The sequence below is a fragment of the Anomaloglossus baeobatrachus genome, chromosome 2 (genome assembly GCF_048569485.1).
Source record: "Anomaloglossus baeobatrachus isolate aAnoBae1 chromosome 2, aAnoBae1.hap1, whole genome shotgun sequence".
In the NCBI taxonomy this organism is placed as follows: Eukaryota; Metazoa; Chordata; class Amphibia; order Anura; family Aromobatidae; genus Anomaloglossus; species Anomaloglossus baeobatrachus.
In genome coordinates, this window is record NC_134354.1 from 216,676,688 (window position 1) to 216,820,866 (window position 144,179).

Consider the following 144,179-nt stretch of genomic DNA (forward strand, 5'->3'; position numbering starts at 1 on the left):
ATTATTGAGCTACATAGAGATAAATCATAAATATGTTTCTATGTCCCTAGAGCTGTCGAAAAGTAAGATGTTTTGTTCTATTAAACTACTATAAAATAATGAGAAATAATAAAAAAAGTAAACATTTTCTTTTATCCTTCCCATGGGACTCAAACAAACAACTTAGAAACATTTCAGCAGGAGCCCTAGCTTTTGAGTCACAGACTCTGGTGTAGTCACAAGGAGAATTTAGTGAACATGAAGCTGCAGGGTAGATTACACTGGACATATAAATCCATTGTATAGAGAAGTGAATCTCTATGTCCTGTATTCTAGAGGAAGAATAAAAGTTTTTTTTTCTTCTAATAAAGTTACTAAAAATAGTAAAAAAATTTGAATAATATCATTTTAATGCTCTTTTTGTAAAAAAAGAAAAAAAAAGAAAATGAACATCACAAATCAGCAAATAAAATGGACATATTTGGTGTCCCTGTAATCGTAACAACCTGTGCAATACAGCAATCAGATTATTTATGGGGATCAGTAAATGATGTAAAAGATGGCATGAATATTTTTCTGTATTGCACCCATACAATATGTAAAAAAATGTAATTCTGAAGCCATGTTTACAGGTAATGTAAATGCTACCTTTTTTCTCCAGGTGTCGGCAATACGCAGTACAATAACAATCTTCCTGATTATTGCAGAAAAATTGCAATAACTATAGAAGATTGTTATTGTGTTGTTTGGTGCAAACATCTGAAGAAAACAAAAAAACTCAGTATTTATGCAATGTGTGAATATGGCCTTAAAAACACAAAAAAAAACTTGTCGTGTAGTGAAGCTACACAAAGATGAGAAAGTTCTCATTGCTACAACTATGAATGAATGAACAGTCTGGGGCATCTGCTGAATAATGATTTTTATTTTTTTATTTTGTCATTTAAACTTACCGTATTTTTTGCTTTATAAGATGCACTTTTGTTCCCCCAAATTTTGGGGGAAAGTAGGGGGTGTGTCTTATAAGCCAAATATACGGGGGGGGGGGTATATATATATATATATATACACTGCAGGGTCCAGGGGAGGTGGGGGCGCTTCTGGGGGCAAGTGAACGCTGCGGGCTGCAGCCTTTGATCTCCTACCCCCGCTCATATAATATGCATAGCCGCTGTCCATCTCCAGTGGTGCTGAAATCGCACCGCAGTGACGGGCTTGGGGAGCGGTGCATATTATTTGTCCCTGCGCCCCCCTGTTATGGCACATGCCCCCCCCTTTGTTAGATATGGCCCCCGTGCTGCTACTCATTCTAAAATAAAAAAGCTTTACTTACCCCCTCCAGCGTTTCTCCCCGGTGTCCCTGCTTCCACTGTGATCAGGCAGGCAGAGATCTCAGTCTGCTGTGCCGATCACATGACCGGCACGAAGAACCAGGAAGTGGAAGAACAGAAGCACGGAGGGAGACAGGAGGGAGATCAGTGCTGCAGGAGGTAAGGAAAGAGTGTTTTATTTTACTATGGGCAGCAGCCTGGGGGCGATATCTAACACAGAGGGACTTGTGCGATCTATATAGGGGCCATGGGCAGCACTATGGGGGCGATATCTAACACAGGGGGCCTTGTGCAATCTATATCGGGGCCATGGTCAGCACTATGGGGGCGATATTTAACACAGGGGAGCTTGTGCGATCTATAGGGGCCATGGGCAGCACTATGGGGGCGATATCTAACACAGGGGGACTTGTGCGATCTATAGGGGCCATGGGCAGTACAGGGGAACATGTGCCATCACAAGGGGGCTATATTCCATATAAGGGGGCCATATCCAGATTAAGGGGGGCTAATTTTAGGATGGGGGGCTATGAGGGACATATACCCTATATGATTCGTTAGAGGGACACTGGTATTATAAGATGGACCCCATTTTACATTAAAAAAAAAAATTCTCTTTTCCTTCACCAAATTTGGGGGTGCGTCTTATAATCAGGTGCGTCTTTTAAAGCGAAAAATACGGTAATGCATAATACGTAAAAACACATAAAAATACATAAAACACAATGAATAACAATTTATAGGCTATTATAATTTACAAATAATTTGTATAACCATTGACTATTACACAGGTTTAATGAATACAGCTGATGATGAAGATGCAATTTACATATTGTAATGATAAAAACTGATATGTACGTTGATCTCAATCCCCAGCTATGTCCAATTAATCAGATCACAATTAACCTAATTCTGTTAATTTATAATAATTAGCATTAAGTCAGTGCATCAGTCTTCCTATAGTCTAAAATTCATTAGCTGTTATATCAACAGATTATATTGTAATTAGAGCAGAAATTAGTTTACAATACTTGAGACTGTTCATTACTGCTATTATTAAAAAGCTGTAATATTTGATTACTGAAGTGATTTTTTCTTCTGAATGTGGATGTCGATTTTCTAGTGGTTCCATTTATCACTGAAGTGTAGATTTCACCAAATGTTAACTAAAAATAAAATGTTAAAATTAAAGGGGTTTTCCCACAAAGTTCATTTTAAAGTTGATTTCAATCAATAGATCTTGGAATAATAATAATTTCCACAATTAGATCGGTTTAAAAACAATGTTCCTGTGCTGAGATAATCTTTTATATGTGTCCCTGCTATGTACTGTGTAATGTCCGTGTCTGACTGTGCAGGGACATGGTCTGATCATACCACATCTCCTGTGCAGGGGAGGATGCAAAAGAGTAAAAAGACATTACAGCATGATTGCGAAGCTGATTCTTTTTTTGAGGTAAAGCATTTTTTAAAAACAAGTCCAGATATTGTTTACCTCACAAAATGATTCAGCTGGGATCCCATGCTGTGCTATCTGTAAACTCTTTAACTTCCTCTCTGGCCCAAGAGCTGTGGTATGATCAGACTATATGTTCCTGCATGGTCAGACACAGCCATTACACAGTACACAGCAGGGGCACATTTACAGGATTATCTCCACACAGGAACATTTTTTTTAATCACATCCAATTGTGGAACTTATTAGATCAATTTATTAAAATCAACTTTAAATTCTCAGTTCCAAATAAACAGGGATTTAGATACCGTAATTTAGTTCCATAAATAAAACAATCTTTTCTTACAAGACTTTATATCACGCTACTCAAATCCTCCTTTCAATTAGAGGACATTTTGTGTTCGTCTGTAGAGATGAGCCACCACCCTAGTGTTCGAGTTCGGTTCGGTTCAACGAACTTGGGCTGTGTTCATCGAACGTTCGCCGAACGTTCGTCGAACACTTTCAAACTCCTTCAAACACCATTGAAAACAATGGCAGGCCAATACAAACACATACAAACATGCACAAACACGAACACACCCACACACATATTATGCTCACCTTACCTTCCGTTCCATCGCCGGCCTCCTGAGACTTGCAGTTTGCCGGTACAAGATGTGTATCGAGTAACCATCGCGACCGATGCCGGAACTTCCGCTGCCAGAGCGCTGACATCAAAGGCATGAGCCGCTTGCCTCTGATTGGCCAGCGCGCTGCCTTTGAGTAGCGTCTGACAGAGGAAGTTCCTCCCTTGTCGCGATGGTTACCCGATACACATCCTGTAGCGGCGAACTATGTGTATCAGGTAACCATCGCGACAAGGGAGGAACTTCCTCTATCAGACGCTACTCAAAGGCAGCGCACTGGCCAATCAGAAGCAAGCGGCTCCTGCCTTTGACGTCAGCGCTCTGGCAGCGGAAGTTTCGGCATCGGTCGCGAGGGTTACCCGATACACGTCTTGTACCAGCAAACTACAAGTCCCAGGAGGCCGGTGATGGAACGGAAGGTATGGTAAAGCTTAATATGTGTGTGTGCATGTATGTTTGTGTATGTTTGTGTGTGTTTGTACGTGTTTGTGTGTGTTTATGCATGTGCGGAATGTCACAATAGGGGACCAGGATAGGACATTTAACAAGTTGTAGAAGGAATTGTCTGCATTGCAATGATTTCCTATGGGAAATCTTGCTTTGCTGAATGAGTAACTTGGTTAACAAGCACACTCCCAGAACGGATTGTTCTCGTTAACCAAGGTTCCACTGTATTAACATTGAATGACAGTATTACTGTAAAAAGCCAGTTACGCTTTTGGTGATTGAAACGTTATTGAACATAACCTCGAACTGTCGAACTTGAAGCTTATTGTTCGCGTTGGTCGAACGACTCGAACATCACCTAAAACAGTTCGAATTTGAGATTGGCGAACAGATCGATTAGAACATCGCTCATCTCTATTCGTCTGTTTCTCCATAAGGTTGGAGTTACTTACGGATCTCTGCAGTAACCATCTTTTAAAAATAACATTACAATTTTGTCACTATATTATATCAGGTATTACTGCAGCAGGGATGTCCACAACAACCGTATGGTCTCATTCCAAAAATCAGAATGAACACCACTCCCTTCTGAGAGTATGAAGTTCAGCATTCTGCTTCTAGTCCACGATTGTGCACTGAATTATTTGTAGAATTTAGTGTATTTTTATGGGAAAACTCCTGACTTTATTATTTGGTTTATTTTAACGGCATTTTGCCACCATTTGGAAACACAAACTGAACATGGATAATGCAACTATTATTCAACTCAATTGAAGCATCACTGTATATGCAGTGAGCTTACTTAATTCCAGCTTTTGATGGCATCTATAACAATTTAAAAGCGCTGCCATGTTGTGTATTCCACCTATAGGAAAGGTTTCCAAGCTTTTAATAGTTTGTATCAAGCCTTTACCTAATTGTTCAAGTTCTAGAGATGATAATTTTTGTGTCATTTTACAGTTTTTTAATATACCTACTTTTACTACTAAATATACTGTACATTTCACAGCTAGTAATAACGCAAAATAGGAATTGTTTGCAGAACTGATATATATGACACGTAAACTCTTAATGCACCTGAGTGAACCTGGTAATTTTCATGTTTATTTCTACATATCGAGAGGCCTATAACTCTGCTTCTATAAAGTCTCGCCCATGAATTATGAACGTGTGACCTTTCGCTGCCTAATTAACATGGCTCTAGGAAATGACAGAGTATTTCAAAGCTGAGGTTTTTTGTTCCTACTTCAAATGCTCCCACCGTCAACATAATCCTGTTTTGTAATGCCCCATAGAGAATTACTCTACATAGACAGATTTAAAGTGTTTTCAGGGGGCCTCAAGAATGAACCTAAAAATAATTTTCGGTAAAATTCAGAACAAATACCTTTACTTTGTTGATTTTCTTAGATTGTTATAACCTTGGTAGTTGTTGTGATCAATATTCTTGTAGAGGTTACATATTAGGGTAATGCTGGGTGGATTGGTTTCTTATAGGAGGCTTTTATTTTACAGTTCTGACATTTTAATGGTGTGTACATGAAATATTTCCATTACGAGCATAACTATAACTGTAATATACATATCCATAGGGCAGCATGGTGGCTCAGTGGTTAGCATTGTTTCTTTACAGCACTGGGGTCTTGGGTTCAACTCTGCTGTCATGTATTCTCTGCTCCAGAGTTTCCCAGACTCGGCCTGGTTATGTCAGGGGTTAACTCCCATCAGCCTCGTTCTGGTTTCAGGAAACACTATATCTGGTCACTGCACCTGCATTCCTGTGCTGGTTATAGTTTTGCTCTGCAGCCTGTGACTGGCTCTGATGAGATTTCCTGTTTGATCTGACTCCATGTTACCGTGCCCTGACCTGTACCATCTACCCTCCATCCATCTATCCCAGCCCCTGACTTCCTGCTCCTATCAGTTGTTTACCCATCCTGGTTCATCTTCTTTCCCGAGTTTGTGTCTCCTCACCCTCCGGTCTTGTCTTCTGTTTCCTGTGCCCTTTGTGTTTGCCTTTGCATACCTGATCTGCAAGCATCCAACTTCAGTTCTGTTTTCTGACCTTATTTTGATCCTCCTTTTGCACTGACTTGACTTTCCTGGCTAGAGTCTGACTGCATGACTTCTCTATTGCCCCTTGGTGGTTCGTCTGTGAACTGCCTGCTGAAGTTACTCTGCTGTATGTAAGCCTCCTTTCTGTTACAGTGTTACTTTGACTCTTCTTAACTACTCTGCTGCCACCTAGTGGAGAATACGCTGTACTACGTCTTACCAGCCCTTTGTACAGCATGACATCTGCTAAATCAGTTATTGCTTTTCCAGCATCAGCAACCACTGCTACAACTCTACTATTCCATTCATCATTGTCCTATCACTTCTACATCAAGCAACGGTACCAAAAGTCTGCTATTTTGGTCATCGCAGACCCTACTCTCCTACATTAGTCTCTGCTGTGACTGGTATTTTGCTCATTTGAAATCCAGCTCTGCTACATCCACCCCTATTCCAGTATCCTACATAAGGTTTTTTCCTTCATCAGTCATTGCTGGTGTAGATCTGCAACACTATTTCGGCATCTCCTCTACAGCTCATTACATCTTCGATAAAACTTCACCCCCACCGTTCTGTTGCACCACTTCTTTGGATCAGGCACCTCAAAAATCTGCAAAGTAGGTGAGACATAACACATAAGACAGGTTTAGGAGATCCACTATACTTCAAGAACTCTATTTATTTTTGTATAAGATAACACATTGCTGGCTTTCTGATGTCACTAATATGGGTGTTCTCTGATACTGTATATGCTTTTAATTATCACTACCTCTGCAGACATTTTAGTTTCCCGTAATTTCACATTCCCTTTATTGTAGTTGTGCTCTTTTGCCATTCTACCCTACTGATTAATGTTAGAACTTGAAGTATACTAACCCAATGGTTTCAACACTGTTTTCTTTTACAGAGAATGATGCAGTTACACTTTTTCATAACTAGATTTTAATAGCAGTGTAAATATGACCAAATAACATTAAAATTAAAATAGCTGTTAATCACTGTACCTGGATTCTTTCAACTTTTAAAATGCCTAACATGGGCCATCTTTGCACTAGCCACTCTGCTTTGCCGGTCCCATGGAATGCTTTGATGTTCATCCATTCACCAATTTAATAACATGTGTCCTGCACTGCAAAGACCTCTGGATTACATCCATAGAATGAGTACTGGCCAGTGAAGCTTGTTGCATGTGTGATATTGAATAAGCCAGGTGAAAACCAAAGGAGTGGAACGAAGAACAAAAACATCATACAGGGATGACATCAGGAGAATAGCTAAGGTTAAAAGTAGCAGAATAGCAGTTATGTGCTGGACCATTGATCATAACACAAAGAGGAAGTGGAGTCTCCAGTGATGAAATGAAAGAATGGTATTCAATAAAACTTTACATTTATTGCTTAATTTTAAAATAGAGCAGCAACAGCATCTACCACAGAATCACAGGATCAAAACCTATCCAAATAAAATTTAGTTTTCTTTTTTCAACTACTGGATTAGTAATAGGGGTGTCTGCTAGACACCCACGCATTACTAATACCAGTGCTTCAGTCCTGCTGAAAAAAAATTCACAGCTGGCATCAACCCCATTTATTACCCTATTTGCCACCGCAACTGGGCAACTGGATGAGCCAAGGTGAAGCACCAGGATTGGCGCATCTAATGGATGCACCACTTCTGGGAAGGCTGTGACCTTCTATTTTTAGGATGGGGAGGGTGAAATAACCATGAGCCTCCCCAGATTGAGAATATCAGACCCCAGGTTTCCGCTTTCCCTTGGCTATTGATCTATTTGGGGGGAACCCACATTATTTGTTTTACGTTAGTTATTTATTTAATTTAAAGTAAAATAATTTAAAATAACAGCATGGGTGACCTCTGTTTTGGATTACAAGCCAAGCAAAGCTATCAGCTGCGGTCTATAGGCTGCAGCTGTCTGCTTCACCTTAGTGGACTACCAAAAATAAGGGGGACCCCACGTTGTTTTGTTTTTTTAAGTATTGCTCACGAAAAAAGTGCTGTCTCCATGTGGATTTTGCAGAGTCAGGGAACGCTCTGAACAGTGCAGGGAGCCCCAACTACATGTTGGTATATAGTTTTAAATTTATTTGGACCAGGACATGCCAATTGCAACCTGAGGGGACTCTAGTCCATTCATCTACACGGACACAGAAAAGGAAAAAGCTTGCTGAAGGGGAATTATGAATGGGCATGTTTTTAATAGGTGACACCATCATTCACCTAGAATATACAGCCTTGTCCCGAATGAGATGACAAAAATCTGAAAAATATTTCTATAACAGGAATTCTTTGTTCGGTAATATCCACGCTAATATTTTGTGGAACTCTGTGTTACCTGGCAATTTTTGGAGTCTAAAGATACGACAGCACCAGAGGAGACTATAAATATCATATGTACAATCTGAAGATCATTTGTTTGATGTACTCTGTTTGGGGAGATTACAAAAACTATGTCTGTATTCACTGTATGATTGGAGAATAATGTATAAATTAATTGTATTTTTCTATACTACTTTTTGATGACCCCTGAAGAACCTTCTATTAGAAGGGGAAACGCGTCGGGTCGATTAGGGGTAGAAGGTTGACAGCCTCCTCACTAATATAGGAAGTGGCAGTATATATGGAATTATATCTCACTGCAGAACCAACTAATTTAGGGTAAAAAGTGCTGCCTTTAGGGATCTTGACTGTAGGACCCTTGACTATTGGACTGTTTAGGGATATATTTTTATATTGCGCCTTACTGACATTTGTTCTTGCTCCTAAATTGGGGTAACACATAGGACTATAAAAATAAGGGGGATATATGTTTGAAATTTTTGTATGGCACCAATGAATATTTTCTATATAATGTGGAAGTGTTTTTAATTGCTTCTGTTAATAAAATTGATAATTTTTAAATTAAGGAGTTTTTAGTCTGTGAACCCTTTTTTTTAAGTATTGACTTTGGGGCTAAAAGCAAGCTTAAACTCCTGAAAGGCACTAAAGAGTGCGAGTTTACAATATGCAGAGGGTTGAGACATTATATATGTGTTGCACATCTATCTATCGTCTATCTATCTTTTTGTCTATCTATCTTATCCTATCCTATCCTATCCTATTATAATTTATCCAACATTTATGGGCAACAGATCTGTTGAAACATAATGGGAGGCAATATCCTGCTTTACACGTTGCAATTTCGCATACAATATCGTATGCGATTTGCAACACCCCCATTGTATGTGTGGCATGTTCAATTTGTTGAATGTGCCACACAAACGATTAACCCCCGTCACACGTACTTACCCGTCCATACGACCTCGATGTGGGCGGCGAACGTCCACTTCCTGGAGTGGGAGGGACGTTCGGCGTCACATCGACATCACATGGCAGCCGGCCAATAGAAGTGGAGGGGCGGAGATGAGCGGGACGTAAACATCACGCCCACCTCTTTCCTTCCGCATTGCCGGCTGGAGACGTGGGACGCAGGTAAGATCTGTTCAATGTTCCCTGGGTGTCACTCACTGCGATGTGTGCTGCCTCGGGAACATTGAACAACCGGATGTGCAATTCTTCAGGATTCAACGACGTGTATGCGATGAACGTTTTAATGTTCAATCGCAATCGCACGTACCTGTCACACACTACAATGTACCTTACGATGCCGGATGTGCATCACTTACAACGTGACCCCGCTGACACATCGTAAGTTATATTGTAGCGTGTAAAGCGGGCTTAAGGGTTACGAATCTGCTAACTGATAGGTGAACGAATGCTTTACAAACGGATCCGTTTCCCATAGACTCCCATCATGCTTTAATGGATCCGTTAGCAATCTCTATTTGGATGCATACAAGAAAAGTTCTGCTCTCATGACTTTTCACTCGTCAACAACGGATGGCTGATGGATTGAACCAATCCATTAATGGATCCGTCATCTCTACAGTCAATGGATCCGTTACTGGATGCAAAAATGGAAATTATTACAGGACATGAAAATATAACATTACATTGCCCTAATAAAGCAGATAGCATCTACATCTTATCACAATACAACCACTCTAATTAGTCCACATATTGAATTTTCCTATATTTCATAATAAATGATACTATGCCCTTTATATGTTGTCAACCACATACATTTACTGTCCATAGGGGTAACCAAAATATATCACAACCATCAAGCTGACTTCATTTTACAACATGGTTTAATACCTGACCACAGATGCTTTAGAATATTTATTGTTTTTTGTAAATTTCCCGATGTTACCAGCAAAAAGGATGTACTCATAAAATTGTAATAAAATGAAAGAATTAACTTTTCGTCTTCTGCAATGGCTGTGAATAATTTAGGGAACCATAGCAGGAGATTGTGCTAAATTACACAAACAGGCTGAAAAATGTTACATGGATGGTATTGTACTTTACTACCTATTTCCTTTCATTTTGTATTAATATTAACTGTAAATTGGGACACCTGCCTAATGTAGTCTATATTCCAGTAATATAATACATTTAAATTGCTTTGTCATGCAGCTAATCAAGTCACTTTTCACCTGCCTTTTCCTTGTTTTAGTCCTTTTACACAAGGATTGTCGCTTGTTTTTAAAGTTCAGACAGAAATACTGTATCTAACAAGCTTACAAATTTTGCATGCGCTACAAGGACTTTTCTTTTAGTTCCTTTCACCAATCCATTTAGGATGAATGAGATACATCTCTGATTTACATATATAGTTCTTATAACCTTTTCTGCTTTCTCTACTCATCTATTTCAAAAGGAGACAACTGGCATCCCCTTTTATCTATTGTATGATGGTTGACAATTTATCTCACTTTCATTTGCAACCTACATCGAGAAGTAAGGGTGGCACAAATACACTGAATGGTAAGGACTGATTCATACACTGCATTCTTTTTATGGAATTGTGGGTGGAGAATCCACACTGAATTTATATAACAAATCAGATTATAAACATGTTGCAGACTCAAAAATCCATAGCAGTCCTAACCGCTGTGAAAAAAATATTTTGCAATGCAGTTGTCGAAATGAGCACCAAAATTCAGAAATCTGAAATGAAATCTTGATTAGAGATGAGCGAACCGGCCGTGGTTCGGCTCGAGTTCGGTTCGTCGAACGGAGGTCCCGTTCGAGTTCAGTTCGTCGAACGTTCGATGAACCGAACTCGAACCGCATAGGAAACAATGGCAGGCAATCACAAACACATAAAAACACCTAGAAAACACCCTCAAAGGTGTCCAAAAGGTGACAAACAACTCAGAAGACACCACAAACACATGGAAAAGTGAAAAGTATATATACTCATGCGAAAACAAAAGAGCTGGACAAGGAAAAAGAGGACGAAACACAGATATATAAGTATATGCAAGGAAACATCGATGCCATTACTGTGCAACTTGAGCCCTGCTCATTTTAGGCTTCCAATCTGGATAAATTGCCTGAGCTTGCCACGTACGCCTTGGGGATCTTGTCATGTCCTGCAGCCAGCGTTCTCTCGGAACCTGTCTTCAGTGCTGCTGGGGGTCTGCTGGCAGATAAGCACACGTGTCTGTCCACTGACAATGTGGACATGGCTCTCAGAGGACTTTTCTTCCCCTGGGTCAGCCAGGGAAGGCGAAAGGCACGCGTATTTTTGAGAGTGCTTCATGCAAAGCATCTCTTTCATTTTGAAAAGGGGGATCAACTGATGCCAGTCAAGTGAGGTGTGTGTGGCCCAATTAGTGGCAACGAGGGAGACTGTGGTTGGAGTCCCCTCGCTGTGTTTCTAAAAGAACCAAGATGAACAAGTCATAGCTCTCAGAGGACTTTTCTTCCCCTGGCTCAGCCAGGGGAGGCGAAAGGCACACGTATTTTTGAGAGTGCTTCATGCAAAGCATCTGTTTCATTTTGAAAAGGGGGATCAACTGATGCCAGTCAAGTGGGGTGTGTGTGGCCCAATTAGTGGCAACGAGGGAGACTGTGGTTGGAGTCCCCTCGCTGTGTTTCTAAAAGAACCAAGATGAACAAGTCATGGCTCTCAGAGGACTTTTCTTCCCCTGGCTCAGCCAGGGGAGGCGAAAGGCACGCGTATTTTTGAGAGTGCTTCATGCAAAGCATCTCTTTCATTTTGAAAAGGGGGATCAACTGATGCCAGTCAAGTGGGGTGTGTGTGGCCCAATTAGTGGCAACGAGGGAGACTGTGGTTGGAGTCCCCTCGCTGTGTTTCTAAAAGAACCAAGATGAACAAGTCATGGCTCTCAGAGGACTTTTCTTCCCCTGGCTCAGCCAGGGGAGGCGAAAGGCACGCGTATTTTTGAGAGTGCTTCATGCAAAGCATCTCTTTCATTTTGAAAAGGGGGATCAACTGATGCCAGTCAAGTGGGGTGTGTGTGGCCCAATTAGTGGCAACGAGGGAGACTGTGGTTGGAGTCCCCTCGCTGTGTTTCTTAAAGAACCAAGATGAACAAGTCATGGCTTTCAGAGGACTTTTCTTCCCCTGGCTCAGCCAGGGGAGGCGAAAGGCACGCGTATTTTTGAGAGTGCTTCATGTAAAGCATCTCTTTCATTTTGAAAAGGGGGATCAACTGATGCCAGTCAAGTGGGGTGTGTGTGGCCCAATTAGTGGCAACGAGGAAGACTGTGGTTGGAGTCCCCTCGCTGTGCTTCTAAAAGAACCAAGATGAACAAGTCATGGCTCTCAGAGGACTTTTCTTCCCCTGGCTCAGCCAGGGGAGGCGAAAGGCATGCGTATTTTTGAGAGTGCTTCATGCAAAGCATCTCTTTCATTTTGAAAAGGGGGATCAAATGATGCCAGTCAAGTGGGGGGGTGTGGCCTAATTAGTGGCAACGAGGGAGACTGTGGTTGGAGTCCCCTCGCTGTTTTTTACATGATTTTTGAAGGGCATGACATGCCTAAGAGGTTGAGTTTCGGCATCTCAAACTTGTTAGCTACAGAAAGGCTGCCTTTACACCCTTTTGTCACCGAGGATTTTCGAGACCTTATGCCCATTGCAGTGCCCGAAGAGCCGATGGCCATTTGCCACTCCTTCTCCAAGAAAGGGGTGCCCGCGCTACTACAGCAGGTCGCACACAACATCACTGCTTCCTTGAGAAACTCTGTGTGTGACAGGGTGCATTTCACCACAGACACTTGGAACAGTAAGCATGGACAGGGGCGTTACATGTCGCTGACTGGGCACTGGGTAACTATGGTGATAGATGGGGAAGTGTCTGCTGTACAAGTCTTTCCGTCCCCACGAGTTGTGTGTTTAAATCCTTCCTCTGTATGTACAAGTTCCTCCACTGCTTCTGCCTCATCAACCTTGTGTTGTTCCTGCACCTCAGCCCAAACCCTGTGTGGTCAGGCCACCCTTCCCTGTAACTGCGCCCAAAGAATCCCACACACCTCCTTACTATGCTGGCAGCAGAGCTCAAGGCCATCAGGCGGTCAAATGTTTACTTTGAAATGTAGGGGAAATGTGAGACACCGCTGAGGAATTGTGAACGGTTAGCTCTGTAGAGTGAGACCGAGTTTCATCAATGGTTGTCTCCACTCAACCAGCAGCCAGGGAATGCCGGGTGCGACAATGATGCTAAACAGTCTGCGGCCCTTCTTCAGGGCAATGTGACACACGTGCCTTGTATGGCTCACGTGTTGAATCCGAATCTCCAGCAATTTTTAAAACACTATCCTGGCCTACATGTCCTTCTGTCGAGGGCACGGTGTAATGCCTGCCTGGATGGACACACTCAGACGGGCTGTAAAGGATTGGCTAGAGGGAACACACTCACCAAGCTGGATCCCGAGAACCCTGAAACCCTTTAATCCCTATACAGTGATGTTGAATGACACAGGGCCCAAGTTGATCAATACCTGTGGAAGGCTGCAGTTCCAGACAATAGTAGTCATGCAGGGTCAAAACATTAATTGAGGAAGAGGAACAGAATGGGAGGGACAGGACTTAATCAGAAAACAAGCAGAGGTGAAATGCAAATCGGCCAACGAGATACCTAAACAGCAAGCAGGAAAAGTAGTCAGGTAACAAGCACACAAACTCATAAAACTAAACTGGGGGTAACAGTAACCAGAGGTTCATAGCTATGTCTGGCAGTGGTCTTCAGACAGGATGGGCCTAAAAAAGAGTGTTGTGTCTTCCCATTGGTTGTAGCTGAATGATGGTACTTCATCTGTGAGATACCCACCACTTGCATTCAGCCTGTGGTTCTGCATCTGTCAAGGTAACGCATCCCAGTGGGTGAGCATAACCTGTGTCCACCTGCGCCGCTGGCGTCGACTCCTCTCCCATCATCAGCACTATGCACGAAAGGAACACGTTGTCACCTTGCGACAGGAGTACAAATTGACGTAGCGGACTACGGTGGTGACTTAACAGCTGTGTGCGGCAATGATGCAAACATGGCAGCGTGCCTTCGTCAGGCCCATGTGACACACGTGACTTGTATGGCTCACGTGTTTAATCTGATTCTCCAGCAATTTTTAAAACAACATCCCGGCCTACATGGCCTTGTACAGCGGGCACGCTCACAATGTGCTCACTTCCATCGTTCGCACCCAGTAGCTCAACAACTTTCGTCGCTCCAGAAGTGTTTAGGTCTGGTGGTTAAACGCCTGAAATGCGATGTGCCGACACGCAGGAATTTGAATCTGCACTTGTTGCAGCGTTTGTGGCAGCACCGCCGAACCCTGCTGCAATACGTTATGACATATAGCCTGGCCTAACTTGATCCAGAGGTGGTGCAGATCACGCTGCTGGAGTGGTGTCAGATCAAGGACCTATGCACCCTTCTACACAGTTTACAAATGTCGACGAAGATGTTTAGCACTGGCAATGCCATTCTCAGCGTGACAATTCTGGTCATCTACATGATGGAGCACACTGTAAGCATTATTCGGAGTCAGGTGTTGGGACAAGAGGAAGGGGAGGAAGTACAAGAGGAGTCATATGCGGAAGGGATAACAAGATCTACGAGGTCCAGATGGTTAGCGGCACCTAGGCGGCAGTCATGGTGGGGGATAGGGATTAACAAGGGCGCATAGTATCAGCAAAAAGTGTTGAGGAAGGTGCAGGAGCCCATGAAGAAATGGAGGACGAACTGGCGATGGGCATGGAAGACTCAGCAGATGAGTGAGAGCTTGCTCACATTTCGGTTGTGCGAGGTTGGGGGGAGAGGGCAGAGGAAGGAGGCACGATTCTCATATCTCTGCCACCAACACACCAAGGACTTGGTCCTCCTGGATGCACAAGACACATGAGCGCCTTCTTGCTGCACTACCTACAACATGACCCTCGGATTGTACGAATTCGAAGTAATGCTAACTACTGGGTTGCCACACTGTTAGATCCCCGGTACAAGACAAAATTTGGTGAAATAATTCCTGCCATAGAAAGGGACGCACGTATACAGGAGTATCTGCAGAAGATGGTACGCAATCTTAGATCTGCTTTTCCACTAAACACCAGCGCTGCACAGAGTGAATCTCAACGCTTTGTCATGGATAGGAGGAAATGGTCTTTTACTTGTCCACATCTGAGGGACCGAGGGCTGTCTGCTGTGCTGAGATGGCATTGAGTACGGTGTCCCTGCAGAGTTGCACTTTTGGTCATATACAAAATGAGTTGAAAAAGGACAGATGCTGGTAGAAAGGGGAACAGGTGTGTTGGAAAGGGGAAAAAAGGTTTTGTCCGTGGGTTTGGTGGTTAAGCAAAAGTAACATTTGCTGAAGAAACACCATCTGTTACGGTGGGACTGGCAGATTTGGATAAGGTGGTATATACTATGTTACCGCTATATAACGAAAATTAATAAGAAAAGAAAGAGAAAGGTATATATCCCCATCAGCAGTCAGTGTCCACCGTGCTCCCAGATGGAAAAGGAGAGGTTGGCAACTGTAAGGTTAGGTGGAGGATACAGAACTGTGTGGCTATGAAACTAATAGTATCCTGAACCGAGTTAGACGTCACTCGGATCTGGAGACTGGGAGCCCTGTTAGCGTCACAGGGCCCACACGCCCACCCAGCCCAGGAACTCCCTGTTAACATCACAGGGGCCATTGAGTACGCTGACCGTGTACATTGGGGCCACACCTGTGGACAGCAGGCGCGTCAGCAGCAGCAGGCCTGTTAATGCCACTGGGCTGCACAAGCAGGACTGGTAGGACAGGAGCTAGTCTTAACCGTTCTGCATTACCAACTGTGGTGGCGGCCTGCATCGACGCCCTATCCCTGCCTACCTCTGGCCTAAAGTCGCAATGGGTTCAACACATGGAGGTGTGGTCTTTCGGAGCATAATAGAAGACTGTGCACCTCCTTGTTGGCTCCAGCCCGTTTTATAACCTGGGTCCGCCCCAAACCAGGGTGGACCACAATGCACCTCCTGGAGACAAAAGCAGAGTGACACGTCATGAGTGGCATAACTAGCGTCCTATTTGGAACCGCAACTTCAATAATGAGCTCATGGCTGCCACGACACAAACACCTCACCAGTCATCGTCTGACCATCAATAATGAGGTGACAAGTCATAGGGGCGGGCCTCTTCAAGCCATTTGGGAGTGGCCTGGCCACATCGTCAGGACACCTGATGCCCTGTGGTGTATATGGGCCCCCCACATCAGGGGCAGGGCCATAGAGTTCATTACCGGACCTAGTCTCTGATGCAGTAAGTGCCTGAGCATGCTCAGTAGCATGAAATACAGTCTCTGAAAAAAGACTATCAGCTTTAGCATGATGTCTAGGCACAAAATAGGACTTAGACCCGGCACGGAATGCAAGTACCTGTGCAAAGAGGCTTTTCGCAATAAGTGTGGGAGCATGCGCTGTATCCCGAAATGAAGACTTAGCCTCAGGAATGGCACAGTCAGGCTGAGCATACTCACTAGGCGACACACTGTAGTTAGGCTGCTGCTGGGGTAAATCGGCACACGCATGCCCACTAGCTGCCTTTCCACACTTAGACGTGGAGGAGAAATTGCTCTTCGGGTGTGGACTTGGAGATGCTGTCTATGAACAGAAGGAAAAGCTAAAGGTGTGTGTTACAGCAAGGAGCCACCGCGGAAACACTTCGTTCAATTGTGAGTGGAGTCATTTTGGAGTTTGGTGAGGAGTACCGTAACGCCAGTGAGCAGCATCCTGTGCCACAGACCAACATTCTTATGGTGCTGTCTATACTGCTTACCGTGAGAGGAGCGTAAAGTCTGTATTTCTGGCAACTGGACATCACAGTACCCGGGTAGGGTAGGCTGTGCCCAGACAATAATGCGGGCACGCAACACTTTGTTTTATTAACAAAACACATATCTGTTCTGGGTAGGCCGACTATTTATAGACAATAAGACTTGCTGCCTCTGCACTGTCAAATTGTCACGTACAGTTTAAATCATAGAGGGACAGCGACACATGTTTGCATTGACTGTTGATTTTCAAGATTTCCATGACTGTGTTGCAGAGCTGTGTGGTTTGCATTCACACTGTTATCATCTGCCTTATCTGTGAGGCTTCAGTTAACAAGGGTATTCAGGGGGGGTAATGTGTTTTGTCTATGTTTACGTAGATAACTGGGAAGCTCTTGTGATGCGCCACTGGTAAGTCGTGTTCGCACACACACACACACAAACACACACAAACACACAATTACTGCTACGCAGAGGGATTAGCAGCTAGTAGGCAACGGAATAGATTGTTCAATTATTTAAATTGTATGCATGGTTCTTATTGTTTGTTTTGGTAAAGTTAAACAATCATTTATCAACCCAACTGCCTAGAGTCCTTTTCCTGTTGCCTGGTTTTGCTGCATACTTGGGAGCCCACCCTGTACACGACTTAAAATGAAGCATAAGTCGCAATGTGAATTTCACTGTGCTACAATGCGGCCTAAGCGTGCCTGTGCAACCACCGCCTGCCCCATCAAGTGCTCTTCATCCTCTGTGACTGTGGGGACAGCAGTCTCACATGGTTTTTCACACTGAACTTCCACCCCTTTACACGCAACAGGGAGTGTGATTGGCAGGTCATCACTTGTTTTGGAAGTGGAGCAGATGGTATTGTTGAGCTGTCAGACATCGAGAAAAACAACATTGGATGCTGGCTACATTATATCCACACCTTCACCTTCGTCACAGATTGGCTGGACTACCTGCAGTTAATAATTGCATTCCAGAAATGGAAAGGAGTGTAGAATGCACATGTGTTGTACCTTGCTTGGTAGCAAAGGAACACTAACTTAGTATTCCAGACAATTTTAGGAAGGCAGAAAAAGAGTCAGCTCTTTGGGCAAATTAAATAGCGTGGAAAAAGTTGACAGGTGTTTACAGTGGCCGTGTTCTGTGGGTACCAGGACAGTAAAGGAAGCCTCACTTTCTATCCCTCCGAATGATCAAATGCAGCAAGGAATTCCCTGAGTTTGCTATAAAATTAGCGTAGCAAAATGTGCATGAGGGTGTCATGCAGAGGTGCTGCAAATAGCTTGGCACCATTGGGGCACAAATGGAGTACAACAGCCACTTTTTGTATGCCACTAAATGGCAGCATTTTTTGCTATTATTATAGCTTGTTAAAAACAGAGCAGGAGGGTGTTATGCAGAGGTGCTAGAAATAGCTTGGCACCAGTGGAACAATAATGGAATACAACAGCCAGTTCTTGTATGCCACTAAATGGCAGCATTTTTTGCTATCATTATAGCTTATTAAAAACAGAGAAGGAGGGTGTCATGCAGAGGTGCTGCACATAGATTTGCACCAGTGGGGCACTAATGGAGTACAACAGCCAGTTCTTGTATGCCACTAAATGGCAGCATTTTTTGCTATTATTATAGCTTATTAAAAACAGAGCAGGAGGGTGTCATGCAGAGGTGCTAGAAATAGCTTAGCACCAGTGGGACAATAATGGAATACAACAGCCAGTTCTTGTATGCCACTAAATGGCAGCATTTTTTGCTATCATTTTAGCTTATTAAAAACAGAGAAGGAGGGTGTCATGCAGAGGTGCTGCACATAGATTTGCACCAGTGGGGAACTAATGGAGTACAACAGCCAGTTCTTGTATGCCACTAAATGGCAGCATTTTTTGCTATTATTATAGCTTATTAAAAACAGAGCAGGAGGGTGTCATGCAGAGGTGCTAGAAATAGCGTGGCACCAGTGGGACAATAATGAAATACAACAGCCAGTTCTATGATGCCACTAAATGGCAGCATTTTTTGCTATTATTATAGCTTATTAAAAACAGAGCAGGAGGGTGTCATGCAGAGGTGCTAGAAATAGCTTGGCACCAGTGGGACAATAATGGAATACAACAGGCAGTTCTTGTATGCCACTAAATGGCAGCATTTTTTGCTATCATTATAGCTTATTAAAAACAGAGAAGGAGGGTGTCATGCAGAGGTGCTGCACATAGATTTGCACCAGTGGGGCACTAATGGAGTACAACAGCCAGTTCTTGTATGCCACTAAATGGCAGCATTTTTTGCTATCATTATAGCTTATTAAAAACAGAGCAAGAGGGTGTCATGCAGAGGTGCTGCACATAGATTTGCACCAGTGGGGCACTAATGGAGTACAACAGCCAGTTCTTGTATGCCACAAAATGGCAGCATTTTTTGCTATCATTATAGCTTATTAAAAACAGAGCAGGAGGGTGTCATGCCGAGGTGCTAGAAATAGCTTGGCACCAGTGGGACACTAATGAAGTCCAACAGCCACTTTTAGGATTCCACTAAGTTTCCTCAGTGTTTGCTAGTATAATGGCTTAGTAACAATGAGTTTGAGTGTGCAATGCAGGCAGACGTGCTGCAAATATTGCACTAGTGGGACAATACAGAAGTCCAACAGCCACGTTTAGGATGCCACTAAGTTTCCTCAGTGTTTGCTAGTATAATGGCTTAGTAACAATGAGTTTGAGTGTGCAATGCAGGCAGACGTGCTGCAAATATCTTTGCACTAGTGGGACAATACAGACGTCCAACAGCCACATTTAGGATGCCACTAAGTTTCCTCAGTGTTTGCTAGTATAATGGCTTAGTAACAATGAGTATGAGTGTGCAAAGGGCAGAAGGGTACAGTGGCAGGGTTGTGGGTCTGGGTAGGGGAAAGGAAGTCTCCCTTTCTATCCCTCCTAATGGGGAAATGCAGCGAGGAAATCCCTAACCTTAGCTACACAGACGCTGTCATCTTGTGTAGCTGTTAAAATCTGTTTTCACGGCCCTGACTGTCACCTATGGCTCTGACCCTGCCGGTATTAGCCCTTAAAAGGACTAATAGAAACTTCTATCCCTATTCTGTATAGCGCTGTGTATAGAGCGTACACAGCAGTATCGGAGACAGGAGCTACGCCAGCGGTGACTGACACCAAGACGCAGAAGGCAGATAATGGCGTGCTGGAGGAAAATGTCCGTTTTTATAATGCATGGACATGTGACATGGACATCCTATCACACATGCCGTTGCTTCTCTGGCTAAAAGTCCACTTAGCTGTGTGTGTGTCTGGGATTGGCTGACATGCTGGCCCGCCCCACTACACGCACGCGCTTAGGGAAGGAAGACAAGGAAAAAAAAAAAAATGGCGATCGCCATTATCCAAACAGCAGTGATCTGAATGCGCTGTTCCCGCATACTATATGCTGAAATTTCATAATAGTGTGAGTCACAGAGTGACTTACACTATTACAGCGGAAAGCCAGCTAGTAATTAGCTTGTCTTTTTGCTGCTAGAACCGTTCTCGAACGGATCTAGAACTATCGAGCTTTAGCAAAAAGCTCGAGTTCTAGTTCGATCTAGAACAGCCCCCAAAATCACTCGAGCCGCGAACTGGAGAACCTCGAACCGCGAACCGCGCTCAACTCTAATCTTGATGCCAGTTTCTAGGTGAGATTAACTGTAGAGATGATTGAATCTGATGAGATTCAAATTCAATAAATCTTGTGATTTTACCAGGAAATTCTATTCATAGTGAATTGTCTCTGAATTGAAAGTCACTTATTATTTTGTGAGATCTGTAATGTGCCCAAACATAATAAACTTAAGGTGTAAAACAGACAAAAAAAAACAAAATATACTAATGCTCATCTTACCAGTCACCCATAGAGATGAGAGAACCTGTCAAGGTTCGGTTCGGTTTGTGTCCGCCGATATTCCCGGTGTTCGACAAACAACTCGACAAACAACTTTTCCGAACACCATTGAATTCAATGGGAGGAAAAACTTTTGTGTTAGCAAGGGCAAGGGAGGCTGGTGTTAGTAAGAGCTAGTAAGAGCTAAGAGGGCTAGTGTTGGTAAGGGCTAGGAGTGCTGCAAAAGAACAAAAAAGGAATAAAGCAGGACAGTTATACTTACCAAGTCTCCTGTGTGACTGTCACTTTGCTTTCAGGTCAGCTCATTAATAGGGATGGGCGAACTCCCCGTTGTTCGGTGTTTGGGAGCCTCGCCCAAACGTTTTGTAAAGTTCACATTTGGTTTCTCATATATCGCGAACTTGCGTCCGAACACCGAACTTGGACTTTAAAGCTATGTGATGACGCGGAGGGGGGGCTGTAAAATAAAGAATACAGTTGAAAATAAACATTGTCATTATACATTATATATATATATATATATATTATATATTATTGTTCCGGGTGATAGCACCTTCCGTGATGCTATACCCATGTGATGAATCACATTGTTTTACCTCATTGGTTACAGACCGGTCACATGTCTATGATGTCATGCTAGGTCCTGTCATTGCATCTCGCCGGTACGTGGTGCTTGCCCAAGCATCTCAGTACTCGGTATACTCAGCGAGCTCCATGTACCGGCGAAATGCTCTGGCACATAGTCGGCTCCCTGTCTCTGCATGTCGGTGCTCTTTACAAAGTCAGCCCACATGCAGGGATTGGCTGCCACAGCCAATGAATAGCGGCAATGGGAATCATGTGTTCAGAGATAATCGTTGCTATAGTAACCCGCCTGTCAAGTTACTATTGCAACAGTGGCAGCGGTGACGTCACCACTTACCAACCCCCAGCTTCTGCTCACTCATTGAGTGATTAGACTGCACGGGGGAGGAGCAGCGTTCTTCTTCCTTTGTGCTGTCTGATATAGCAGACCTGCATGGATTGAATGAGAAAGAAGACAGAAGACCAGGATCGTGGAGGGGTGAAAGGCAGTAATAAACATGGAGTCTCAAAGTGTGTGTGTGTATTTATTTCTAATAAAGTATTTTTTCTTTGTGTGGTATCTTTTTTCAACCCTTCATTGGAGATTCTTAATGGCTGGGTCAAACTTGCCTGACATTAAGAATCTCTGGCTTAATTATAGCTAGTAAAACAAAGCTAGTATTAACCCCTTATTACCCAGCGTGCCACCCGTCACCAGGGCCTCTGAAGAGTTGAATACAGCACCAGAAGATGGCGCTTCTATGAAAGCGCCATTTTCTGGGTGGCTATGGACTGCAATTCACAGCAGGGGGCAGAGTAAACCTGGGCCAACCTGCGCTGCGGATTCCAATCCCCAGCTGCCTAGTTGTACCTGGCTGGACACAAAAATTGGGTGAAGCCCATGTCGGTTTTTTTTAATTATTTCATGAAATTCATGAAATAATTAAAAAAAGGGCTTCCCTATATTTTTGGTTCCCAGCTAGGTATAATTAGGCAGCTGGGGTTTGGGGGCAGCCCGTAGCTGCCTGCTGTACCTGGCTAGCATACAAAAATATGGCGAAGCCCACGTAATTTGTTTTTAGCTTTTTGGCAAAAAACTTCCCTGGATTATCGATTGCCAGTGAAGGTAACACCAAGCAGCGGGGATTAGCAGCCAGTAGCTGCTTGAATTACCCTTCGCTAGCGATAGAAAATGCAGCTAGAGCCCATGCATATTTTTTTAAAATATTTATTTAAATAACTAAAAAAAATGGGCTCCCTTGTATTTTGATTGCCTGACATAACAGTACTGTAAAAAGAAATAAATCATTAAAAAAAATGACGTAGCGCTCCGCGGCATTTTTGATTCTCAGCACAGATAAAGCAGATGGCTACAGGCTGCCACCCCCATCTGCCTGGCATTATTTTGGCTGGCAATGTAAATTTTGTAATTTATGTAAATTATGTAATTTTAAAAAAAATTCATGGGCTCCCGCCATATTTTGATCGCCAGTAAGGTAAAACCAGGCAGCTGGGGGCTGGGATTCTCAGCATCCTGCAGCCACCCCTGGAAATGGCGCATTGTTTCTTAGCGCATTTTCAGGCGCTATACCCGGCTCGTTCAGCGGCCGTGATGGCAGTGGCTTGCTGGGTAATAAAGGGGTTAATACCAGCTTTGTATTCTCAGATGGTACTAAGCCCGAAATTCATTGTGTCACGCCAAAATAGACATGGCCACCATGAATTTCTAGGAAACAGTAAAAAAAAACACAACACAGAGAATATTTTTTTATTAGAAATAAAACAAAAAAAATATTTAGAGACTCCATCTTTATTATAAAAAAATCCTTAGTCCGACGTAATCCACTGGGACAGCAAAGTCAACACTGCTTCATCACTGTGCACAGACAGTGTCTATACACAGTGAGAAGCAAAGCGCAGTGTCAACTCTGCTTCATCAATGTGCAGAATCTATACACAGTGAGAAGCAAAGCGCAAAGTTAACTGTGCCAACAAACAAGAATGCGGTTCTGCATTACCTTACTGAGCTCCTTGTGGTGCCAGGGAGGAGTGAGCTGGTCGATTCCTTCCATAATGTGGGTCTCCGGTGCACGTGTAAAAAAGGCAGATGAAGTCTATAAGCATCCACAGGAGTAGAAAGTGCATGGCACATCCAGTAAGTTTCCCAAAAGTGCTTTATTTTAATTCCATGTGTGCATTAACCCTCTGGAACGATATCTTTAATAACGAGTTTGGAAATAATGTGCCTGTCAGGCGCAGGCTAGAAAAATACCTATGATATCTAATTTTTGAAATTTCAGTGATCTAAAAGTGATCAGAGACCTTCATAGGGATGCAATAAAAGAGACTACACATTATCAGGTGCAAAACAAACCCATTTACTCAACATAAAAGTAATAACTCTGAAATACACACATATCAAAACTCCCACCAAATAGCCCCCAGTTATAACACATAACGGTTATTAAAAAGAGAAAAATTTGGCAAAAAAACATAATTTCAAGGCACCTAAAATAATATTACACACATAATTATTCAGAATTAGATCCTGAAGTTTCCCCAGAAAAAACACATTTGCAGAGCAAAGAGCAAGAATTGCACATCATTTTTGCATGGGTCAGACAGATTGCCTCATGAAATTTGAGACATTCAGAATTGGAAAGCCTTCTGTGTCCACTTTCCATGGTGCAGGTGGTGCATCTCTTTCTTTTGGGAGGTGGTAGAGGTGTTGGATTTTCACTATCAATATCTGGTCGGAATCTTTTGAGCATAACTTGAAGGCGAGAGGGGATATCGATGGTTTTCATACTTCTCCTGCGTAGCTCTCCAAGCACTAGTTCATGGGCCAATTTTTTCAGGTAGACTCATCTACGGAGTGGTTCAAGATGGTTTTCAAGGTAAATGATTTGTGAATTTATACCACCCAAATTTAACATAGCAAAAAATATGACCATTGGCCAGCGTTTGGTGTTTCTGCTGATGCTGAAAGTTGAGCACATCTGATCAGCTGTATCAACACCCCCTTTGGTTGCATTATAAAATATAATCATCTCTGGGGGGCTTTTGTCCTTCATATTTAGGATCGATGGCATCATCATTCTGAAGCGTTGAGACAAGAAGTACATTTTTTTTTTCACGTGGTACATAGGAAACCAAAACCTTTCCATTATGGAATGCAAACTTACTGCTGTACTGTTTTCTCCCTTTCACACTAACAAGCTGTGGCAGCAATTCTTTTTTATTTTTTGTTACAGTTCCGACATATGAAAGTGTGACGCCCTGGACTAGCCAGGTAGTCACAGACAGGCCCTTGCACAAACACCCGTCCCCCTAAAAAGGTAACAGCAGCTAACCTAAAAACTTTGCTCACCCCTCTCAGGTCTTGGCGTTCAGACCAAGGGGCGGAGCAAGGCAGTTGGCAATGCCCACCGAGGAGTTCAGATAGCCTGAGGCGGGAAAGACAGGAGGAGATGAGTTTTGGAGGTGAAAGAGAGAGGAGTAGTGAGGAGCAAACGTCTGACAGGGGTCTTGGTCGTAGCCTGGACACCCTTTGGCCAAGAGGCAGACGGTGGTCACCGCCTGCAGGAGCCGGGAAGACGGCCTGGTGGAACCATAAGGGACCGGGACAGGGTAGTGGCCCGCCAGTACCGAACCGGGGAACTGACTGGAAACCGGAGCACAGAGGGGGGTACTCAGACCCTAAAACGAGGTCCCAAATCTACCGGACTAAGTTAATTCACTGATTGAGGTCTGGACTTTAGGTCCTTTCCCAACCAAGTCCCGACTGAAGACAACAGCCCAACGAGGGGAATAGAAAGCCACTGCTCAGGCAGAGAGATCCCATAGGCCAGTGTCTGCTGGCAAACGGGCTCTTCTGACACACACACAGCTGGGGAGCGGACTCCCATCGCGGAAGCGCAGGCAGTCCACAGCTACAAAACAAGGTGTAGGAGAAAGGCGGGGACACCAAATCGGGTGGGGGACAAGACACAGCCGGCTGCGGGCACCGATCACCATCTTTTTGGTTTACCAGAGACTCCGGTGTATCTGTCAGAGTGAGGAAAACTGTGCCCTTGGGCCGCGCACCACCCCGCACCACACCAATCTGTCCACACACTCACAACCGGTCCCCAGGACCATCAACCCCCTACCCAGGGGTCAACACCTGGCTGTGCAACACCATCCCCGGGGGCCTAGTAAACAGCAGCGTTAGTGTCTACATTCACCACAACCTGTGGGTGGCATCACTAACTTAACCCAAACCACGGCCCCGGCCGTAAACCTACCTACCAACTCCCTACGTAGCGCCAGCATCCTTTCAGAGCGACGTGACCCCGGGTCCGGAGGCGCTCGAGCCACCCACCGATGAGTCCGGATCCGAGCGGCTCGGCTGCAGCCGAGCGCGGGGCGGTACAAAAGCTTCTGCATTTTTAGGTAATCAATAAGATCACAATTTGAAAACCAATTGTCAGCTGTTATATTACGACCTGATCCAAATAAGGGCTAAGACATTCTTTTCACAACATCAGTGGGTTTGTTGCTGACACAGTAAGGACCATCTGGCTGTTTTCCAGCATAAATTTCAAGGGTCTATGTGTAGGTCTTACTGGCATCAACAAGGGCATACATTTTTATTTCGTATTTGCTAGGCGCTGATGGAATGTATTGACGAAATGCGCATCTGCCACGAAACCAGGGAGCATTTTGTCAATAGTGACATTCGCCCCAGGGCGATAGTTTTTCTTACAGAAATTTTTGGAATAAATCGCGAATTGGAGCAAGCCGGTCATATGTTTTACGTTCGGTTCGGGTAGTTCTGTCATCAAACCAAAGGCAACGAATTAGACCCTTGAATCTTTTTAGAGACATAACAAGGCCAAATTTTTCAATTCCATCACAATCTTTACTCCAAAGTTCCTCCAAACTTTGGCGATTTGCCCTATAAGCTTCTGCAAGGTATAATAATCCAAAAAAGCACGCAGTTCGATTTCATCCATGGGCTTGATGATTCTATTACAGATGAACTTGTCCTTTATATTTTCTATATATTGGTTTGTGTATATGACAATAGAGTCTAGAATGTCATCTGTGAAAAAAGTATTCCAGCATTCAGCTGCAGTTTTCGCATTACTTGCTGTTCCCATAACTGCAGGAAGGTGAGTGATAATGTTTTGAGGCTCCCTAAATTTTTTTATGGGTGGATTCTTGTTCCATTTATTTTTTTTATCTTTTCCCATATAATATGATTCTACATCTTCATCCTCATCACTGTCACCATCTTGCTCTGTTTCAGAATTTAATTCACATACTTCCAGCTCATCATGAGAATCAATCTCACTTTCTTCTCCTAAATCCTCAGTCATTGTGGGGTCTGCATCATCATCATGATCTAACAGCATGTTTCTCATTTCCTCCACATGATGGGGTTTTGATAAATCATATATTTTCCTCTCAATTTCAGAAGATAATCTGAAGCAGGAGAGAGAATATGCATTAGGGAATAATGTGGCTGAGAAGCCCTTTCATTTGTAAGAAAATCGGCCTTATTTATATGAAATATCCACAAACCTTCCACTATCCATTCATAAAACAAGCTAAATAAACAATTGTGATGACTAAAAACATAAAATACCAAACTTATAAAGTGTGATGTGTTCGGGAACAATGAGCCTGAAAAGACATCACAGGTATATCTGCCCTCTTGAAGCTCTGCAGACCAACTGTGGTATCAGGTTTCACACAGCAGCTAGAGCCAGGAGACTACCTGCAGAGAGGGGATTTCCTGAAAATCTGGTGAGGAGGGAGAAATGAAAGTAAAAGAGAAGCGCCTGTCAGGCACATTAATCCCATCTGAGGGTTAAAAGAGCAGGCAGAGAACTGGATGCAGGTCTTTATAAGACAACAGCCGTTTCGTACCTCTTGGTACTTCGACGGGTCCACAAATGTTGACAGAGACACCTCCCCTTAAACAGGGGAACACCCGTTCTCCATCACAGTTAAAGTAAAAACAACCTGAGAGCAAATACACTGCCAACGAATGATTCAGAGAATCGCATTTAAAAAAATACAAACGTACATACACATAAATATGGCAACAGTAAACATAAGGAAAAAGCATCCTGAAAGAGAAAAAGGACATCCTCATAAAAAGACAGACAAATACTTTCTGTCATTTAATCCCAAATAGCACAAAACGGCCGTCATCCTATAGAGACTTGCACCCAGTTCTCTGCCTGCCCTTTTAATACACACATGCAATTAAAATAAAACACTTTTGGGAAACTTCTTGGATGTGCCGTGGACTTTCTACTCCTATGGATGCTTGCAAAGTCAACTCTGCTTCATCAATGTGCACAGACAGTGTCTATACACAGTGAGAAGCAAAGCACAATGTCAACTCTGTTTCATCAATGTGCACAGATACAGTCTATACACAGTGAGAAGCAAAGCACAAAGTCAACTCTGCTTCATCACTGTGCACAGACAGTGTCGATACACAGTGAGAGGATAAAAAATTAAACAAGGGAGCGTATGTGAAGGGTCTGGGAGATAGTGGTGAGGTAGAAAATTAGCTTTTTAATTACCCTTTTATAATTGTATAAAATTAGTAGTGCTATTGATGTGTGGACTGGCCATGTGTCTTATCAACAAAATCAACAACCCTATGTGTGCCTATGAGGCTATTGAATTCAGGTCACCCAAGGCTGGTCTGTGCATCATGGTGTATATTTTCAAAACTGGCTTTTATAATTTTCAATTTTAGGAAGATTTGCGTTGTTTTTTTTTACTAAATCACCTCTGTGAATTTCTATATTTTGAAATTGGATCACTAATATTAGTATTTTAAATACAATTTGTTCTCTTCTTGCATATGAAGCAGTTTGTCTTGGCCTAGCCTATTATAGATATTTTGGTTTTCCTCCTGAATTTTCAAGTAAATACATATGTTATATACTTCATGAATATGAAAACAGTAGCCTCCTAGAATAAGATTTAGACTTCAGTGGAGATAATTCTTGCTCATTGTATTTCTGTTACAGAATTGCTTGAACAAGGACAGCGCTAAACTTTACAAAAGACAGTAATTGGTATTCTTATAAGAAACATTACAGTGCTAAAGCATTGCTAGAAGATGAATACGATAAAATCTGCATAATTATTACCTCAGTCTTTTAAATGAATACAACTGAAAGGTGTGGAGAATTTTATTAACACTTAAAGCTATAAAAATTGTTAGCATATGAATATTTTGCACAAACACGTTAAGTTTACTGATGAGAGACCACTCTATGCTCGGGCACGAGTTGAGCAATGTGAAATGCTCGAGTGCTCTTCTCAAGTAACAAGTGAAATGGAAGCCAATGGGTATCTTAAGAATTTTTCCGGCAGACCCGGTTGGTCAGGGGGGCAGTAAAATCGCTGAAATAGATAGAACCAGACATACTGGCACTAAAATGTTGAATCCAGTCATACCTGTTGTACAAAGATCGGATGCTTGGTTAATGAAATATCTTTAACCAAAGTTGCAGAAATGCACTGCACTTTGATTGATGGTGCAACAGGGTGGGCCTTTGTGGGTAAGGCCCTCAGCGTTTCTTCTTCCTCCGGCGTAATCTTGGCTTGCCCCTTTTCCTTTATTTTAAAATTGCACTTTCCGACCTCCGGCGCTATTGTACCGCCCCGGGGTTCGGCCGGCTACCGAGCCTGCCTCGGATCCGTGCTCGTCGATGGGTGGCTCGAGCTCCTCCCGGACCCGGGGGTCACGTCGCTCTGAAGGGAATGCTGGTGCTACGTGAGGGGTGGTGTTAGGTTTGGGGGAGGCCCACGGCTGAGGCCGCGGTTGTTTGGGGATTAAGTTCGTGACGCCACCCATGGGTTGTGGTGAATGGATGGACACCACCGCTGCCGTTGACTAGGCTCCCGGGGACGGTGTTGCGCAGCTTGGTGTTGACCCCTCCGTGGGTAGGGGGGATGATGGTCCCAGGGGCCCGAGGGTGCTGAGGAGGGGGGATGGATGCGTGCTGGCGTGTCGGTGCGGTGCGCGGCCCGAGAGCACTGTTGTACTCACTATTACAGACACACTGGAGTCTCTGGTAAACCAAACAAGATGGTGGATGGTGCCCGCAGCCGGCTGTGCTTCTCCCCTTTTTAGGTTGGTGGTTTCCGCCTTTCTCCTGCACCTCACTTTTGGTAGAAATGATGACGCGTATGCCTGAGCAACGGTAGCCAGCTCCCCAGCTTTGTGTGCGCCGGTGAAGCCCCTTTGCCTGCAGACGCTGGCCCGTGGGATCTTGATGCCTGGGCAGTGGCTTTCTATCCCTCTGGTTGGGCTGTTGTCTTCAGTCGGGTCTTGGGTGGGAAAATACCTAAAGTCCAGACCCCAATCAGTGAATTCGACTCAGTCCAGTGGTTTCTGGGCCTCGTACTGGGTCTGAGTACCCCTCCTGGTGCTCCGGATTCCAATCGTTTCCCCGGTTCGGTACCGGCGAGCCACTACCCGGTCCCGGTCCCTTACGGTTCCACCGGCTGTAATCCCAGCTTCTGTAGGCGGCCACCACTGTCTTCCTCCTGGCCACAGGGTATCCGGGCTCCGACCCAGATCCCTGACAGACGTCTTCTTCTCCTAACTCTCTCCCTACTCCTCTCCTTTCTCTCCCTTTCGCCTCCAAAACAGATCTCCGTGTTTTTCCTGCCTCAGGCCGTCCGAGCTCCTCGGTGGGCGTGGTCATCCACCTGGCTCCACCCCCTGGGTGTGAACGTCAGAACCTGAGAAGAGTGACTAAGGGTTTTAAGGTTGGCTGCTGGTACCTTTTTAGGGGCAGGTGTTTGTGCAAGGGACTACCTGTGACTACCTGGCTAGCCCAGGGCGTCACACTATGTTATTGAAAACACTGTGGTGAAGAAGGGGCCCGTGCGTATATGTAAAAAAAAATCTGTGCATGCACCTAGGCCTCTCATAGTATTCACCACAGTGTCTTCATTTCAAATGGCACTGGAGATGGTCTGAGGAGCACATTTCTTAATTGATGGTCAAGAGTGGTCATGTCTACAAATGGTTTAAGGAGCACATTCGTTAATTCATGTCCAGAGTTGTGATGCCCCCAATTAGTCTGAAGAGCACATTTAATTAAGATTATCAATGTGCTCCACAGGCCATTTGGGTGCATCACATCTATGGAATAGACCTCAATCAGAGGACAATAAAACTTTCACACTCCTTATCTATGAACAGCTCCAATAATTACTGCCGCAACTGTTTGTCCCCTTTACATACTGATAGTTCTGCTTCACTTCACTTGCCTTATTTACTTCACTGTTCTATGTCCTGTTGTGTAGAAATATGTGACTCTTCAGATTTTGTGTTATACTGCGCCTGATGAAGAGACCTGAGTAGTCTCGAAAGCTTGCTATTGATTACTATCTTTTCAGTTAGCCAGTAAAAGGTATCAAACACTGAGGACTATCAGTTCTTTTAAACAATTTTTTTTAAATTAATGTATTTATTTATTAGGTTAACCAAGGCTAAAAACACCCTTTATTGTCACATGAAAGGCACAATTTCCCTGGTGCGGAGGCAATCTGGGAAATATTTTTTGGGGGGTTAATGTCAGCTGTGTAATGTCAGCTAACATCAAGCACAAGGGCTAATAATGGAGAGTCAACTATCAGACACCCCCATTACTAAACCATTAAGTATAAAGAAAAAAAGACTCAGGAAAAAATAGTTTATTTGAATAAAGACTCCCCCACACTATCCCTCGTTCACCCATTTATTTAAAAAAAAAAACACGAAGATCCAAAGTAGTTCACAGAATCCATCGTAGTGCACAAATGGGAATCTGAAAGACATGAAAAGAGTAAAAGAAATAAAAACAAGAAATAGTCCTTCGTTTACCAAATTCTTATTTAAAAAGAATGCCCACAGCTATCATGTAGTTCATGGCATTTACATGACTTCCACCGTTTTTTTAGCACAACCAATGGAGCCTCGTTCAGAAAACGACACTTCATAGGTTACTCCCTGTCAGGCTACGCTCTGCACAGTTGCTGAGAATCGCCGTGCCAAGTCTGACAGGATAGCTCCAAAGGTTGTGCTACAGAATCAGTAGTTGTCGCAGGGATGCCATTTTCTACTTCGGAGCTGCGTGGATTTTTTTTAATAATAATAATTGGTGAGCGAGGGACTGTCTCTTATTTTGGTTTCATTAACTTCCTCTTTTTATGTCTTTCAGATTCCCATTTGTGGACTACTTTGGAATTCAGAGAACTACTTCAGATCTTTATGGGTTTTTTTAATAAATTGATGAACAAGAGATTGTGAGTCTTTATTCAAATAAACTCTTTTTTCCTTTACCATGTTTTTCTTTTCACTTACTGAGCTAGTAATGGAGGTATCTGATAGACGCCTCTCCATTATTAACCCCTGGTCTTGATGACAGCTGACATGGACACCTAAAAGTATTTCTCCGATTCCAACTGCACTAGAGCAGATCAGTAAATACCAGTGCGAAGCACCAGAATTGGCGTGTCAAATGGATTCACCATTTCTGAGGTGGCTGCGGGCTGATAATTTTAGGCTGGGAAGGGACAAATACCCATGGACTTTCCCATCTTTATAATATCAGCCCACAATTTTTCTGTTTATCTTGGCTGGTTATCAAAAGTAGGAGGTGCATCACACTGTTTTTTTTAATTTATTTATTAGGTTAACAAGACTAAAAACACCTTTTAGTGCCACATAAAAGTCACTAAAGGGTGCATATATACAAATGCTGTTCAAATCTAAGCTCTCCTTCCTACATCATCGCTCCCTGAACTGTTAAAGAGGACAGTGTGCTGAGCATCCACCTCTGCATCTCATATAAGATCCAATGATGCGATGCGGCTGGCCAATCATGTAATGCTGGTGTTACGGGCCAAGGGTCTCCAGAGCCGCGAACCGACCCAGTCCTGTCCACATCCCCTGACTTGAGGTCGGTCGACCCAGCAGCGCCACCTGTCCGTTCCTCATAATGTCTGGCCGAGAGACAACAAGTGGTCAGGGTTCTTTGCCCTCGGGAGACTAAGTCCTCTTCCAGCGCTACTGAGCATGTGCGTGACATCATCGCTGATACGACAGCTACGGATTGGCCGGCGATGATGTCAGCTGTGATGTGGTGGTTATCGATTAGTCAGCTTGATGTCAGCGGTGAGTTGACGGCTGCAACCGACGCCATTGCTCTCGACCATGTGGCCGAGCGGGCATAAAAGGGCCGTAGCTCCGCCCATTGGTGTGGGTGTGTCTTATTGTATCTGAGACAGTCCAGTGTGCGGTTGGAGCCGGGGAGCCACTGGACTGCTATCTCTTGTGCTTGTCGCCTAGCGGCCATTTTGTGCTGTGTCTGTACGCCAGTCAGGCGCTTCCTTGTCATGCAGCTTTGTACGTGTCCTGCTGGTTCTTCTCGTGGTGCCCCAGTGAAGTCAACTGGGCCACCTGTCCTCCTCGTATCGGCTTCCCAGTCAACGCTACTTGTGTGACCACCTGGCCTGACGTGTCCTGTACACATGTGGCCAATTGAGAGCCCCGGTGTCCAGAAACATTAATCGGGGAATCGCTCGGTCTGACGTGTCTTACACACGTGGCAACAGGGTGCTTTCGCCGTGGTCTTCCGGTCGACACTACCTGTTCACCACCTGGGAGAGAGAGGTTTTTGGCGGCGGGGGGGCTGGGGCCGTGGACCATGTGCAGTGCTGGCTGAGGTACATAGACGATCTGCTCATCATCTGGCACGGGTCCGAACATGACTTACAACAGTTTATTGTGCAACTAAATGCAAACAATTATAATATTAAATTAACCTATATTTGTAGTAACACCTCAATAGATTTTTTGGATATTAAGATTCGGACCAATGCCGGTATGGTGTTGCAGACGGATATGTACCGTAAGCCCACCTCTGCAAACACCCTTTTACATGCAACATCTGCTCACCCTTTTTCTACAATAAATGCCATCCCAGTTGGCCAATTCCTCAGGGCGAGACGGATCTGCTCATCTGAGGAAGCCTTTTTCCATCAATCCACGGACCTGAAACAACGTTTCATGGACCGTGGATACAGTAACAGGTGTATAGGGAGGGGATATGGCCAAGCCAGATGCATACCACGTGAAAAACTTTTACAAACAGGGGGGAGGAGACGGGAGACAGGGAATCAGTTGAGATATATCTCGACGTATAACAGTGAGTGGATGACTATGAGATCAATCCTACAAAAACACTGGAATATATTAAAAACCGAGCCAACTCTGTCTAGACACCTGCCTGACGCCCCTCTTATGACATCGCGAAGAAGTAAGAACCTGAGAGACATACTCGTTAAAAGTCATTATGAACCTCCAAAGAGCAATCCATTTAACACAACAGGTCCGCCCCATGGATGTTATCCATGTGGCGACTGTATATCTTGTAAAAATAAAAATATATGTAGGGCAAAAGAATTTTCCTCTGCAAATGGTAAAGATACTTATAGAATTAACCACCATATCTCATGTAGCACAACCCAAGTAATATACTATGCCACGTGTGGTTGCCCAAAAATTTATGTAGGATTGACGTCACGACAACTAAGAATCAGGGTGCGTGAACATGTCCGTGACATAATAAGTGGAAAAACTGCAATAGACGTTACACAATTAAAAACAATCCCCCGTCATTTCAGACAAAAACACAATTCGGATCCTACAACCTTTTCAGTACGAGGTATCGATCATATAACTTTGGGTAACCGCGGTGGCAATATTATGAAAATATTAGCACAAAGAGAATGTAGATGGATTTCAACCCTGGGGACCATGAAGCCCCAGGGTTTGAATGAGTCTTTGGGTTTTGCTTCATATTTGTGATTTACCATGTGTGATACCATTCTTCTCTTGGATCTCCCTCCATTGGCAGTGTTTTTAATTTGTTTTTAATTATTGTGGTTTTAATATAGTATACTTTTCCCTTATTGTTATAGTGACGATTCCTTGATCTAATCACTTATTCTGAGTGTTTTGTGACAACTGAAAACAGGAAAGGAATTGGATTCATCCCCCAGGACTCTGATTATTGAAGAGGAACATCAGAAAATATAATGAAGTGACGTTATGAACAGTGGAAGGAGGGAATAAGGAGGAAGACCTTTGATGATGAAAAATCATGGACTTTGATCATACCCCAAAATCCCCCTCCCCCTCCTCCCCCCTCCCTACCCCCTTAACCACCCCCCCCTCATTCTCTAGCGGACGTAAATGCCGTATTTATCCATGTGGGGGCTGGCATGGTGCCTGCCACCCTGATATGGGGATAAGTGCTACACCCTGTGACTGACTAGATGTAGGGAGACCATTTTGGTAAACCTTGTATATCTGTATATATTTGACTTGTAATGATATATTGATTGTGAACGGGTTAATTATACTCTCTCTTTCCCTGCCCCTCCCCCCCCCCATTTCCCGGGGGTCCCCCCTTCCCTCCCCCCCCCCCTTTCCCCTTCTCATTATTAATATTATTTTTATTTTTATTTTTATTTTATTTACTATGGATAATACATCCGATTATTGAAGAGGTGGTATTATATAAGAATTAATCTGGCATAAGAACTTTTAGCTACTTACTCTTCATATATGGAACTTAATCATCATTGGGTCTGATGATTATTGGTCCGTTATCCTTAGTTTCATAGTTTCATAGTTTTTAAGGTTGAAGGGAGACTCTAAGTCCATCTAGTTCAACCCGTAGCCTAACATGTTGATCCAGAGGAAGGCAAAAAAACCCCAATGTGTCAAATAAGCTCCAATGGGGAAAAAAATTCCTTCCTGACTCCACATACGGCAATCAGACTAGTTCCCTGGATCAACACCCTGTCATAAAATCCAATATACATAACTGGTAATATTATATTTTTCAATTAATGCGATCAGGCTCTGCTTAAATTTTACTTGTGAATCCCTCAATACAACATCATACGGCAGAGAGCTCCATAGTCTCACTGCTCGTACAGTAAAGAGTCCTCATCTGTGATTATGATTAAACCTTCTTTCCTCAAGACGTAGCGGATGCCCCCGTGTTCCAGTCGCAGGCCTAGGTGTAAAGAGATCTTTGGAAAGGTCTCTGTACTGTCCCCTCATATATTTATACATTGTGATTAGATCCCCCTAAGCCTTTGTTTTTCCTAACTAACTAACCCCAAGTTTAATAACCTGTCTTGGTATTGCAGCCCACCCATTCCTCTAATAATCTAGGTCGCTCTTCTATCTACCTGTAAGATTATGCTATTTATAACCTTCTATACTTTTGCTAACAAGAAATGCATCCATTCCTCTCTTAAATTCATTCAGTGAGTTGGCCATCACCACTTCCTCAGGAAGAGAGTTCCAGAGCCTCACTGCTCTTACCGTGAAGAACCCTCTTCTATGCTGATGTAGGAATTTTCTTTCCTCCAATCGAAAAGAATGCCCCCTTGTTCTTGTCATAGTCCTTGGTACAAACAGATCATGGGAGAGATCTCTATATGGCCCTCTGATATATTTGTACATATTTATTAGGTCTCCCCTAAGTCTTCTTTTTTCTAGAGTAAATAGACCTAATTTTGATAACCTTTCCGTGTATTGTAATGCACCCATTCCATTTATTATTTTAGTAGCCCGCCTCTGAACCCTTTCAAGTTCAGTAATGTCTTTCTTCAGCACCGGCGCCCAAAATTGCACACAATACTCCAAGTGTGGTCTGACTAGTGATTTGTACAGAGGGAGAATGATGTTTTCATCTCGTGCCCCCAGACCTCTTCTAATGCATCCCATCACCCTATTTGCTTTGGTGGCTGCTGCCTGACACTGGGCACTCCAATTTAGATTCTTATTCACTAAGATGCCTAAGTCTTTTTCCATGTCTGATTTCCCCAGCAGTTTCCCATTTAGTAAGTAATCGTAGCATCTGTTTCTCCTTCCCATGTGCATAACCTTACACTTATCTGTGTTAAACCTCATTTGCCATTTTTCAGCCCAATTCTCCAATTTACTCAAGTCCATCTGTAGTTGCAAACTGTCCTCCTTTGTGTTAACTACCTTACATAGTTTTGTATCATCTGCAAATACTGATATTTTACTCTGTAAACCATCCACCAGATCATTAATAAATATATTAAATAGTAGGGGGCCCAATACAGACCCCTGTGGCACCCCACTAGTAACCCTGGCCCAATCTGAGTATGCACCATTAATAACCACTCTTTGTTTTCTACCACTAAGCCAGCTACCTACCCATCTACACACATTTTCCCCGAGCCCAAGCTTTCTCATTTTACTTAGCAGTCTTTTATGTGGGACAGTGTCAAATGCTTTACCGAAGTCGAGATAAATGACATCCAATGATTCTCCTCGGTCCATGTGAGAGCTTACATCCTCATAGAAGCTGATCAGGTTAGTTTGACAGGAGCGATCCTTCATAAATCCATGTTGATATGGAGTTAAACAGTTATTAACATTGAGACATTCCATAATAGTATCCCTTAAAAACCCTTCAAACATTTTACCCACAACAGATGTTAAGCTTACCGGCCTATAGTTTCCAGGTTCCCTTTTGCACCCTTTTTTGAATATTGGTACCACATTTGCTAGCCGCCAATCCAGTGGAACAGACCCAGTTTCTATAGAGTCTTTAAATAAAAGGAATAGAGGCCTGTCTATCACATTACTTAACTCCCTTAATACCCGAGGGTGAATGCCATCAGGGCCTGGTGATTTGTCAATTTTAATGTTACTAAGTCGGTTCTGCACTTCTTCCTGGGTTAGGCAGGTCATACTTAATGGGGCATTTACATGATCACTCTGCATTTCCCCTGGCATATGCTTTTCCTGTGTGAACACAGTTGAGAAAAAAGTATTTAAAACATTTGCTTTTCCCACATCGCTTTCTATGATTTTACCCTCATTATTCTTTAAAGGGCCAACACCATCAATTTTAATCTTTTTTCTGTTTATATAATTAAAGAATAGTTTGGGATTTGTTTTGCTTTCCTTAGCAATGAGTCTCTCAGTTTCTACTTTTGCTAAATATATTTGTTTTTTACACATTTTATTTTTTTCTCTATATATTTTTAATGCTTCCTCGCTGCCTTCTTGTTTTAGCTTTTTAAATGCCTTTTTCTTATTATTCATTGCCCCTTTTACATCCTTATTAAGCCACATTGGTTTTCTCCTGTTCCTAGCCCTTTTATTTCTGTATGGTATGGCTAGCTCGCAGTGGGTGTTTAATACCGATTTAAAAATTTCCCACTTATTTTCTGTGCTCCCATTTTTGAGGACATTGTCCCAATCAATTTGGCGAAGGTCTTCTCTAAGTTGATCAAACTTTGCTTTCCTGAAATTCAGCGTTTTTGTAACCCCCCTCCAAGGCACCTTACTAAAGGACAAGTGGAATTGTATTATATTGTGGTCACTATTCCCTAGGTGCCCATCCACTCGTACGTCTGTTATTCTATCTGGCCTGTTGCTTAAAATTAAGTCCAGAAGGGCTGCCCCTCTAGTTGGGCCCGGCACAAGTTGGGACAGATAATTATCCTTAGTTACTGACAGAAACCGGTTTCCTTTCTGAGATACACAGGTTTCAGTTTCCCAGTCTATATCGGGGTAATTGAAGTCCCCCATAATAATCACCTCATTGTGATTTGCTGCTTTGTCTATTTGTTTCAATAATACATTTTCAGTGGTTTCTGTTATATTTGGTGGCTTATAACAAACCCCTATGAGGATTTTATTAGTTTTCCCTCCTTGTATCTCCACCCATAGAGACTCCACCTCTTCATTTCCCTCTTGAATATCTTCTCTTAGTCTGGGCTTTAAACTGGACTTTATATATAGACAGACTCCACCCCCTTTCCTTTTTTTACGATCCCTCCTAAACAATTCATATCCTTGCAGGTGTTAAAGCCGGGGTCTTGTTTCCTCTCAGGTAGCTGGGACGTCGGCCGATTGTGAGAGTAATGGTTTAACACACCAAGACAGACACGTCTATAGTGAGTCAATCAGCTCTGCTCCTTTATTGGATCTGAAGGTTTCTTTATACTTTTCAAGCTGATTACGCAATATGAGACATGTGATATAGTTACATAACTTTAGATTATACCAAATATAGTCATTTTGGGAGGATATAAGCATGATATCATCACATAAGGAAAGGATTAATATTTCAAGCCAAAGAGATATGTAATAAAAAGTGTTTCAAGAGATGTGATCAATCAAACCTTGTCAAACAAGCTCCAGGTCAAGATGACCGTATAAACAATAAAAGAATAGCAGATGTGGAATAGAACATCAATTACTCATTCCAAGCTTGCATAACGGATTGCGTAACTGATTGCATAACTATATTAGAATATAATGAACTTTTGTCTAACTATCGAGGAGTAACTATCAAGGAGACAAAATGGCTTCTCTAACAATTCCCCTCTTTTGATTAATTATGTTCTATCTCATCTGTCCCTTCCTATAGGGTAGACCGCAAAGACTTGTCCTACTTTCACAATACACTAGGCTTTCCCTACGCGCATCATGGGACCCTGCCATTCAAACGTGCTCTGTGGGATCGGCCTACATGTCCCTATACCCATCCTATCTACTGTTCCTAGAGGGGAACATATACTTAAGGCTATATAAGACTATATATGTAGTATAATATCATATATGTATGTTCTACCAGTTTATTCATTATATAAATGTGATATATGTTTGTATAGTCCTTGTAGTGTGTTTATATATCACACACTTTATGGTGTTTTACACAATATGTATAGTCCTTGTAGTGTGTTTATATATCACACACTTTATGGTGTTTTACACAATATTAAAGTTCTTTTCATGCTGATGCTCTTGCATCTTGTGGTCAAACGATTCCATAGGACTTCCACAGTAGGCACAGTTGGTTAAGTCCATCAGGGTATCTTTATCACATATCATACATCTGCATCTCTTTGTGGTTGTTATGGTCATCATTACTTGAGTTTAGAGGGATTCAGTATCAATAGCTTCTCTCTTTTGGGGTTTGCATGTTCCTGAAAAACAGCTACAATTAGCTCCTAGAATTTTCTTTACAAGCTTTACAAATAATTTTACCAATACTGTAATTACTAATATTATAAACGCTCCTTGAATGACATAATGTATTATCCCTGTGATCCATCCACCCACACCCTTTGGAATCCATCTATAAGCTTTTTCCCCACAAACAATGTAAATACCTTTTGAAAGTTCAAACTGATATTCACTTAGTAACGCCATTACTACTGATACAAACTGCAAGGTCTCATCATACAAACACCAAGAATCTTCTAAGTCAGTGGTAACTACTCTATAAAATTGAAAGGGCACACAGTATGGTTCTTTATCATTAGCTATTGACATATCTGCTGCTTCATCACCCAACTGCCCTTCTTCAACTTCTTCACTCATGTGTATTGCACTGCGATTTGCACAGGTATCAGCGTCACCATGTTCGAATCTATAGGCTCTGGTCCAGTTTGTTTCATGCATGTATCTTTGCAGGGATATACAAGGAGGTCTGGTACAATACGGATTTTGGTTTGGGGCATAACTCCTTATTCCAAAACTAACTTTTAACATTTGATTTGGTATGGGGGTTACAAAACAAGACATGATATTAATATATATTCATGATACATTACAAATTTATTGTCCCACTGTTTGTTCCTAAGAGGAGAACAACATATAGAAAGAGAAGCAGTACACAATACTTCCCTAATGCCATTTCTTTAATCTTTGTGAACCCTCCTGCAATGGGATGTATGGACTTTTACTGAAGTTGGTGTACTGAGTTGGACTTGGTGTAGATCCAAGTTTCCCCCACACGCCTCCAGACCGTCACCCAGTCCCCCAAACTTCAGAGAATGTGTGCCAGATTGGAAGGATCTGGAATGAAACTGAAACCAACTGTTTATTACATGGTATTACATATTTAATTAATCATTTATATATTAAAAATTACACGTCTAATTACTGGATCTGTGAACAAAAATTGCATTTTGTACCTTCTTATCTTTTATCTTTTATCTTTTATATATACAATTTCTATCATGTGCTTTTCTAGTAATAACATATCATTTTCTGCACTGGATTGCCTCTGACCAAATCTGGGAAGAAATCCACAGAACACGCACAAACTTGCATAACACCTGCTTATGGTATATCACTATAATTTATCTGCGGTCTCTGAGATGGGAAGAGCCAATGCAGGGTATATTTCTATAAACTATACAGTTTTCCTTCTTTCATTATTTTGGGCATTTTGGGCATATGTCTCACAAGTCTGGGTAAATCTGGACTAAATTCTGGTGTCACCCATACCTTGTTTTTTAAGACACACTCTTATATCCGTTTTTCACAGAGAATTCCTTATTAATCTATTGGTTACCTGGACCATGAATAAGAAGAGAGCTTATGGCAGAGAAATATTACCGCCCTGTATCCACAGACCTCAGTCAGCTGGGCTTCCTGCGTCTCTATCTCCACTCCTCGTTGAATTTCTTGTACCTGTAGGGATTTAAGAACACAAGGAGTGGCAGACGTCACAGACGTGACAGGAGCCACCAAGGTGGTCTGTACAGGGAAAGATGGAAAACTCTCAACTCTAGGCCCGGTTATTGTTTAACTACACCTGTGTAAGCATCTTTTTGTGCTCCATCACTGTCAGCTCAGGTCTAGACTTTATCTTCATTGTACCTGGCTTATTTAATAACAGGAGAGCAACTACAGGAGAACCTTCATTCAGGCTCATACGTATTCTACAGTTTTTCATTTCAGTTGACACTCAGTAAGGATCTTTAACTATCTTACCCAGTTCTGCTTTTCCCATTCAGAGAGGGCCTCATCATTACTGCCTTCTGTACTAATATAGGCAAGAAGGGAGTGGTTTAAATTTTAATTATTTCGTGCTGTGTAAGCCGTAGCATTTCCAGTGCAGAAGCAACCAATCATCTGTAAAAACAAAGCTAAAAATATGTCATCATATCATTCTTACAACATTACCTCCAACCAGTTAATAGTCTTCAGCATTTATACTTTATATGGATATGGTCAAAAATACTGAACAAAACAATTATATTTTCATTTTTCTGCTTAATAGACATGTTTCATAGTGGCTATTACAAGGGAAGTGCTACTATACTACTAGAGTATATAATAGATAACCTCCTTTCCCCCCTTTTGTATATTTATTCACTCAAAATTTTTGCTGGACAAATATACAATATACAAACAATTCAAAGGTTGTGGGTTTTCGATACAAACAATTTGTCTCTAAACTTCATTTATCATCTGTGTCGAATAACAAAGTAGCTGGATTAAATATTATGAGTAGAGCTACCTTACACTTTGCTAGTCAGTTCATCTAATAAATATTTTGTCAATACTTGAAATAGTAATTACTATACTGAGTATAGTGCCTTGTATTTATAATGTGTATTACCAAATTAACATTAACATACTTCCTTTGCACGGGTAACCACCACTAGAACATATATATATATATATATATATATATATATATATATATATATATATATCTATACATACACATCCCACTAGATGGTGTTTTTCCCTAAATTATAACAAAACAAATAAAATGAGATATTTTCCAGTCATGGTGTAGAGGGAATTATGAATCCACAGAGAATGTCACCTCTTCAGCATCTCAAAACCCTCTTTTGCTTTTAGAGTTTTGCTGTTAACATTACATGCTGCCAACACATAAAATAGTTGGCTGCATTTTCTCTGACACTGAAGGAATGACATTCCCCAACTCACAACTCACCAATTGTTCCAATCCTGTTCTTTTAAATAATTTTCTACCTGTTTTGTGATGGCTTCCATTCTGCTTTCTACTCAGGGGATATTATTTTATACACAAATATACAGGTACCTTAATTTTGATGATGGTTCTCATTCAGCTTGCTTTCATCTATTTAAATCAAAGACATCATTACAACAAGCATAGATTCCGGCATTGGTCCTGTAACAGTGATTCTATTTTTTATAATGAACTATTCTAGCATTTTTGTTTATTAATTAGTATAAGGCTTATTCTCATATCTATTATACAATTTATGTCTTGGCCAGTGGGAAGGGTTAACTGTGCAGTGGCTGAAGGGCCGTCTACAGATTTAACCATAATTATTTGCTTTCCTTGGGGGCTGCCTATTTCCCAGTCCCAGTATGTTGTTTTTATGATTGCAACCTATATCTGTTCTAACAAATGCTCCCTTTCTCTATACCTCCCGTTGTTGCCCTTTTCTTCTTATCCTGTAACAGTCTCGTTTATAGTGTCCCCTTTTTCCACATCCAAAACACAATCCCTTTTCTTTATACTCATCAAAATCTGGCATCTTATCCATTCTACGCTCAGTCTGTAATCCTTCCACTGATCTTTTTACCGCATTATCAAATGCTCTTGAGTGTATGTTTACCATTACAGGGGTTTGTTCCTGAGCTTTCTTTTTCATCATCTGATCTTCTATAGCTCTTATCATGTGCAATGATTGTTCAAGTGGTACGCATTTATAGTCTATACATGTTCTTACTACTTCTTTTCTAAGATCTCTCCTTAACCCTTCCTTAAACATACCCTTAAAGAGCGCTCTTTCTTTAAAGTCCTTTAAGTCATAACCATGATCTATAAAAAGGGAAACACATCGAGCATGATATTTGTCTACTCTTTCATCTTGCCCTTGAAACATTTCTGAACACAATATATCAATAAACTTCTCCTCTGATACCTTAAGTCTATCCTCATTGTCATGGTCATTTATAAGAGGATGATGGCGTTCAGAAGTCCGGAGCCACGCTGCAACTTGAGCATGGTATCCGTGCTTCTGAATCTATTGGTAATTCTCTCGGCCGAACTGCTGCCACCGGCAAAAATCTAAACAACCTGTCTTAGGCATCCCCGCCTTCTTCAGTATTTTAGCACTGTTCTTAACTGCTTTCTCTCCATTCTCCATTCTGACCAAGTCAATCATTTTGAATCTTTGATCCATACTGCTTGACTTAGTAGAATGTCTGGTAAGACTGGTTCCCATAGTGTGGTAGTTAAAAGGTAGCGGCCCTCCACCTCACACTATCTGCTGATCTGCCCAAAGGGTAGCGATCCCTTGGCTAGCAGTTCAAGCGGTTGACTTATGTCCGCTAGCTACTAATTCCTTTCCGCTAGCTACTAATTCCCCTCCTGAATCTAGTATTTACTGGCTAGCAGTCAACGGTGAACCCCTATCTTTCAAGGTAATCAAACCAGTTTTTCTTTCTTTTCCTAATATACCATTGTCTAAGCTAGTAAAGACACACAAACAAATACAACACAACTCCAATTGCAATAGCTATATATTCCTCATTCCTCAGAATCATCTGATGCTGACACTTCCATTCCTGAATCCACCCATGGTACAGGGTGTGCGTCTATTCTGATCTTATTCCCTGATCTTATGCTGGGGACACAAGATCCTGCTCGTTTTCGTGGTCTTGGTCTGCCACAGGCAGCACAATATTCACGCCAATCAGGATTTTGTTCTCCGCACACACAAGTCCATCCTCCTGGTCCCGTTACTAGGGCTGACTCCCAGAGAGTGTAATCCAGTGGATCCCCTCTCATTCCCAGTCCAACAACTCTCTATATATCTTCTATTGCAACTTTACCTTCATATCACGCAATGTTACTAAGCAAAGACAATGTTCACCAATCCTAACAAATCATATGCAGCTCAAACCATACCTCTAAACATCAGAGATGTAAAACAACTGTTAACAATATACACTAGACTAGATCTTCTGTTTTTGCCCATCTAGAAACAAATGACATACTTCTAACTCAGTTAATACACGGCATTCCAATTCTATGAGCTCTGTTCAGCGAGTGCGGGTTATAAGGTCACAACGCTGCAGTCTGTTCTCCCCCCTCACTTTTCACTGTAAGTCTCTGACTATACAGGGGAAAGTGACAGAATATAATCACCTAAAGACAAAAAAAACAACTTCAATATAATATATCAGATTGAAAAGGTAAGAAGCAGTAGCCAAGTATTATATTATTAGTTAGTGGGTTAGTATTGTGAAACAGATAAAGAAAGAAGACAGAAGAAAGGAAAAACTTGTAGCAGCATAATTTACAAAAAGTACAACCTTGTTTTCAGCATATAGGACAAGACAAACAAACAATAAACATAAAGGCTACCTGAGGATTCGCGAGTTTCCTGTTTATATCCCCCAGAGACTGACTCGTGCCCTCTACCCCCTCTTGAAGAGAAAATACTTTGAGATCGAAAAGATCAACTTACCTAGGTTTGATATTAGTATTTTCTGTTCAAGCGAGGAAGAACGCTGTGTTCAGTCTTAGACGGATGGAAAGGGGAAAGTCTGGGGTCCCAGTCATGGGGCTCACTGAGGGCCTCCAAATTGTTAAAGCCGGGGTCTTGTTTCCTCTCAGGTAGCTGGGACGTCGGCCGATTGTGAGAGTAATGGTTTAACACACCAAGACAGACACGTCTATAGTGAGTCAATCAGCTCTGCTCCTTTATTGGATCTGAAGGTTTCTTTATACTTTTCAAGCTGATTACGCAATATGAGACATGTGATATAGTTACATAACTTTAGATTATACCAAATATAGTCATTTTGGGAGGATATAAGCATGATATCATCACATAAGGAAAGGATTAATATTTCAAGCCAAAGAGATATGTAATAAAAAGTGTTTCAAGAGATGTGATCAATCAAACCTTGTCAAACAAGCTCCAGGTCAAGATGACCGTATAAACAATAAAAGAATAGCAGATGTGGAATAGAACATCAATTACTCATTCCAAGCTTGCATAACGGATTGCGTAACTGATTGCATAACTATATTAGAATATAATGAACTTTTGTCTAACTATCGAGGAGTAACTATCAAGGAGACAAAATGGCTTCTCTAACACAGGTTAGCCGCCCAGTCATAACTATCATCTAACCATGTCTCAGTTATTCCTACTATGTCGTATTTCTCCTCATACATTACCAGCTCCAGTTCCTCCATCTTATTGGTCAGGCTTCTTGCATTGGTCAGCATGCAGGAAAGAAGTTTTGCTCCCCTTTTCTCAGCTTCCTTCTTAATACCCTGTCTTGGGTCCTCTTTACGGCATCTAGTATCCTTGATTAGTTTGTCCTTCTGCTGCATGTTCTTGTCTGCTGTTTTTTCTCCCATCCCCTCTTCTTCTAGTTTAAAGCCCTCCTGATGAGTGTGGCAAGCCTTCTGGCAAACGTGTGTTTCCCAGGTTTTGTGAGGTGTATCCCGTCTCTTGCGAGAAGTCCATCGTAGAGGTAATTCACTCCATGGTCTAAGAATCCAAATCCTTGCTGCCTGCACCACCGTCGTAGCCAGTTGTTCAAATCTAGTATCCTATTCCATCTTCTGACACCATGGCCATCGACTGGGAGGATTGATGAGAAAACAACCTGTACGTTCCGTTCCTTTATTTTCTTCCCCAGAATTTCAAAGTCTTCACAAATAGTTGGCAGATCATTTCTTGCCGTGTCGTTTGTTCCTACATGTATCAATAGGAACGGGTATTCGTCCTTGGATCCGAGGATAGTTGGTATCCTGTTGGCCACATCCTTGATTTTTGCTCCAGGGAGGCAGCATACTTCTCGTGCGGTTATGTCCGGCCTGCAGATAGTTGCCTCCGTGCCTCTTAGTAGTGAGTCGCCCATAACTACCACTCTTCTTTTCTTTCTGGACGCACTGCTTGTTGCTCCTGAGTGCTTTTGAGTGTCTTTTGTTTCTACTTTTGTTGACAAAGTAACTTCTTTTGATGATACTGTGTCTTCTCCTGTAGAGACGGTATCATCCTGAGCTGTGCCATTTTCGTTCTCCAGCATGAGGGCTTCATATTGGTTGCTAAGCTGTGTGGGTGGTGCCGACCACTTGATCCGCTGGCTTCTTTTGGTCACATGTGTCCACTTTTCAGCCTCTGTATGTGTTCTGAAGCTTTTCTCACTTTCCATATCCTGAATTGTTGCTTCTGCCTCGTCCAAGAAGTCCTCATGTTCTTTAATTAGCTTCAAAGTTGTTATTCTTTCTTCCAGTCCCCGCACCTTTTCCTCTAAGAGGGCAACAAGTTTGCACTTTTGACAGGTGAAGTTGAATTTCTTGTGCGGCAGATCCGTAAACATGTAGCATGTGTTGCAGGTGACCATGTGGATTTTCTTCTCTTCCATAATGCTGATGTAGCGTATGACAGGCGAAAGTCTTCAGTCGCCTCCCTTTACTTCAGTACCTCGCACTCTCAGCACCTCGCTAGCTCTCTTATAAGGTCTTTTTCCTACTCCATTTCCTTCCTTTCCCTTCCTCTTGTTTCTTCTTTTTCTTCTTTCTTTTTTCTTGTTTCTTTTTCCTTTTTCCTTTAGTAATTTAGCACAAATACTGTAGAAATCAGCATATTTAATAAAAAATAAAAATATATAAAAATTTATAAAAATTTAGAATTTATAAGTGATTTGATAAGTCTTGGACGCGGCTATGCCTGGTGCAAATGTGCATTTCTTCCTCTGCATATGCTGCGTTAGTTGATCCACCTGGGTGTCTTGCGGCCGTTTGTTTGGGGCATGTGGTGGGACAGCAAGGTGCCTGCTGCCGTACCCCATGAGCCCAATACTCGGTTGTTGTGGCATCTGGACTGGGTCTCTGCGGCATGTACAGAGTTTTACTATGCGCACTTCTTGCAATTGATTATCACCTTGGAAACCGCACCTCCGGACCATGGAATGGGTGGGAGGTTTTTACTCTCTCCTGCGCATGCGCCGGTTGGCGTGGTTGGCGGAAGTGGCGTACATTCTTCCATTTAACATGCACGAGTGGTGATATTACCATCATCACCACCATGTGACTCCCTCCATCCAATAGAATACATGCACACGGCATGACTCATGTTAACCATCGTACGCTCGCGATATAACACAATGGATTGGCTGGAGGACATCACATGGCACTATGCAGCACCGTATTTAAGACAGGGAGGAAACGCCCAGAAACCACGCCCCCTTGAGAAAGCGGACTGCGAAACACGTGTCGGGGAGCTGTCCGGGTGGTCCATCCCCACTATGGGTAATTAACAAGTCTATTGAATCTAAATTATTTAACTGTTTAATCTGTTTTTGCATATGAGCGCTATTGTGTACTGACCCAATTAGTGACCTGACTCTGGCTGTGTGTGTTGTACACTTAACACTTTGGAAACAGAGGATTTTCCTTGATTCCATTCCCATTTACATCTGGGAACTGAGGTGAGGTGTGCATGGCACACAAGCCATTGTTCAGGATATAATATGAACAGCAGGGGATTAGAGCTAAAATCTGAAAATTCCTGTTTATCCACTGGCGCTGTGAATGCTTTAATACCGGTGATGTGAGTAATCAGATGATTTTATACAAAAAATAACAATTGGAGATTTAATTTACGGTATTTCTTTCATTGCTACCACTGTTTGATCCGGGAAGCGCTGGGAGCTCCATGTGTGGTATCCCTTGTGTTCACTTATATGCATTGATGGCTTGAACAGTTCTCAAAATGGACCCCATGGACTAGCCTTGTTCTGTGTTTACTGTTTTTTGACTGGGATTGATTTACTATAATATTGAGCACAATATTTTATAATATTTTTTCTTTGGAAAAGGAATATATAAAAATATTTTGTATATTATTGATGAATAAAATAATAAAAATATGCATAATTTGATACCGACTCGAGTCCGTTATATTTTGAAGCTGTTCACCACCTAGCCTGACGTGTTCCCTGCACACGTGGTCGGTGTAGCGCCACAGGTACACCGAAATGCTAGCTGGGTTGTCATCCGGTCTGACATGTCCCCACACACGTGACCGGTTCCCAGGTCTCCTGTGCAGTTAACTGGGGTGCTTCATGGTTAGGGGTGTAGCCTACTCCCCTGTACCTTGGTACCTTGTGGTTCTGTAGTTGCTGCGCCTGTCTGCTGGTCCCATTGTGGCATTACTATCTGCCCGGAGGGCTTTGGGTGACGGCTGGTCCCATAACCCTAATAAACCATCCGTCCCTAACGTAACAGTACGCACCCGCCAACGGTCCTCCAGACATGGCAGACGTCCAGCAGTTACAGCGCTACATCCAGCAACTGGAGGCTCACCTGACGGCTGTTGAGCAGTCTCCTACAGTGCTGGATATTGCAGCCCTAGTCAAGCAGACGGCTTCGCCATTGAGTTCCGTACTCTGGACACAGAGTTGGACTGGCCAGAGAAGGTCCTCTTGCTTATCTTCTGGAGGGGGCTGGCAGGGCATGTGAAGGATGCTTTGGCCACCAGGGAAATCTCATCCAACCTGGAGGCATTGATATTACTCACCATGAGGATCGACACCAGGCACTTTGAGTACAAACTGCAACATGCCCATAGTCAATTTCGTGTGCAGTTAGCCCCTTCCTTTTCCACTCCTGTAGCGCTGCCCTCAACCCCTGAGTTAAGACCGGTTCCCGTGGAGCTAGGTCAGACAGGGACTAGGTCCAAGACACTCGTGAGCAGAATGGCCTGCTTTTCGTGTGGGCAAACAGGGCATTTTGCCAAGTGGTGCCCTAGGAGGTTGGGAAATGACCGAGACTAGTAACCGATCGAGAGAGGTTACTAGTCCAACCTGCACTACCCTCCAAACTAATGCAGCTGGGCACCTTGGCATTTAATAACACGGTGGTACCCGTCATGGACTGTATCGACTCCAGTGCAGGCGGGAACTTCGTGTCCTCCCACTTTACCCGTCTGCACGGAGTTCCCCTAGTCATGCTGCCAAAGCTTGGTGGTCAATGGATCTTTCCTTCCAGAGGGTATCACCCACCGTACCACTCCAGTGGCATTCACGATGCCATCCGGCACCAGGAGACGATATCTTTCCTGGGGATGACCAATGGGTTGGACGAGATTGTGCTGGGGCTCCCGTGGCTGAGGCAGCACTCACCACATCTGGACTGGGGGACGGGGGAGATATTAAGCTGGGGTACCAAATGCCAGGATGCCTGTTTGTCTAAAACAGTTGGAGGAGTATCATCTGCTGACTCTGTGGATCTCTCGAAGCTACTGCACCACTACCATCAGTTTGCGGATGTCTTCTCCAAGAGGTCAGCAGAGACACTGCCTCCACACCGCCCCTACGACTGCCCAATAGACCTAAGGTAGGGTCTATCCGATGTCCATACCTAAATCTCAAGCGATGTCGGAGTACATCAAGGACAATCTGCAGCGGGGGTTTGTACGAAAGTCCACGTCTCTGGCCGGAGCAGGCTTCTTCTTTGTCAAAAAGAAGGAAGGAGATCTCCGGCCGTGTATAGATTATAGGGGATTGAATGCTATCCCCATCAAGAATAAGTATCCTCTCCCCTTAATCTCGGAGCTTTTTGATCAGTTGCAGGGGGCTAGGATGTTCACGAAGTTGGATCTAAGGGGGGCGTACAACCTCATCAGGATCCGAAGGGGTGACGAGTGGAAGACCACATTTAACACCAGGGATGGGCATTATGAGTACCTTGTCATGCCCTTCAGATTGTGTAACGCCCCTGCGGTGTTCCAGGACTTCGTGAACGAAGTCTTCCGCGACCTGCTCCAGACCTCGGTAGTGGTTTATCGGGATGATATCCTCATTTTCTCTCCAGATCAAGCCACTTACCGGGAGGATATGGCTCGGGTACTAGGTCGGCTGCGTGAAAATGCACTGTATGCCAAGTTGGAGAAGTGCATTTTCGAGCAGGAATCTGTGCCTTTCCTGGGCTATATCATTTCAAGCTCAGGATTGGCAAGGGATCCTGCGAAGGTGGAGGCTGTGTTGAACTGGCCCGAACCTCGATTGCTGAAGGCTATGCAGCGATTTCTGGAGTTCGTTAACTACTACGCCAGTTTATACCCAGTTTCTCCACCTTAGTCGTGCCTCTAGTAGCCCCGACCAAGAAGGGTGGTAATCTTAATGCCTGGACGAAGGAGACCTCTCACTCATTCACTTCACTCAAGACCCACTTCTCAGGGGCTCCCCTCTTCCATCATCCGGATGAGGATAAGCCCTATATCTTAGAAGTGGATGCCTTCAAAGTAGGTGCGAGGGCTGTCCTTCACCAAAAGGACCCCCAGGGGCGAAAACTTCCATGTATTTTCTTTTCCAAGATGCTTTCCCCCGTGGAAAGAACTACTCCATCAGAGATCGGGAGCTCCTAGACATGAAGCTGGCATTCTTCGAATGGAGGCACCTACTCGAGGGAGCTAAGCACCCGTTCTTGGTGTATACGGACCATAAGAACTTGACGTATATGCAGTCCGCCCCAAGCCTGAACCCCAGGCAGGCGAGGTGGTCGCTCTTCTTCTCGAGATTTGATTTTGTGCTCCATTTCATTGCGGGAGAGAAGAATGCGAGGGCAGATGCTCTGTCACGGTTTGTGTACGTGGAGGACGAGGAGGAGGAAGATGGTGTCTCCTGTGTCCCTAATAGAGATGAGCGATGTTCGAATCAAACAGTTCGCCAATTTAAAATTTGAGTTGTTTTGGGCGGTGTTTGAGTCGTTCGACGAACTCGAACGATTTGCTTCATGTTCGACCGTTCGAGTTACCGTTCTATAACGGTTCGATCATCAAAAGCGTAGCTAATTACTAGCTGGCTTTTCACTGTAATACTGTCAGTCACTGTTACTAATATCATCAAAAGTAAGCGTATAGTGTGCGGGGGGGACCGAGTTTAGATCAGTGCTGCTGAGTGCTGAAAGAATGGTGATCGCCATTTTTTTTTTCCTAACAGCAAATACAGTGGGGTGGGCCAGACTGTCAGCCAATCACAGACACATACAGCAAAGGGACATGTGTCATTGGCTGTGCATGTCACATGTCCTTGCCCTTTAAGACCCGGCCATTTTCCCCATCGCCGCCATTATCTCACTGCTGCGGGTGTGTGACAGTCACCGCTCCCGCTGCTACTGCTGCTGTGGGCACTATAGACTTATACAGTGCAATCTACACATCAGTTTAGGTATTAGGCACCACTTGTAATTTCAGCCCTTTTCAGGGCTACATTAGAGTAGTTCATAGCCATTTTTGCTAGGCAGGTCTGTGCCAGTGCTGTGCAAGGGTTTATCACAGCGTCTGTCTAAATCAGCTCAGGCAGTTCCTTGGGGCATAGTTTCATTGTCTGGGATAGTAAGTGAACAGTTCCTCTGCTGACAAGAAATATATACCACCTCTGCATTCTACACCACCTCTCCATTTTTGCTACGCAATTTTAAGTGCAAAAAGTGCAGGCAGTTCCTTGGGGCATAGTTTCATTGTCTTGGATAGGAAGTAAAGGGTTCCTCTGCTGACAAGAAAGCTACACCACCTCTGCATTGTACACCACCTCTCTATTTTTGCTACGCAATTTTAAGTGCAACAAACAGTGTTCAATTTGTTCACAAACAAAATGAGTGGCAAAAGGACAGATGCTGGTGGAAAGGGAAACAGGTGTGTTGGAATGCGAAAAAACGTTTGTGTCCGTGGGGTAGGTGGTAAAGCAACAGTAACATCTGCTGAAGAAAGGCTATCTTGTCTGGGATATTCAGTGAGGGTTCCTCTGCTGACAAGAAAGCTATACCACCTCTGCATTCTACAACACCTCTCCTTTTTGCTACGCAATTTTAAGTGCAAAAACTGCAGGCAGTTCCTTGGGGCATAGTTTCATTGTCTGGGAAAGTAAGTGAGGGTTCCTCTGCTGACAAGAAATCTATACCATCTCTGCATTCTACACCACCTCTCCATTTTTGCTACGCAATTTTAAGTGCAAAAAGTGCAGGCAGTTCCTTGAGCATAGTTTCATTGTCTGTGATAGGAAGGGAGGGTTCCTCTGCTGACAAGAAAGCTACACCACCTCTGCATTGTACACCACATCTCCATTTTTGCTACGCCATTTTAAGTGCAACAAAAAGTGTCAAATTTGTTCACAAACAAAATGAGTGGCAAAAGGACAGATGCTGGTGGAAAGGGGAACAGGCATGTTGGAAAGGGAAAAAAAGTTTGTGTCCATGGGGTAGGTGGTAAAGCAACAGTAACATCTGCTGAAGAAAGGCTATCTTCCAGCAAAAGTAAGATGTCTACTACTTTCCGTGGACAATCTGATATGATCCCTTTATAGGGTAGACCATTTCTACTAAAGGTAGATGAGGCACAAAAACAGTGGATGCTTTAATGGATCTCAAGTGCTCCATCAAGTGCTCCATCACATCATCGCATCAAACAGCGGATGCTTTAATGGATCTCAAGTGCTCCATCAAGTGCTCCATCATCCTCTCCTCCACCTCAACTTCAACATCACAAAGACTCCAGTCCTCTGAGTTGTCACCCCAATTGCACTTGCTTTCTACCAGCTCTCAAGTCTCCACCCTCCCTGCAGAGTATGGGGTAACAGAGATGGTTGAGTCTGCAGAGCTGTTCAGTCACACTATAGCCTGGGAATCAGAGGTCTGCTCCAAAGCTACAGTGAGTCCAGACAAGGAAATAATCTGAATTGATGCCCAGAATCTTTGTGAGTCAGATTCAGGCCCAGATGAAGAAGGTTCTGAGCATAATGTAGACCCTCATTCCCTAACTGTAACTCCTCTTGGTGGAGACAATGAGGACCATGCTGATGACGATGAGACTCTGATACCTGATTTGAATGACAACTTAACTATTCGGTCAGGGCAGGAAGAGTTTGGCTCTGAGAATGAGGGGAGTGCAAACACACAGGGTGATGAGGAGGTTGTAGATCCCACTTACTGTCAACTTACAGTCAGGAACTCGATGAGGTCAGCAGAGGCGGTGGAGGAGGATGCAACTGACGACAAGGTTAGCTTGCACCTTCCTGGACACAGATGGAGTACTGGAAGCACGTCAACACCTGCATCCTCAGATACTACTCTGCCTCTGAGCAGAAGTCGGGGTGGCTCTGCAGGTCGCATGGGCTCTAAGCCTTGTCTAGCCTGGTCCTTTTTTGACATCGCAAAGGATCTCCCAACTCATGTCATCTGTAAGATTTGTCGCCAATATCTAAGTAGAGGCCAAAACCTCACTAGTTTGACTACTTCGTCCATGAACCGTCACCTGGATATGAAGCATAAGTCGCAGTGGGAAGCTCACTGTGCTACAATGTGGCCTAGCGGAGCGGGCCAACCACCGTCTGCCCCTTCAAGTACCTCCGCGCGCTCTTCATCCTCTATAACTGTGGGGACAGCAGTCTCACAAGCTTTTCGATGCAGACCTTCCACCTCTTTAACCGCAACAGGCAGTGTGATTGGCAGGTCGTCAGTTGTTTTGGAAGTGGGAACAGCTGATGGTGTTGAGCTCTCTCAGACATCGAGAGCACCACCTTTGGATGAAGGCAACATTATGTCTCCGCCTGCACTTTCCTCACAGACTAACAGTTTTCCAAAGACACCCTACTCAACGCCGTCTCAGCACAGCAGCCAGCCCTCGGTCCCTCAGATGTGGACAAGTAAAATACCATTTCCTCCTAGCCATGACAAAGCTAGGAGGTTGACTTTCACCCTCTGCAAGCTGTTGCCTACAGCAATGCTGCCTTTCCACCTGGTGGACACACAGGATTTTCAAGACCTTATATCCATCACAGTGCCCCAGAACCAGATGCCCAGTCGCCACTACTTCTCTAAGAAAGGTGGGCCTGCGCTACACCAGCATGTCGCACATAACATCACCGCTTCCTTGAGAAACTCTGTGTGTGACAGGGTGCATTTTACCACAGTTACTTGGACCAGTAAGCATGGACACGGGTGTTACATGTCGCTGACTAGGCACTGGATAACTATGGTGAGAGATGGAGAAGGGTCTGCTGTACAAGTCTTGCCGTCCCCACGAGTTGTGCGTCAATCCTCTGTATGTAGAAGTTCCTCAACTGCTTCTGCCTCTTCCACCTCGTCTGGGTCCTCCACCTCCACCCAAAGCCTGCCTGGTCAAGCCACCCGCGTTGTAAATGCGCACAAGGAATCCTGCACACCTCCTTACTATGCTGGCAGCAGAGCTCAATGGCATCAGGTGGTCTTTACTTTGAAATGTCTGGGAAATGGGAGTCACACAGCTGCCCAGTTGTGGTCAGCTCTGGAGACCGAGTTTCAGCAATGGTTGTCTCCACTCAACCTGCAGCCAGGGAAGGCCGTGTGCGACAATATTGCAAACCTGAGTGGGGCCCTTTGCTGGGGCAAGGTGACATACGTGCCTTGTATGGCTCACGTGTTGAACCTTGTTTTCCAGCAATTTTTAACCCCCTATCCCGGCTTAGATGGGCTTCTGCACAGGGCACGATCACTATGTGCTCACTTACGCCATTCACATACCGCAGCTGAACATCTTGCATTGTTCCAGAAGTCTTTCGGCCTGCTGGTTCACTGGCTGAAATCTGATGTGCTGACACGCTGGATTTCTACTCTCCACATGTTGCAGCTACTGTGGCAGCACCGCCGAACCCTGGTGCAATACGATATGACGTATAGCCTGGGCCAACGAGATCCAGAGGTGAGGCAGATCGCCCTGCTGGAGTGTTCTCAGATCAAGGACCTATGCACCCTTCTGCACAGTTTTGACATGGTGACGAAGATGTTTAGCGCTGACAATGCAATTATCAGCATGACAATTCCAGTCATTTACATGCTGGAGCACACTCTAAACAGTATTCGGAGTCAGGTAATGGGACAAGAGGAAGGGGAGGAAGTACAGGAGGATTCATATGCGGAAGTGATACCAAGATCTACAAGGTCCAGATATTCAGCATCACCAAGGCGGCAGGCATAGGACGGTGGAGGAGAGGGATTAACTAGGGCGTATGGTAGCAGCCAAACTGTTGAGGAAGGTGCAGGAGCCCAGGAAGAAATGGAGGACGAATTGGCAATGGGCATGGAAGACTCAGCAGATGACGGAGACCTTGATCACATTTCTGTTGTTTGAGTTTGGGGGGAGAGGGCAGAGGAAGAACGCATGATTCTCACCTCGCCGCCACCAACACAGCAAGGACTTGGTCCTCCTGAATGCGCAAGAGACATGAGTACCTTCTTGCTTCACTACCTACAACATGACCCTCGGATTGTCAGAATTAGAAGTAATGCTGACTACTGGGTTGCCACACTCTTAGATCACCGGTACAAGTCAAAATTTGCCGAAATAATTCGTGCCATAGAAAGGGACACACGTATGCAGGAGTATCAGCAGAAGCTGTTACGCAATCTTAGCTCAGCTTTTTCACTAAACACCAGTAGTGTACAGAGTGAATCTCACAGTTCTACCTTGCCAACCATGGGACTGTCGAGTCATCATCAGTCAAACCGTACCTGCAACAACATATCTGGTGGTAACAGCAATTTTATGGAATTGTTTCTTGAATTTTTTAGACCATCCTTTGCAAGGCCACAAGACACAAGAAGTCTGACACATAGTCAACACCTAGAGAGGATGATAAAGGAGTATCTGCAAGTGAATATTGATGCCATGACTCTGCAACTGGAGCCTTGCTCATTTTGCACTTCCAATGTGGAAAAATGGCCTGAGCTCACCACTTACGCCTTGGAGATCTTGTCGTGTCCCGCAGCCAGCGTTCTCTCGGAACGTGTCTTCAGTGCTGCTGGGAGTGTGCTGACAGATAAGCGCACGCATCTGTCCACTGACAATGTGGACAGACTATCGTTCATCAAGATGAAGAAGTCATGGATCCGCAAGGAATTTTCTACCACTGTGTCATCCTGGGGAGAGTAAAGGCTTGTGGATTTGGATTGTGCTTCATGCAAATCAACATGTTAAGTTTTCAACTGGGGGACAACTGATGCCACTTAAGTGGTGTCTGTGGCCCAATTTTTGGAAAAAAGGGAGACTCTAGTTGGAGTCCTTTTTTTGTTTTTTTAAAAATGTTCCAAGATGAACAAGTCATGGATCAGCAAGGACTTTTCTACCCCTGTGTCATCCTGGGGAGAGTAAAGGCTTGCGGATTTGGATTGTGCTTCATGCAAATCAACATGTCAACTCTGGTTGGAGTCCACTTGCTGTGTTTTGCTTGATTTTAGAAGGGCATGACATGCATATATCTGTGTCTCCTCCTCCTTTCACACATCCAGCTCTTTTGTTTCAGCATGAGTATATGTAGTTGTCACTTTTCCATGTGTTTGTGGTGTCTTTTGAGTTGTTTGTCACCTTTTGGACACCTTAGAAGGTGTTTTCTATGTGTTTGTATGTGTTTGTGTTTGCCTGCCATTGTTTTCAATGGGGTTCGAAGGTGTTCGTCAAACCTGGTGTACCCCCTGGAAAGACCTTCATGCCTCCCAACTAGAGATGAGCGAACCGGTCCCGGTTCGGCTCGAGGCCGGTTCGCCGAACGGAGGTCCCGTTCGAGTTCGGCTCGTCGAACGTTCGACGAACCGAACTCGAACTGCATAGGAAACAATGGCAGGCAATCACAAACACAGAAAAACACCTAGAAAACACCCTCAAAGGTGTCCAAAAGGTGACAAACAATTCACAACACATGGGAAAGTGACAAGGACATATACTTATGCAAAAACAAAAGAGCTGGACAAAGAAAAAGAGGAGGAGACACAGATATAGGCATGGCACGCCTTTCTAAAGTCATGTAAAACACCGCAAGGTGACTCCAAGCGGAGCCTCCCTTTTTTCCAAAAATTCGGCCCCACACACACCCACCCCTTCAGTGGCAGCAGTTGTGCCCCAGTTGTACACTTCACAGCTAGATTTGCATCAAGCACATTCAAAAATACGACATAATTAACCGTCCCCAGGATGACACCGGGGTAGGTAGCAAAGTCTTTCCTGATCCCAGCTCTGTTCATCTTGGCTTCTTTTAAAAACACAGCAAGCAAGGGTTACTCCAAGCGGAGTCTCCCTTTTCTTCCAAAAATTGTGCCCCACACACACCCACCCCTTCAGTGGCAGCAGTTGTGCCCCAGTTGTACACTTCACAGCTAGATTTGCATCAAGCACATTCAAAAATACGACATAATTAACCGTCCCCAGGATGACACCGGGGTAGGTAGCAAAGTCTTTCCTGATCCCAGCTCTGTTCATCTTGGCTTCTTTTAAAAACACAGCAAGCAAGGGTTACTCCAAGCGGAGTCTCCCTTTTCTTCCAAAAATTGTGCCCCACACACACCCACCCATTCAGTGGCAGCACTTGTGCCCTAGTTGTACACTTCACAGCTAGATTTGCATCAAGCACATTCAAAAATACGCCATAATTAACCGTCCCCAGGATGACACCGGGGTAGGTAGCAAAGTCTTTCCTGATCCCAGCTCTGTTCATCTTGGCTTCTTTTAAAAACATAGCAAGCAAGGTGACTCCACCCTTTTTTCCAAAAATTGGGCCCCACACACACCCACCCCTTCAGTGGCAGCAGTTGTGCCCCAGTTGTACACTTCACAGCTAGATTTGCATCAAGCACATTCAAAAATACGCCATAATTAACCGTCCCCAGGATGACACCGGGGTAGGTAGCAAAGTCTTTCCTGATCCCAGCTCTGTTCATCTTGGCTTCTTTTAAAAACACAGCAAGCAAGGTGACTCAAAGCGGAGCCTCCCTTTTTTCCAAAAATTGGGCCCCACACACACCCACCCCTTCAGTGGCAGCAGTTGTGCCCCAGTTGTACACTTCACAGCTAGATTTGCATCAAGCACATTCAAAAATACGACATAATTAACCGTCCCCAGGATGACACCGGGGTAGGTAGCAAAGTCTTTCCTGATCCCAGCTCTGTTCATCTTGGCTTCTTTTAAAAACACAGCAAGCAAGGGTTACTCCAAGCGGAGCCTCCCTTTTTTTCCAAAAATTGTGCCCCACACACACCCACCCATTCAGTGGCAGCACTTGTGCCCTAGTTGTACACTTCACAGCTAGATTTGCATCAAGCACATTCAAAAATACGCCATAATTAACCGTCCCCAGGATGACACCGGGGTAGGTAGCAAAGTCTTTCCTGATCCCAGCTCTGTTCATCTTGGCTTCTTTTAAAAACACAGCAAGCAAGGGTTACTCCAAGCGGAGTCTCCCTTTTTTTCCAAAAATTGTGCCCCACACACACCCACCCCTTCAGTGGCAGCAGTTGTGCCCCAGTTGTACAATTCACAGCTAGATTTGCATCAAGCACATTCAAAAATACGCCATAATTAACCGTCCCCAGGATGACACCGGGGTAGGTAGCAAAGTCTTTCCTTTCCTTTTTTTTTTGCATCAAGCACATTCCAAATTCACAAGCATTTACTCTCCCCAGGATGACACAGGGGTTGTAAATTCCTTCTGGATCCATGACTTGTTCATTTTGATGAACGTCAGTCTGTCCACATTGTCACTGGACAGACGCGTGCGCTTATCTGTCAGCACACACCCAGCAGCACTGAAGACACGTTCAGAGACAACGCTGGCAGCTGGACACGACAAAATCTCCAAGGCGTAAGTTGCGAGCTCTGGCCATTTTTCTAGGTTTGAAGCCCAAAAGGAGCAAGGCTCCAGTTGCACAGTCATGGCATCGATGTTCATTTGGAGATACTCCTGTATCATCCTCTCCAGCCGTTGACTATGTGTCAGACTTGTTGTCTCTGGTGGCCTTGCAAAGGAGGGTCTAAAAAAATTATGAAAAGATTCCATAAAATTGCTGTTGCCAGCACCAGATACGGTCCTACTGGTACGTGTAGACTGTTGAAGATGACGAGACCGTCCCATGTTTGTCAAGTTACAACTGGGAGATTCACTCACTGCACCTGCACGGTTGTTTGGTGGAAAAGCGGATCTAAGATCGAGTAACAGCTTCTGCTGATACTCCTGCATACGTGCGTCCCTTTCTATGGCTGGAATTATGTCACAAAATTTGGACTTGTACCGGGGATCTAATAGTGTGGCAAGCCAGTAGTCATCATCACTTCTAATTTTGACAATACGAGGGTCATGTTGGAGGTAGTGCAACAAGAAGGCACTCATGTGTCTTGCGCAGCCATGCGGACCAAGTCCACGCTGTGTTTGTGGCATAGAGGTGCTAACCGTTCTTTCTTCCTCTGACATCTCCCCCCAACCTCTTTCAACTGAAATTTGACCAAGGTCTCCCTCATCTGCTGAGTCTTCCATGTCCATGGACAGTTCGTCCTCCATTTCTTCATGTCCTCCTGCACCTTCCTCAACATCTCGCCTGCTACCATGCGCCCTTGTTGATCCCTGTCCCCCATGCTCTCATGCCTGGCGCCTTGGTGATGATGAACGTCTGGACCTTGGTGATGTTGTTGTGTCTTGCGCATATGAATCCTCCTGTAGTTCATCCACTTCCTGTTGTCCCACCCCCTGACTCCGAATAGTGTTTAGCATGTGTTCCAGCATGTAAATGACTGGAATCGTCATGCTGATAATGGCATTGTCAGCGCTAAACATATTCGTCGCCATGTCGAAACTGTGCAGAAGGGTGCATAGGTCCTTGATCTGAGACCACTCCATCAGGGTGATCTGCCCCACCTCTGCATCTCGTTGGCCCAGGCTATACGTCATGACGTATTGCACCAGGGCACGGCGGTGCTGCCACAGTCGCTGTAACATGTGGAGAGTTGAATTCCAGCGTGTCGCCACATCGCATTTCAGGCGATGAACCGGCAGGCCGAAAGACTTCTGGAGCGATGCAAGTCGCTCAGCTGCGGCGCTTGAACGGCGGAAGTGAGCAGACAGTTTTCGTGCCCTGTTCAGAAGGCCATCTAGGCCGGGATACTGTGTTAAAAATTGCTGCACGACAAGGTTCAACACGTGAGCCATACAAGGTACGTGTGTCACCTTGCCCAGGCGAAGGGCCACACCCAGGTTTGCAGCATTGTCGCACACGGCCTTACCAGGCTGCAGGTTGAGTGGAGACAGCCATTTATTAAACTCGGACCGCAGAGCTGACCACAACTCCTCAGCTGTGTGACTCTTATTCCCAAGACATGTCAAGCTAAAGACCGCCTGATGCCGTTGCGCTCTGCTGCCAGCATAGTAATGAGGGGTGCGTGATTCCTTCTGCGCAGTGAGAACGCTGGTGGCCTGACCAGGCAGGCTTGGGGCGGAGGTGGAGGACCCAGATGAGGTGGATGATGCAGAAGCAGTGGCGGAACTTGGACAGACAGAGGATTGACACACAAGTCGTGGGGACGGCAAGACTTGTGCAGCAGACCCTTCACCATCTATCACCATAGTTACCCAGTGCCCAGTCAGCGACATGTAACGTCCCTGTCCATGCTTACTGGTCCAAGTATCGGTGGTGAAATGCACCCGTTCACACACAGAGTTTCTCAAGGAAGCGGTGATGTTGTGTGCGACATGCTGGTGTAGCGCGGGCACACCTTTCTTAGAGAAGTAGTGGCGACTAGGCATCTGGTACTGGGGCACAGCGACAGACATAAGGTCTCTAAAATCCTGTGTGTCCACTAGGCGGAAAGGCAGCATTTCGGTAGCCAACAGCTTACAGAGGGATAGAGTCAACCTCTTAGCTTTGTCATGGGTCGCAGGAAATGGCCTTTTATTTGTCCACATCTGAGGGACAGAGATCTGGCTGCTGTGTGTAGACGGTGTTGAGTAGGGTGTCCCTGGAAAAATGCAGGTTTGTGAGGAAAGTGCAGGCGGAGACATGATGTTGCCTTCATCCAACGTTGGTGCTATCGATGTCTGAGAGAGCTGTACACACTCACTTGTTTCCCCTTCCAAAACAACTGACGACCTACCAAGCAAACTGCCTGTTGCGGTTACAGTAGTGGAAGTTGTGGGTGGAAAAACAGGTGTGACAGCTGTCCCCACAGTCCTAGAAGATGACGAGCGCGCGGATGCACTGGAATGGGCAGGCGGTGGATGGTTCGCTCCGCTAGGCCGCATTGCAGCACGGTGAGCTATCCACCGGGCCATATGATATTTATTCATGTGACGATTCATGGAAGAAGTTGTCAAACTGCTGAGGTTTTGACCTCTACTAAGAGAACCATGACAAATTTTACAGATCACATAATTTGGGCGATTTTTTGTATGTCAAAAAAGGACCAGGCTAGGCAAGGCTTAGAGGCCATGCGACCTGATGATCCACCCCGAATAATGCTCAGAGGCAGAGTGGTGGCTGAGGATGCAGTTGTAGACGTGCTACCAGTACTCCGACTCTGTCCAGGAAGGCGCAAGGTAACTTCGTCATCAGTTGCATCCTCCTCCACCACCTCTGTTCACCTCCTCGAGTGCCTGACTGTGGGTTGACAGTAGGTGGGATCTAGAACTTCATCATCAATTGTTGTGTTTGCACTCCCCTCCCCCTCTGACCGAGCCTCTTCTTGCCCTGACCGAATATTTAAGTTGTCATCCCAATCGGGTATCTGAGTCTCATCTTCATCAGTATGTTCCTCATTGTCTATAACCACAGGTGTTACAGTTTGTGACAAAGGGTCAACATTATGCTCAGAAACTTGGTCCTCACGGCCTGAATCAGAGTCACAAAGGTTCTGGGCATCACTGCAGACCATTTCCTGTTCTGTACTCACTGTAGCTTGGGAGCAGACCTCTGATTCCCAGGCTATAGTGTGACTGAACAGCTCTGCAGACTCAGCCATCTCAGTTCCACCATACTGTGCAGGGCTGATGGAGACTTCAGAGCTGGGAGAAATCAAGTTTGATTGGGATGACAACTCAGAGGACTGGTGTTTTTTGGATGCGGTACTTGAAGTGGCTGAGAGGGCACTTGTTGGACCACTTGAGATCCATTCAAGCATTTTCCTTTTTTGCCCATCATCTACCTTCCTTCCTGTTGTTCGTGTCCATAAAAAAGGGAGCACATCGGATTGTCCACGGTAAGTAGTAGACATCTTACTTTTGCTGGTAGATGGTCTATCTTCAGCAGATGATAATGGAGCTTTGCCACCTTCCCCACGGACAAACCCTTTTTTTCCTTTTCCACCACGCCTCTTCCCCTTTCCACCAGCATCTGTCATTTTGCCACTCATGTTGATTGCGACAAGATTGTGGACTGAAAATGTGGTAGTAAAAATTGAGAGGTGGTGTAGATTGCAGTGGTGGTCTAGCTTTATTAACAGCAGAATAATAAAGAATAAATATCCCTGACAATGCAACTACGGCCCTTAAACTGGCAGCAAAAATTGCTAGTATAATGGCTTAGTTATAATGAGTTGGAGTGTGCAATGCAGGCAGACGCGCTCTGCAAATGTCTTTGCACTAGTGGGACTATAGCAAAGTCCAATAGCCACGTATAGGATGCCACTAGGTACACTGGGTGTTTGCTAGTATAATGGCTTAGTTATAATGAGTTGGCGTGTGCAATGCAGGCAGACGCGCTCTGCAAATGTCTTTGCACTAGTGGGACTATAGCAAAGTCCAATAGCCACGTATAGGATGCCACTAGGTACACTGGGTGTTTGCTAGTATAATGGCTTAGTTATAATGAGTTGGCGTGTGCAATGCAGGCAGACGCGCTCTGCAAATGTCTTTGCACTAGTGGGACTATAGCAAAGTCCAATAGCCACGTATAGGATGCCACTAGGTACACTGAGTGTTTGCTAGTATAATGGCTTAGTTATAATGAGTTGGAGTGTGCAATGCAGGCAGACGCGCTCTGCAAATGTCTTTGCACTAGTGTGACTATAGCAAAGTCCAATAGCCACGTATAGGATGCCACTAGGTACACTGGGTGTTTGCTAGTATAATGGCTTAGTTATAATGAGTTGGAGTGTGCAATGCAGGCAGACGCGCTCTGCAAATGTCTTTGCACTAGTGGGACTATAGCAAAGTCCAATAGCCACGTATAGGATGCCACTAGGTACACTGGGTGTTTGCTAGTATAATGGCTTAGTTATAATGAGTTGGAGTGTGCAATGCAGGCAGACGCGCTCTGCAAATGTCTTTGCACTAGTGGGACTATAGCAAAGTCCAATAGCCACGTATAGGATGCCACTAGGTACACTGGGTGTTTGCTAGTATAATGGCTTAGTTATAATGAGTTGGCGTGTGCAATGCAGGCAGAATCGCTCTGCAAATGTCTTTGCACTAGTGGGACTATAGCAAAGTCCAATAGCCACGTATAGGATGCCACTAGGTACACTGAGTGTTTGCTAGTATAATGGCTTAGTTATAATGAGTTGGAGTGTGAAATGCAGGCAGACGCGCTCTGCAAATGTCTTTGCACTAGTGTGACTATAGCAAAGTCCAATAGCCACGTATAGGATGACACTAGGTACACTGGGTGTTTGCTAGTATAATGGCTTAGTTATAATGAGTTGGAGTGTGCAATGCAGGCAGAGGCGCTCTGCAAATGTGTTTGCACTAGTGGGACTATAGCAAAGTCCAATAGCCACGTATAGGATGCCACTAGGTACACTGGGTGTTTGCTAGTATAATGGCTTAGTTATAATGAGTTGGAGTGTGCAATGCAGGCAGACGCGCTCTGCAAATGTCTTTGCACTAGTGGGACTATAGCAAAGTCCAATAGCCATGTATAGGATGTCACTAGGTACACTGGGTGTTTGCTAGTATAATGGCTTAGTTATAATGAGTTGGAGTGTGCAATGCAGGCAGACGCGCTCTGCAAATGTCTTTGCACTAGTGGGACTATAGCAAAGTCCAATAGCCACGTATAGGATGCCACTAGGTACACTGGGTGTTTGCTAGTATAATGGCTTAGTTATAATGAGTTGGAGTGTGCAATGCAGGCAGACGCGCTCTGCAAATGTCTTTGCACTAGTGGGACTATAGCAAAGTCCAATAGCCACGTATAGGATGCCACTAGGTACACTGAGTGTTTGCTAGTATAATGGCTTAGTTATAATGAGTTGGAGTGTGCAATGCAGGCAGACGCGCTCTGCAAATGTCTTTGCACTAGTGGGACTATAGCAAAGTCCAATAGCCACGTATAGGATGCCACTAGGTACACTGGGTGTTTGCTAGTATAATGGCTTAGTTATAATGAGTTGGAGTGTGCAATGCAGGCAGACGCGCTCTGCAAATGTCTTTGCACTAGTGGGACTACAGCAAAGTCCAATAGCCACGTATAGGATGCCACTAGGTACACTGGGTGTTTGCTAGTATAATGGCTTAGTTATAATGAGTTGGAGTGTGCAATGCAGGCAGACGCGCTCTGCAAATGTCTTTGCACTAGTGGGACTATAGCAAAGTCCAATAGCCACGTATAGGATGCCACTAGGTACACTGAGTGTTTGCTAGTATAATGGCTTAGTTATAATGAGTTGGAGTGTGCAATGCAGGCAGACGCGCTCTGCAAATGTCTTTGCACTAGTGGGACTATAGCAAAGTCCAATAGCCACGTATAGGATGCCACTAGGTACACTGGGTGTTTGCTAGTATAATGGCTTAGTTATAATGAGTTGGAGTGTGCAATGCAGGCAGACGCGCTCTGCAAATGTCTTTGCACTAGTGGGACTATAGCAAAGTCCAATAGCCACGTATAGGATGCCACTAGGTACACTGGGTGTTTGCTAGTATAATGGCTTAGTTATAATGAGTTGGAGTGTGCAATGCAGGCAGACGCGCTCTGGAAATGTCTTTGCACTAGTGTGACTATAGCAAAGTCCAATAGCCACGTATAGGATTCCACTAGGTACACTGGGTGTTTGCTAGTATAATGGCTTAGTTATAATGAGTTGGAGTGTGCAATGCAGGCAGACGCGCTCTGCAAATGTCTTTGCACTAGTGGGACTATAGCAAAGTCCAATAGCCATGTATAGGATGCCACTAGGTACACTGAGTGTTTGCTAGTATAATGGCTTAGTTATAATGAGTTGGAGTGTGCAATGCAGGCAGACGCGCTCTGCAAATGTCTTTGCACTAGTGGGACTATAGCAAAGTCCAATAGCCACGTATAGGATGCCACTAGGTACACTGGGTGTTTGCTAGTATAATGGCTTAGTTATAATGAGTTGGAGTGTGCAATGCAGGCAGACGCGCTCTGCAAATGTCTTTGCACTAGTGGGACTATAGCAAAGTCTAATAGCCACGTATAGGATGCCACTAGGTACACTGGGTGTTTGCTAGTATGATGGCTTAGTTATAATGAGTTGGAGTGTGCAATGCAGGCAGACGCGCTCTGCAAATGTCTTTGCACTAGTGGGACTATAGCAAAGTCCAATAGCCACGTATAGGATGCCACTAGGTACACTGAGTGTTTGCTAGTATAATGGCTTAGTTATAATGAGTTGGAGTGTGCAATGCAGGCAGACGCGCTCTGCAAATGTCTTTGCACTAGTGGGACTATAGCAACGTCCAATAGCCACGTATAGGATGCCACTAGGTACACTGAGTGTTTGCTAGTATAATGGCTTAGTTATAATGAGTTGGAGTGTGCAGAGGACAGGAGGGTACAGTGGCAGGATTGTGGGGTCTGGGTAGAGGAATGGAAGCCTGCCTTTGTATTCCCTCCTAATAGGGAAATGCAGGGAGGAAATCTATGACCTTGGCTACACAGACGCTGTCGCTGTTTTCAGGACCTGTCACCTTAACTCTGACCCTGCCGGTTTGAGCCCTTAAAAGGTCTGCTAGAAAGTGCTCTCCCTAAGCTGTCTAGCGCTGTGTATGCAGCGCATACAGCTGTATCGGCTATAGGACTCAGGAGGACGGAGCTGCGACAGTGATGTCTGACACCAAAGACGCAGAAGGCAGATAATGGCATCCTGGAGGAAAATGTCCGGTTTTATAATGCAGGGACATGTGACATGGACATCCTATCACACATGCCGTTGCTTCTCTGGCTAAAAGTCCACTTAGCTGTGTGTGTGTCTGGGATTGGCTGACATGCTGGCCCGCCCCACTACACGCGCGCGCTTAGGGAAGGAAGACAAGGAAAAAAAAAAAATGCCATTATAGAAACAGCAGTGATCTGAAGGCGCTGTTCACGCACACTATACACTGAAATGTCATAATAGTGTGATTCACAGAGTGACTTACACTATTACAGCAGAAACCAAGCTAGGATTTAGCTGTTTTTTTGCTGCTAGAACCGTTCTCGAACGTTTCTAGAACTATCGAGCTTTTGCAAAAAGCTCGAGTTCTAGTTCGATCTAGAACAGGCCCCAAAATCACTCGAGCCTAGAACTGGAGAACCTCGAACCACGAACCGCGCTCAACTCTACTCCCAACCAGCAAGTGGAGGTGATGGCTTGGGCAAATACATCCAAGGTTGGAGGTCACTTCGGGGTACAGAGGACACAGGAGCTGATCGAGAGATCTTTCTGGTGGCCACGACTGGCACAAGACGTGAGAGAGTATGTCCAAGCATGCCTGTGGTGTGCTTCAAACCGTCCTTCCAGGCAGAGACCCACTGGCCTATTGCATCCTCATCCAGTGCCCGACCACCATGGGAGATGGTTGGTGTGGACTTCGTTGGAGACTTTTCCGTGTCCAAGGGCAACCGGATCATCTGGGTGGTGACTGAACATTTCTCAAGGATGGTCCACGCATACCGTCGTCCGGTGTGCTGGCATCCCTCTTTATTAAGCACATCCTTCGCTTGCATGGGATGCCAGACAAAATCGTTAGTGACCGAGGACCCCAGTTTGCCTCCCGGATCTGGAGAGACCTCTGCTCCCTCCTGGAGGTGGAGCTGAACCTCCCCACTTCCTACCATCCAGAAACTAACTGTCTCATCGAACGGATGAGCCAGTTCATGCTGCCTGTCTACAACACTTTGTGTCAGCACATCATGATGAATGGTCATCCTTGCTACCCTGGGCGGAGTTTGCTATGAACAACTTGGTGGCAGAGACAACGAGACAGATCCCGAATTTTCCACAATAATGTTAAGCACCCCCATGTTCCTGTCCCCATACTGGTCTCCTCCACCTCTCCTACTGTGGCGGATTGGGCGTTCCAGGCCCGGGATGTATGGGACCAGACGCATGATGCAATAGGGGTCTCCAAAGAGAGGATGCGATCGGCAGCCAATCGATATCGCTGTGCAGCCGCTTCTTTTGCTCCCGGGGATTGGGTCTGGCTGTCATCATAGAATATTAAACTGCGGGTTGAATCCACCAAGTTCACTCCCCGCTACCTAGGTCCATATAAGGTAGTGGAGCAGCTCAACTCGGTTGTGTATCGGCTGGCAATTCCCCGTCACCTACACATAGCCGACATCTTACATGCTTCGCTCCTGAAGCCAGTCCGTCTCACCAGGTTCTCCAGGGACCTTCCAACCAGCCCCGACTCCCCTGCTACGGAGTGGTCCACTCGGGTGTTTGGCTCCAGAAGGGTCCAGGGAAGGATGCAGTACCTGATGGACTGGGCTGGTTTTGGTCCAGAGCACCAGACATGGGTGTCGGCTGCGGCAATGCCACCCGAGCTGGTGGCTGGCTTCGAGCGCAGGAGTGGGGGGGGCCCTAAAGAGGGGGTCATGTTATGGGCCAAGGGTCTCCGGAGCCGCAAACCGACCCAGCCCTGTCCACATTCCCTGACTTGGGGTCGGTCGACCCAGCAGCGCCACCTGTCCATCGATCAATGCGTCTGGCCGAGAGACAACAAATGGTCAGGGTTCTTCACCCTCGGGAGATTAAGTCCTCTTTCAGTGCTACTGAGCATGTGGGTGACATCATTGCTGACACGGTGGCTATGGATTGGCCGACGATGATGTCAGCTGTGATGCGGTGGTCCCCGATTGGTCAGCATGATGTCAGCGATGAGGTGGCGGCTGTGGGTTGGCTACAACCAGCACCATTGCACTGGGCCATGTGGCCGGGCGGGTATAAAAGGGCCATAGCTCCGCCCATCGGTGCAGGTGCATCTTATTGTATCGGAGACAGTCCAGTGTGCAGTTGGAGCCGTAGACCCACTGGACTGCTATCTCTTGTGCTTGTCGCCTGGCGGCCGTTTTGTGCTATTTCTGTACGCAAGTCAGGCGCTTCCTTGTCATGCAGCTTTGTGCGTGTACAGCTAGTTCTTCCCGTGGTGCCCCAGTTAAGTCAACTGGGCCACCTCTCCTCCTTTTATCGGCTTCTCAGTCAACTCTACCGGTGTGACCACCTGGCCTGACGTTTCCTGTACACACGTGGCCAGTTGAGAGTCCCAGTGTCCACAAACGCTAATCGGGGGACCGCTTGGTCTGACATGTCCTACACACGTCTATAGATGTACTCCGGCACACTAGAGAAAATATGAAAGAGTCCAGGATGGTGCTCAAAAAATTGCTTTTATTTGTGTTCATATACTGTCCAACGTTTCAACCCAGTTAGGGTTTTCTTCAAGGACTAAAAATTCAATTACAGAAAGAAAAAATACAGTATCAGAATTCATACAATGTACATAGAAAATTACAGGAAAGGAAAAGTACATGTTGTGAACATGGCAATATTGTGAACTGGAAAATACCAATAATAAGCCTCCCGTTTGAATGTATCCATGACAGAAATCTCCCATATGTGACATGATGCCCATCGAAAATGATAAGAAACATGATTAATAATGGAGCAGAAGTTTACAACATACCGTATTTTTCGGACTATAAGACGCACCGGACTATAAGACGAACCCTGGTTTTAGAGGAGGAAAATAGGAAAATAAAACTCTAAGCAAAAAACTGTGGTCATGACACACTGTTATGGGGCAAGGATCTGCTGCTGACACTGCTATGGGGGTAATGTTCCCAAATTCTCTACTAAGGTACTCCATCCTGGTAATGATCCTCCTGCCTTGTATATGATCCTGCTATAAACCCCCATCCTGCTCATATACCAGCATCCTGCTCATATTCCCTCATCCTGTTCATATACCCCCATCCTATTGATATACCCCCCATCTATCCTGCTCATATACTCCCATCCTGCTCATATACTCCCATCCTGCTCATATACTCCCATCCTGTTCATATACCCCCATCCTGTTCATATACCCCCATCCTGCTCATATACTCCCATCGTGTTCATATACCCCCATCCTGTTCATATACCCCCATCCTGTTCATATACCCCCATCCTGTTCATATACCCCCATCCTGTTCATATACCCCCATCCTGTTCATATACCCCCCATCCTGTTCATATAACCCCCATCCATCCTGCTCATATACTCCCATCATGCTATATGCCCCCATCGTGCTCATATACTCCCATCCTGTTCATATACCCCCCATCCTGTTCATATACCCCCATCCTGTTCATATACCCCCATCCTGTTCACATACCCCCATCCTGTTCAAATACCCCCATCCTGTTCATATACTCCCATCATGTTCATATACCCCCCATGCATCCTGCTCATATACTCCCATCCTGCTATATGCCCCCATCGTGCTCATATACTCCCATCCTGTTCATATACCCCCATCCTGTTCATATACCCCCCATCCATCCTGCTCATATACTCCCATCCTGCTATATGCCCCCATCGAGCTCATATACCATTCTGGTATATGGCCTGTATCCTATAGCACAGAGAAAAAAAATAAACGTTTATACTCACCTTTTCCTCACTCCCTCCAGCACCGATCATCTTCCTCTCAGCGGCAATGACCTGTGTGTGTGGAGCAGTTCCCCTGCAGCATCGCGATGTCTTCCTGTCTGTGCCGATCAGCTGATCAGCACAGATCAGCTGACCGGCACAGACAGGAAGACATCCCGTGCTTCAGCGGGACGGCTCCACACACGGGGACGGGTGAGTGTACTGATTCACTGCACCCCGCGCTGATGATGACGCGCGGGGGGCAGTGAATACAGCCGCACATGATCACTCCAGGCTGTAATTGCTATAACTATGCGCGCATCCCCGCTCATCCTCCCGCCCACCTGTCAGTGCCGGCTTCAGCGCTGAGAGATGGGCGGGAGGATGGGCGTGCATATGTAATGAGCAGGCCCACGTGGTCACGGCAGGCGCTGCTGCTGCCTGCTCGTGCCCCCGATGACCCGCTCCACCGCAGCACCCTCGTTCCCGGCCGCAGCCCTATAGTCAGACCATAAGACGCACCCCCAACTTTCCCCCAACATTTGGGGGAAAAAAAGTGCGTCTTATGGTCCAAAAAATACGGCCTATGTATAACAAGAATCATTTTCCAACTAGCACCCAAAAAAGGTCAGGTAGATATGGAAATTCTAGCATCCAAGTATCACTAGAGTGATAAGAAAGGAAGTATGATTAATGCATGTCAATTGTGAAGACGAAATGACATGGAGAGGGGGGGGGGTTGTAGGTGTGGATCAGGGGTATCTGAGAGCATACCTGTAGCGATATTTAGTTACAACATCAAATGTTCAATATCGCATCACAAAATGTGAGATGTAGTGGGGTAAAGGTCCAAGACCATCTATAGAATGGACGATACAATAATCATTGTATGATAATATAATATACGACTAACTGGATATGAGTACTTCAGACTAGCGTACCTTAACAGTAAAAAATGGGGGACATCAAGGTCTAAAGCCTGCTTTACACAGGAAGACCGATTGTGCGATTTCACAATCGATCGTACCAGCCCCCGTCGTTTGCACGTCACAGGCAAATCGCTGCCCGTGTCGCACAAAGTCGTGAAACCCCCGTTACATGTACTTACCTGCTGAGCGACCTCGCTGTGGGCGGCGAACGTCCACTTCCTGAATGGGGAGGGACGTTCGGCGTCACAGCGACGTCACACAGCATCCGGCCAATAGAAGCGGAGGGGTGGAGATGAGCGGAATGTAAACATGCATGCGTCGTGATGGATGTGGACCAGCGCGCGTGCACGTAGGGCCCCATGGCTAGAGCGCGCGCAGTGGGACGAGACGCCAGATGATTGACGTCACGCCACATGCACGCGCGGAGGGCAGGGCGCCCCGTGCACGCGCAGTGAGGGGTGAACACGTCCAGTAACATGAGGAGGCTGGAAATCACGTGGAGATGACACCAATGGGGGGCGGTGCCAGTAATATTGTATACAAACCTATGGTGGTAGAAGTGAGGGATAACGGTGTAGATTAGATAGATTGCGTGCTGGAAGAAGGTACAATCAGGTGACTAAAGGCCCCGTCACACTAAGCAACATCGCTAGCAACATCGCTGCTAACGAACAACTTTTGTGACGTTGCTAGCGATGTTGCTGTGTGTGACATCCAGCAACAACCTGGCCCCTGCTGTGAGGTAGTTGGTTGTTGCTGAATGTCCTGGGCCATTTTTTAGTTGTTGCTGTCCCGCTGTGAAGCACAGATCGCTGTGTGTGACAGCGAGACAGCAACAACTAAATGTGCAGGCAGCAGGAGCCGGCTTCTGCGGAGGCTGGTAACCACAGTAAACATCGGGTAACCAAAAAGCCCTGTCCTTGGTTACCCGATATTTACCTTTGTTACCAGCCTCCGCCGCTCTCACTGTCAGTGCCGGCTCCTGCTCTGTGCACATGTAGCTGCAGGACACATCGGGTTAATTAACCCGATGTGTGCTGTAACTAGGAGAGCAAGGAGCCAGCGCTAAGCGGTGTGCGCTGCTCCCTGCTCTCTGCACATGTAGCTGCAGGACACATCGGGTTAATTAACCCGATGTGTGCTGTAGCTAGGAGAGCAGGGAGCCAGCGCTAAGCAGTGTGCGCTGATCCCTGCTCTGTGCACATTTAGCTGCAGCACACATCGGGTAATTAACCCGATGTGTGCTGTAGCTAGGAGAGCAGGGAGCCAGCGCTCAGTGTGCGCTGCTCCCTGCTCTCTGCACGTGTAGCTCCGTGCGCTGGTAACCAAGGTAAATATCGGGTTGGTTACCCGATATTTACCTTAGTTACCAAGCGCAGCATCTTCCACGCAGCGCTGGGGGTTGGTCACTGGTTGCTGGTGAGCTCACCAGCAACTCGTGTAGCGACGCTCCAGCGATCCCTGCCAGGTCAGGTTGCTGGTGGGATCGCTGGAGCGTCGCAGTGTGACATCTCACCAGCAACCTCCTAGCAACTTACCAGCGATCCCTATCGTTGTTGGGATCGCTGGTAAGTTGCTTAGTGTGACTGGACCTTAAGGGAACCTGTGGGAAATAAAAAGTAAATTAGATGGATAAGCTAAAATATACTAATTAAGGAAAAAAGGGGAGGTATGTGCTGGTTTTGACACTGTGTACTTTTGTACGTTTGGTGTAGTTAAATGCATCTTATATTTCATCTCCACCCATACACAAGTTTTGTCTGCTTTTGTCTCTGTTATTAGCCAAAACCATATGATAGTGGTGGATTCACCTTATAGGCTGACTTGATTCCCATTTACATGGTAACTATGATTCTGTTTTGTGTTTTCTTATTTTATTGTGACATTTTCACCTATGCCTCTCATGATCAGTGCAAGGCTATAAGTCACTTATTGTAAACCTTCTCCTCCCTTCTCTATCGGCTCTATTACACTGATCATGATTAATAATCATCTCATTTAGCATGTGCTATTGCATTCATGACATTATACCTCCTCTTCTGTCTTTTTCTGACCACTCCTCCAGCAACATTGAATACGGACCTATAAAGGTAGCACAAAACTTGTCATGATATTGACTAAAGCGGGCTTTACACACTGCGATATCGGTCCCGATATCGCTAGTGTGGGTACCCGCCCCCATCTGTTGCGCGACACGGGCAAATCGCTGCCCGTGCCGCACAACATCACCCAGACCCATCACACATACTGCCCAGCGACGTCGCTGTGACCGGCGTACCGCCTCCTTTCTAAGGGGGCGGTCCGTGTGGCGTCACAGCGACGTTACTGAGCGGCCGACCAATAGCAGCGGAGGGGCGGAGCTGAGCGGGACGTAACATCCCGCCCACCTCCTTCCTTCCGCATAGCGGCCGGGAGGCAGGTAAGGAGAGCTTCCTCGTTCCTGCGGCGTCACACGGAGCGATGTGTGCTGCCGCAGGAACGAGGAACAACCTCGTTACTGCTGCAGTAATGATTTTTGAGAATGGACCCCCATGTCACCGATGAGCGATTTTGCAAGTTTTTGCAACGATGCAAAATCACTCATCGGTGTCACACGCAACGGCATCGCTAATGCGGCCGGATGTGCGTCACCAATTCCGTGACCCCAACAAGTTCGCATTAGCGATGTCGTAGCGTGTAAAGCCCCCTTTAGACCTTGATGTCCCCCATTTTTTGCTGTTAAGGTATGCTACTCTGAAGTATTCATATCCAGTTAGTCGTATATTATATTATCATATAATGATTATTGTATCGTCCATTCTATAGATGGTCTTGGACCTTTACACCACTACATCCCACATTTTGTGATGCAATATTGAACATTTGATGTTGTAACTAAATACCGCTACAGGTATGCTCTCAGATACCCCTGATCCACACCTACAACCCCCCCTCTCCATGTGATTTCGTCTTCATAATTGACATGCATTAATCTTACTTCCTTTCTTATCAGTCTAGTGATACTTGGATGCTAGAATTTCCATATCTACCTAACCTTTTTTGGGTGCTAGTTGAAAAGTGATTCTTATTATACATAGGTATGTTGTAAAGTTCTGCTCCATTATTGATCATGTTTCTTATCATTTTCGATGGGCATCATGTCACATATGGGAGATTTCTGTCATGGATATATTTAAATGGGAGGCTTATTATTGGTATTTTCCAGTTCACAATATTGCCAAATTCACAAAATGTACTTTTCCTTTCCTTTAATTTTCTATGTACATTGTATGAATTCTGATACTGTATTTTTTTCTTTCTGTAATTGAAATTTTAGTCCTTGAAGAAAACCCTAACTGGGTTGAAACGTTGGACAGTATATGAACACAAATAAAGGCAATTTTTTTTGAGCACCATCCTGGACTCTTTCATATTTTCTCTAGTGTGCCGGAGTGCATCTATAGAATTCTGATTATTTTTCCCCTAAGCACCTATACATTGGTAGTTGAGCCAGGTTTATTCTAAATAATATGTCTTACACACGTGGTTGACAGGTTGCTTTCGTGACGGTCTTCCGGTCAACGTTACCTGGTCAACACCCGGCCTGACGTGTTCCCTGCACACGTAGTCGGTGTAGCGTCACAGGTACACTGAAACGGTAGCTGGGTTGTCATCCAGTCTGACGTGTCCTTACACACATGACCAGTTCCCAGGTCTCCTGTGCAGTTAACAGGGGTGCTTCATGGTTAGGGGTGTAGCCTACTCCCCTGTACCTTGTGGTTCTGTAGTTGCTGCATCTGTCTGCTGGTCCTATTGTGGTATTACTATCTGCCCGGAGGGCTTCGGGTGATGGCTGGTCCAATAACCCTAATAAACCATCCGCCCCTATCGTAACAGCTGGTAACCAACATGACCTACGGCAATACCATGTATGGCAGAAAATCTCCACCTGTTTATTTGGTGTCTACCAGCCGCAAAACATGTGGGGTGGAGGCTCAACCATGGCACTCCAGCACCAACGATACTCAGCCCAGTAACAAGTGTGCCCGAGCACCTTGATGTTTGATACAGGATCGAGCAGTGCCGAATACACTTGCTTCTCACTAGTGGCCACCATTATTTTCAAGCACTGCCTTAACTCTCTTGGGCATGGAGTTGACTAGAGCTTCACAGGTTGCCACTGTAATCCTCTTCCACTCATCAAAGATGACATCATTGAGCTGGTGAATGTTAAAATCCTCCACCTTCCATTTAAGGATGACCCACAGATGCTCAAGAGAGTATAGGTCTAGCACCTTTACAGTCATTTCTTAAGAATAGCAGTGATCATCTTGGAGGTGTGTTTGGGGTCATTATCAATTTAACAATGGTTAATATGGCCAAAGAGTTCAATTTAGTTTCATCAGACCATAGGACATGTCTCCAAAAATGTAACGTCTTTGTTCCCATGTGCATTTGCAAACATTAATCTGGCTTTTTTAATGTTACTTTTGGAGTTATGTCTTCTTCCTGGCAAAGTGGCTTCCAGCCAACGTTGATACAGTACTCGTTTCACTGTGGATAATGATACAATTTTATCAGTTTCCGCCGGCATCTTCACAAAGACTTTTGCTTTTGTTCTTGGCTTGATATGCATATGTGTGACCAAAGCATGTTCATCTCTGGTACACAGAATCCATCTCTTTCCTGAGCAGTATGATGGTTGGACATTTCCATCTTGTTTGTACTTGCATATAATTGTTTGTACAGATGAACGAGGCACCCTCAGGTATCTGGAAGTTACAACCAAGGATGAACCAGACTTATGCAAGTCCACAATTTTCTTCCTGAGATCTTGGATGATTTCTTTTGACTAGCCCGTGATGCTACATGAAGAAGCAGTATGATTCAGGTGTGCATTAAAATACCTCCACAGGTGTGTCTCTAATTAACTCAGGTTTTGCCAATAAACTCGGCTGTCCCATATTGTTTAAAGGCATAGTATTCTTAGGGGTACTGGGCACACTACGACATCGCAAGCCAATGGTAGCGATGCCGAGCGCGATAGTCCCTGCCCCCATCGCAGCTGAAATATCTTGTGATAGTTGCCGTAGCAAAAATTATCGCTACGGCAGCTTCACATGCACTTACTTGCCCTTCGACGTCGCTCTGGCCGGTGAACCGCCTCCTTCCTAAGGGGGTGGTTCGTGCGGCGTCACAGCGACGTCACATGGCAGGCGGCCAATAGAAGCAGGGGGGCGGAGATGAGCGGGACGTAAACATCCCGCCCACCTTCTTCCTTCCTCATTGCAGCCGGGACATAGATAAGGCGATGTTCCTCGCTCCTGCGGCTTCACACACAGCGATGTGTGCTGCCGCAGGAACGAGGAACAACATCGTATCATCGGTCCTTCCGAAATTATGGAAATGACCGACGCTACACCGATCATACGATTTCGACGCTTTTGCGCTCGTTAATCATAGTAAAAACGATTCACATACTCCGATGTCGACAGCGACGCCGGATGTGCGTCACTTTCGATTTGACCCCACCGACATCGTACCTGCGATGTCGTAGTGTGCAAAGTACCCCTTAGTGCATGTAAACTTTTGACTTTGCAGAAAGTAATAAAAATGCCTTAAAACATTCTCTCTCTCTCTCTCTCTCTCTCTCTCTCTCTCATTATTCTGGCATTTGGCAAATATAAATAATATTATTTCCTAATTGCCTTAAAACGGGACAGTTTTCTTCTGATTTGATGTCAGTGAGAAAAGCATGCACATATGTGTCTTTTTAGATAGTTTATGTAAACCTCTGGTTTCAACTGTATTTATGGGATCACCCCATTAATGGCCAAGTCTGATCCATAAAACAGAGTAAAATAGAGCATGTCTAAATCTCATGGATCACAGAAATGAATCATTTATTACAAAGGATATGTGTATGAATCAATGAAACTCTTTGAGTCAGTGTGCCGTCTGAGAAAATAAACTGTTTTAATCAGATTACATTACCTTTCATAATAAGACCTGCCATAGCCAGAAATGTAGAAGTATCTGTGTGGGCATGCATTTGGCGATACTACCCCATTATTGTTTTACTTCAAAATATCTAATAAAAAAGATGTATTGCAATTATTATCACATTAGTAGGTAAAAATTCCAATAGATTTATACTGAGATGAGCAAATCCTTTCAGCAGAATAATATGCAATAATTTATTCAGCATATTTTCTTCTGCAGCCTATTGTTCCCTGCATTCAGATGCATAGTGTATAACATTTATGAAATAATATATGCTTTACAGTATATTATAGACATAAAATTTAGGTCAACCAAAATACATTGTAAATAACTTCCAAAAATTCGGCCCTTTCACTGCCAATCAGAGTCTGCACTCATTTTCCCATAGGCTTATATTCCCTTAAATATTATTAAGACACAAATTACATTTTATTTTACAATTACTGCTAAGTTCTTTCATTAATGTTTGAAAAGGAATCACATAACTAAAACGCTGTAAAAACAAGAGCGCAATACGGTCTTACCTGGGGAAGGTGCTCACCTTGTGTAGTTGTGAGAGTCATAAATGTAGCAGATGGGCAGTGCCCCATGATATAAAGATGTTGTGACTTGTACAGTACATACATACTGTTGAGTAATATAAATGCATGTGTTAGTATTGAAGTGTTTTTTAAAGAAGAACAAGTCCCTTATGTTGATGACTTAGAACTGTATAATGTTGCCATCTAGGGTCCGTTAGGTCAGCGGTAGAGTGAGTTTAAGATAAGATAGAGTTAAGGTAGAAAGAGGAAGGATTAATATTAGGCTAGTGAGGGAGCTCCAGAGGAACAGGAGTCTAAAAGTAGCTTCAAAAGTGAGAGGACATGGCCTCAGTGCTAGAGCCAGTCAGGGAACCTCTGGAGGTCAGGAGCCTACGGCTCACCCAGGCAGGTTAATAGAGTTGTCCGGCTAGAGAAACAGCCAAGGCCCAGAAGAGATGAAGGTGTGAGAATCAGGAGGAAGAAGGCGCAGATCCCAGAGAATTGAGGATGAGGTCGGAGATAGAAAGGAACAGAACTAAGACTAATATTCCACAGGGAGAGAAAGGAAGGCCATGTCTGTCCTAACGATGTAATGAATAAAATAACAAGATATTTTGGTCAAACAAACTCTGATTTAAGTGCCTCACTATCCGATGGTATCAACAACTGGCAGCAGGGGTGATGAACACCAGCCCGAAGAAGCAAGTAAGTGTCCATGTACCTTGCCAAAGCCATGTCCACACACGGTGTCTCCTAAATGAGGGAGTTTGGTGACCGTACAGCCCAGGGCTGCCTCCTTTCACAAACACAGTGATAGTGTGCATCAGTTAACAAGTAAGGAAGACACAGGGGAAAAAAGGGTTATTGCACACTGCCGTGGAGCAAATGGCAAAAATGCAGAAATCATGGACCATCGATTCCTGCATGTTTGTCATTTCCTCCACAGCAGCGCATATTAACCTCTTTTCTCTTAGTGTTCTTAAAAGGAAGCACAAAATATTAGAAACACCTTGGTAATGATATTTCCTTCAACTGCTTTACAGCTATTCAAGCATTCCCCAAATGAACCAAGTTCTGTTTTTATTCATAATAATAATAATAATAATCTTTATTTCTATAGCGCCAACATATTCCGTAGCGCTTTACAATTCAGGAGGATCATATACAAACAAGTAACAGTTATAGAAATACAATATTTAGAGGGGAAAAAAAATACAACCCTGCTCGTGAGAGCTTACAATCTACAATGAGATGGGGGGAGAGGCAAGGTTCAAGTGCTTATTTACAATGACAATCCAACCATCTCACGGAAATGGGGCTGGATAATGGTTTCCTGGACCAGTGGGCCCGAGCCTTGAGATGCCTTTGGGTGCCATGGAGTTTGATGTGGAGCTATGTTGTGAGAGGTTGTAGAGGGACTATGTGAATCGAATCTGATTAGGGAGTGTGATAGGCCGCCCTAAAAAGATGCGTCTTTAGGGTGCGTCTGAAGCTGAGTAAGTTGTGATTTGTCCTAACTTCTTGGGGTAGAGCGTTCCAGAGGGTTGGTGCAGCTCGGAAGAAGTCTTGGATCCGGGAGTGGGAGGTTCGAATTAGTGTGGATGTTAGTCGAAAGTCGCTTGCAGAGCGTAGAGAACGGGTGGACTGATAGACAGAGAGGAGGGTGGAGATGTAGGGGGGTGCCGCACTGTGGAGAGCTTTGTGGGCGAGAACAAGCAGTTTGAATTGGATCCTATGATATATGGGCAGCCAGTGCAATGACTTCAGAAACTTCTAACAATTTACAGAAAAAGCAGACATGTATACATTTTTCTCACTGTAATTTTTAGCAAAATATATATGTATAGGTAGCAGGTGTTGGGTGGTAAATGGAATGGCACTGCTCGAATATAAGTGATGCGAGTGCAGTTTTGTATATCATATTCCTGGGATTTATGAATTAGCTATACTACCTTTTTCTCTAGATTTTGATTTTATTTTTAGATTATATTTGTTTGCATATTTTTCTTTTTTAAAACATTATTAGGCGGCAGCATCATGCTGTGGGAAGGTTTATCTTCAGCAGGGGCAGGGAAGCTGGTCAGAATTGATAAGAAAATGGATGGAGCTAAATACAGGGCAATAATGGAAGAAAACCTGTTAAAGGCTGCAAAAGACTTGAGACTTTAGGGTACTTTACACGCTGCGACATCGCTAACGATTTATCATCGGGGTCACGGTGTTTGTGACGCACATCCGGCGTCGTTAGCGACATCGCAGCATGTGACACGTACAAGCAATCGCAAAAGAGGTAAATATCGATGGTTTTGGAGAGGTAATTCAAACACCAAATGTCATTGTCTAGTGAGTAGCTAGGTTGTTTGTCGTTCCTGTGGCAGCACACATCGCAGTGTGTGACACCACAGGAACGAGGAACCTCATCGTACCTGCGTCCTGCCGCCAATGAGGAATGAAGGAGGTAGGCGGGATGTTTGGCCCGCTCATCTCCGCCACTCCTCTGCTATTGGGTGGCTGCTTAGTGACATTGCTATGACGCCGAACGAACCGCCCCCTTAGAAAGGAGGCGGTTCACTGGTCACAGCGACATTGCAGGGAAGGTAAGTAAGTGTGACGGGTGTAAGCGATGTTGTGCGCCACGGGCAGCAATTTGCCCGTGATGCACAACTGACGGGGGCGGGTATGCTGGCTAGCGATATCAGTACCGATATCGCAGCGTGTAAAGTACCCTTTAGGCGTAGGTTCAACTCCACCAGGACAATGACCCTAAGCATACAGTAAAGCGAATCCCAGCACTCAAATTGAAGACGAGAGGGGAATTATGCAAAAGTGAATTTATTGGCTAGTACACTGCAAAAGGAACCTAACCAGAGCAACGGCACCAACGTTTCGGCATAAAGCCTTTTTCAAGGTCGTTGCATCACTGGTCAGAATATGGAAATGCGGGTCTCGGAGGACAACCGGAGGATTGCAAATAATGGTAAGGTTCCACACGTTTTTGCAGAGTATGCTCATGGGTGAAGGGGTGACAGGATCACAGTGTGAGGTGAGAGGACGCCTGCAGTGGAGGTCCGGGATTAGCATCAGTGGCAGGGAGACAGGCTGCAGCGGCGTCACATGAAAATATACTGCGGAACGTACATCACTGGTCAGAATATGGAAATGCGGGTCTCGGAGGACAACCGGAGGATTGCAAATAATGGTAAGGTTCCACACGTTTTTGCAGAGTATGCTCTTAATCATATGGAGAGAGAGATAATTAGTACAAATATGGCAACAAACTTGCGTACCATAGGAGATAGTACTGGTCAAGTAATACAGGTTGAGGCAAACAGCCGAAGCTGATTATTCAAATTGAACAGCCGAGACTAGTATCAATACCAAGGAGAGTGGAGAGGGAAACAAGAGAAGGAGATGAAGAGAGGGAGAGAAAGAGAGGGAGAGAAAGAGAGGGAGAGAAAGAGAGGGAGAGAAAGAGAGGGAGAGAAAGAGAGGGAGAGAAAGAGAGGAAGAGAAAGAGAGGGAGAGAAAGAGAGGGAGAGAAAGAGAGGAAGAGAAAGAGAGGGAGAGAAAGAGAGGGAGAGAAAGAGAGGGAGAGAAAGAGAGGGAGAGCAAGAGAGGGAGAGCAAGAGAGGGAGAGCAAGAGAGGGAGAGAGGGAGAGAGGGAGGGCAAGAGAGGGAGAGAGGGAGAGAGGGAGAGCAAGAGAGGGAGAAAAAGAGAGGGAGAGAAAGAGAGGGAGAGAAAGAGAGGGAGAGAAAGAGAGGGAGAGAAAGAGAGGGAGAGAGAGAGAGGGAGAGAAAGAGAGGGAGAGAAAGAGGGAGAGAGAAGGAGGAGTAGGGGAAGAGGAAAGAGGAGAGAAACAGAAGGAGGAAAAAAAGAAAACAAAAGAAGCAGAGGAGAAAGAGTAAGAGAGGGAGGGAAAAGGAGCACAGATGGTAAGTATGGTAAGTGACAACAGGGAGGCAGATGCTACATACCATGGGTGAAGGGGTGACAGGATCACAGTGTGAGGTGAGAGGACGCCTGTAAGACAAAACAGCATGGTGAGAGGGAATCGTCACAGGGTCGGTGAGGGTAGAAGTGTGCAGGACAGCAGCGCTACCTGCAGTGGAGGTCCGGGATTAGCATCAGTGGCAGGGAGACAGGCTGCAGCGGCGTGAGGATGGCTACCGGGCGGCGCCATTATAAGGAAGTCAGTGGTGTGATGGGAGGCGCATCACTTCCGGTGACGTGCGGTGGAACGCACGAGTGAAACGCACAGAGTGCGCATGACAGTGACGTGCTTCAGCACATGACTGTGAGGCAGCCAGGGGGTGGGCGCAAGGGCGATACATTTGTATAGGCATTATAACCGTGGTTTACCTGCTGCAGAGCGTGAATGGGAATGTGCCACTGGATGGATGTGAGGGATGGGAAAGGATCAGTTGTGCAAAATCTGGAAAAAAGGGGGGATAAATAACAAGGGTTAGCAGGAGACAAATAGGGGATAAAAAATTTATGTATGTTAAACAAACCAAATGAAGGAAATAAAACCCATAGGTACATGGAACCAGAGGAAGAAGAAAGAAAGAAAAGAAAAAAAGGGAAAAAAGAAAAAAAGAAAAGAAAAAAGGAAAAGAAAAGAAAAAAGAAAAAAGAAAAAAGAAAGAACAAATTTACAACCTGGCAGTAAAATGTAAAAGATTACAAACAAGAGGACATATAGGAGTACAACCCATCAGTGTGTTAGCGGGGGGCCTCATATTCCCTATTAAGCCCTAGTGGCTCTAGAGTCTGGAGGGTGTGAATCCAGAACGCCTCGCGTTCTCTAAGTGTTTTGATGCGGTTGCCACCGCTGCGAGGTTGATCAACATGCTCGAGTACCTGGAATCTGAGCTGTGGTATGGTATGGCCTGCGGCAATAAAATGGGCTGGGATGGGCAAGGTAGTCTGCTTACAGCGAATAGTTGATTTATGCTTATTAATGCGGTCCCGGATATGTTGGGTAGTCTCACCAACATATCCGAGACCGCAGGGGCACTTAATCAGGTAGACGACAAAGTTGGATTCGCAGGTAAAATATCCACGAATCGGGAATTTTTTACCGGTACGTGGGTGTGTGAAAGAATCACCCTTGATGATGTGTGAACACTGGAGACAATGTAGGCATGGGAAAGTCCCCTTACGTTGGCATGAGAGGAAGATCTGTCTGGCGGGTGGCTTGGAAGGACCAATGTCCGCCCTAACAAGGCTGTCCCTCATGTTGGGGGGCCGTTTGTAGCAAATAAGTGGTCGAGAGTCAAATTCCAAAATGGAGGGGTAGGCTTGATGGAGAAGAGGCCAGTGTTTAAAGATGACACCATTAATAAGGGGGGCTGAAAGGGTGATATGTACTCACAAAGGGGACCCTGTTCTTACATTGTGAGTTAGGAATAGAAAGAGAGGGTGGGGGGTCTCACATATGGCGGGTAGCCCCTGGCTAGAAATTTATTATCCATATCGGTATGGCGTTTGACCCTAGTAGATGGATCTGAGACTATCCGGTCAACACGACAATGCTGAGAGTGAGGCAAAGATTTTTTGATGTGTCGTGGGTGGCAACTGGAATGTAAAAGGAGGCTGTTTCTGTCAGTCGGCTTAGTGTATAAGTCTGTCGAGAGGGTATGGTCGGGGTTAATGATTACTGTGGTGTCGAGGAAGTTGATGGAGTGATCACTGTGATGGAGGGTAAATGAAATGTTGTCGGTGGCACTATTGATGTCAGTGAAGAAAGAGTTAAGTGATACAGCGTCGCCGGTCCAGATCAGAAAGATATCATCAATATAGCGTTTCCATAGTGTCACATGGCTGTCAAATAGTGGATGGGGAAAGATATGGCAGTGCTCGAAGTGGTCCATGAAAATGTTAGCGTAGGGGGGCGCGACGTTGGATCCCATCGCGGTCCCCCTACACTGCAGAAAAAACTGATCCTCGAAAAGGAAGAAATTCTGGGTAAGGACCATCTCGAGCATGTCAAGACAGAACTCTTTTTTGGAGATGGGAAGATCAGTGTGAGTCTCAAGGAACCTGTCAACTGCATGGATGCCTTCATGATGACCTATACTCGTATATAAACTGGAAACATCCAGAGTGGCGAGTAGGCAGTTATCCGGGACAATGGAAATGCATCTTAGGACGGAGAGGAAATGGTTAGTATCTTTCAAGTATGAGGGAATTTTGGAAATGTGCGGAGTTAGAATTTTTTCAAGGGTCATAGAGATAGGTGAGAGTAGCGAGTCGGTGGATGCGACGATGGGGCGGCCGGGTGGAGAAGTCAGATTTTTATGGATCTTGGGCAGGGTATAGAACACCGGGGTGATGGGATGGTTATTGGTCAAAAACTCACTTAATTTGTCGTCAATGATATTATTCTGTTTGTAATGATGCACCTTTTCCCGTATCAGAGCGGAAATGCGTGACGTGGGATCATGAGGTAGTGGACAGTAAGTGTTGGTGTCACTAAGTTGCTGGCGGATTTCGTCCATGTAGTAGATTCTATCTAGAACCACAATCGCCCCGCCTTTGTCGGCTGGCTTAATGACAATGTTCTTATGCTTTTTAAGTGAAGTCAGAGCCCTGCGTTCATCGGGGGTCATGTTGTTACTCAGGTGGTAGTGTCCCCTGCTGATGTCCGTAGTAATGGCCTGAACATCCCTTGAGACTAGACTGATGAAGGTCTCAACTGGGTGGTAACGGCGTGGGGGTTGGTAATTACTGGGAGTCCTGAGGTTGAGACCCTTAAGTGTAAACCCACTAGGGGGTGACGAAGTAACGGATGCAGAAGATTGTGGGTTAGACTCAGGAGTGCCAGTAGCAAAGTGTGCTTTCAGGCGAAGATTTCTAAAGAATCTGTTGAGGTCATATTCTAGATTAAAGGTGCTGAAGGAGGGGGTGGGACAGAAGGAGAGTCCCTTCTGTAGGACCTGGGTCTCAAGGGGGGACAGGGTCTGGCTGGATATGTTGTACACAATGTTGTCCCTACCTGGGAGCGAGTCGTGACTCTGTCTGGACGTCCCCCGGTGTTTCCGCCCCCTCCTCGTCTGTTTTTTCCAGGACGTCTCGGACCTAAAAAAGACTGGGAATCTGTAGAGAAATGGTCGCTGTCGGACCCAGAAGAGAAACCGCCGCCACGGCGAAAATTGCGAGACGGAACAGATGATTGCCATCGGTATACGCGGTTCTTGAGATAGTCTTCTTGGTCCCGCAAAAATTTGTCACGTTTGCGGATTTGTAGCGTGTCTCTGTATTCAGACAGCGTAGAGTTACACTTGGTCTTGAGCTCTTCTAGGGCCGTAGCGTTCAAAGTCTGGGAGAGTTGTGTCTCTATATTCTTGATATTAGCGTCAATACTGATGAGTTCCTTTTGCAAGTAGTCGATTGTAAGAAGTATAATGTCAAAAGAACATTTGTTAAGAATGCTCTCAAATGACTTACAGTACTCAGAGTTGTCTGAGAACAGCGTGGGCCGTAATGAGACCCTGAGCCCCCTCGGGATTCTCTGGGTTTTGAAATATTCAGCCAAAGTGGCTGCGTGAAGTTCAAGGGCTGTGTTCCTCTTGGTCTCCCTTAAGAAATCGCGTGTGCGGATCTCGTCAGAGGGGATGGTGAGGAACTGAGTCCTTGTAGTGACCTTGGCAAGGATACTAGCGGCTTGCTCATCATTGAATGAGAGAACAGGAGCCGACATGGGATTAAATGGTACAGTGGGAGCACTGGAAAAATAGTAATGTAAATATAGAGAAATTACAGGCTTCACCACAAATGCTGGAGGTGCTAAAGGGATCAGAAAACATACAGTAAAGCGAATCCCAGCACTCAAATTGAAGACGAGAGGGGAATTATGCAAAAGTGAATTTATTGGCTAGTACACTGCAAAAGGAACCTAACCAGAGCAACGGCACCAACGTTTCGGCATAAAGCCTTTTTCAAGGTCGTTGCATCACTGGTCAGAATATGGAAATGCGGGTCTCGGAGGACAACCGGAGGATTGCAAATAATGGTAAGGTTCCACACGTTTTTGCAGAGTATGCTCATGGGTGAAGGGGTGACAGGATCACAGTGTGAGGTGAGAGGACGCCTGCAGTGGAGGTCCGGGATTAGCATCAGTGGCAGGGAGACAGGCTGCCGCTGCAGCCTGTCTCCCTGCCACTGATGCTAATCCCGGACCTCCACTGCAGGCGTCCTCTCACCTCACACTGTGATCCTGTCACCCCTTCACCCATGAGCATACTCTGCAAAAACGTGTGGAACCTTACCATTATTTGCAATCCTCCGGTTGTCCTCCGAGACCCGCATTTCCATATTCTGACCAGTGATGCAACGACCTTGAAAAAGGCTTTATGCCGAAACGTTGGTGCCGTTGCTCTGGTTAGGTTCCTTTTGCAGTGTACTAGCCAATAAATTCACTTTTGCATAATTCCCCTCTCGTCTTCAATTTGAGTGCTGGGATTCGCTTTACTGTATGTTTTCTGATCCCTTTAGCACCTCCAGCATTTGTGGTGAAGCCTGTAATTTCTCTATATTTAAATGACCCTAAGCATACTGCCAGATCTACAATGGAATGGTTTAGATCAAAGACTATTCATGTGTGTGAATGGTCCAGTCATAGTTCAGACCTGAATCCCATTGAGAATCTCTGACAAAACTGGAAAATTCCTTTCACAGACACCTCCAACCAATCTCACTGCTGCACAGATATTCTGTAAAGAAGAATGGGCAAAAATGTCAGCCTCTAGATGTAAAAGCTGGTAGAGACATATCCCAAAAGACTTGCAAGAGTAATTGCAGCAAAAGGTGGTCCTACAAAGTATTGGCTCCGGGGGGCTAAATACAGTGGCATGTCTCTCTTTCCAGATTTAAATTTTTAAAGTATTAAAAAATTAATGTATCATTTCTTTTATACTTCACAAATACTTGCTGCTTAGTAGAGATGAGTGATGTTCAAGGTTCGAGGTTCGCCAATTTCATGTTCGAGTGATTTTGGGGGGTGCTCGAAATCGAACTCAAGCTTTTTGCTAAAAGCTCGACAGTTCGAGTTACATTCGAGAACAATTCGATCACCATAAACGTGGCTTTTCACAGTAAGGCTATGTGCACATGTTGCTATCTGCATGCGTCCTGCGTCCCCAGCACAATCCCTCTCCCTTTCCTACTCACCGATCACGGGCATCTCGCTCCACGTCTGTTACAAATCTGCGGTGTCTTTTCCTCTTTTAGAAATGGCTGCCTCTTCATTAGTCAATTAGTTATTCCGTGCTTTCCCCGCGCCTATGATTGGTTGCACAGAAATAGATAACCCCGGCACACAATGATGAAAAAACTTGAAATTTTTTATTTTATTCAGTTTTTATTGACGTTTCGGCGAATGCCTTTTTCAAAACTAAATAAAGAGAAAATAAAAACATACACAATTGTCAGTACCATAAATACATATAAGATATTATAAGTCATATCCATATAATTATCATGGTAACATCATATATGCCTAATTCAGCCTGAAAATTTGTTTTATCTTGTGAAGTATATCATTGGACTTCATAAAGGATTTATCTAGAAAAAGGCCCATATATTAGATACAAAGAAAAAAATTATATAAATCCTCCAAAATGGAACATACACTTGAAATATTCTTAATCAAAGTCTCCCCAAAAAAGATTTTTTGTATAACGGGGTATGGTGTAATTTATCTATGGGACAGAGATATATCTTATACATCATATATATGCAAAAAAGTAACAAAAGGAATGCATCTGCATATAGCAGTAAACTTATTATATTACCTCAAATGGCAAAAAGTGGAAAATCCTAGTGAGGATATGTGGTACAATTATCGCTAATAAGATAGCTGGAAAGTAAAACAGAATAGCGGTCAGAAGTGAATAAAAGGAAAAAAGTCCCATAGAGAAACATGACAATAGACTCAGAGCGCCATAACATTACCTGTGCCTTGGGAGATCAGTGGTGGAGTGGAATGAGACAGAGCCGCAGTGAAGTTTAAATACCTAATAGGGGCGGGTCAACTAATTGGATTTCCTGTGAGGAGGAACGCATGGTGGAACGCAAGCGTGCGCTTGCGCAGTGAAATACGGAAGTGCGCGCATGCGCAGTAGCAAAAAAGAAGCGGTGAAACGGTGTGACCCGGATAGGAGCTCCATGGAAACTGGAATAACCTCAACGTGTCTATAAGAAGGAAAAAATAGGGAGATATAAGTAAAATTAGCAATATTAAGCTATAACCATATATAATTACCTATATATATAGATGGAGTGAATATCAACCAGCAGGATTACAGTAACGTTTACAAAGCATTATGTAAAATGTGTGTGTACACATATATATACACAATTTATGCAAATGTGGAACATATAAATCCATACCCAATGAAACCAAAAATAGGACGGACCCCATATCTCCAATTCAATAGTAGTCATATTCCCTATTGAGGCCATTAGGGGAAAGGGTATTAAGCATATGAATCCAATAGGATTCTCTGTTTTTTAGTTTCCGAACCCTGTCACCTCCTCGCCTTAGCGGGGGAACATGCTCTAAAACTTGAAAACGAAGTTGGGACACAGTATGTCCACATTGTATAAAGTGGTGAGGTATTGGCAACATGGTCATCCTACATCTAATGGTGGATTTGTGTTTCCCTATGCGGTCTCGGACATGCTGGGTAGTCTCCCAAACATATCCGAGACCGCACGGACACTTTATTAAGTAGATAACATATGATGTGTCACAAGTAAAAAATTCTTTTATTTGAAAGACCTTCCCGGTACGGGGATGTGTAAATTGGTTGCCCTTAACCATATTTGAACAATGGGGACAATGGAGACACGGAAAATTACCCTTTTTGTGAGTAGAAAGAAAGGTCTGTCGAGACCGATTGGTTGCAGTCAGACACGTCCCCAAGCTGAGTGACAGCTGTCTCACTGCAACCAATCACAGCCGCCGGCGGGCGGGTCTATATCGTGCAGTAAAATAAATAAATAAATAATAAAAAAAATGCGGTTTCCCCCATATTTGATACCAGCCAGGATAAAGCCATACAGCTGGAGGCTGGTATTGTCAGGATGTGGAGCACCATGGTATGGGGAGCCCTCCAGCCTAACAATATCACCCAGCAGCCGGCTGGAATAGCCGCATCCATTAGATGCTACAGTCCTGGACTCTACCCAGCTCATCCCGAATTGCCCTGGTGCGGTGGCAATTGGGGTAATAACGGGGTTGATCATGCCAGGCGTCTCCCCAAGACACCTTCTATGATCAACCTGAAAGTGAAAGTAAATAAACACACCGCGAAAAATCCTTCATTTTATAATAAAAGACAAAAAACCACCCTGTTTCACCCATTTATTAATCACCAAATACCCCTCCAGGTTCGACGTAATCCACACGACACTGTCAGCTCTGCTCCCTGAAGATGTAGCAGCACCGTAGAACACCATCGCGCTGTATCAGGTCCAGGTAGCAAAGAAGTGAATCGCGCTGTCAGCAGAGACTATAGTCAGAACTGCAGACTTCAAGATTACAAAATCTGCCTATCAGTATCAATAGAGGCAATAGCTCAGTGGATAGAGAGCTTCACTATGAAGCATTAGGTCATGAGTTCTACTCCCGGTGAAGAAGTTTTTTTTATTTTTATTTTTAATTATATCATGCAGTAAAATAAATAAATAAATAAATTTAAAAAAAAATGCGGTTCCCCCATATTTGATATCAGCCAGGATAAAGCCGCACGGCTGGAGGCTGGTATTGTCAGGATGGGGAGCGACACGGTATGGGGAGCCCACCACCCTAACAATATCACCCAGCAGCCGCCTGTAATCCATTAGATGCGACAGTCCCGGAACTCTACCCAGCTCATCCCGAGTTGCCCTGGTGCGGTGGCAATCAGGGTAATAATGAGTTTAATCATGCCAGGCGTCTCCCCGAGACACCTTTCATGATTAAACTGAAAATGAAAGTAAAGAAAAACACACCGCGAAAAATCCTTTATTTGGAATAAAAGACAAAAAAACACCCTGTTTCACCCCTTTATTAATCAAATACCCCTCCAGGTCCGACGTAATCCACACGACACTGTCAGCTCTGCTACAGAACACGAGTGCTCTGATCAACTGCACGTAGCAATCAAGTGCATTGCGCGTTCAGCCGAGACTTCAGCAATGCAGAAATCAAGATTACCAAATCTGCCTATCTTTATCATTAGAAGCAGTAGCTGAGTGGATATAGCGCTTGTATAAGAAGCATTAGGTTGTGAGTTCTAGCCCCGGTATAGATTCTTTTTTTTTTTTTTAAATTATATTTATAACATATTTACAATATATTTATAATTATAATTTAATTATGCACTGAGGGGAGGAGCCGGACTTCAGCTGTGAGCTCTCTCTCTCTTGCTTTTTCTCTCCCCTTTCTCTCTCTCTCTCTCTCCTTTCTTTCTCTCTCCTTTCTCTATCTCTCTCCATTCTCCCTCTCCTTTCTTTCTCTCCTTTCTCTCCCTCTCTCTCCTTTCTTTCTCTCCTTTCTCTCTCTCTCCTTTCTCTCTCCTTACTTTCTCTCTCTCTCTTTCTCTCTCTCTTTCTCTCCTTTCTCTTTCTCCTTTCTCTCTCTCTCCTTTATTTCTCTCCTTTCTCTTTACTTTCTTTCTCTACTTTCTCTCTCTACTTTCTCTCTTTCTTCTTTCTCTCTTTCTCTCTCTTCTTTCTCTCTTTCTCTCCCTCTCTCTTCTTTCTCTCTCTCTCTTTCTCTCTCTCTTCTTTATCTCTCTCTCTTTCTCAGACCTGGCGATGATCAGCTGATGCGGTCACCTGACGGACTCAGCTGACAATATAGGTCGAGCAGGGCGGCCGGCTGTTTACCGCCCGGCCGGCTAAACTATCAGCTGATGCCGTCGGACAGGAGTCTACACTGAAGTGTGTAGTTTTTGTTTGTTTGTTTTTTTGCACTGATGCATCAGCTGATTGTATAAAAGTCGTTTATACAATCAGCTGCTGTGTCATGTGATTCAGGCCCTTGAACCTGACACATCATCTGATCGCCTTGCCTTCCACCAAACCGATCAGATGATATTGGATCCGGATTGGACGGCGCGGGACCCTTGACCCAGGATTACTGCGGAGGGGGTTCTTTATTTAAATGGAGTCACTAATTGTGTTGTGTTTTATTTATAATAAAAATATTTTTCTGTGTGTTGTGGTTTTTTTTATCAGTACTAGAAATTCATGGTGGCCATGTCTAATATTGGTGTGACACCATAAATTTAGGGCTTAGGGCCAGTTGATAATATACAGCTCGCCCGAACCCCATTATTACACAGCGAGACACCCGTCACCAGGGCAGCTGGAAGAGTTGGATACAGCGCCAGAAGATGGCGCTTCTATGAAAGCGCCTTTTTCTGGGCTGGCTGGGGACTGCAATTCGCAGCAGAAGGGCCCAGAAAGCTCAGGCAAACCTGTGATGTGGATTCCAATCCCCAGCTGCCTAGTTGTACCTGGCTGGACACAAAAATATGGCGAAGCCCATGTCATTTGTTTTTTAATTATTTCATGTAATAAGTGAAATAATTAAAAAAAAATGGGCTTCCCTATATTTTTGGTTTCCAGCTGGGTACAAATAGGCAGCTGGGGGTTGGGGGCAGCCCGTAGGTGCCTGTTGTACCTGGCTAGCATACAAAAATATGGCAAAGCCCTTGTCAGTTGTTTTTTAATTATTTCATGAAATAGGTCCTATGCTGGTGCTGGTTACCGGGAGGACGCAGCGATTATCGGAAGGAAAAACGGCGGGAGACAGAGTGCAGGATGCATCGCGGTCACAGGTAAGTGTTATGGCAATGTTTATTAACTGTATGTGTACATTTATAATGTGTTTTTATGTGTTTGTGTTTGCCTCCCATTGGTTTCAATGGGGTTCGAGAGGTTAGTCGAACGGCTCGCCAAACCGAACTCGAACGCGGTCTCCCTTCGACGAACCGAGTCGAACTCGAGCTTCTAGAGGTTCGCTCATCTCTACTGCTTAGTGCTTGTATATCTCATAAAATTCCAATAAAGTGCATTAAAGTTTGCATGTGTGACCTGGAAAAATAGGAAAAATTTCACATGCTATGAATACCTTTTCAAGGCACTGTAATCATTATAAATTTGCAGCAAATCCTTAATTAATGTGCAACTTTAATGTATTCCTTTGAGAAAAAACATTGTTGGCAAGTTGTAAAAATTTCTGAATTCTTTTACATGTCCTGCAATTTTTTTCTAGGGAACCTGTCACCAGATTTGGCAACTATAAGCCACAGCCACCACCAGTGGGCTCTAATATACAGTATTCCAGAATGCTGTATATAAGAACCCAGGCCACTGTATAGAACTTAAAAGTCACTTTTATAATACTCACCTAGGGGGCCATCCGGTCTAATGGGTGTTACTGCTCTCCGGTCAGTGCCACTTCTCTACAGCGATCACCATACTCCTTCTTCTGAGGCCTGTGTGCATGATCCATCCTACATCATTCACACTGGCGGTCACTGAGGTCCTGCGCAGGTGCACTTTGTTTTGCGTTACTGAGGGCAGAGTAAAGTATTGGGGTACGCATGCACAGGTGGCCTTTAAGCTTTCCTTGTGCCTGCGCATTACAGTGTGGAGATCGCAGAAGAGAGGAGGCGCCAGACTGGAGAGCTGCAACACCTAATGAATCGGACCGCGCCCTAGATCAGTATTATAAAAGTGTTTTTTACATTATACAGCACAGCCTGGGCTCTTATATACAGTATTCTAGAATGCTGTATATAAATAGCTCACTGGTGGTGGCCGCAGCTTATAGTCGTCAAATCTGGTGACAGGTTCCCTTTAATGGAGAAATGTCATAATGTGTATATTGCCGTTTTCACAATTGTATGTCCAGGCAATTACTTTATTGTGAAACTTTTACAACATTCTTCAATTTCCACACAACACGCAAATTAGATGAAAACATGCAATGACAACTTTCTTGCAAATCTCTTTTTTTTGTTTTGTAAATCTACAGCATGTAGTGTAAACCATTTTGCTTGGAAGAAAGATACAAAAGGTTTAACAAAGATAACAAAAATGGTCCAATGAAGGCTATACTGGTGACTAAATGCCACACTTGAGCTAAAGCAGACAAATGAACCAAAAGTTAATGGAAAAAAAATTGGATATTTTTTCACACTCATATTGGAATATTTGTAAAAAACACATCATTCTATAATGGGAGAACCCCTACTGGTGTCTTTTATATGATGTATAATAGACATGGATAATTAGTGTGCAGTTACCGAACTTTACATTTTTTTTCTATATTGGCTCTCAAAATATATTTATTTCCTCATATTTAATGGTGCCAATTTGAACATATATTATTTTATACAAACAGTGAATGACAAAGGACAAAGCAGTAAAAACCAGAGTTGCTGTTTGTAGATTACATAAACTTAAAAAATATACATTCATATTTAAAGTATAAAAATATTTTAAAAAATGCCTTTGGGAATATGCAGAAAAATATACAAGGTTTCCTAAAAATACCCTTAAAGGGAATCTGTCAGCAGTTTTGAGGCCTATAAGCTGCGGCCACCACCAGTGGGCTCTTATATACAACATTCTAACATGCTGTATATAAGAGCCCAGGCCGCTGTGTAGAATGTAAAAATCACTTTATAATACTTACCTATGTGGCATATAATTCACAGTGCCATAGACTGTGTGCCATAGAAAGTGTCACAAAATGTACAGTGCCATCGAATGTGTGCCGTAAAAGGTATAATAAAATGTGCAGTGTCATAGAATTTGTAACATAGACAGTGTCATAAAATGTACAGTGCTGTGGAATGAGGCATAAAATGTGCAGTGCCACAATGTACCATATAATGTGGCATAAAATATGCAGTGCCATAAAATGTGTGCCATAAAAATTGCCATAAAATGTGCAGCGTCATAGTATGTGTGACCTAAAAAGTACCATAAAATGTGCAGTGCCAAAGTATGTGCCAGAGAATGTCACCTCTAATGTGAAGTGCTATAGAATGTGTGCTGTAAAAAGTACACAAACTGTGCAATACCATTGAATGTGTGCCATAAAATGTGTTGTGCCATAGTATCTGTGCAGTGCAATGCCATAGAATGTGGCATAAAATGTGCAGTGCCATAAAATGTGCCAGAGAATGTGTGCCATAGAATGTGTGCCATAAAAAGTACCATAAAATGTGCCATGCCACAGAATGTATGCTATAGAAAGTGCCATAAAATGTGCAGTGACAGAATGTGGCATAAAATATGCAGTGCCATAGAATGTGCCAGAGAATGTGTGTGCCGCCCCAGCAGCAGATCAAACCGCTCAGATCCGTGGGGGTGATTACTCATGGCTCAAGGGTCCGGACCCGGGGGCTAGGGGCCACACTCAAATGTAAAGGGAGTATGTACATGGGAGATATAGTTAGTTTGTGACGCCACCCGTGGTGTACGGTAATTGGGAGTACCACCGCTGCCGTTGGGAGTACTCGGGGTGATGGAGTGGGGCAGCAAGGTGTTTTTGCCCTCCATGGTAGGGGAAGGGCCCGGGACTTTGTAGTGTGCCGTGGGTTGCAGGGGGAGCGCAGGCTCACTGGTCACAAGGGTCATTCAGGTACTCACTCAGCAAATAAGCAGATGCTGACAACCAGGTAAACCAAGACCTTGACTGCCGCTGTCTCTCAAGGGGAGCTCGTCCGGGTCCCGTCCCCTGCAGCACTGCCTGGTGGTCCGTGACCTGCCTCCTGGCACAAAATTTAGATTGCCTGTAGTGACCCGGTAGCTTGGAGTTTTCCGGGCCCCGCTCCCCACTGTGGCTAACTAGAAGAGCATGCTCTCAGAGGCTCACGCTTGGGATTTCAGTGAGCCGCTTGTTTGGAAAGCCCTATCCCCCTCGTTGCGCTAGTTCCACCCAATCTCTGAGCTTCTTGGGAACAGTCCATAAAGGCCCTGTCCTCCTCAGGTTAATTGCTGGGTCACCTGAAGCTTCTCCCCAACCTAGGGTCCGTGTACCCTGCTGTGTCTTCGGTCCCGGACCGGTGATAGGACCAGGCTGCCGACCGTCCTCCTTGATGGGTTCCAGGCACACAGCCTCAATCTACTGCGACCGGGGATCCGACTTCTCTATGTCCAGACCACTGTCTGCGACCTAGTATGCTTTCCCCTGGGAGCCCCTACTCCCAGCTTCCACAGAGCTCCTCACAGCTCGAGGGCTACCACTCGACTCCTCTAACACCTCCCACCTCCCTGTCTGACCCCTAGGTGAGCGGCCCAATTCCTGCTTAAGCATCCCACTGGTGTGCCTGACAGGTGTGGTGCAAGATGTATCTAGGATTTGTGAATGCTGATGGAGGCAGTACTGCAGGATAGAGACCCAGAACCATAGGGGGTTGGATACCGCATGGGGAGGGCAGTTTGTGCAGTACCCTGTGACGACCTGAATAGTCCTAGGGGTGTCACATGTGCACTGCCATAGAATGTGCCATTAAATGTTCAGTGCCCTAGAATGTGCCATAGAATGTGCAGTGCCATATAATGTGCCATTAAATGTGCAGTGCCATAGATTGTGCCATAGAATGTGCCATAAAATGTAGCATAAAATGTGCAGCACCATAGAATGTGCAGTAGAATGTACCATAAAATGTGCAGTGTCATAAAATACGCCATAGAATGTGCCCTAAAATGGGCAATGCCATAGAATGTGTCTTACATTGCGTTATAAAATATGCAGTGCCATAGAATGTGCCATTGAATATGCCATAACATGTGCAGTGCCATAGACTGTGTGTTGTAAATAGAACAATAAAATGTATAATACCATAGAATGCGTACAGTAGAAAGTGACATAAAATGTGCAGTCCCATAAAATGTGCAGTAGAAAATGCCAGCTGATTGCATTTGTATGTGTATATATTATGGCCTTCTAGTCTGCTTAAAACTTTAGTCTGGATCATCTACTTATGCATCATACAAGTGTACTGTAATGAATTAGACCAAATTTGGACTGGAGGGGACCAGAAGGTAACTGGATACATTGTCAGTGTAAACAATGTTTGTGTTTCTTTTCAATTTCACCCTTATAATACTTCATTTCTTACTTACCTCCCTGATCCCTAAAACCAGTAATGAACTGGTCATCTCTCCCTCCATCTTCCCCACCCACCTCAGCTTCACCTCAGATCTCTTCCCTCATATGTAATTCTGTCTCCAGACACACATGGCCACCGCATGCCCTCTCCTGCTCCCACCTACTAACACTCTCTGCTTCTCCTCATTGCTGGAGATATCTCCCCAAATCCTGGCCCTCCACACCACATTCCCATAGTCATTTCTAACCCCCATCCATGATCTATCACAAACTTTTTCAACTTATCTAACCGTATATCCATTCACTCAGACTTTGCTCCCCCAGTTCCTCTAACAGGAGTCCTATGGAACGCCCGCTTGGTCTGAAATAAAGTCTCATATATCCATGACTTTTTCATTATTAACAATTTTTTCTTCCTCAGCATCACTGAAACCTGGCTCACTCTCTCTCTGACATTTCCTTTACTGTTGCACTTTCTTATGGCAGTCTACATCTGCCCCCCCCCCTCGCCCCAGTAACAAGCACGGTGGAGGTGTTGGTTTTCTCCTGTCTGATAACTGCTCCACCCCGATTCCACTGCCACCCTCCATTACTCTGCCCCCTTTTGAGGTGAACTCCATATGCATCTACTCCCCCTCCAACCTCCAACAGTATGTAATTTACTGCCCCCATGACCCAGCCACCATCTTTCTTGACTACTTCACCGCCTGGCTACTTCATTTCCTTTCCACTGACATCCCCAATATCTTCATGAGCGACTTTAACATCCCGATTAACACCTCCCACTCAGCTGTCTCTAAACTATTAACACTGACTTCCTCCTTTGGCATTACTCAATGGTCTTCCACAGCTACTCACAAAGATGGTCACATGCCGAATCTCTTTTTCACCCGCCTCTGTTACCTATCTATCCTCTCAAACTCACCTCTCCCCCTGTCTGACCACAACCTACTTATATTCTCTTCCCTCGCCTCACCTAGCTCTCAACCCCCACCACACAAAAATACAAACCCTCGCAGAAATCTCAAACACCTTGATTTACATTCACTCTCTGACTCCCTCCTCCCTCTTGCTGACATAGTTTCCTTACACCATGCAGATTATGCCACCACTCTCTATAACATCAAAATAACTACAGTTGTCAATTTGCCAACTTCCCTCATGCATGCCAAAACCCGCACAATCAACAGGCAACCCTGGCACACAAGCAGAACTGAGACAAGCCTTCAGGGTTGCTGAACGGAGATTGAAGAGATCCCATTCCACTAAGCACTTCATCGCGTACACACAGTCCCACACCAATTTCAAGTCCACATTTCCAGCAGCAAAACAAAACAAACCTACTTCTCATCCCGCATATCCTCTCTGTCTCACAACCCTAAATAGCTATTCAACACTTTTAATTCTCTCCTCCATTCCCCGACATCTGCTCTTATCTCAGCTGAAGACTTTGCCTATTTCTTCAAGCAGAAGATTGAAAACATCAGAGGAAGCTTTGCACCTCACTTCCCCAGCCTCTCCTCATAACTAAGACCAGCTGTCCTCTCTTCTCTCCAGATCACATCTCACCACCTGCACACTTGACCAACTCCAGTCCCACCTCATCCACAACTTCACTGCAGTCTTCATCCCAACCCTAACCCATCTATTCAACCTATTACTAACAACTGGTGTCTTGCCCTCATGCTTCAAATATGCCTCCATCACACCCATCCTCAAAAATCCCTCCCTTGACCCAGTCTGTGTCTAGCTATCGCCCCATATCATTTCTCCCCTATGCCTCAAAACTACTGGAATACCACATTCATCCTGAACTGTCTTCCCACCTCTCCTCCTGCTCTTTCTTTGACTGGTTACAATCTTACTTCTGACCGCATCATTCCATTGAAACTGCCCTAACAAATGTCAATGACCTACTAACCGCTAAAGCCAAGCAACAATACTCTGCCCTCCTCCTCCTAGACCTGTCTCCTGCCTTTGACACTGTGGACCATTCCCACTTGCTACATATTCACTCATCTCTTAGTATCATAGACTTTGCTCTATCCTGGATAACTTCAACTCTAACAGACCGGACTTTCAGTGTCTCTCTCTCACACCATCCCCAATGTTCAGTTCTTAGGCCCCTGCTGTTCTCCATCTACACCTTCGGCCTGGGACAGCTCATAGAATCCCACGGCTTCCAGTATCATCTTTATGCTGATGATATGCAGTTCTACCTGCTTAGCCCTGATATCAGCTCCTTACTAACCAAAATTCCACAATGTCTGTCTGCTTTTACATCCTTCTTTTCTGCTCAATTTCTAAAACAGAACATGGAAAAAACAGAATTCATCATCTTTCCCCCACCTCACTCTACCACTCCACCTGACTTGTCCATCAAAATCAAAGGATGCTCACTCTCCCCAGTCCTGCATGATTACTGCCTGGGGGTAACCGTAGCTCTGCCCCCTCCTTAGATAATACATATCCAAGCCCTTTACACTGCATGCCAACTCCAACTCAATAATATTTCCTGGATCCGTACATTACTTGACAAAGACTTTTGAAAAACACTAGTGCATATCCTCATTATCTCCCACCTGGACTACTGTAACCTCCTGCTTTGCGGCCTCCCTTCTAACTCTCTTACTCCCCTTCAATCCATCCTAAATTTTGCTGCCCAACTAATTCACCTGTTCCCCCGCTATTCCCTGGATTCTCCTCTCTGCCAATCTCTTCACTGGCTTCCCATTGCCCAAAGACTCTGTTTCAAAACACTAACCATGGCATATAAAGCCAGCCACAACCTGTCTCCTCCATACATCTGTGAACAAGTCTCCCAGTATTAACCTGCACGCAACCTCCGATCTTCACAAGATCTCCTTCTCTACTCCGCTCTTATCTCCTCTTCCCACAATCACATACAAGATTTCTCCTGTGCCTCCCCCATACTCTCTACCCCAACATATCAGCCTCTCACCTACCATGGAAACTTTCAAAAGGAACCTGAAGACCCACCTCTTCAAACAAGTCTACAACATGCAGTAACCCTCAGTCCACCATAGCGTCTCAAAACCTACTCTACCCTCAAGTACTGTGCCCTCAACTACTTCCCTGTAGACTGTGAGCCCTCGCGGGCAGGGTCCTCTCTCCTCCTGTACCAGTCTGTGCCTTGAAATGTTCACAATTGTACTTGTCTATGTATTCCCTTTTTTCACATGTAAAGCGCCATGGAATAAATGGTGCTATTATAATAAATAATAATAAATAATAAAATGTGCAGTGCCATAGAATGTGTCATACAATGTGTTATAAAATGTGCAGTGCCATAAAATGAGTGCCGTAGAATTTGACATAAAATGTGCAGTGACATAGAATATGCTGCAGAATGTGGCATAAAATGTGCAGTGCCATATAATGTATGCCTTAGAAAGTGCCATACAATGTGCAAATCCATAGAATGTGCCATAAAAAGTGTCATAAAATGTGGAGTGCCATAGAATGTGCCATAAACTGTAGCATAAAATGTGCAGTGCCATAGAATGTGTGCCATAGAAATTGCCATAAAATGTGCGGTGCCAATTTAGAATTTGTGCTGTAAAAGTGACATAAAATGAGCAGTCTCAAAATAAAGTCCCATTAATTTGAAAGGATTTATTTCAACATCCACTAGATATGTTTTGTGAGTTGATGTCCTAATGTCCCTTTGAAGTGGGGAAGTTAAAACATCTTTGTCAATCAATACAAAATATACACTGTGTGCAGAATTATTAGGCAAATGAGTATTTTGATCACATGATACTTTTTATACATGTTGTCCTACTCCAAGCTGTATAAGCTTGAGAACCAGCTACCAATTAAGTAAATCAGGCAATGTGCATCTCTAATGAGGAGGGGTGTGGTGTAATTACATCAACACCCTATATAAGGTGTGCTTAATTATTAGGCAACTTCCTTTCCTTTGGCAAAATTGGTCAGAAGAGAGATTTGACAGGCTCTGAAAAGTCCAAAATTGTGAGATGTCTTACAGAGGGGTGCAGCAGTCTTGAAATTGCCAAACTTTTGAAGCGTGATCAACAAACAATCAAGCGTTTCATGTCAAATAGCCAACAGAGTCGCAAGAAGCGTGTTGGGCAAAAAAAGGCGCAAAATAACTGCCCATTAATTGAGGAAAATCAAGCGTGAAGCTGCCAAGATGCTATTTTCCACCAGTTTGGACATATTTCAGAGCTGCAACGTTACTGGAGTATCAAAAAGCATAAGCTGTGCCATACTCAGGGACATAGCCAAGGTAAGGAAGGCTGAAAACGACCACCTTTGAACAAGAAACAAGAGATAAAATGTCAAGACTGGGCCAAGAAATATCTTAAGACTGATTTTTCAAAGGTTTTATGGACTGATGAAATGAGAGTGACTCTTGATGGGCCAGATGGATGGGCCAGAGGCTGGATCAGTAAAGGGCAGAGAGCACCACTCCGACTCAGACGCCAGCAAGGTGGAGGTGGGGTACTGGTATGGGCTGGTATCAAAGATGAACTTGTGGGACCTTTTCGGGTTGAGGATGGAGTGAATCTCAACTCCCAGACCTACTGCCAGTTTCTGGAAGACAACTTCTTCAAGCAGTGGTACAGGAGGAAGTCGGTATCGTTCAGGAAAAACATGATTTTCATGCAGGACAATGCTCCATCACATGCATCCAACTACTCCACAGCGTGGCTGGCCATTTTAGGTCTAAAAGATTAAAAAATAATGACATGGCCTTCTTGTTCACCTGATCTGAACCCCATAGAGAACCTGTGGTCCCTCATAAAATATGACATCTACAAGAAGGGTAAACAGTACACCTCTCGGAACAGTGTCTGGGAGGCTGTGGTGGCTGCAGATCAAGCAACTGACAGAATCTATGGATGGTAGGCTGTTGAGTGTCATCATAAAGAAAGGTGTCTATATTGGTTACTCATTTTTTTGAGTTTTGTTTTTGCATGTCATAAATGTTTATTTCTAAATTTTGTGCAGTTATATTGTTTTACCTGGTGAAAAAAAACAAGTGAGATGGGAATATATTTGTTTTTATTAAGTTGCCTAATAATTCTGCACAGTAATAGTTACCTGCACAAACAGATATCGTCCTAAGATATCCAAATCTAAACACAACCCACTCCAACTTCCAAAAATATTAAGCTTTGATATTTATGAGTCTTTTGGGTTGATTGAGAACATACAGTTAGGTCCAGAAATATTTGGACAGTGACACAAGTTTTGTTATTTTAGCTGTTTACAAAAACATGTTCAGAAATACAATTATATATATAATATGGGCTGAAAGTGCACACTCCCAGCTGCAATATGAGAGTTTTCACATCCAAATCGGAGAAAGGGTTTAGGAATCATAACTCTGTAATGCATAGCCTCCTCTTTTTCAAGGGACCAAAAGTAATTGGACAAGGGACTCTAAGGGCTGCAATTAACTCTGAAGGTGTCTCCCTCCTTAACCTGTAATCAATTAAGTAGTTAAAAGGTCCGGGGTTGATTACAGGTGTGTGGTTTTGCATTTGGAAGTTGTTGCTGTGACCAGACAACATGCGGTCTAACAGACAAATAAACTGTGGAAAAAAGAAGCGCAATAGGGTCTTACCCAAGTAGCATTGGGAGAGAGAAAGATAAGGTACTACTCACCTATAGGGGTTGTGACAGTCACAACTCCTATAACAGCATGTGTGTAGATAATTCCAAAGCCACGGCAGCGGTCCCTCGGTTTGGCAGATAACAGAGAGTAGTAGGATGAGGGTTTCCAGGCCGCGCCAATGACAACCGATGTTAAGCTGTTAGATTAATGTTGCTTTTATTCCAATATACAGGTCTACGCGTTTCGGAAGGCACCCCTTCCTTATTCAGGACCAAATGGCAAGAAAACATCAAATCTGCTGTACAAGGAATCCTTACAGCACTATATACCCCACTGATGACATCATGATCCACCCACTTTTAGAAAAAATCGGCGGGAATCCATACATTAAAACAATACAATGACGTAGTATATTAATTTTCTTAAGTTTCATGACTAAATCACTTGTAACCATTTTTATCTATCCCAAGGAAAGGAAGGTGAATCATTAATAAAAAATTTTTAAAATATATATGAAAATGCAATCTGTGTGTGAAGCCTCTTTTTTTATTTCTTTATGTTCGTATAGGTCAAGAAAAAAGTATATCTATGTATATATAAATAAATATATATACCTCTATATATATATATATATATATATAAGGTGAGGATATGTGAAGTGCCACAACCTTGCCTAGAACACCACATCGACATATGACATCCAGATCAAGGTTGTTGAGTGAGCTCCCTATATATGGCCGGAGCCACAGATGGGCTGTTATCAATAGTGTTAAAAATTGGCAGAATATATGAGTGTGAACATTGTGATAAAATTCAGAAAGAACCATCCCAAAGAAAAAGAGGAAAAAAGAGGGAATCTGAAAACCCCTTAGTGTTACATGCCGTCCTCAATCGGCAATGCAGGAAGGCATTCCCTTAAGTGAGGAAAAACAGACATTAAAAATCCAATGTCTCCATATGTGAACCCTGTGTGCTGACTTCTCAAGGTGAATTGAACTCCGAAATTAAAACCCAGTTCGGGTACAAACATGGTGATTACATTGCTGTGAATATAGCTATCCAACACTGAGAATACATGTGGGTGCAACTAAGTGAACAGGCATCTCCGTAGCGTGAAAGTTTATGTCAGGTCATGAGCGTGGGAAAAAAGCAACCGCGCATGCTCTGACTCAGATATGTAGCGAGTGTAGAAATAGAATCCATTGAAGGGGTGAGAAGAGTTCAACAGCGTGGGCAAAAAGACAAGTGCGCATGTCTGCGATCTGTATCTCAAAGGAAAGTATTAAGATACCTCTATTATGATATTATGTTTTATAATATGTTAAAGATTTGTGCAAGGAATTGGGGCATTAAAATAGGGGTTACATTACCAATTTAAAATCGCGTTATTACGACCTGATAAAACAATTTCTATATAAAATATCACATAAAATCTGTATAAAAGAGACATAAATATGAATTATAAAAATAAAACATAAAACCAATTATTGTATAAATAAAATCAATAACTGTAGAATATATCTATCAATTTTTAACTCATGTTATTCAATCAACAAGTGCAAGGACCAATAAATACGGGAACTGGTAGAATAGCTCATATTTTATACATATTCTGAGGAACTAAAAGAACAAGTCTGTTACCTCATTTAGCCCCAGGGGTTTTAGCGTATTCAATTTGAAAATCCAATATGTCTCTTTCCTTTTCAATGCATCCATACGATCATGGGCACAAGAAGGTATTTGTTCAATCGGAGTGATCCTGAGCTTAGAATTCCCATTGTGATCTACCGTAATATGTCTAGATAGACCATGCATCATAAGAAGGGAATTTTGTTACTTACCGTAAATTCCTTTTCTTCTAGCTCTTATTGGGAGACCCAGACGATTGGGGTATAGCTACTGCCCTCCGGAGGCCACACAAAGCACTACACTAAAAAGTGCAAGGCCCCTCCCCCTCTGGCTATACCCCCCCGTGGTATCACGGGTTCTCCAGTTTTAGTGCCAAAGCAAGAAGGAGGAAGCCAATAACTGGTTTAAACAAATTAACTCCGAATAACATCGGAGAACTGAAAAACCGTTCAACATGAACAACATGTGTACCCGCAAACAACCAAGAAATCCCGAAGGACAACAGGGCGGGTGCTGGGTCTCCCAATAAGAGCTAGAAGAAAAGGAATTTACGGTAAGTAACAAAATTCCCTTCTTCTTCAGCGCTCTATTGGGAGACCCAGACGATTGGGACGTCCAAAAGCTGTCCCTGGGTGGGTAAAGAGATACCCCATGTTAGAGCTGCAAAACAGCCCTCCCCTACGGGGATGTCACTGCCGCCTGCAGGACTCTTCTACCTAAGCTGGCATCCGCCGAAGCATAGGTATGCACCTGATAATGTTTGGTGAAAGTGTGCAGACTCGACCAGGTAGCTGCCTGGCACACCTGTTGAGCCGAAGCCTGGTGTCGTAGCGCCCAGGACGCACTCACGGCTCTGGTTGAATGGGCTTTCAGCCCTGAAAGAACCGGAAGCCCTGCAAAACGGTAGGCTTCCAGAATTGGTTCTTTGATCCATCGAGCCAGGGTGGCTTTAGAAGCCTGCAACCTCTTGCGCGTACCAGCGACAAGGGCATCGGAACGGCGTACGGGCGCCGTGCGTGAAATGTAGATTCTGAGTGCTCTCACCAGATCTAGCAAACGTAAATCGTTCTCATACCGGTGAACCGGATGAGTGCAAAAGGACGGTAAGGAGATATCCTGATTAAGATGAAACGAGGATACTACCTTAGGGAGAAACTCCGGAATGATGCGCAGCACTACCTTGTCCTGGTGAAACACCAGGAAGGGAGCCTTGGATGACAGAGCTGCCAGCTCAGACACTCGCCGAAGCGATGTGATCGCAACGAGAAACGCCACCTTCTGTGACAGGCGAGAAAAGGAAACTTCCTTCAGAGGCTCGAAAGGCGGCTTCTGGAGAGCAACTAGAACCCTGTTCAGATCCCATGGATCCAACGGCCGCTTGTACGGGGGTACGATATGACAAACCCCCTGCGGGAACGTGCGCACCTTAGAAAGACGTGCTAGACGCTTCTGAAAAAACACGGATAGTGCTGAGACTTGCCCTTTGAGGGAGTCTAGCGACAAGGCCTTTTCTAACTCCTATTGTAGGAAGGAAAGAAAGATAGGCAATGCAAATGGCCAGGGAGACACTCCCTGAGTAGAGCACCAGATTAAGAAAACCTTCCACGTTCTGTGGTAGATCTTAGCAGACGTGGGCTTCCTAGCCTGTCTCATGGTGGCAACGACCCCTTGGGATAATCCTGAAGACGCTAGGATCCAGGACACACAAGCCACACAGTCAGGTTCAGGGCCGCAGAATTCCGATGGAGAAAACGGCCCTTGAGACAGTAAGTCTGGTCGGTCTGGTAGTGACCCCGGTCGGCCGACCGTGAGATGCCACAGATCCGGGTACCACGATCTCCTCGGCCAGTCTGGTGCGACGAGTATGACGCGGCTGCAATCGGATCTGATTTTTGCGCAGTACTCTGGGCAAGAGTGCCAGAGGTGGAAACACATATGTGAGCCGGAACTGCGACCAATCTTGCACTAAGGCGTCTGCCGCCAGAGCTCTGTGATCGCGCGATCGTGCCATAAATGCCGGGACCTTGTTGGTGTGCCGAGACGCCATTAGGTCGACGTCCGGCCCCCCCCCCAGCGGCAACAGATTTCCTGAAACACGTCCGGGTGAAGGGACCATTCCCCCGCGTCCATGCCCTGGCGACTGAGGAAGCCTGCTTCCCAGTTTTCTACGCCCGGGATGTGAACTGCGGATATGGTGGATGCTGTGTCCTCCACCCACATGAGGATTCGCCGGACTTCCTGGAAGGCTGCTGACTGCGTGTCCCTCCTTGGTGGTTGATGTATGCCACCGCTGTGGAGATGTCCGACTGTATTCGGATCTGCTCCCTTCTAGCCACTTTTGGAAAGCTAATAGGGTAAGATACCCTGCCCCGATTTCCAGCACATCGAACTGAAGGGTGGACTCCTGCTGAGTCCACGTCCCCTGAGCCATGTGGCGGAGACAAACTGCTCCCCACCCTGACAGACTCGTATCTGTCGTGACCACTGCCCAGGATGGGGGCTATGGCAATGAGGTGGGAATAAGCCACTATTGCAGAGAGTCCTCGGCCGTCAGTGAAAGGGAGACTTCCCGTCCAGGGAGGTTGACTGCCCATCCCATTGGCGGAGAATGTCCCATTGCCGTTGGCGCAGATGAAACTGCGCAAAGAGAACTGCCTCGATGGCTGCCACCATCTTCCTTAGGAAGTGCATGAGGCGCCTTAAGGGGTGCGACTGGCCTTGAAGGAGAGACTGCACCTCTGTCCGCAGTGAACGCTGCTGGTTCAGCGGAAGCTTCACTATGGCTGATAGAGTATGAAACTCCCTGCCGAGATACGTTAGTGATTGAGTCGGAGACAGATTTGACCTTGCCAAATTGATGATCCACCCGAAAGTCTGGAGAGTCTCCAGCGTAACATTCAGGCTGCGTTGGCATGCCTCGAGGGAGGTTGCTTTGACGAGTAGATCGTCCAAGTACGGAATCACCGGGTGTCCGTGAGAGTGCAAGACTGCTACCACTGCTGCCATGACCTTGGTGCCCACCCGTGGGGCTGTCGCCAGACTGAATGGCAGAGCTACAAACAGAAGATGTTCGTCTCCTATCACAAAACGTAGAAAACGTTGGTGCTCCGTAGCAATTGGCACGTGGAGATAGGCATCTTTGATGTCTGTTGAGGCAAGGAAGTCTCCTCGAGACATTGAGGCAATGACGGATCGGAGGGATCCCATCCGGAACCGCCTGGCGTTCGCATGCTCGTTGAGCAGTTTCAGAACCAGAACAGGACGGAAGGAACCGTCCATTTTTGGAGCCACAAAGAGATTGGAGTACAAACCCTCGCCCTCGTTCCTGAGGGGGGACAGGGATCACCACTCCTTCTGCTCTTAGAGCGTCCACCGCCTGCAGCAGGGCATCTGCTCGGTGGAGAGGTGGGGCCGTTCTGAAGAATGGAGTCGGAGGACGAGAACAGAACACTGTCCTGTGCACGTGAGCACAATGTCCGTCACCCACCGGTCTGTGACCTGTGGCAGCTAAATGTCGCCAAAGGCGGGGGAGTCTGCCATCAACCGCGGATGCGGAGAGAGAGAGAGAGAGCTGAGAGTCCTGAGGAGACCGCCTTGGTAGCGGTTCCTCCGACTGCCTTCCTTGGGCGAGATTGAGCCCGGCCGGAATCTGAGCCCGTCTGAGGTTTTGTAGCCCTTTTGCACGAGGACAATTGGGACCTGCCGGAGCTTGGGAAGGACCGAAACCTCGACTGTACTTTTAGGACAGCATTAACAGGGTAAGTCGCAGTGCAGACATTGCGGGGTTACGGACGCCTCTGCGGTACAGAGGTCCCTGCTCAAGGTCAGCTGCGCAAGAACAGCAGAAAAGGTTAGGTTGCCAATACGGCTGTGGATGCCGGAGCAACCGACACGCCGATAGCCTCCTAGACAGATTTCAACCAGAGTCCATCTGTCTGTGAATGGCATCTTGAAGTGAAGCCCCATCTCCAGTGCAACTATGGCTCTATATGCAAGCCTGGAGATTGGAGAATCCACCTTTGGACCCTGGGTCCAGCGCTGACCACGTCAGGGGAAAAAAGGGATAACGTGTATCCTAAAAACGTTTGGAGAAGACGCTTATCTGGTAAGCGTGGTGTTCCTGGACTGCTTCTCTGAAGTCAGCGTGGCCAGAAAAATACTCAATATCTGCGTGAGACACTGAAAAGGAACTTCTCCTGTTCGTCTCCTATCTCCACTGGGGGAGCTGAGGGAGAAAGATCCAACCTTCCATTGGTGGACGGTATAGGATCATTCCGTATGGCGTTGCCACCCGGTGTATCCGGATTGAGAGCGATGTCAGTATCAAAGCCCTGAAGAGCTGCCTTTTGTTCAAGTAGATTGCCCATGGGTGCAAGTCTCTATATTATGACTACTCCGTCCCTGTCCATGGACAGGGTTGACAGGAGGTTTCTTTGGCCACAACTAGTAGAGCCCCGGCAGACGAAGTGCTAGAGACCCCGGCAGACGACGTGCTACAGGGTAGCATGCACACAATGGGACGGTGTCATGAACAGCATCCCATGTAGTAAAAACAGCACTGAAAACTGTGTTGCTTTTTTGCCGCTGCCGACTAGCTATCTAGAAGTATATAGCCAAGATTGGTGACCGTACATTTCAATGTATAGCATACAGGCATAAAGTACAAATGACCACTGCAGCACAAGCAATACAAGCAGCATAGAAGCCTGTGCCCTGGCACCCCTGCTCTTCTGCTGCTGTATACTAGTCATCTAGGGGAATATAGCCCAGAAGAGTGACCCTACAGTGCAATGTATAGCATACAAGCACAAGTACAAATGAACACTGCAGCACATGCAATACAAGCAGCATAGAAGCCTGTGCCCTGGCACCTCTGCTCTTCTGCTGCTGTAGACTGGTCATCTAGGGGAATATAGCCCAGAAGAGTGACCATACAGTGCAATGTATAGCATACAAGCACAAGTACAAATGCACACTGCAGCCCATGCAATACAAGCAGCATAGAAAAAAACCTGTGCCCCAGCACCCTGGGTTTTCTGCTGCTGTAGTCTAGCCATTCCAGGAGAATATAGCTAAGACTAGCGACTGTACAGTGCAATGTATAGCATATCAGCATAAACACAAATGAACACCTCAGTCGTGCAAAACAAGCAGCCTAGAAAGCCTGTGCTTTAGCACACCTGCTTTCCTGCTGCTGATGTGTCGCTCCCCAAGCGGGCATATAGCGACCTATGTAGTTAAAAACAACACATGTATACACTGCAGTTATATCGTGGTCAGCACTATTGTGCCTCTTACCGCCCGCCTATAAGCGGGTGTATGATCGCCACTGTCCTGCCTTGGTGCCCCGAGCTCTGCAGTAATGGCTGCCGGCTTCTTCCCCAGCTCGTGTGAGTAGGGGCGGGCCGTGGGCGTGCCCCCAAGGCAGAGCGGGAATCCGGCGTCCGACAGTGTGCAGTGAGAGGGCTGGAGCATGTAAAAAGGCTCCAGCCCTCGGCGCTGCTGATTGCTCAGCGCCTGTCCCCTTCCCTGAGTGACAGGGAGGGGGCGGGAACGAAGCGGCACTAGGCCGCAGAAGCCGGGGACTGGAGTTATAAGCGCCGCCGCCGTAAAAGCGCGGTCGGCGCCCAGTCCCCGGCGAACTACAAGTCCCAGCCGCGCCGCCGCTCCCGGAGCGTCCGGCGCGGTAGTTCCCAAAACACAAAGTCACTCAGCAAAGCTGCAGTGACTGTAACCCTTTACTGTCCCCGGCGCACTAGCACACCCAGCAAGTCTGGAGTGTGCTGTGCCTGTGTGTACGGGGACACAGAGTACCTGTAATGGTGCAGGGCCATGTCCCTGAACGGTACTCCAGCTCCGTATCCAGCAGGTTCAAATGGGTCTGTGGATGGAGCCCGGCGTCAGAGCTTTGAGGCCGGTAGGATCCCACTTCCACAGAGCCCCTCAGGGGGATGTGGAAGGAAAGCAGCATGTGGGCTCCAGCCTCCGTACCAGCAATAGGTACCTCAACCTTACAACACCATCCAGGGGTGAGAAGGGAGCATGCTGGGGACACTATATGTGTCCTCTTTTCTTCCATCCGAAATAGTCAGCAGCTACTGCTGACTAAAATCTGTGGAGCTATGCGTGGATGTCTGACCTCCTTCGCACACAAAGCTAAAACTGGAGAACCCGTGATACCACGGGGGGGTATAGCCAGAGGGGGAGGGGCCTTGCACTTTTTAGTGTAGTGCTTTGTGTGGCCTCCGGAGGGCAGTAGCTATACCCCAATCGTCTGGGTCTCCCAATAGAGCGCTGAAGAAATCCTATTTTAATATTATGTCTATGCGAGTTGACCCTATTGTGTAGAGCCCGAATCGTTCTCCCAATATATTGTTTGTTACATTCGCATTCAATTAAATATATGACATAGTCAGATTGACAGGTCAGGTATGATCTGATGGGAAACACCTCCCCCCCTGTAATGGAACTAAAATCGGTTCTTTTATGTTGTATAGACTTGCAACATAGACAATTTTTGGACAAACATTTAAAAGATCCCATGGTTTTATTTTCAGAACCCGAAGTTTTGGTCCCTCTAAGACGGCTAGGGGCCAATTGATTTTTTAGGGTGGAAGCTCTCCGATAGGTTATACCAGGAACTTCTGGAATTACATCCTTCAGAAAAGGGTCATTCAAAAGAATTCCCCAATGTTTTCTGATGATGCTTTTGATCAAAGCACTGTCATTACTGTATGTAATCAGCAAATTAGAAGCATACTTATACCTATTATTATCAACCTGATAGACAATTGGTTTTATTAGATCAACCTGTGTCAAATCTTTGTTGACCTGATAAGCTTTTTTGATTAAAGGAAGGGGATAGTTTTTTTCTAAAAATTTTTCCTTCAAAATGTCAGCCTGTGACTTAAAATCACCATCCAATGTACATTTCCTTCTGATCCTCTGGAACTGGTTCCTAGGCACATTCTGTAGCCATTTGTTGTAATGATTGCTGGAAAAATGGATGTAGCCATTACTGTCCACTTTTTTAAAAAAGGTCTTTGTGTAGACTCCACCATCTTTATGTGTAATCGTAAGGTCTAAGAAGTCAATGCTGTCTTTTCTCACAATGGGGGAAAATGTAAGACCCCAGGAATTATTATCTAACTGACCCAAAAACTCCTCCACATTATCCTCTGTATTGTTCCAAATTAGAAAGTGGTCATCAATATATCTTTTGTATGTGATCACATGTTTAAATAATGCAGAATTAATTATATATTGTACAATATTACATTACCTTCTTGTGCCCATGATCGTATGGATGCATTGAAAAGGAAAGAGACATATTGGATTTACAAATTGAATACGCTAAAACCCCTGGGGCTAAATGAGGTAACAGACTTGTTCTTTTAGTTCCTCAGAATATGTATAAAATATGAGCTATTCTACCAGTTCCCGTATTTATTGGTCATTGCACTTGTTGATTGAATAACATGAGTTAAAAATTGATAGATATATTCTACAGTTATTGATTTTATTTATACAATAATTGGTTTTATGTTTTATTTTTATAATTCATATTTATGTCTCTTTTATACAGATTTTATGTGATATTTTATATAGAAATTGTTTTATCAGGTCGTAATAACGCGATTTTAAATTGGTAATGTAACCCCTATTTTAATGCCCCTATTCCTTGCACAAATCTTTAACATATTATAAAACATAATATCATAATAGAGGTATCTTAATTAGTGATGAGCGAGCATGCTTGTCACTACTCGGTACTCGCACGAGTATCGCTGTACTCGGGCTGCTCGGCGGGGACCGAGTAATCTCGCGATACTCGTGCTGTACTCGTGGTCTTCATTTCTGCATGTTGGCGCTCTTTTGAGAGCCAGCCCTCATGCAGGGATTGGCTGGCAGACCACTGCAATGCCACAGCCCTGTTAGTTGTGGAATTGCAGTGATTGGCCGGCCTGCACAGCGTGACCGAGCCTTTATATCGGCCGGCGCGCTGTGCTCTGCTCACAGCTATCCAGACAGTGAGTGCAGGGAGAGTGTCGCTGATTCAGGGAAAGCTTTGCGGCCCTTTATAGCTTTTTCAGTTGCAGGGCTGCAAACAGTGTGACCAAAAGTCCTTCTCAGGACTATTCTAGTTGTATACAGGCAGGCAGGGTATAGCCAGGTCGGAGTACAGTAGCAGAGTCCTTCTCAGGACTATTGTTGCTATATACAGGCAGGGTATAGCCAGGTCTGAATACAGGCTAGTGACCAAAAGAGTCCTTGTCAGGACTATTGTACCAGTATACAGGCAGGCAGGCAGGCAGGGTAGTGGTGACCGTATACCAGCCTTCATCATATCTGGGGCTGGTGTACACAGTGTAAAACAGTCCAGATAGTGTCTGACTTGTCTGTAATTGTCGCTCCCCAAAAAAACCTGTTAGGTTCTTATTGCGTCCGTGCTTGGTTTTTAAAACCGCACGTGTGTGCCTGTTGGTGGCAGCGTACAGGTGCACTTGTGTGCAATTTCCAGAAACTTTTATATAACGCACAAGTAGTGAATATACACGTCAGCAGTGCACAGCATTGCAAAATGCGCAAGGGCATTGGCAAGGAACAAGGAAGTGGACGTGATGGTGGTGCAGGCAGAGGCCGAGGTCGTGGGCAAGCTCTAATTTCGCCACAACAAAGGGCCACATCTAGTCGCTCGCACGTCCTGTCCCAAATTCTTGGGGACCACAGCAGTACACCGCTCTTGAACCAAGACCAGTGTCAACAGGTTGTTAGTTGGATAGCAGATAATGCTTCCAGTCAGATTGGCACCACCACAAACACTCTGTCTTCCACACGGTCAAGTGTCAGTAGCCGTGATACTGCACCGCACATTTCTGAACCTGATCCTCCTTCCTACCACCAGGCTGAGTACACGTCCTCCTCGGACATTAATGATCCCACACTTGGACACTCGGAAGAGCTGTTCACGTTTCCATTCACACATTCTGGCCTCTCGCCAGCTCATATTGAAGTGGGTCATGAGGAGATCGTCTGTACAGATGGCCAAATATTTGAGCAGCCACGTTCTCACGAAGTTGGCAACGTGTCTCAACAAGTGGTGGACGATGATGAGACACAATTGTCAGCAAGTCAGGAGGAGGAGCAGGGTGCGGAAGAGGAAGACGACGTGGTGGATGATCCAGTAACTGACCCAACCTGGCAGGAGGATATGCAGAGCGAGGACAGCAGTGCACAGGGGGAGGGAGGCGTAGCATCACAACAGGCAGTAAGAAGCAGGGTGGTGGCCCCAGGCAGAAGTCAGGCAACCGTTCCCCGGAACAACACGACGACACAAGGTACCTGTACAAATGTTAGGTCTTCCCGAGTCTGGCAGTTTTTTAAGTTGGATCCAGATGATTCAAAAAAGGCCATTTGCAACACCTGCCGTGCCAGCATCAGCAGGGGTACCAAAACTAGCAGCCTGACCACCACCAGCATGATCAGGCACATGTCAGCCAAGCACCCGACTTTGTGGGAAGTACAACAGAGTCGAGGAGCAGTGCTTGCTGATGTCACTGCTACGTCTTCGCTGGTTGTGCATGCGAGCCAATCCTCTGTCCATGCTGCCTGCGAACAAGCCTCCTCCACTCCTGCACCTGCAGTTGCCTACGCAGAAAGAACACCATCATCAAGCACGTCCTTGTCCCAGCGCAGCGTTCAGTTATCCATTCAGCAAACCTTTGAACGCAGGCACAAATACACTGCCAACACCCCACATGCCACAGTTCTAAATGCTAACATTTCGCGACTGCTTGCGCTGGAAATGTTGCCTTTTAGGCTGGTGGAGACAGAAGCATTCCGTGACCTGATGGCGGCAGCTGTCCCACGTTACTCGGTCCCCAGCCGCCACTATTTCTCCCGGTGTGCCGTCCCCGCGTTGCATAACCACGTGTCACAAAACATCACACGTGCCCTGAACAACGCTGTTTCACCCAAGGTCCACCTAACCACAGACACGTGGACAAGTGCTTGTGGGCAAGGCCGCTACATCTCGTTGACGGCACACTGGGTTAATATTGTGGAAGCTGGGACCCAGTCTGAGCGAGGGACGGAACACGTCCTTCCCACACCAAGGTTTGCAGGCCCTACCTCAGTCAGTGTTTCACCCACACTCTACAGCTCCGGAATGTCATGCTCTTCAGCCTCCTCCTCCTCCTGCGCATCCTCATCCACTGTGCCCTCCACACCCTTCACAAGCTGGAAGCACTGCAGCACTGCCTCGGCGAAGCGGCAACAGGCTGTGCTGAAGCTAATCTGCATAGGTGACAAACCCCACAATGCAGAAGAGCTGTGGACAGCTCTGAAACAGCAGGCAGATCACTGGCTCACACCTCTGAACCTAAAGCCAGGAAAGGTCGTGTGTGACAATGGCCGGAACCTGGTGGCGGCTTTGAGGCGAGGCCAGCTGACACATGTTCCATGCGTGGCCCATGTGCTCAACCTCGTGGTTCAGCGGTTTATAAAGTCATACCCAGAGCTGTCTGATCTGCTGGTAAAAGTTCGCCGCCTGTCTGCACATTTTCGAAAGTCACCTACTGCTTCAGCCGGCCTTGCCGGCTTTCAGCGCCGTTTGCATCTTCCGGCTCACAGACTGGTGTGTGATGTCCCCACGCGTTGGAATTCAACTCTGCACATGTTGGTCAGGATATGTGAGCAGAAGAGGGCAGTTGTTGAGTACCTGCATCACCTAAGCCGTCGGGAAATGGGTCAAACTCCACACATAACACCTGAGGAGTGGAGATGGATGTCAGACCTATGTACCATCCTCCAAAACTTTGAGGACTCCACCAAGATGGTGAGTGGTGATGACGCCATTATTAGCGTCACCATACCGCTACTCTGCCTTCTAAAACGGTCTCTGCTGAAAAACAAACATGATGCATTGCAGGCGGAGCGCGATGAGTTGCAGCAAGAAACAGTAGTGGGTGTGGGTGATAACACACAGCCCAGCCTCGTCTCATCACAACGTGCAGTGGAGGACTATGACGAGGAGGAGGATGAAGACATGGAGCAACTCTCCGGCCAAATTGAGGATATGACATGCACACCAGTCATATCCTCGGTTCAGCGTGGCTGGCCAGAGGACAGGGTAGATGAGGAGGAGGAGGAGGAGGAGGAGGACAGCATATTCAGTCATCTTGTTGGTCAGGCTACTGAAGTCCTGGCTGTTAAGAGTCTGGCGCACATGGCTGACTTTATGGTAAGCTGCCTGTCTCGTGACCCTCGCGTTAAGAACATCTTGGCCGACAATCATTACTGGTTGGTAACACTGTTAGACCCACGCTACAAGGAGAACTTTTTGTCTCTTATTCCCGTGGAGGAGAGGTCAACCAAAATGCAGCAGTTCCGGAAGGCCATACTCACGGAAGTAGGCAAAGCATTCCCCTCACAAAACGCTAGCGGCATAGGTCAGGAATCAGTGGACAACCGAGGCGTACAGCCGAGAGAGGCACAAGTCCAATCCGCCAGAGGTAGGGGAACAGTCTTTAAGATGTGGGACAGTTTTCTCAGCCCCTCACGTACCACAGCCCCTGAGGTGCGGGGTAGTGCCACAAGAAATCCTAAGTTTGCCCAGATGCTGAAGGAGTACCTTGCAGATCGAACAACTGTACTCCGACATTCCTCTGTGCCTTACAATTATTGGGTATCCAAGCTGGACACGTGGCATGAATTGGCTCTCTACGCCTTGGAAGTCCTGGCCTGCCCTGCTGCTAGCGTTTTGTCAGAGCGTGTTTTTAGTGCCGCAGGTGGAATCATTACAGATAAACGCACCCGCCTGTCAACTGAAAATGCTGACAGGCTGACTCTGATCAAGATGAACAAGGGTTGGATTGGGCCAGACTTCACCACACCACCAGCAAATGAGAGCGGAATTTAAAGTTTGCCATGTACCTCCACTCACCCATGGGTACACACTTCTGGACTTTGGATAATCGCTGGACTGCTCCTCCTTCTCCTCATGCGCCACCATGATGATGACCATTACAAATTGCAATACTTAGGCCTTTGTTTCAGGTATACCCCCAGTGGTAAATTTTTTCGCCCATTCTTTGCAGAATGGACATTACAACGACAGGAGACCCGCTCCTTTGCAATGGGAACAATGTTTTGAGGCCCTCATGCACGTCTCTACCCAGGGACAACGTGGAGCCTCCCAATTTTTGGCTGCCCTGCCTAAGGGCTATACTATATAATACACCCACTTCCTGACAATGGACACTTAATGTTTTGAGGCCCTCATGCACGTCTCTATCCAGGGACAACATGGAGCCTCCCAATTTTTGGCTGCCCTGCCTAAGGGCTATACTACAATAGACCCACTTCCTTACAATGGGCACTTCAGGTTTACAGGCCCTCATGCACGTCTGTATGCAGGGGCATTGGTGAACCTCACAATTTTGGACTGCCCTGGCAAAGGAAAATACTACAAAGACTCACTTCCTCAAAATGGGCACATTAGACTCAAGAGGCCTTCATGTACGTCTCTTCTCAGGGACATCGGAGTGCCACACAATGTTTTCACGTAAAATCTTTCATGTATTAATCTCAAAAAGTAACATACACCAGCTCTATCTCACTATTGGGTATGTGCCCTTAACATTTCTGCCATGAAAAATCATTTTGGGGTCATTTTGGAAGGTTTTCTGGTGAGTCCGTAAAAATGGCGTGAAACGCGGACAAAATTGTTCACAGCTGTGACTTTTGAGTGATAAATGCTTCAAGGGGTCTTCCCCATGCTGTTGCCATGTCATTTGAGCACTCTTCTGAGACTTTTGTGACATTTTTAGGGTTTCTCCATGCTGCCGGGGGGTCATTTCACAAAAATACTCGGGTCTCCCATAGGATAACATTGGGCTCGTTGCTCGGGCCGAGTACACAAGTATCTTGGGAGGCTCGGCCCGAGCTTCGAGCACCCGAGCTTTTTAGTACTCACTCATCACTAATCTTAATACTTTCCTTTGAGATACAGATCGCAGACATGCGCACTTGTCTTTTTGCCCACGCTGTTGAACTCTTCTCACCCCTTCAATGGATTCTATTTCTACACTCGCTACATATCTGAGTCAGAGCATGCGCGGTTGCTTTTTTCCCACGCTCATGACCTAACATAAACTTTCACGTTACGGAGATGCCTGTTCACTTAGTTGCACCCACATGTATTCTCAGTGTTGGATAGCTATATTCACAGCAATGTAATCACCATGTTTGTACCCGAACTGGGTTTTAATTTTGGAGTTCAATTCACCTTGAGAAGTCAGCACACAGGGTTCACATATGGAGACATTGGATTTTTAATGTCTGTTTTTCCTCACTTAAGGGAATGCCTTCCTGCATTGCCGATTGAGGACGGCATGTAACACTAAGGGGTTTTCAGATTCCCTCTTTTTTCCTCTTTTTCTTTGGGATGGTTCTTTCTGAATTTTATCAAAATGTTCACCCTCATATATTCTGCCAATTTTTAACACCATTGATAACAGCCCATCTGTGGCTCCGGCCATATATAGGGAGCTCACTCAACAACCTTGATCTGGATGTCATATGTCGATGTGGTGTTCTAGGCAAGGTTGTGGCACTTCACATATCCTCACCTTATATAGATATACTTTTTTCTTGACATATACGAACATAAAGAAATAAAAAAAGAGGCTTCACACACAGATTGCATTTTCATATATATTTTAAACATTTTTTATTAATGATTCACCTTCCCTTCCTTGGGATAGATAAAAATGGTTACAAGTGATTTAGTCATGAAACTTAAGAAAATTAATATACTACGTCATTGTATTGTTTTAATGTATGGATTTTTCTAAAAGTGGGTGGATCATGACGTCATCAGTGGGGTATATAGTGCTGTAAGGATTCCTTGTACAGCAGATTTGATGTTTTCTTGCCATTTGGTCCTGAAGAAGGAAGGGGTGCCTTCCGAAACGCGTAGACCTGTATATTGGAATAAAAGCAACATTAATCTAACAGCTTAACATCGGTTGTCATCGGCGCGGCCTGGAAACCCTCATCCTACTACTCTCTGTTAACATGCGGTCTAAGGAACTCTCAATTGAGGTGAAGCAGAACATCCTGAGGCTGAAAAAAAAGAAAAAATCCATCAGAGAGATAGCAGACATGCTTGGAGTAGCAAAATCCACAGTCGGGTACATTCTGAGAAAAAAGGAATTGACTGGTGAGCTTGGGAACTCAAAAAGGCCTGGGCGTCCACGGATGACAACAGTGGTGGATGATCGCCGCATACGTTCTTTGGTGAAGAAGAACCCGTTCACAACATCAACTGAAGTCCAGAACACTCTCAGTGAAGTAGGTGTATCTGTCTCTAAGTCAACAGTAAAGAGAAGACTCCATGAAAGTAAATACAAAGGGTTCACATCTAGATGCAAACCATTCATCAATTCCAAAAATAGACAGGCCAGAGTTAAATTTGCTGAAAAACACCTCATGAAGCCAGCTCAGTTCTGGAAAAGTATTCTATGGACAGATGAGACAAAGATCAACCTGTACCAGAATGATGGGAAGAAAAAAGTTTGGAGAAGAAAGGGAACGGCACATGATCCAAGGCACACCACATCCTCTGTAAAACATGGTGGAGGCAACGTGATGGCATGGGCATGCATGGCTTTCAATGGCACTGGGTCACTTGTGTTTATTGATGACATAACAGCAGACAAGAGTAGCCGGATGAATTCTGAAGTGTACCGGGATATACTTTCAGCCCAGATTCAGCCAAATGCCGTGAAGTTGATCGGACGGCGCTTCATAGTACAGATGGACAATGACCCCAAGCAGACAGCCAAAGCTACCCAGGAGGTCATGAGTGCAAAAAAGTGGAACATTCTGCAATGGCCAAGTCAATCATCGGATCTTAACCCAATTGAGCATGCATTTCACTTGCTCAAATCCAGACTTAAGACGGAAAGACCCACAAACAAACAAGACCTGAAGGCTGCGGCTGTAAAGGCCTGGCAAAGCATTAAGAAGGAGGAAACCCAGCGTTTGGTGATGTCCATGGGTTCCAGACTTAAGGCAGTGATTGCCTCCAAAAGATTCACAACAAAATATTGAAAATAAAAATATTTTGTTTGGGTTTGGTTTATTTGTCCAATTACTTTTGACCTCCTAAAATGTGGAGTGTTTGTAAAGAAATGTGTACAATTCCTACAATTTCTATCAGATATTTTTGTTCAAACCTTCAAATTAAACGTTACAATCTGCACTTGAATTCTGTTGTAGAGATTTCATTTCAAATCCAATGTGGTGGCATGCAGAGCCCAACTCGCGAAAATTGTGTCACTGTCCAAATATTTCTGGACCTAACTGTAGTTGTTGATCAATAATAAAAAAAAAAAATTCTCTAAAATACAACTTGTCTAATAATTCTGCACACAGTGTAATCATGGGTACAGTGCAGTCATCACAACCAAAGACTCACAATTCATATTTGCACTTGCTGTTGGAGTGTCATTTTCTTTCATTTTCTGACGGTAAGAGACGCTTCGATCACTCACTGCTCACTGAACATGGTGCAATGTGCCTGCTTAGCAGCTAAGCTATCCCGTAAAATGAAAGAAATATGTAATTTTATATTGTCCATTAAAAGCTTTAATGACCTACAACACAACCGTGCTTCTTGAAGGCTAAACATTCATTGGAATGTCTGGATGAGAAGATATAAGAGGCAGCAATTTATCATATGCAGATGGAAATTGCATTCTATTCACTTCTGTTTGCTGTGCATTAGACAGAGGAATAAATCTGCCTTTTTACAATGGGATGTACAAGAGTTATATAAAAAAAAACAAAGAAACCATTTTTCATGTCCTCACTTGTATGTTATTACTGGTCATATTTCAAAGCCATAACCCGATGCAGCGATCAAGAAAGAGGCTGCAAGCGTCTGAATACAGATGATTATTAAACTCCAATTTTACCTCTTGGAGAAGTTACACAGAACAATATTTATGGGAAATATGATTATTCCACCATGTGCCAATGGCAAACAGGAAAAGATTTGTGCTTTTATTAAACAATGGAGCAAATAGAGCTTTTTTTTCTTTGAAAAAAGTTAATCTAGCTATCTATCTATTTATGCATCATCTATATCTTATGGAGCAGATTTAATAAGTAAATTGGAATTTTGGAGCAGATTCTTAGATCCAGATGAAGTAAATGCTTCACCTACTCTTTGAAAACGTTTATCATTCATTTTAATGGAAATACATGCTTACCGTGCATACGTGGTAAAAGAAGCAACATATTCATTCTTGAGACATTTCTGCGGGACAAAAATACGCCAACTTCCATCCAAATTCCTCTTGCAGTGGGAACTGTACAGTTTTGTTTTAAGCACATACAAACTCTATTGACTCAATATTGCAAGAAGCTAATAACAAGATTTTGTCCGGATGGTACAGAGACTCATTACGATTACATAGACCCTCCCAGTGGATAGTGGATAGTTCTCCTGATTAGCAACGTTGCTTACTTCATGTGCATTTCAGTAGGATAGGTATCCATGGTTATTACCACTAGCAGCTAACTGTAACTACATATTTGGTTACAACCATGGATAACTAAGCTGCAATACCCTGCACTTGAGATAAGCGACATAGATAATCAGGAGAACTATACTACATTTCTAAATGGAGGAACAATGAACAGGTCCAGCACGACATCGAAATTAAAATGAAATCTTCTTTATTAATCCATATTAAAACTCATTAAAAATACAAAAAGACGCGTTTCGGAATTGCTTCCTTATTCACAGTCTTTGACTGTGAATAAGGAAGCAATTCCTAAACGCGTCTTTTTGTCCTTTTAATGAGTTTTAATATAGATTAATAAAGAAGATTCAATTTTAATTTTGTATGTCGTGCTGTATCTGTTCATTGTTCCTAGTGTCATGGCCAAGATTTACCTTTCGTGCACCATCCTAATGAACTTCCATCTACATACGGTGAGCTGGAATTGAGAAGTTTTTCTCTCTTTGTTAACTACTGTGTTTCCCCGAAAGTAAGACCCTGTCTTACATTAATTTTACCCCAAAAAGTCCCACCCTGTCTTACTTTCAGGGGAGGTCTTACATTAGCCGAAAAAAAATGACAATTTCTTTTTAACCAATAAATTAACATTTATTAACATGCTGAAGAGTCGGTCATCACCAAACAGTAGAATCCCACTGCACACAGCCCCATACCCCATAACAGTGCCGTATCCCACTGCACACAGCCCCATACCCCATAACAGTGCCGTATCCCACTGCACACAGCCCTATACCCCATAACAGTGCCGTATCCCACTGCACACAGCCCCATACCCCATAACAGTGCCGTATCCCACTGCACACAGCCCCATACCCCATAACAGTGCCGTATCCCACTGCACACAGCCCCATACCCCATAACAGTGCCGTATCCCACTGCACACAGCCCCATACCCTATACAGTACATGTTTCCCTACTTGGTTTTTAAATGCTGGACGTTTTCCTCTGCGGTGCGGCTGTGGGTGTGGAAGGCCTGTGCTGCAAGGAACGCTGTGTCAATCAGCAGGGAAACAGCGGTGACGTGGGGCTGGGGCGGCCAATTACAGCCCGAGCTGCTGGGCCAATCAGCGCTCGAGCCGGGGGCCGGCGGTGACGTGGGGAGCAGGGGCGGCCAATGAGCTGTTGAGCTGGGCGGATTGCGGGGTTAACACGGCGAGTTAACCCCATGAGCGCTGGACCCGCCCAGCTGCACCTGAGGACACCTCTGGAGCCTGGGGACCCAATGGGGGACAGCGGCGGCCCAAAGGTAAGGGCCTTACATTTCACAGCGGCCCCCCAACCCTGCCTTACATTCGGGGGAGGCCTTACATTGAAGGACCCCCCCGTAACCCCCACCCTGTCTTACTTTCGGGGGGGTCCTACTTTCGGGGAAACACGGTATTTCTAATTGGAGGTATCTGCCACAATTATTATTACACCTACTACATATTGGAATAGGATCTTGGATATGGGAATACCCCTTTAAGGCCACATGCACACATCGAGTATTTAGTGAGTTTTTTACCTTAGCATTTATGAGCAAAAACTAGGAGTGGAGCAATCAAGAAAAGTATAATAGAAACACGAGCACCATCTCTGCATTTTTACCCTCTCCTAGCTTTTGCATACCAAATACTCAACGTGTGCATGTGGCATAATAGTTTTGGTTTTGACCTTCCCTTTCTTCATTTTGGGAGGGTGTATAATGCTTGGATGAGAAAATGACAGGTTATAATGCACCTATGGGCCATAAGTTGCTCCTCCTCTATCATTGCAGGATTGATAACCAAATACTGTATAGGCATTTCTTTATACACTTTTTCATTATTACCACACGTGCCTGTATACCATTGTGTGGAAATTATGGATTAATAAGGTCATGAAAATTGTGCAAATGGAGAAATTGACTTTATCATTACACTATAAGAGATGCAACTTCTATAAAACATGGTTTGCATGTATTAACATCCAACATTCATATCAATTAATATCGTATTATTCTTTGTTATTCAGATCAGTTAAAGTCTCGTCTTTTTTTATCCTCATGGTTTTGGTGACTATACTATAACACTATGTGCAAGGGGAGTGTGTAGTAGCTTTGTTCCATTTCATGTGTATTATCTGGATCAAGTGGTAAAATGGTAGCCTTGGGCTATTTTATCTTTAGGGTGACGTGGACTTGAAGTTCCTTCCTTTTGTTTTGTCTTTTTTCCTGTCAGACTGGTGAAGAGGAGGGAGAAAACCCTGCCCACATGGGCTTAAAGTCTAAAGAGTACTGGAAAAGGATACAGTAGGTTGGAAGGTTGCAGAAGCGGCACTGGTAGTGCAGTAACAGCGGAGTCATTTTAAGCTGTAAGCTTTATTGAAGAGATGAGAATTCAAGTTTCTTCTGAAGGATCCAAATGTGGGAGACAATCGAACTTGTTGGGGCATGAAATTTGAAAGCATGGGAATTCTCGAACTTGGAAGAAGTCTTAAGCCCGCTTTACACGCTCAAAATATATCTCACAATCCGTCGTTGGGGTCAAGTTGTAAGTGACGCACATCCGGCATCGTTTGTGACGTATTTGCGTGTGACACCTACGTGCGATCAAGATTGAACGCAAATACGGTGATCGCATACACGTCGTTTATTCCTCATATATTGGATGTTTTGTTGTACGAACCTAGTCAATTGAAACGTGTGACATCTGTCATACAATTTTGATGTCTGAGGCTATTTGCGCAGGTGTGCGCTCTGCACCGCAGCTTAAAAAAGGTCCGCTTCAGAGCGCAGCTGAAAAGCTGCGTTCTGAAGCGCCTCACAATGTCTGTCATTCACTAATCTCTGTCAGTCGGTCACTATCTCTGTCCCTCTCTCTCTGTCCATGTCAGTCTATCCCTCTTAACCCCTCTCTCATACTCACCGATCCCCGATCAGCGGCGCGGCGCTGCACGGCATTCACACTGCTCCGGCGGCTTTTACTATTTTGAAAAAGCCGGCCGCTGATTAAACAATCTCGTATTCCCTGCTTTCCCCGCCCACCGGCACCTATGATTGGTTACAGTGAGACACGCCCCCACGCTGAGTGACAGGTGTCTCACTGCACCCAATCACAGCAGCCGGTGGGCGTGTCTATACTGTGCAGTGAAATAAATAATTAAATAATTAAAAAAAATGGCGTGCGGTCCCCCCAATTTTAAAACTAGCCAGATAAAGCCATACGGCTGAAGGCTGGTATTCTCAGGATGGGGAGCTCCACGTTATGGGGAGCCCCCCAGCCTAACAATATCAGCCAGCAGCTGCCCAGAATTGCCGCATACATTAGATGCGACAGTTCTGGAACTATACCCGGCTCTTTCCGATTTGCCCTGGTGCATTGGCAAATCGGGGTAATAAGGAGTTGTTGGCAGCCCATAGATGCCAATAACTCCTAGATTAATCATGTCAGGTGTCTCCCCGAGATACCTTCCATGATTAATCTGTAAGTGACAGTAAATAATCACACACACACGAAAAAATTCTTTATTAGAAATAAAAAACACAAACATATACCCTGGTTGACCACTTTAATAAGCCCGAAAAAACCCTCCATATCCGGCGTAATCCAGGATGGTCCAGCGTCGCTTCCAGCTCTGCTGCATGAAGGTGACCAGAGCTGCAGAAAACACCGCCGCTCCTGTCAGCTCCATGCAGCTAATGAAGGGAATAGCGCGATCAGCTGAGCTGTCACTGGATACAGCGGTGGCCGCGGGTAACCTCAGTGACAGCTCAGCTGATCGCGCGGCTGTCTTCAGTTGCTGGGTGGAGCTGACAGGAGCGGCGGTGTATTCTGCAGCTCCGGTCACCTCCATGCAGCAGAGCTGGAAGCGACGCTGGACCATCCTGGATTATGCCGGACATGCAGGGCTTTCTCGGGCTTATTAAAGTGGTGAACCAGGGTATATGTTTGTGTTTTTTATTTCTAATAAAGGATTTTTTTGGGTATGTGTGTTTATTTACTGTCACTTACAGATTAATCATGGAAGGTATCTCGGGGAGACACCTGACATGATTAATTTAGGAGTTATTGGCAGCTATGGGCTGCCAATAACTCCTTATTACCCCGATTTGCCTATGCACCAGGGCAAATCGGGAAGAGCCGGGTACAGTTCCAGAACTGTCGCATCTAATGTATGCGGCAATTCTGGGCGGCTGCTGACTGATATTGTTAGGCTGGGGGGCTCCCCATAACGTGGAGCTCCCCATCCTGAGAATACCAGCCTTCAGCCGTATGGCTTTATCTGGCTGGTTTTAAAATTGGGGGGACCGCATGCCGTTTTTTTTTATTATTTAATTATTTATTTCACTGCACAGTTTAGACACGCCCACTGGCTGCTGTGATTGGGTGCAGTGAGACACCTGTCACTCAGTGTGGGGGCGTGTCTCACTGTAACCAATCATAGGCGCCGGTGGGTGGGGAAAGCAGGGAATACAAGATTGTTTAATGAGCGGACGGCTTTTTCAAAATAGTAAAAGCCGCCGGAGCAGTGTGAATGCCATGCAGCGCCGCGCCGGTGATTGGGGATCAGTGAGTATATGAGAGAGGGCTGCTCAATTCAGTTACTCAGGAGTTTAGCGGTCACCGGTGAGTCCTTCACTGGTGACCGGTAATCAGGACGCGGCACAAACAGAGCTGCAGCATGACAATGAAGTCGGGTGAAGTTAACCCGAGTTCATTCTGATCGTGCGGCTCTTTCTGTGTCTGCTGTCATCTGCCATTCAGCTCTGCTACATGGCTGTCTGTGTCTGCTGTTAGCGGCCATGTAGCAGAGCTGAATGGCAGATGACATAGTAAAAACGCATCCCTACACATTACACACGCTTGGCAAGTCAATAAATGAAAAAAAAAAGGTGCCCAATGCATACGTCACAGAACACATGATCTAAAGGATCGCACACAAAATTGATCAATTTAACATAGACTACTAACGCACGTGTGACAGCAAATGAACGACCTACGTGCTATCTCATTAAATCGCATATGCGACCTGGGCGTGTCACATCGCATACGAGATCACACACCTAATTGTAAGGTGTAAAGCTGGCTTTAGAGGCGATTAGATGAGGAACATAAGAGAGTGGAGGAGAGAAGAAGAAGGTCTTGTGAGAACTGCAAACTACTTTTAGGAAGATATTGAGATATTAGTTCAGAGATATGTGGAGGAGACAGATTATATACATCCTTGCTGGTAAGTGTTAGTAGTTGGGAAATTGGGATAGAAGAAAGAGGTGGAGAAGGTACAAGGGAGGAGGTGGATTCATTTTGCTGCGGAGTTGGGGATGGAGCTGAAGTATCACTCTGATCAGCAAAAGCGATCCGGCAGTGTCCTCCTAGGTGGACTAGTAAAATCAATAAAAAAGTAAAAAAGAGAGTTTAAAAAAATATAAAAAATGTAAAACCCTAAAAGTTCAAATCTCTCTCCATTTGCCCCATTGAAAATGAAACAATAATAAATAAATACAAATATTTGGTATCGCCGCATTCAGAAATGTCCTATCTATCAAAATATTAAATCAATTAATCTCATTGGTACACAGCGTAGCGAGAAAAAATTTCCAAGTGCCAAAATTAAGGTTTTTGGGTCACCGCAACATTGCATTAAAGTGCAATAACAGACGATCAAGCAATCGCATCCACACAAAAATGGCATAATTAAAAATGTCAGCTCAAGATGCTGTCACTGAGCCCCAGATCAGAAGGCTATGGGTCTTGGAAAATGGTGACAAAAGTGAAATTGTTTTTTCATACATGTTTGGTATCTACGAACTTGGACTGACTTGGGGAATCATAATGCCAGGTCAGTTTTTAAAAATGGTGAACACAGTAAATTAAAAAAAAAACATTGAGCAATTGTACTTTTTTTTGCAATTTGACCACACTTCCAATTTTTTTCACATTTTCCAGTGCAATACGAAGCACGATGAATGATGTCGTTCAAAAGTACAACTTGCACTGCAAAAAAAGATCTCATTTGGCTATATTGACAAAAAATAAAAAAGTTATGGCTCTTGGAAGAAAGGGAGGAAAAAAATAGAAAAAAGGAAAATCACCTGGAGGTGAAGGGGTTAAATGCTTAGCCTCGCCATGATGCATGAGTGTCTCTGCTTGGTTTGAACAGTCGTTCTGTGCCGACAGAGTCCCTTTAAAGCAATACTGTCATATTGTGCCACTAGCCAATTAATGAAATTTCTGTTCTTCTAGACCTATTCCAACTGTTGATGCTTCTACAATGTCGTAGAAATATTTGAAGTAAGTGGACGTGTAACATGAAATTAGCCATGGAGCAGTGGACCTTTCAAACTTGGACATAGACCACCTAGTTCTGCTAATGTGTGCTTCATGTGTACAAAATCGACTATTCTTTATGGTATTGTACACAAGTCACCATAGTTCAAAATTAACTCTGTCCATCAGGAAGTTTATGTAAAAAGTGTCCTGGTGGAGTAGTGGTGCAAAGCCATTGGATCTCCATGCGCAATGCCACCAAGGTTGCAAGCTGTGTTAAATTCCTAGATCGTCAGTAAAATTAGCAATTTTTCACTATCATGAAATAAAAATTGATGCATCCGTGATTGTTTGTGAGGCGGAAAAAGCTTGTTCAGGTTATTGTGATTGCAATTATCTTCATATTATAGTTGTATGCTACTGTAGTGTTCATATTACACCAGAGCTGTAGACTTACGTCCCCTATAATCTTTCAGATTACTAATGGCTTTCCAATGTGGACATAAAAAATGTTGACTTGTCCGTGAAGGTTGTCAACAGTATTATATCTTTTTTTCTGGACAACATATTAAAAATCAAGGACAGCCGTTTTATATGAGATAACTGGAAATCCATAATGAATCACAGAGATGACTAGTTATATATTTATAAATGTGAGCAAACCCCTCTATGACTTTTCAATAAAATGTCCAGAAATAGGCTTCAATTCGAAATGACAGCTATCTACCTATCTATAGCTGGCTACCCATCCATCCAGGTAAAGGTCAACGCTCTTTGCTATAAATAACACAACTTCTTTTTTTCAGCAATTATTAGGTGGATTTACTGGTCTGTTTAGAGTTATTTTCATGCTGTAATGTTCACTTCACTGACCGTCAATCTTCTGATATAGGCACAGACGTTATCCTTGCACCTTTTGGTACAATAAAGAATTCATAGTGGATTCTATAACGTATACAATATTTGGCTCAAACAAAACATCATAGAATTTGTTTCCTTTTTGACTTTTGAGAGGCCATTTTCCCCCATTCTTGACTAGGCACATTTTTATGTTTTTCTTCATACATGTAGCTTAAAAAGCAGTGATGATGATGTCTGTAAAGTGCTGTGAAATGAATTATGCTACATTATCAAGTAAAAAAAATGATAAATTAAAATAAATAAAAATAATTCTCATTTGAATATTTAAATAATTTTGTGTCTTTTTTGTGATACCTTTGTTGTAATTTTTATGTTATTTTCAAAATGTTTTTCCTTTGTTAGGTCAGGTGATATCAGTGGGAAAATAAAGTGAGAAAACATTCCAATTTTTGCATATTATTATGAATGCAAAGGATGACTAAGGATAAAAAAACAAAAACAAGGACGATTCTGCACCACTAAAAAAAGTCTCTATCCCACGGAGATTGGTGAAATAGGGAAGCAGTATATATCTCTGGATTAAGCACTATATAGTGGTGCTCACTCTAAATACGTAGTCAAATAATAAATCCAAGAAGCAAGAAATAAATAAGAGTGGCACTCACCATAACTTGCCTTTATTCTGATTCAAAAGTTAAAAAGCAGCAGCTCAGTGATGGGATGCGGGCCAAATGGAGGACGATGGCCATTTCACGTCTATGGCACTTCCACAGGTCCTGGCCAAAGGATGACTAAAATACATTTTACATTTAGTTCCACTTAGCATAACAATTATATTTATATATTGGACATAGTTTTTTTTTTTTTTTACTGGTTCGAAGCTAGTAACAGGGCTTGTAGCAGTGACTCTGAATATTTGTGGCTATTTTTTCATCTCTTGCTTGATTTATCACTTATTTCACACATCGAGCTCATAAAGGACATACAGCACAAAGGCTCAGTCATTAGAATTCTTCATTTGTAGCACTGGTCCCTGGGTTAAAGGATAACATTATACACATGATTACCTTTTTACATACAGTATATATTTATATGACTATTTCAATTTAACTACCATAAACTTTATAACTATATTGTGGATTATTGCTCAATTTAACCCCTTTACCCCCAAGCCTGGTTTTCACCTTCCTGACCAGGACATTTTTTCCAATTCTGACCAGTGTCAATTTGACCGGTTAACTCTAAAACGCATCAATGGGTCCTGGTGATTCTGAGAATGTTTTTTTGTGACATATTGTACTTCATGAGGGTGGTAAATTTAAGACGATTTTTTTTTTGCATCTATTTGGAGAAATATCAGTAATTTAGCAAAACTTTTGAAAATATGCCATTAAATCCGAGTTATGTCACACAAAATAGTTCATTAATAACAATAAATTCCCAAATGTCTACTTTACATCAGCACTATTTTTTAAACATCATTTTTTTGTTAAGAAGTTAGAAGGCTTCAAAGATTGTCAGCAATTTCCCATTTTTCAAATAAAATTTACAAAAGCAATTGTTTTAGGGACCACATCACATTTGAATTGACTTTGAGAGGCTTAGGTGGCAGAAAATACCCAAAAGTGACACCATTCTAAAAACTGCACTCCTTGAACTGCTCAAAACCTTATTCAATAAGTTTATTAACCCTTTAAATGCTCCACGGGAACTAAGTGAATGTGGAAGGCAAAAAGGAAAATTTTACTTTTTCCCACAAAAATGTTACTTTAGCCCCAAATTTTGCATTTTTACAAGTGTAACAAAAGAAAATGCAGCGAACAATTTGTTGTGAAATTTCTTCAGGGTACACAGATACCCCACATGTGGTGGAAATCTACTGGTTGGGCGCACAGCACGGCTCAGAAGAGAAAGAGTACCATTTCATTTTTTTAATACAAAATTAGCTGGAATCGTTAGTGGACACCATGTCACATTTGAAGAGACCCTGAGGTGCCTAAACAATGGAGCTCCGCCACAAGTGACCCCATTTTGGAAACTAGACCCCCTCATGGAATTAATATAGATGTTTGATGAGCACCTTGAACTCCCAGGTGGTTCAAGGAATTTTGCAATGATGAGTCATGGAAATGGAACAAGACATTTTTAACCACAAAAATGTTGCTTTAACCACCAATTTTTCCTTTTCACAAGGTTCATAGAACAATTTGTTGTGCAATATCTCCTGAGTATGCCAATACCCCATATGTGGTCAAAAATGACTTTTGAGGCAATGCTATTAATCCTAAACTGCTAATCACTGCTCACCGCAGTTGCCAATACTCACCTCATCCCAGACCTTTATTCCCGACACATCCTGTCACACTCACGTCAAAGCTCCTCCTATCCGTGCTGAGCGCTGATCAGTGGCAGGGGAAAATCATGTGTATATAAATGTCAACAAGTCTAACATTTACCACAAAAAGGATCATTTTTGGACCCTTTTTAAATTGTTTTTATTCTACAAATTCTGTTACTGAACTGTATTGTTAAAAAGACTGCTAGCTACCAATGGTTACTAATATTTTTTTCCCTAACCAGATAGGTTGATATCACTTAGACCTTAATAAGGCTGTGCTTACATTAATGAGTTCAAAAAAGGTTTAATTCAGGCCTAGGAGACCTCTGAGTGCTGTGACCATTTTTCACAGGAATTAGAGTTTTTCAGTATTGCGATACATTTGCTGCAAATCAATAGCGTACTATTATCAAAAAGATAATTATCTTCGAGTCATCGAGCATATGCAAAAAAGAGTTTTACTCCAACTATAAAATATAACTTTTAATGATGAATATTAAAAATATAAATTTATGCATCCAAGTTAGTTAATGTTATTTTTGTCTTCCCTCTCAGCGGTGGCTTTCCCTAATCTCACCCTAATTGACCCTATATACCCCTACATCATGAATACAAAAAGAAGATAATCTGAATAAGCTAGAGGTCCTCTAGGTATATTCATATGAGTGAGGGGTGGTCCTGCAATCATCCATCCTCACGAGCAGTGAATAAAGTGTCGGATAAACAATAGAAGTCCTTATGAATAAGAAGGAATAATGTTGACAATTATCATTCACTTCCCACGTGGGGTCAGTCTGTGGATATTAAAAGGCACCTAGGTGTCACTAAGCTAAGTCATGGATTCATTAATTTCCACTGAACTTAAACATTATATCAATGGCTTAGTGATCCTCCGAGATTGTATAATACCTCAACAAATGTCAAGGTGCTATCATGTAGACGATTTATAAAGAGCAAATTACACATTTTAGAAAGTATATGGATGGATAACAGTCACATTGGTGGAATGCGTCACATTATTCAATTCTCCAATGAGTCCTCCCAGAAAGACACACCCATCTGCAGAAATCTATGACAATGTCCAGGTTATAGTAGGGACTCATGATAGAGCCCCCGACCCTATATGGAGAGACTTCAATTGCATACCTATAAACACTAACATTTGTGAGCTCCATTAAAAAAGCTGGAAGCCTCCTGAAGAACCCCATTATCCCAGGGGGAAACGCGTCGAGGCGGCTATTTCTAAGATAGGATGATTGTGGGAAGGACAAATCATAGTAAGGGATACCAGCATCTCTGAGGCTATTGGATGTGGCTTGTTTGATGGAATGATATCCCTAGTTGCCTTCCTGTATCTCAGCTTTCATGGAGAAATCAGTGGATTATAACATAGGTTCATTTTTGGATGGTCTTATGGCCCTATGGCTATTGAGAGCATTGGAAAATGTGCCGCATTCCACCTATGTGACTGTTATCCATCTATATACTTTCTAAAACCTGTAATTTGATCTTTGCTCGAGGTATTATACAATCTCTCGGGATCACTAAGCCATTGATATAATGTTTATGTTCAGTGGAAATTAAGGAATCCATGACTTAGCTTAGTGACACGTAGGCCCCTTTCGACATCCACAGACAGACTCCACATGGGAAGTGAATTATAATTGTCAACATTACTCCTTCTTATTCATAAGATTTTTTATTGGTTATCCAACACTTTATTCACTTCCTGTGAGGGTGGACGGTTGCGGGACCACCCCACCCTCATATGATTATACCTAAAGTACCTCTAGCTCATTCAGATTATCTTATTTTTGTATTTCTAGATATAGGGGTATATAGGATCAATTAGGATGAGATTAGGGAACGCCACCACTGAGTTGGAAGATGAAAATAACTAACTTGGGTGCATATATTTATTGTCATGATCCAGGCTGGTATCTGCTACTGTGGTATCTCCCAACTCCGGCCTGGTCATGTCGGGGGTTAATTTCTCCCTGCTTCGTTCCAGTTTCTGGGACGCTATATCTGGGTGCTGCACCTCTGGTTCAGTGCAAGTGATAGTCTATAGAACATGAATATACCAGTCCATGTCTAAAGATTCATATGAAGAATCACCTACCTAAATGAAGAAAACCTACAAAAGACCTCCATAATTCATAATATATAATCAATTATAATATCAATCCATATATGAATTAGAAAAAGTTTTTTTTATTATTCAGTAGAAATTATTACAGGGACACAAAAAGGGAGCCACAAAGTGCATTTGTGCATACATAAAACCACAGTAATGATAACAGGGAGGTGTGTCTGAAGGGTCAGAGTCTGAAAGTTACATAAATGCATATACAAATATAATCACAATCCCTCAAGAATTGAATACAGATCAGTGCATGCAAAGTATAGAAATGTCCACTGTTAGGTCCAAAAGAACCAATGACTTAAAAGGTGCAACTATACAGCTATCTACCTGGTCAGTGATTAAATATACACTTATTAACATCAAAACCAGATTACACCAATTATACATATAATGCACCGATAAAGTACGGAACCACCAGATGCTAATCTCATGGTAGGAAGAGTGGTGATGATGTAACTTGCTTCATCACGCTTCAAGTGGTTGCGAAACGCGTCGAAGTGCAGGGTGATGTGTCTGTGAGGGGTCTGAGCTGGTACCTGGGTAGGTTACTTTACCATCTACGTTGTCCTGGGTTACCTGGTTCCTCCATGTGCAACGGTTCATGGGCATATGGAGGTCCTTGTATTGGCCACTGTTTGACAGTATGTTATACAATCTGCAGGTTCAGTACTTCATCGGTGCATTATATTTATAATTGGTGTAATCTGGTTTTGATGTTAATAAGTTTATATTTAATCACTGACCAGTTAAATATCTGCATAGTTGCACCTTTTAAGTCATTGGTTCTTTTGGACCTAACAGTGGACATTTCTATACTTTGCATGCACTGATCTGTATTCAATTCTTGAGGGATTGTTATTATATTTGTATATGCATTTATGTGACTTTCAGACTCTGACCCTGCAGACACACCTCCCTGTTATCATTACTGTGGTTTTATGTATGCACATATGCACTTTGTGATTCCCTTGTTGTGCCACTGTAATAATTTCTACTGAATAATACAAAAAACTTTTTCTAATTCATATACGGATTGATATTATAATTGATTATTTATTATGGATTATGGAGGTCTTTTGTAGGTTTTCTCCAGTGATAGTCTATGTCTCATAGTGTGTGTAGCTGGCTCTGTTGAGTTCCCAATCTGTCCTGCTGTGCACCCTCTCCCGCCTAACCTGTGTCTCTCTGTCCTCTATATCAGCGTATGCAGCACAGATACAGTCAAACCCTGCAGTAATGCAAGGAGACTTGATCTCTCTGCATACCGCTCTCTGGTCTATAGATGGCAGGTGAATTTAGGTCATCAGTAGGTCTGATTTTCAGTACCATCGGCTTCCTGATGACACGCAGTTATACACTTCAGCTTCTGACATCACCCCTGCATTACTACAAAATACCAGTGATTGTCTGTTTGCAGTCTCTAGCATCATTTTCTCCTTTTATTTAAAACTGAATCTGTAAAATACTGAACTTCTCATGTTTTCTCCATCTGCTAACCATCATAAACTCAATATTGTCATATTGCCATTTCCATTTGTGGTTCTACCATGACTCCCCAGCAGAATGCCCACTGTCTTGAGGTTATATTTGACTCAGATCTCTCATTCACTCCCTATATCCAATCACTAGCTCCCTCATGCCACCTACACCTAAAAAAAATCACTAGAAATCAACATTTTCTTACCATTAACTCTGCAAAAACTGTTACTGTCACTCATATTCATTCTCCTTTCTCCTCCTCTTCACTTTCTACTAATTGGTCTCCCTCTTACTAAACTATCCCCTCTCCAATACATCCTAAAGGCAGCAGCCAGGATTATAATCCCCTTCAACCACAACACCGATGTTTCTACCCTGTGCTAGTAATAGCAGTGGTTGCCAATCCACTACAAAGTACAATTACTGATGAGCAAGCACTAAAATACTCACATGCTCGGTTCTCAAATCGGGCAGGTAAAACGCTTGGATGGGTTCATCTCGAATGCCCAGTATAATGGAATTCAATGGGAAACTCAATTTTTCAAAAAACCCTAACAAAAGGGCTGGGGAGGCAGGAAAATAGCTGAAATTGGTGGAAACAGTGCTCAAATGGAATGGAAACAGTATTGGGAAAATGCCTTGATGCATCTATGACTCTCAGGTTGCTGCTTGGAACAATGTTATCAGAATAATTCTTCACTTTTATGGTCTGACAATAAAAACATACAAATGCAAAGATAAAATGAATTTTACAGGAAAAAAATGCTAGGAAAATTCTTTCCTTTATAATGGCTTATATATTTGGCAAAATTAAAAAAAAAAAAAGGGAGAGAAAAAAAACCAACATACTCCACCCCAAAGAGCCAAGGTAAAGCAGACTGCAATGGGCTTATATTATTAGGCTGGGAAGGTCTATGGTTACTGGGCTCTTCCCAGCCTAAAAATAGCAGCCCACAGCTGCCCCAGAAGTGGCACATCACATTAGAGGATTCAATTCTTGTGCTTTGCCTTGGCTCTTGCTGATTGCCCTGGTATCGTAGCTATTGCAGTAATTGTAGTTGGGGTTGATGTCCGCTGTATGGTGTCAGCTGGCATCAAGCCCTGGTGTTAGTAATGGAAAGGCATCTATCAGACACCCCATTACTAATTCAGTATGTTAAAAGAAAAAAAACACACAAAAATATTTTATTTAAAAAAAGCACACTCTGACTCTAGCCCCGGTTCAACAATTCATTAAAAAAAAAAAAAAAAAAGGAGATCTGAAATAGACAACCGAATCTGAAGTAGTCTGCAATAGGATACCTGAAAGACATAAAAGAAAGAAAGACAAGATACTGTCCCTCGTTCATTAATTTAAAATAACCCTAGCAGCTGCAACATAGTGCATGGCATTCAGACTAAAGGGGGCTTTACATGCTGTGATATCGCTAGCGATTGCTAGCGATGCTGCGAGCGATAGCGCCCGCCCCCGCCGTTCGTGCGACATGTGGTGATCTCTGCCGTAGTGAACAATATTGCTACAGCAGCGTCACACGCACATACCTGTTCAGCGACGTCACTGTTGCTGCCGAACAATCCCTCCTTCAAGGGGGAGGTGCGTTCGGCATCACAGCAATGTCCCAGCAGCGTCACAAAAAGGCCGTCCAATAGAAGAGGAGGGGCGGAGATGAGCGGCCGGAACATGCTGCCCACCCTCTTCCTTCCTTCTTTTCCGGTGGATGCAGGTAGGATGATGTCCGTCATTCCTGCGGTGTTACACACAGCGATGTGTGGTGCCGCAGGAATGACGAACAACCAGCGGCATGCACCACCAACGATATTATGAAAAGGAGCGACGTGTCACCGATCAACAATTTTGCCGTTTTTGCGATCATTGATCGTCGCTCCTAGCTGTCAAACGCTGTGATGTCGCTAACGACGCCGGATGTGCATCACAAACACCATGACCCCGACAATATATCGTTAACGATGTCGTAGCGTGTAAAGCCCCCTTAAGTCCACTGATTATCTAGTACAACCTATGGAGCCTTGTTCAGTGAATGAAGCTTCTTAGGTCACTCCTGGTCAGTCAGTCCTTGTGATACCCGGCGACTATGATGAGCAGTGATGATATCAGTGATGTTACCACTAGGGTTGATCGAATACCTCAAATATTCAGCAATGCCCATATTCGCCGAATAGGTTCGCCGCTGTTCGACTATTTGCGAATATTTGATGTGTAATATGAGTCTATGGGAAACCCGAATAATTGCCGAATAGCATTATTCGGGCTTCCCAAAGACTTACATTGCGTATCGAACAGCGGCGACCTATTTGTCGGATATTCGCGAAGCCGAATATTGCCGAATATTTGTGATAGTCGATCATCCATAGTTACCACTCATCGCCGCTCTTGCTAGGTCACACAGAGGGCAGCACAAGCCTCTGAATTTCTCATGAGCAGTGACGTTATGGAAATACTCACATTACTGCTCGCGAGACATTCCAGATTCAGTGGACTACTTCGATTAATGGAAATATTGGGAGCTTCCACATTACTGGTAGCAGAAAGGCTTTCAAAAAATGCTGTGGCTCCCCCCTCAAAAAAGAAATCCAGCAAAATCTGTGTTCCTAAATCCCAATACCCCACTCTGTTTTGAGCCCCATAATGTGCCAAAACCACAGATAGGCTATGTGCGCACGTTGCGTACAGTCACTGCAGAAATTTCTGCAGCGATCTGAAGAGCACATGTGCGCTTTAAATCGCTGCAGAAATGTCCGTAGTGAAAAAAAAAAAAAGCTGATTCCATGCGCTCTGCCTGCAGCTCCTCCCATAGACAGAGCAGGAGCTGCCGGCAAAGCGCACGGAAGAAGTGACATGTCACTTCTTAGAACGCAGCGCTTCGGCAGAAGCCGAAGCGCTGCGCTCTAAAACGCCACGTGCGCACGGCCCCTGCACAATCTCCATAGACTGTGCAGGGGACGCAGGACGCATGCAGTTATGCTGCGCTACAAAGCGCAGCGTAACTGCATGTATTTACGCAACGTGCGCACATAGCCTTAGCATCCACATGTTTGGCATTGTTGTAGTGAAGAGAGCCCGCTTAAATGCACAGGGTGCAGGTTTTCAGAAATATGAGCTGAGCACATTGTACGGGCACTACAATGTACTGTACTTTTTAATTCTGCAACATTCACTGCGTTTGATACCATGGATATTTTCCAATGACTATATCGTCACTACACCCATAGATGAATTCCCAGAGGGGTGTAATTTCCCAAATTTGATCACTTGAAGGGGATGTCTTCTGTTCTGGCACTTAGGGTCTCTGCAAATGAAATCCGGAACTATTCTACAAAAATCTATGCTCCAAAAATCAAATGGCGCTCCTTCCCTCCCAAGCCTTGGGGTGCAGCCAATCAGTACTGTACAGCCACATGTGGGGTATTGCCACATTCAGAAAAAATTGTGTAACACATTATGGGGCCTTTTTTTACCTATTCCCCTTGTGAGAATTGTTAAAAATGAAGTAAACCAATTCTGTAGTGGCCGCGCTCCCCGTAGTAAAGATTTTAAAAACTCTTGTCCTCAAATGGAATTTATTACTCAAACATACGGAAATAAAAAACGGATACAACGCGTTTCGGCGGGAACAACCGCCTTCCTCAGGTATCTAAATAAAAATGCATCTCACTCTACTTTATAGATAAAAAAATAAATACAATTTACAATTTACCTGGTATTCAAATAAGGGTGTGGATATAACCACAGCTGTATAATCAGTTTCTTAGCTCACTTCAACTCTAGTGGTTCATTAAAAACAAATCCACAAACAACAAATCACTTAAAAAATCATAAAACTAAAAACACTGTAAGCATTTATCAATAAAATTACTATCAATAAGATTTACCAAATAAAAAGTAGTACAAAAAAAAATTAGATAAAAATTCTTTAAAAAACAAATTTAAAATCTTTTTTTTTTTTTCTTTTTCATTATATTTAGACAGGGATGTATACTATATTCTTTCCACAATATCTTTAAAGCCATTAGGATGCAATGTTTGAAGGCGGTAAATTCAATATGTTTCTTTGCGATTGAGCAAAGAATTTCTATTGATCGTTTCCATAGGTATCTGTTCTAGAGGTGTCACCCTTATATTAAAATTCTTTTCATGCTTGAGTAGTATATGTCTTGATAAACTATGTTTTAAAACCCATTTTTTGCTCTATTTCTGTGCCCGTTCATACGAGCACGTAACGTCTGTGTCGTGCGTCCCACATACTGTAGCCCACAGCTACAGTCGATAACATAAATAATATAATCGCTATCGCAACTCAGATTTAGTTTTATTTTAATTAATTCGCCTGTACTTTTACTTGTAATCTGTTTTGCTCCATGGTTTATAATTCCACACGTATGACATTTCCTAGAACTACATCTAAAAACTCCAATCACCTGATCTTCATTTTTTTCTAACCTTGCTGATTTTTTTTTATTTTCTCTTAATCTACTTGGGGCTATTAAGCGTTTTACCGTTTTCCCCCTCCTAAATGTTATATTTGGTTCCTCAGGCAAATATTTTCCCAAAATCAGATCCCGTTTTAGAATATACCAAAATTTTTTCAGAATCATACGTATCATCTTATTCCCTCTATTATAGGTTGTAATAAAATTAAATTTCCACCTGCCTCCTTCTCTGTCATTTTGTTTTTTTACACATCACCTCATTTTTTTCCCCTTCTTTCTTACCCAAAAAAATCCTCCTGTTTTTTTCCTCTGTTTTTTTCATATGCGGCATGAACCAATTTTTTGGGATATTTCTTTTCCTTAAATCTTTTCTTTAAAATATCAGCCTGGGTTTCATAGTCTTTATCTTCAGTACAGTTTTTCCTGATGCAGATAAAATATATGAGGATAAATTAAATATTTTTATTGTTGGTATAGATATGCCTTCGGATTCTCCAAGTTCAATTTCCTTATTTTTATTTTTATTTCTTCGATTTTTTCCTTTCTTTCTTTTTTATTGTGTACCCTTTTCCTCCACATATATTTTATCTGAATCAGAAATAGAAATTTTAAGTAAAGGTTTAAATTTCTGTCCGACACAGGACGCAAATGCGTTTGATCTTTTTTTGGATTTAAACGCCTTTACACGAAAATTAACCCTCAAACGTCATTTTTTATTGGAAGGAAAAAAAGATACCGAATATGAATAATATTAAATCAGTGAATGATATGGAATCTTCTGAAATGATTTATAATAATTATATACATAAAGAGGTACAGCCAAAATCGGGGTTTTACCCCACACAAATTAGAGGACATAATTTAGAGACTTATTTTGCATTGGTTCAGGAAGAATTCAGACTTATGGAAGGAAACAAGGAAAATAAAGGTGATAAATTAATGAAGGATATAAGAAATAGTAATTGTAAGAAAATAAATTAAAATACACGTGTTTTTAATAAAGGAAGAAATTTGAACAATATTTCTAAGCAAGAGAAAGAGGCTCTGGAGGTTTTAAAAAATAACACAAATATTGTGATACGCCAAGCAGATAAAGGGGGCGGGGTGGTGGTCCAAAATAGAAAAGACTATATAGAAGAAGCGCATAGGATCCTCTCAGATGCTAAATATTACTTAAGACTAGATAATGATCCAACACAAATATATATAAAAGAATATAAATCACTTATCAATGAAGCTTTTATGGAAAATAATATAAATAAAAAAGAAAAACATTTTTTGATGATTCCTACACCAACAATGGCATTGTTTTACCATCTGCCAAAAGTACATAAAGATCCTGTAAACCCTCCAGGAAGACCAATAATATCTGGAATTGGCTCCTTAACTACAAATTTATCTCACTATATAGACCTTTTTCTACAGGACATTGTTAAATCCTTACCATCATATCTAAAAGATTCCAAACAATTAATCAATGATCTCAGAACTATCGAATGGCAAGAACATTTTTATTTTATTACCATGGATGTTAATGCATTATATTCCAATATAGATCATGATTGAGGGATTAATGCGGTAGATTAGTATCTCACAAAGATGGGGCTTGCAATTAAACAAAATAATTTTTTGTTGAATGGTTTAGGGTTTATTTTAAGACATAATATATTTGATTTTGAAGGGTCACTATACCTACAATGGCACGGGACCGCGATGGGGACTCGGGTCGCACCAAGTTTCGCAAATCTTTTTATGGGGCGATTTGAGTCCTCATCAATTTTAAGTAAGCTGGAAAATATAAAGAAAATAGTTTTTTATAGGCGTTTTATAGATGACCTGATAATTATCTGGAATGGTACAAAAGCAGAAGCAATAGAAATGATAAATACGTTGAATAAAAACGATTGGGGTATTTCATTTACTTCATAAATAAATAATGAAAGAATAGTGTTTTTAGATTTGGAAATTAGCCATAAGGGGACTGGTATCATCACAAAAACGCATTTTAAGAAAGTTGATTCCAACGGATTTTTGGATTTCAGAAGTGCCCATTATAAAAAATGGAAAGAAAACATTCCATACAGTCAGTTCTTTTGCATCAGGAAAAACTGTACTGAAGATAAAGACTATGAAACCCAGGCTGATATTTTAAAGAAAAGATTTAAGGAAAAGAAATATCCCAAAAAATTGGTTCATGCCGCATATGAAAAAAACAGAGGAAAAAAACAGGAGGATTTTTTGGGTAAGAAAGAAGGGGAAAAAAATGAGGTGATGTGTAAAAAAACAAATGACAGAGAAGGAGGCAGGTGGAAATTTAATTTTATTACAACCTATAATAGAGGGAATAAGATGATACGTATGATTCTGAAAAAATATTGGTATATTCTAAAACGGGATCTGATTTTGGGAAAATATTTGCCTGAGGAACCAAATATAACATTTAGGAGGGGGTAAACGATAAAACGCTTAATAGCCCCAAGTAGATTAAGAGAAAATAAAAAAAAATCAGCAAGGTTAGAAAAAAATGAAGATCAGGTGATTGGAGTTTTTAGATGTAGTTCTAGGAAATGTCATACGTGTGGAATTATAAACCATGGAGCAAAACAGATTACAAGTAAAAGTACAGGCGAATTAATTAAAATAAAACAAAATCTGAGTTGCGATAGCGATTATATTTTTTATGTTATCGACTGTAGCTGTGGGCTACAGTATGTGGGACGCACGACACAGACGTTACGTGCTCGTATGAACGGGCACAGAAATAGAGCAAAAAAATGGGTTTTTAAAACATAGTTTATCAAGACATATACTACTCAAGCATGAAAAGAATTTTAATATAAGGGTGACACCTCTAGAACAGATACCTATGGAAACGATCAATAGAAATTCTTTGCTCAATCGCAAAGAAACATATTGGATTTACCGCCTTCAAACATTGCATCCTAATGGCCTTAATGATATTGTGGAAAGAATAATAATATACATCCCTGTCTAAATATAATGAAAAAGAAAAAAAAAAAGATTTTAAATTTGTTTTTTAAAGAATTTTTATCTATTTTTTTTTTGTACTACCTTTTATTTGATAAATCTTATTGATAGTAATTTTATTGATAAATGCTTACAGTGTTTTTAGTTTTATGATTTTTTAAGTGATTTGTTGTTTGTGGATTTGTTTTTAATGAACCACTAGAGTTGAAGTGAACTAAGAGACTGATTATACAGCTGTGGTTATATCCACACCCTTATTTGAATACCAGGTAAATTGTATTTATTTTTTTATCTATAAAGTAGAGTGAGATGCATTTTTATTTAGATACCTGAGGAAGGCGGTTGTTCCCGCCGATACGCGTTGTATCTGTTTTTTATTTCCATATGTTTGAGTAATAAATTCCATTTGAGGACAAGAGTTTTTAAAATCATTACTACGGGGAGCGCGGCCAATACAGAATTGGTTTACTTCATTTTTAACTTTTTCACCTGTGTAATCCGAGGCAGGACCATACACAGGATCAATTCAAGGTAAGCAGCAGACCCGGATAAGGAGACTTTGGAAAAGTCATATATGCCTGAAGTTTTGTGACAAAAGGTGAGTGCATAAAAATTCAGTAAAAAAAAAGGGCACCAGAGAGTTGCTTTGATAACGCGCTGAGATTGGCGCCGCGTGTTTGTTTTTTATTATATACCCTGCAGGGAATCATCTTACTTCATACCTTGTGAGAATTGGAAATCTGGGGTTAAAACAACATTTTAGTGGTAAAACTTTCATTATTTTTTGTTGACTGCCCAATAGTATAAAATTTTGTGACACACCTGTAATGTCAATATGCTCACTGCACCCCTGGATGAGTTCATTGAGGGTAGCAGTTTATAATATGGGATCACTTGTGGGGGGGGGTTCTGCTGTTCTGACACCTCAGGAGCTCTGCCAATGTGACATGGCACTCGCAAACCATTCATTGTAACTAAATCTGCACTCCACTTTGGCGCTCATTTCCTTCTCCACCTCAAATGTAGTTTTCGACCACATATGAGGTACTGGCATAGAGAAATTGCACAAAAAATTGTATAATTCATTATCTTCTGTTACACCAGTGAATTTTAAAAATTTAGGGTTAATGCAACATTTTTGAGGTTAAAAATGTATTTTTTCATTTCCATGTCTCAACGTTGTAAAATTCTGTGAAGCACCTGAAGGATCCAGGTGCGCATCAACCATCTAGTTAAATTCCTTGTGGGGTCTGAACTGATGTAGAGTAGACATGAGGGAAACGATATTTAGTAACTATTTTGTGTGACATACTGTAACTCTCGGCCTAAATTTACAACTATCATGAAGTACAATGTGTAACAAAAATACAGTCTCAGAATCACCGGAATTCATTGAGTTATAACTTATAACCTCTGAAAGTGACACTGGTCAGAATTGCAAAAAAATGATCGGGTCATTAAGGTGAAAACTGGCTCGAGGGTGAAGGGGTTAAGAGTAATTGGGGCTACATAGCACTGGCTGCAATGACAACCTGCATACAATTATTGCTAGGCCACTACTCAAGTAGATTTTATCCTTCTAGTTTTATCACTTGCAATTAGCAGACTTGCTCTGAAGAAACATATTAAATATGTCATTCATTTAGTTAATTTGTCAGGATTATTTATTACCCATCTATAAGGCACACACAGAGTAAATGAGTGTTGCATCATCATTAATATCACTGATAATTTTGCTAAGATATAAACTTATGCCATGTTTTTTTCTTTTTCATACTATGTGCCTTGCAAACACAATTTTACAAAATGCTCTTGTGACAAAAAAAGAATGTCCCCACAATTATTAGAGTAAACCTTTATTTATAGACTGTTCCGTGAAGTCAATCATAAACCATGCATGTGAGAATATAGAATGATGGATATGTCACTGACTGAGTACATTCCTCATGGAAACACCATAAATCAGTGGTGTCAAGGCTGCAAGGTTGATCGGGGCCGAGCTTCACGCTGGAGTTTACAAAATGATAAAACTGTAATAAAGACATTGATGATGACTGAGAATTCATAGCAAAGTGTGAAGAATATGATGCATGAACAAGCATAGATTAGTTGTGTCACTGCTCACATAAAGGGAAAGGTAATTGATGTGGGTGCCTGAGGATTCAGTTATATTGGCTATAAAATGACATATTTTGAAGATAGTCATCACATGGCAATTTCATCAGCGATTCCATCACGTTCATTAACACGTATTATACACAACCCAACATAGAAAGCATTAAAATTTTATGTTTTTCTTTAACAGAGTTGGCTCCCGAGGCATATGCCAAACATATTTATAGGCCTCCTTTCACTTATGACCAGGCAAAAGAGTATTGTTTTATACGTGAGTATGTTCTTTAAGCAGTATGGAATAGTTCCAATGGTTAAACTTTGCTATGCAGATGCATCCTGCAACAAATGTATTCACCCATAGAATGTTTTTATTTTAACATTTAAAGGGATATTCCAATTTCTTATCTCAATAGTAGGCCCAATAATAATATTAGGAAATATCTCCAATTAGAAATGTAGTATAGTTTTCCTGATATAGCCTTGTCTCTTAGCTTATGTACAGGGAATTACAGCTTAGGTATCCATGTTACGACCACGAGCAACTAACTCACTAAATTAGTGGATGTAATCATGAGCTATGGAGCGTTGTTCTTGAAATTTCTCAGAACGAAGCTCCATTGGAATCGATGGACATCGTGGAACATTACTCTTTGGATTACGTCAGAAATTCCAGGATTTATTGAAGTAGTAAATTGGTGAATGATGGAATGTAGGGGAGTCTTTGTTCACGATTAGATTATGTCAGAAATTCCAGGATTTATTTTGAAGTAATAAACTGGTGAACGAGGGCATGTGGACGAGTCTTCATTCAAATAAACTTTTTTTTTTCTGTGTCTGTGTGTCTGTGTCTTTAACTTTATATTTGGGGGTGTCTGATAGATGTCACTCTATTACTAACCCCTGGGCTTGATGCCAGCTTTCAATTCACAGCTCACATCAACACCACAAGTATTACCCAGATTGCCACCGCACAAGGGTAATTGAAAAGAGCTGTTCACTGGCTATGGTGGACAATACTAATAAAACTTGACTTTTACTCCGTAATTCATTTAAACCCCTTCCAGACCGATGACGTACTGGTACATCATTGGTCATGTCGCGGTAAGCACCACTGGCTACTCTGGTGAGCCAGCAATGATCCCTGCACATGTCTGCTGATTTGAATAGCAGACATGTGGAGCTAGCAGGCGCGGATGGATCCGCGATCCACCCTCGCCTGCTTGCGACTTAGATCGCGCTGTCAAAATATAACAGCAAGATTTAAATGGCCATTCCCTGCCATCATCAGGGACCCTGTGCCATGATCAAGGGGAGTCAATGGTTGTTATAGTAGCTCAGGGTCATGTGATGACCCCTGACGCGACCATGATGTATTTCATGTGAAATCTGACAGAGCAGTGGCTCTCACAGGAATGCTGCATAAATTCCCCTAGGTGGACTAGTAAAATAAATGAATAATGTAAAAAATTGTTCAAATAACCCCCCCATTCGCCCCATTTAAAATAAAAGTTAGAAAAATAAAAAATATACACTTATTTAGTATTGACACGTTCAAAAATGCCCAATCTACATGTAAAATCAATTAATCTGATCAGTACATGGCGTGGCAAGAAAAAAATTCCAAACACCGAAATTTTGTTTTTTGGTCACTGCAAAAAATTTTAAAGATGCAATAACAGGTGATTAAAAAGTTGCATCCACACAAAAATGGTGTCATTAAAAATGTCAGCTCAATATGCAAAAAATAAGAAATCACTAAGCTCCAGATCCCAAAACAAAAAATGAGAACACTACTCTTTTTTTGGAAAAACGTCTGAATTTTTTTTTAACCCCTTAGATAAAAGTAAATGTATACAATTTTGGTATCGACGAACTTGTACCGACCTGAGGCATCATATTGACATGTTAGTTTTACCATATAGTGAACACAGTGACTAAACTAACCCAAAAACTATTGGGTAATTGCACTTTTTTTGCAATTTCATCGCATTTGGAATGTTTTTCCCGTTTTCCAGTACACTATATGATTTAAACTAATGGGGTCATTGAAACATACAACTCATCCTGTAAAAACATAAGCCCTCATATGGCAAGATTGATGGAAAAATAAAAAAGTTACAGCTCTTGGAAAAAGGGGAGTAAAAAACAA